Genomic DNA, 144,179 nt, shown 5'->3' with positions numbered 1-144,179 from the left:
ATGCCACCGCAATGAACATGTGCCATGTACCTATGTTGTAAAACCATGTACAGTACCACTGATGAGACTTCATTAGTGTTTGCTATTTGGATTTGAATTGTGAAAATTGGTATCGGGAGGACCAGCTGATGAGGTCAACCTGTGCACACGGGCCGTAACTTCAGAGTGTGTTAGTTTGACTCTGCCTTTTAAAACACTCTATAAATTGGATCTCACATTCAATTTCTTTACCCTGAGCTGCTTGGGCTGGTGCTGCTGCCATTTCCAAATTTTCCAGAGTTATTTGACATCCAGAAAATATTTTAAGCTATTTGTGGTCGTCTAGTACCCCAACCCATTGTAGTTCATTTTTTAAATGTTTATTTTTGAAAGAGAGCATGAGTGGGGAGGGGCAGAGAGAGAGAGAGGGAGACACAGAATCCAAAGCAGGCTCCAGGCTCTGAGCTTTCAGCACAGAGCCTGATGTGGGGCTTGAACTCATGAACCACAAGATCATGACCTGAGCCTGAGCCAAAGGAAGTCGGAAACTTAACCAACTGAGCCACCCAGGCACCCTGTAGTTCATTTTCTGTATTGGTTCATCAGTCTCCTGTTTCTCACTTTGTATATTTCTGCAATAAAGGTACATGGTTAGAGGGGGCAAAGAAAGATAGTCCATCTCTCCATCTGGATACTGTAGTGCAATATAATAGTATCAAGTCTTTCCATTTAAGATTGCCTTGAAGGGATGAGAATGTGCCTTATCTTAAGGAGACAGGCATCTGTGTCAGCAGTCTCATCTGGATGCTATTAGATTTTCAAGGTAGGGAGACATTGCAAAACTTATGAAGTCAGGAGGAAGGAATGGACAAGGTTTGTCTTGATTGCAAGAGAGGCAGAAACCTGCAATCAGCTGAAGAATGTGTCAGAGTGTTGATGTAATTGCAGTGGGAAGTTATTTCATCATTACAGAACTAAACACAGTGTGAAACTGTTTAAGGATAGAACTCCCCTACTTAAAAAAAATTTAAATCAATTTATGTTCAAGGAGGGATTGATCAGGCTCCATTAGAGAAAATATTGGATATCAGCAGAAATAGTAGTCTGGAATTCCAGTGGCTTGGAGTCTAGTCTTGTGTCATTGACCAGTTGCATGGCTTTGGTGAAGTTTCTGAAAATGCCTTAGGCCCCAGTTTCTTCATCTGTACAATAAATGGGTTGGGCTAGATCATGGGTCTCAAAGACAAATGCTTACAGGGGCCAGGCAGGTCTCATAAATGAGTGAAGCAGGCCAAGTATGGGAAAACCAGTAGCTTCAATGTGTGATGATAAAGGAAAACAAAATCTCAGTGTTAGAGAAATAGTATAGAGCGGTGACTAGCAGTGGCAAGCTGGAGTCTGCATGATTTGCCTAAAGGAGGCAGCTGCACTACATTTCCAACCCATTGTTACACTGTTAGAATTTAGACACAATGTTTCCAGATTCCCCAACTTTTCAGGAGGAGATTCCAAGACAGGATATTATATGAAACATCACTTTAAATTTTGGTAATTTGACTCATTACATAAAAATGTATGTATGGGCCAAACCATAGCTGTTGGTGAGATGTGACTCAGCTGACCTATATGCAACCTTCGGACTAAGGAATCCAAAGGTCCTTTCCAATTCTAAATCTTTGAAGGTAAGCTGCAACAGACCTCATCTTGAACTTGGCAAAGAAATTTATAGATGTCACTAGAGGTGCAAGGAAACCATTCTTCTCTCCTCTTTCAAATGCAATATATTGAATTAACAGATCAAGCACTGTCAAGATACAAATTTCAGCAAGTCCTGCCCCAGTCCATAGTTTAGACTTCCCTCCTTTGCTTTGTGGGCTCCCAAGCCATCTTTGATGTGGACGCTCCATTTGGAGTGTTGTGTACTGTATTTCACTTTTGTTACTTAGCTTTCACTAGAAATGATTGGAAAGCATTTATAATCTCAGCTAACCTGACAGCAGGGAAGAAATATTAAAAGCTCGTAAATTGTATCCTTGATATACGTATTTTCAAGGCAAATTACTTTTTGGTAGAGAGGAACTTGATTAGTGCTATTAGGCACACGGAGGGAGGTATTTAGAGGGCCTGGCTCCCTTATCTGAAAAGCAAAGCTACTTCTGAAAATGAAAATGTACTCTAATTTACTGAAGCTTAGAAGCAAGGCGAACACCCTTACTTAAACTAGTAAATAGCCTTTAGAAACATAAACAGAATGCTTTGTGTCACTACCTCCCCCAATATTTTATTAAGGAATAGCACTGATGAGCCTTGGTTAAAAATCTAAAATCTTTTGTTGGAAACGCATTTAGCTTTTTTCTCCTCTGTTCTCTCTTCCTTCCATCTTTTCCTCTCCCAGATTTTAGAGTTTGAAACATCATGCTTCAGAATAACACATATGCCCCAGTCTCAAAGGATCCTGTGGAGAATGGCAGCCAGCACATATTCCAAACCTTCCTATTGGGAGCCAAAGGCCTAGAAAGCATATAAATCTCTGAGCTCATCTTTAGCCTATTTTTTTCCATTAAATTACATTGCCATTATGATCATCCTCTCCTCCCATCATTTCTCACCCTGCATTCTTTTCTTCCTTCTTACTCTTTCATTTGCTCAGAAAAAAATTGATCAAATACTCACCATGTGGTAAGTGTGGTAGGTAAGATAAATACAACCCATGCCCTCAATCAGGAAAGATGGCTTAATTTTCACCATAGCTGTTCTTATCATAATGGTCCACAGTTTCCATTCCTGTCAGGGTGAGTGGAGGAAGTGATAACTAAGGTGTTCTGAAACAAAATGTTCTAGTTGCTTTTCTTCCATTCACCACATCAGAATTGCTTAAAGATTTCTGATTTACATGGGGGAGATGGGAGGGATACAGCAGGAAATATGGTCTTATCACTATCACACTTATCACTAAGATTGGTAGGCTCTCATAAGGATGTTTTCCTCTTGTAAAGAAAGAAGTTTAAAAGGCTTTTGGCACCAGATAGGTCAAGAGGCCCCCCTGAAGCAACTTTTAGAGCTTTTGATGTTCCCTAGGTATGTAGCACATTCAGTTCTGAGTTGTCAAGTCTTTTAAGTACCTTTGTTATTGAGTGGCATCACTGTATAGCTGATGTGTTTTCTAGATGTAAGACGTTTTGGCAAGATAGTTATAGTTGTCAGCTTTGTCTTGAAAAAAGCAGAACTCAAAAGCCCCAAGTATGGAGGTAAATGCTTTGCATAAAGAAAACTTTACCTCAGGAACTTGAGGTGTTATGAAAACCAGGGCCTTTAAGAACCTTCATCATTGTGCTCACTTTGGCAGCACATATACTAAAATTGGAATGATACAACGAAGTTTAGCATGGTCTCTGCACAAGGATGACCTGCAAATTCATGAAGCGTTCCATATTTTTTGTATGTAATTGATGAATTACTTAATTGTACTCCTGAAATCAATATTGCACTGTATGTTAACTGACTAGAATTTAAAAGTTTGGAAGGAAAAAAAATCACCCACAGAGTCTTAAAAAAAAAAACTTTATCATTTTCTCTCACCACATTATTTACATAATATCTTTGTGTTCAAGGCACTTTTCTACCATAGTCCTATTTTTTTATTTAAAAATTTTTAATGTTTATTTTTGATAGAGACAGAGCATGAGTGGGGGAAGGGGCAGAGAGAGAGGGAGACACAGAATCTGAAGCAGACTTCAGGCTCTGGGCTGTCAGTACAGAGCCCGCTGTGGGGCTCAAACCCACAAACCGTGAGATCAGAACCTGAGCTGAAGTCGGATGCTTAATCAACTGAGCCACCCAGGTTCCCCTACCATATACCTGTTCTTGAGACAAAGCAATTCCTTAAATCTTCAAAAAAAAAAAAAAACCCCACTCTGAAATGGTGTTCTTAAGTCAGTAGATGACCAACTGGACAAAAAAAAAAAGATTTAGACTCAAGTAACTTGTAGAAGGCATGACCAACTCTTTGACTCATGACAAATGGGTAGAATGGGAAAAAAGGAATGGTAAAAAGTAGCACAAACTCCCCGAGTTTATGTATTATTCACCTCTCACCTCTACTACAGTCTTCCTTCCCAGGACAGCTTTAGTTAAGTGCCTGTGATGCTTTACTTCCACAGATGTTTGGAGGCCATGATTAAGTACCTCACACTGTGGAAGAAAGAGGGGCAGGAGGAGCCCTATGTCAGCCTCACCCGAAAGAAGATGCTAATAAGTGGCGAGGAGGTGCTGATAGAATGGGAGGTGGGCCACTCCATCCGGACCCTGGCTATGCACCGCAATGCGTACAAACGTATGTCACAGATCCAAGCCTTCCTGGGCTCAGTGCCCCAGCTGACATATCAGCTCTATGTGACTCTGATCTCTGCAGAGGTCCCCCTGGGTAGAGGTGAGTAGGGTCAGGAGAGGGGAGGGCTCCATTTAAATCAGGGGTCTTAGAACTTTAGACCTGACATGATCTCACAGTCTGTGAGTTTGAGCCCCATGTAGGGCTCTGTGCTGACAGCTCAGAGCCTGGATCCTGTTTCAGATTCTGTGTCTCCCTCTTTCTCTCTCCTCCCCTGCTCATGCTGTCTCTCTCTTCTCAAAAATAAATAAACGTTAAAAATTTTTAATAAAAAAAGGAACTTCAGACCTGAGCTATCTAATATACTGGCCTCATGTGGTTATTTAAATTAAAATGAAAAATAAAAAAAATTACTTCCTCAGTCATACTAGCCACATTTTAAGTGTTCACTAGCTGTCTGTGATTAGTGGTTACTGTATTGGACAGCACAGGTATTACACAACATTTCCACCATTGCACAAAGTTCTGGTGGACAGCACTGTTAGAGAACTTCAGGAGCCAGACATTTAGGCCTCCCACATTCTTAAACTGGGGTAATCCATTTAGACTAACAATGCCACAGATAAACTCTCTCTGGGCCCAGAAGAAGCTGATAATACCAGAACTCAGTAGGACATTTTCCCTAGCCCAGGGTGTTTAAATTATACTAAGGTTTTTTTTGTTTGATTTGCTTTAGGGATGGTCATCTTTTAATAAGAGTTTCCCAAATATTACTGATCATGAGAAAACATATTGCTGAATGAAAGCCCCTTTTTAAAAAAATTATATCTCCTACTCAGACCTGATTCACTCTCTGTGGGGAGGCCAGGAATCTGTATCTTTTTTAAATACCCCAGTTGATTCTGAGCAGCTGCATTTGGGAACCACTGATGTCATCACTCCAGTGGGGAGAAGGAAAAGGGGTGTGGAATGAATCCTGAAGAGAATGAGGCTTGCTCCCAGTTCTGACCTTCTGTGTGATTTGGGGAGGAAGTTACCCAAGAGGTCACAGTCTTAATTTTCCACTTGTAAAAGAGGGCTCCTGAGATGAGTAAGACCTCTAGGAGAGGAGGAAATGTGAGTCAGTATTTTCAAAGTCAAGATAAAGTACTGTTAATGAGTTTTAACAGCCCAAGATTAGCTTCATCTGCTTGGGTTGGAGCTTGTACAGCTGTGGGTACAGCTTTGAACCATTTCCTCATTATTAGATACTGATCCTGTGTGGCAAAGCCCCATGTCGCAAATAAATGTAAAGAGGGAATTTGTTCCCTTTTGTCTTTTTCTCCACTACAAATTGTTCATGATGTTCTGTTGGTCTTGATGTTTTTACATACCTAGAATTGACAGTAGTGTGAAAAGGATATGATGATGTTTTTCCTCCTGAGAATTTTGAAGGTTATCAAATCATCTAATTAAAATATGTATACATTACAAAAGTAATACATGCACAAACCAATTGACCTACAAGTAATCCTATATACATAGAAAATTTCTGGAAAGATATGTAAGAAACCATTTACCTCTGGGCAGTGAAAATGAGAAGTCCGTTGACTTTTACCTTTTACTTTACATCCTTCTATATGGTTTGAAATGTATATAGTTTAAAATTTTTACTATGACCATGTGTTACTGTTTTTAGTCATTATTTTTTAATTAAAAAATCAGACATGATTATAGTAAAAATTCAAAACCACACAGAATATATATATGAAATAAGAGATGTAATTTTGCTCCCCAAAGGTAATCTCTGTTAACTATTCAGTATACATCCTTCCAGACTTATTTTTTTACTATATAAACATACATACAATATATACATCTATGTACTTTTGTCAAAAAGGACTGTATTAATCATTTTGTTCAGCAACATGTCTTTTTCAAAAGTATGCCAATCTATTTTTCTTTATTGGTTATTTATATATGCATATATAATGTACATTTTCCTTATATGAATTGGACCATTCTTTCTTGTTCCCTAATCTATTGGTAGGATTAAAGTTTGTTTCTAATTTTTCCATTCAAAAAAGTTTTTTCTAATTCTAAACTGCTCCAGTGAAGATGTTTCTAAGTATCTGTGTACTGGAATGAGACATCATAGGCTAAATTCTTAGCAATAGAAGTACTGGGTGAAAGGATATGCATGTTTGGAATTTTATCAGAGAGCCCTCCCAAAAGGTTGTATGAATTTATATTCCCACATGTAGTGTATGAATGTGCTTTTTCTTTATATGTTAAGCTTAATATTATTTAGTTGTATAATTATAAAATTAAAAAACTGACTACTTAAATCACTTGCTTTAAATTGTGAGGGAAGCTGAATACCTTTTCATGGTTGGTTCTTGTGTTCTTTAAATTGTTTATGTTCTTACTGACACTTTTTAGTGGGTTGTCTTTTTCTTATTAATTTGTAGGAGTTATTTTCTTATTCTGGTATTAATCCTTTCTCTGCTGTAGATAAATGTGTATGTATACATTTGTGTAATGTTTTATATGTGTGTACATATATACATTTTAAAAGTGCATTGGGGTGTCTGGGTGGCTCAGTCCATTAAGTGTTGGACTTTGGCTCAGGTCATGATCTCATAGTTCATGGGTTCGAGTCCCACATCGGGGTCTGTGCTGACAGCTCAGAGCCTGGAGCCTGCTTCAGATTCTGTGTCTCCCTCTTTTTCTCTCTGCTCCTCCCTCCCATTCTTTCTCTCTCTCTCAAAAATAAATATTAAATTAATTTTTGTATTACAAATTTTTTTCATTAATGTTTTTAAATTTATTTTTGAAGGAGAGAGAGAGACAGAGCATGAGTAGGGGAGGAACAGAGAGAGAGGGAGACACAGAATTCGAAGTAGGCTTCAGGCTCTAAGCTGGAGCTTGTCAGCACAGAGCCCGATGTGGGGCTCGAACCCACAAACTGTGAGATCATGACCTGAACCGAAGTCAGACGCTTAATCGACTGAGCCACCCAGGGGCCCCAACATTAAAAAAATGATTTAAAAGTACATGTACATGTTATACATGTAAAAGGTGTGACATACATGTGCAACACACCATATAAGATACACAATATAATTATATATTCTGGCTTTCTGAAGTATTAAATTTTTATGTATTTAAGTTCCTTGTTTTAGATTGTGTGTACTTCTTACAAAGGCCTTTAACAGCTCCTGTTAGGTCAATTTAGCCTAATCTTCCAAATAGATGAATTTCCACAATCAATTTGTCACTTCTCCCACCAAAACGCAAAACAATAACACCAACAAAAGGAAAAAACAACATTTCATTGAGACTGTATATTGGGATTGCATTTAATTATTTAGGTTATTTTGGAGGGAATTTACATCTTTACAGGATCAATTGGTTTCATATTAGAAGATGATATATCTCTCCATTTTGTTAAATATTTTTAAGTCACTGTATTGAGGTATTATTGACAAAAGTCTCTACCTATTTAAACTTATCCACTTTGATGAATCTGGAGATAAGTATACATCCGTGAAATATCACCACAATCTATACCATAAGTGTGCAAGGCCTATAGCAAGAAAACTATACAAGTTTACTGAAGTACATTAAAAAATATGTAATGAAATGTACTTTAGTGAAGTTGTATAATTTTCTTCCTGTAGGTTTTGCACATTTTTGTAAGGCTTATTTCTAGGTATTCCATTAATTTTTAAATCACCTGACTTCCTAAGTGTCAGGTAGTGCCTAAGTAGGGGAAATGAATGTATTACACATTTTGGAAACAGGGAATGATGATAATGATAGGAGCTAGCAGATAGCACTTACTATGTTCTGAACATTGCTCTAAACCCTTTATAAGTGATTATTTTAATTTTTACAACAGCCCTGTGATATAATTATTGTCATCCCCATTTTAACAAATGAGGAAAGAGAGTCCCTGAGAGGTTAAGCAAATTCCCAATGGTTTCATAAGTAATAGTTGGAAAAGATTGGACTGGACTCCAGGATGTCTGCCTGCAGAACCCATGTTTCTAGTCATATATCACTATACAAAGAATATAAGGGAAACTTTCTCCAAGGCCTTGTTTTAGATTCTTTGGTGATTTCTCCTATTAAAAAATTTCTGACAGTACCATCTCTTAAGGTTTTGCAACCAGTTTTTTGGTTTCATTTTCCTCATTTTCATCCACTCTTCTGTCTTCTCCTTGCTATCCCTTTTCTAATCTGTTTTTCTGTTGGAGGCCATCTGGATCAGTGTAGATGAGCAAATTCACTAACAGCATTATGATATCTTATGGCATGAGTCTATCTGTAGGGAGACAGATGGAAGGTGTTTTTACATTTATGGGAAGCATCAGGCTTTCTCCCTTGTATTACATTACTATCAATAAATGAGTTTTAATTTAAGGGAAAGAATCACTACACTTAGCTAGATGTATATACACTCTGATGTTCCCAAGTCCACAAGGAGCATCAATTCTTAAGGCTGGGACTAAGAGTGGTTTATAATGCTGAATATATCAAATCATTATGTTGTACACCTTAAACTAATACAATATTATATGTCAATTATATCTCAATAAACATGGAAAAATAATAAAAATAAGGCTAAGGGTAGACACTTCAAGAGAGTCTCTCATTCCAATCTTTGAGATTCCAACACTCTACTTAGAGCTGAAAAGGATCTTGGAAACAAAGCTGTGCTGCTTTTGGGGTTTCCATGGGGAAGTCTTCACTTTTCTTGCAGATTAAGTTGACATCTCCATGCCTCCAGTTTCCTGGATCCAGTATTTTTATGGGAACAGAAAGTTCCAGCTTTTTTTTTTTTTGGATGAGTTACCCCTCAGGCCTCTCACTCTCCTTGAGAGTACTAGATTTTTCTTAGTGATTGGTATTCTTTGATAGAAAGGAGTAAAAAGAAAGGGCCATTGTGTGACTTATAGTTGAGACTTCATGTAGCAAGTTATGGAGCACCCTGACCCTTGAGGGCCAATTCTATATAGTCGTATGGATGTTATGGGCTATGATTTTTTTTTTAATTTTTAAACCACTCTGGTAGAATTTTGGAGATTCCTAAAATATACCAAAGCACCTGGGTGATAAATTGATATTGCTGATGATTAATGCAAGCAATTCTAGAGTAACTCAGTAAATTGGGGAATTAAGGCACATAGATATTCAGTGACTTTCACACAGCTTTCACAGAGCTGAACCAAAGGCTTCTAATTGTAGATATGTTATGCTGCCTTTCTAAACTCAGAATTCCTCATTAATTCCACAAACAGTGAGCACCTACTATGTTCCAGGCAGTATGTTAGACTCTGAGGATATAGGCAGTGAACAAAATAGACATGATCTTTTCTGCCTTCATGGAATTTCCAGTATACATTCTGACACATTCTACAAGCACATACAAAATTAGTTCCTTAAAGAGGATGTATGCCAAAGAAGGGACATCTATAATCAAAGGCACTCCCATGAATTTCCTAGGACTGGATTTTTTCAGAACTTCTGCCTTCATTGTTTGCTCAAAAGCCTGTTTCATCAAGTGGATGCTGCCCTATCCCCTTTATATATGCTCTTCTTTTGTTAGTGACCTCTCTATGCTAGTTTTGGGATCCACTGTTTTTAAAAAATTCATTTTGTGGGGTGCCACAGTCAAACCTCTGACTCTTGATTTCCACTCAGGTTATGATCTCACAGTTTCGTGAGTTTGAGCCCCATGTTGGGCTCTGTGCTGACAGCACAGAGCCTGCTTGGGATTCTCTCTCCCTCTTTCTCTGCCCCTTCCCCACTCAGGCTCTCTTTGTCTCTCTGAAATAAATAAACTTTACAAAGTTCATTTTGTATGTTTAGATGATTATTAAAGTATTACAGTGTGTGTTCATTGTGGGAAATTTAGAAAATAGAAAAAAGATTTTTAAAAGTGGTATAATACCTATCACAAAAAATATATATTTCAGTTTATTCCCATTTTTTTCTGTGCATGCTGTTTTCTTTTTAAAAAAATTTTGTTTAATATTTGAGAGAGAGAGAGCTTGCACACCTGAGCAGAGGAAGGACCAGAGGGAGAGGAGAGAGAGACTCCCAAGCAGGCTCTAAACTGTCAGCATGAAGCCTAATGCAGGGCTCTATCTCATGAACTGTGAGATGACCTGAGCCAAAACCAAGAGTCAGACACTTAACTGACTGAGCCACCCAGGCACCCCTGTGCATGCTGTTTTCTGTGCTAACATAGCTGTGTTCATACGTGAGTTTGCTCTTAACTGGGCCCTCAAGTCTCACCTATGACCTCTCCAGACCTCTGGGTCAGAGTCTACGCTTCACCAACATAGTCTGATTGTCAATTTTTTGTTTTTTTCTTTGTTTGTTTGTTTTTTACAGCTGTGCTAATGGTCTTTTCCCTGATATCTGTCACCTATGGGGCTACCCTCTGCAATATGTTGGCTATCCAGATCAAGTATGATGAATACAAGATTCGCCTTGGGCCATTAGAAGTCCTCTGCATCACCATCTGGCGGACCTTGGAGATCACTTCCCGCCTCGTGATTCTGGTGCTCTTCTCAGCCACATTGAAATTGAAAGCTGTGCCCTTCTTATTGCTTAACTTCCTGATCATCCTCTTTGAGCCTTGGGTGAAGTTCTGGAGGAGTGGTGCCCAGATGCCCAATAACATTGAGAAAAATTTCAGCCGGGTCGGCACCCTGGTGGTGCTGATTTCTATTACCGTCCTCTATGCTGGCATCAACTTCTCTTGCTGGTCAGCTTTGCAGTTGAAATTGGCAGATAGGGACCTTGTTGACAAAGGTCAGAACTGGGGACATATGGGCCTGCACTATATTGTGAGATTGGTAGAAAATGTGATCATGGTTTTGGTTTTCAAGTTCTTTGGAGTGAAAGTGTTGCTGAATTACTGTCATTCCTTGATTGCTTTGCAGCTCATCATTGCTTATCTGATTTCCATTGGCTTCATGCTCCTTTTCTTCCAGTACTTGCACCCATTGCGATCACTCTTTACCCACAATGTAGTAGACTACCTCCATTGTGTCTGCTGCCACCAGAACCCCCGGGGCAGGGTTGAGAACTCAGAACCATCCTGTGATGCTGAAGCAAGGCAAAGCATTGTCTGATTCTATCTTCTGGGTATTTGGGGATAGGTTGGGTTTTGCCAAGAGCAACTGTGAAATTGAAGGAGAGGATGAGGCTCATAGATGAGTACCCACCGGGACATTTTCTTAAATTTTCTGGTAAACCTATAAGAAGAAAGAGCAGCTCCCAGATAGGTTTTATTTCCTTAAGATTGACTGCTATGTTTGGAAACCAGGGTAGCTGTTATATACCTAGAAGGGCCGAGGATACGTTAACACCCCTCCCACCCAGGTCAGTTGTCTGGCTGCCCTTGGGGATAATTTATCTCCAAGCACTTTAGGCTTTCTGTGTGTGATATTGTAGCTCTGTTCATTTGCTTGAGGCATTACTGAGCTTTCCTATGGTTGAAAGCCCAGAATCCCACTAGAATATATCCTGACTGATAAGAGGTTGTGACAACTTGCTAGCTATCAGTACCTCCCAGGAAACTGGCTGATTAATGTGGAACCTGTAACTGTAAGCATGGCTGGCTTTTTAAAAATCCAAGGAGAAACTCTGGTTTAAAAAGAAAACCCCCACTATTAAAAGAGCCGCTCCTCAAGTTATTTCTCCATCAGGATTTTACTAGTGATCATTCATCAAAAACTTCTCTTTTCTAGTGGCTCTTCATAGGCACACTCTGAGGAGGGAGTGCCTAGTAGGATCCTTCAGGGCATAAGCCAGAATGACTCTTTTTCATGGATCTGCATAGGCCTCCTTCCAGCTTATGGAATGGAGTGGTTGAGTAAAATCTCTCACTTGGAGCCTCATTTTCAGGAATTCCCTCCAAACTGGCCTTTCTGTGCGCTTGGTGTTTTACTAGTTGATGTGGATCTCAGAAAAGGTGAACTGTAATTGAAAATGTTTCTAATGTATGGGAGAAACGAAGATTGCTTTGTGTCTCCTACTGTTCTGAGTATTTTGTTGTTATTTTATTTTTAGGAGAGAGAGAAGGGGACATTACCTTCATGTTGTTTGGGGTTTGGATGGTGGCTAATACTCCAAGGTAGAGTAAAGGCAGAGGAGGGAAACCAGATCACATTAAATCATCATTGGTACTGGTTTTTGCCCACAGGATTTTATTTTCTAATAAGTAAATGTTTATCAACCCTCTGCTCATTCCCACATCCCTGGTGGATGAATGCATCCACCTTTCTTGGGTGTCTCGGTGTTTACATCTCCTATCAGTTGGGCATGTTGATGGGAATGCCAGCCAGATGCCTCTAAAGTAACCAAGGAATTGAGGTTAGTATGACCACTGCCTATTGGGACATGGTATCCCAGCATTTACCTAACTAATGCTTACCCCTCACAGACCAGGAAAGTGAGAATTCCTAGTAGCACGTCCCAATTATTGCTACCACAGTGCTGTGAGAAACCGCAAACAATCTGACCTAAAGTTTCTCATCCCCATCCAGTTTTACTCTTGGGATCATGTTAAGAATTTATCTTTAGCCATTTCCCTTCCTTTTACCCAACGTCAGGACATGATGGTGGAGGAGCTCCCTCTTTTAAGTAACAGGGCTGTTAGCCAGAATTGTCCTATTTCCTGGCATGTCTAGTGTGGTTTCCTATCTTCAACCATTGTTTGGGGCTAAAAGGATTGGATAATTAATGTGGGGAAGAGTAAAGTAACTTGCTTTGGAGCAGTGAATATTTTCTTTTTCAATCCAATTTCTCATTTTATCTCTGATGAAGGGACTTAGCAGTGTCAGCTTTTTATGACAACGACCTATTTCTGACTTTGTTGTTTAAGGTGATTTTGAAAGACTCTATTAGGCCTCCAGACAAACCCACTGTCTCTTTGGAATTTAAGCAAAAATTTCTTCCCAGTGGTTAATATACCCTTACATTAAAATCAGAAGTGGTATAGAACTATAATTTTGCCCATAAAAGTCATGTGAATCAGTTTCTTAAGGTACAGGTGCTATGGGAACACAGCAACACACACTGAGCCAGGCAGGCCAATTAGAGCTAGAGTAGAGATACATGGGGCAGAAAAATGTGCCTTTCTACTAGACCAGACATATTTTTTCCCAGGTATCCTCCCCAGCCTCAGTAACCTAATATCTCTGGAATGCTGGGAGTTCAGGGTGAGGGGTGTGAATCAGCTTCCAACCTGAAAAACCTGCTGTCCTTACCCAAAGAGAAGAGATTGTAATAATACATTATGCAAATGAACTCTCAGAACCTCCTATAGGTGCTGGCCTTTCTGTTTCATAGCAATCTTCTAGATACACAGGAAAAGGAGGAGTTTCAGAATATGGTGTTGGGGCAAGGGAAATGCTTACATCTGCAAACACCTCTTTTTTAAGTTTATTTATTTATTTTGAGGGAGAGAACATGCACACATGGAAGGGACAGAGAGAAAGAGAATCTCAAGCAGGTTCCACACTGTCAGTGCAGAGCCTTGATGTGGGGTCATCATGAGATGACCTGAGGCAAAACCAAGAGTTGGACGCTTAACCGACTGAGCCACCAAGGCAGCCCCCCCCCATCTGCAAATACCTCTTTAATTGACTACTCTCTTTTTACCCTTTGAAATCTTAAAGTAACACAGGGTATTTGTGTAGGGGCAAGTCTTCCTGAGTGGGAGAAAAGGCAGAGATGGGACCAGCAAAAGGGTCTTGGAAGAGGAAGGCAAAACCATGAAGTTTAGGGGAAAAAAGAGTCTATTGTAGCAACAGCTTTTTCATATTATTGGAAATTTGGTAGGCTAAGTATGGGCAAATGAACATGTTAAGGAAATGTATTAAACTAATAGTTGTCTATTTGCTCCACAAATTCTTTAAAGACTATGGGCATAGAATTGTGGGCACTGTAGGTGAATTAAATAATAGCTAATACTTTATAAGCATTTACTATATGTCTGGCATGGTGCTTTATTGCATTCAATCCTCAAAACAACCCTTATGAGGTAAGTACTATTTCCCCCCATTTTATAGATGAAGATTCCAAGGCATACAAAAGTGAAGTTACTTGCAAAAGTCACAGCTAGTATAAGAGCCAGGTTTCAGTCTTAAGCACTCAGTCTCCAGAGCTTATACGCTTTTTTTTCCCCTAAATATAATTTATTGTCATGTTAGCTAACACACAGTATATAGACTGTGCTCTTGGTTTTGGAAGTAGATTCCCATGACTCATCACTTAGATACAACACCCAGTGCTCCTCCCAACAAATGCCCTCCTCAATTCCCATCACCCATTTTGAGAGAGAAAAAGAGAGTGCATGTGAGCTGTGGGGAGGAGCAGAGAGAGGAGGAGAGAGAGAGAATTCCAAGCAGGCTCTGCACTGATAGCACAGGGCTTGAACTCAGAAAACTGTAAGATCATGACCTGAGCCAAAATCAAGTCAGGCCCTCAACTGACTGAGCTACCCGGGTGCCCCCAGAGCTTATACTCTTAATCATGACACAAGCCTCTAAATTGTTAGGTCGTTTGTAGAGTTATTTTAATATGTTAGTGGTTTGAGGAATATTTTCTGGGATATGGCTGGGTTCATATCAAGCATTCTTTCTTACAAACACTCCTGATCAAGGGGAACTACTCAATTTACTCTAGAGAGAAAAAGGTCAAGTCCTAAAAAGCCTGAAATGAAAATTGAGTATGTGTTCATATGTACTTGTAGGTTGGTATTGGGAGTGGGGGGATAGCACTGGGGAGAGTGGTAGATGTACCCATTTCCTTTCTAGTTTCAGGATTTTGTCTCTTGTATATTCTTAAACACACACCTTCCGTATCCAGGTCGTGGGAATAAAGCTGGAGGGAGCAATTACTACTCAGTTTCATATGAATTCTTCCCCTCAAAACAACCAGTCATAGCAGGGGAATGCTAAAGCCTATTCTCTTATACTTCTTCTTATCAACACTGCCCTTACTTCTGAGAAGCTGAGTCCTAGTTCTAAAGCAGGCCGTGGGATATGGATGTTGAATAATAATGTCCCTCCCCCAGCTGTCACAGTCCTGAGAGCCTAGGTCAACATTTGGTGCTCTTTCAGCCAGCCTCCTCACACCTGCACCTCACAAGGTCATGATTCTTGGTATTACAGAGTTGATGGCTCCTTCCAGGGAAAGAGTGGTGTGTGCAGCTGAAGAAGAATGTTCACCAGGACATTCCATCTAAACCTATGGAGTTCTGTTTCTGAAAAGTCCCTTAGTATAAAAGCAGATGACTCTGGACCCTCCAAAATATTTACCTACCCAAGAGTGGGGATCTTCATTCTCTGAAAGTTTTGTCATTGGGCTTTATTACTGTCATCAGGGGACACACATGCCCATAACCTTAGGCCTTTCCTCTTGAAGGACCAGCACACACTTTAGACCTTAGAGGCTCCGGGATGCACAGTAAAAGTATATGAGCCTTGGCAACAAAGCACACACCATGTGAAACTGGGAAGTAGCAAGGCCAACCTGTGTGAGATATGGGAACCAAGTGTGAAAAGAATACATTTTCATGTATAGAGATAACATCTGAATAACACTATATTATATTCAAGGCACATTTACACATATTAGCTCTGTTACCATTGTATTGTTGCTAGGACAAGCTCTCTGAGTTGTGCATGTGAATTTGTGTTGTTCTGACCTTTAATTTATCAAACAATTATTAAACTCATTTTGTGCCAGGAAAACATATGTGGATATTTCAAAGTGCTTTATAGATGCTGAAAGACTCAAAAGTGAATACAAAATATTGAGTTTAAGTGATGTTGGAGGTAACAGTCACTGGTTCTAATCACTGGTATCAGACTAAAGTATTGGTGCAAATTCTTGGAAGGCAATTTGTCAGAATTAAATGGGCATACTTTTGTCTCAGAATTTTAACCTCTAGGAATGTTTTCCTATGGCAATATAGCCACAGTTGTGCAAAGAGATATGTGCAGGAAAGTTCATGACAGCACTGTTGGTAACAGTGAAAAATTGGTAACAATTTAAATTTACGTCTATAAGTAAATGATTAAATTCTAGCAGTTCTATAGTTGGAATGCTTTCCAGTCATTAAGAAGATATGTGCACCCCTATGTTTATTGCAGCATTATTTACAATAGCCAAGATATGGAAGCAACCTAAGTGTCTATCAATAGATGAATAGGTAAGGAAGTTATCTATTCACGCGCGCGCACACACACACTGGAATATCATGCAGCCCATAAAAGGATGAGATTGTGCCATTTGAGACAACATGGATGGACATAGAGTGTATTCTGCTAAGTGAAATAAGTCAGATTAAGAAAAACAAATACCATATGGTTTCATTCATAAGTGGAATCTTAAAAAAATGAATAAACAAAAAGAATCAGACCTATAAATATGTAGAACAAACTGATGGTTGTCAGAAGGGAAGGGAGTGGGGGATTGGGCCAAATGGGTGAAGGAGAGAGGGAGAGACAGGCTTCTAGTTATGGAATGAATACGTCATGGGAATAAAAGGCACAGTATAAGGAATAAGTCAATAATATTGTAATAGCCTTATATGGTGACAGATGGTAGCTACACTGGTGGTGGTGAACAAAGCAAACTTGTCAAATCACTAAGTTGTGTACCTGAAACTAGCATTATGTGTCTACTAAAAAAATGAGGTAGATGTATACAGTATGTGCTATGTGAAAAGATTGGTGAAAAAAATTGAAAAACTGTACAGGCTGAGATTATGAAAAATTATTCAAAATGTGGAAACAAGAGTATCATAGGAAGAATAGTGCCCCTCCCACTCCAAGATCTCCATGTCCTAATCCTCACAACTTTTGAATATGTTCTGTTACATGGTAAGGGGGATTTAAGTGTGGAACTGAGTTTGCTAATCTTGACCTTGAAATGGAGAGATTACCCTGAATTATGTGGGTGTGCTAGATGTAATCATAAAGGTCCTCATAAGAGAGAAGGTGATGTGAAAATGGAGGCAGGGTTATTGAGGATGTTACACTGTTGGCTTTGTTTTTCAGAAAGAGAGAGGGTGCAAGTGAGCAAGGGGCAGAGGGAGAGAAATGGGGCTTGAGCTCACCTGAAGTGGGACTTAAGACCATGAACCATGAGATCATGACCTAAGCCAAAGTCGGATGCTTAAATGACTGAACAACCAAGGCACCTACACTGTTGACTTTAAAGATGGAGGAAGGAGGCCACATACTGAGAATGCATCTCTAGAAGCTGTAAAACACAAGGAAACAGATTTCTTCTATAGAGTCTCCAGAAGGAGCAGGGCCTGCCAACACCTTGATTTCAGCCCAGTGAAACGGATATTGGACTTCTGACCATAAGAAAGAACCGTAAGAAAATAAATGCATTTTTTAAGCCAGGACAATTTGTGGTCATTTATTATAACAGCACTAGGAAACTAATACAAAGGGAAAAGATGATTATTTGATGCTTTAATGTCAAGAGCATTTTCTAACAGGCCTGAGGGTCATCTGACTCTCTAGGTCTAGAAAATTACAATTTAGCACAAAATTAGTCATTTTACAAATCTGTAAAACCAATAAAATGCAACAATATATATCCACCTAAAGAAGACAGCATGATTTTGGTTTGTACTGCCCTGTAGGATATTAATCAGCTTTAATTCTAACTTAGCAATATTATTTTAGCATTTTTTTTTATTTTTTAACTGACTATAAAATACCAGTTCTCAAATTCTCCTTTGAGTCAACTTTGCCATCCTGCTGGTTTCCTCCTTTGTGAGTTAAAATTAAACTTTGACACATGCTCACTCTCTATTTGTATGAAACGTTAAAAAAATTTTGAAAATAATATTTTAACAGTGATCCTGTTTTTGTAAAAACAAAACAAACAATATGGTAGTTGGGGAAACTGGAAAAAATGCTCCAGCAGGTCTCTGGTTGGGGAGTGGGGTTAGGGGGATTTCTTTTGTGTAAAATAGTTGGTAAAATTTAAGTTTTGTATAAGTATATGCAAAAAATGACTCACACACACCATCTGCCTTCAAGTTTAAGATCTGATTGGAGAGAGAGACATGTATTGTATACAACTAACTAGAAATATGAGGCAAAATATGGCAGGTGCCCTTGAAGAAAGTGGGCTATCATGTTGAGTGCTTATTAGATACCAAGGTACATGTTGGGTCATTTACATAATTTCATTTCATCATCATAATGATCCTCTGAGGTAGATGCTATCTGTCTCCATTTTTTAGATGAAAAAGCTGAAGTTGAGTGATGAACCAAAGTCACATGACTAATAAGGGGAAGAGCCAGAATTTAAACTCTGGTCTTTCTGATTTCAAAGCTTATATTCTTTCCAGTCTAGCACACTGCATCCCATAGATGTTGGGTCACATGGTCTGGACTGGGTAGGACTGAAGAAGGTATTTTATACTTATCTTTGGCTCTTTGAATGGGGCAGGTGCATTTACATATAACACACAAGGGAACAGGCAAAGGTCCCCTATCTGTACTACACAAACTAGCCTATGGCTTAGCCTGCTCTATAGGTTCCTGGCCATCCATACGCGCTCATGTTATTGGCTTTGGGCTCCAGTCATTCCTTGCTTTCTTGATATAATTTGGCTCTGCTTCTCTGGTTTGCCAACCTCTGCTTGCTTCACTTGACTCTCCAGTTTGCTCTTCCTCATTGGATTGGCTCACTTGCCAATGAGACATTCCTCCCACCGGCTTCAGCCCCAGGTACCCACACCTGCTAGGCAAGCTCCCTTGTCTTCAAACCAGGAGAGTAGGATTGAACAGGCATAGGTCAGAAATCTAGACCATCCCTGGGAGTGGCATGAAAGAATCATGTGCTTAGGGGGCCAAGCCAGGAATTCAGCACCAGGGCAGTAAAGCAGGAATGTGTTTGAGAATGAAGTTGAAGTTGAGCTTTGAAGGATGGGGAGGTAAATAACAGGGTAAATCTAAATCCTATGGGTGTAACCTGGCCTGGAAACCAGTTGGGCATTGGGCACTGAGGAAAGAAGGAATGCAAATGCTTGATGTTAAGTGAATACTTCTGAGTGAGGTTTGGAGTTTTATTGCCTAATTATTGGAGCCTGCTTCTGCTTGGGCTTTCCCTGTAATACATGGTGGTGTCAGGCAATGAGATCTAAGCAAAGTCCTGTGGGAACCTTGAGGAAAGAGAGATTCAGTTCTGACTGAGGAGCTGAGGAAAGGTCCACAGAGGATGTGGGATTTGAAATAGGCCTTGAAGGATAAGTATGGTTGCCAGTGGTGGTGGGCGGGGGTGCATTTTAGCAGAGGAAACATTATAAGCAAAGACATAGAGGTATCAAGGTTCATATATGACATATATTTTCACTGAACACCAAGCAGTTGTAGTGTGGCTAGAATATAGTGTGTATTGGGGGGGTGAGGCTCAGTAAAAGATGAGGTTAGAGAGGTAGACTGGGAGGTGGGAGAACCACAGAGGGCCTTACATATGTGGGCTTAGAATGTTGAACTTGAATCTAAGCAATGGAGAATCATTGAAGGCTTTAAAAAATATACAGAAATATTGACATCCTGGAGTAATGTACATACAGCTCGATGAATGTTAACACATGTAGAAATGTATGTAACCACCACTACAAGCAGGACACAGAACAATTCCAGTATCCCTGAAAAATTCCCTCACACTGCCCCTTTGTAGTCACACTCTCCCCAGCACCCCTAACCCCTGGCAACCACTGATCTGTTCTCTGTCCCTATACTTTGTCTTTCTGAGAATGTCATATGAATGGAATCATTCAGTACATAACCTCTTGAAGGTTTTTGAGCAGAGTTGTGACATAGGGGTATTTCAGGAAAATCATTTTGGTGTTTGTGTGAAGGATGGATTAGAGTAGGGCAAAACTAGAAGCCAGGAGACCAGCTGCAGGAGTTCAAACCAGAGATGACCATTCCTTTGGCACATGTGGTACATATTCATTAAAAGGCTGATTGAAGTTAATGAAATCGCTGTGGGAAGAAAGGGCACTAAACTAGGTCATGTTTGTATATCTATAATGTTTTGATATACTTTAGTATGATTACCCAGAGGATATAATAGTACACTCACACAAACAAGAGAAAATCAGGCCATGAAAGAACACATACAATATAGTCCAAATGTCTTTTTTTTTAAAGACATGCATATGTATTCATAGAAAAATGTCTGGAAGAAAAAAAATGTCTGAAAGCTGTAAAATGTACACTAAGACCTTAATTTGTTATTTCTCCATTGTGGAATTAGAGGTGAGAATTTTATTTATAATATTCATTTATATATATTTATATACAGTTTGTATATTATAAAGTTTAAAACATAACATTTCCAAAAGCCATGTCCTCCTGCTCCTCCACCCCCCTGATGACTTGAGAATAGGTAGAAGAATAGGTAGGGTTAAACTTTCTATTATGAAAATGTTCAAACATACATAAGAGGAAATAATATAATGTATTACTATGTACCATCACCCAGCTTCAACAATTATCATTTTACCATTATTATTTCATCTAGCCTCCAATCATTTTTTCAACTGGCTGGAGGATTTTATTTTGTTATTATTTTTATTGAAGTATAATTAATATACAGTGTTCTCTTAGTTTCAACATTTCTATACATTACTCAGTGCTCATCACAATAAGTGAGCTCTAAATCACCTTTATTTCACCCCTTCCCCCACCAAGCTCCCTTCCGGCAATCACCAGTTTGTTCTCTGTATTTAAGTCTGGGTTTTTTTTTTTTTTTTGTCTTTTTGTTTTCTTAAATTTCACATATGAGTGAAACCATATGGTATTTGTCTTTCTCTAATATTTCACTTAGCATTATAGCCTTTAGATCTATCCATGTTGTTAACAAATGACAAGATGTCATCTTTTTTTGTAGCTGAGTAATATTCCATTGCATATATATACCACATCTTCTTTATCCATTCATCTGTGGATGGACACTTGGGTTACTTCCATATCTTGGCTATTGTAAATAACACTGCAATAAACATAGGAATGAATATATCTTTTCAAATTACTTTTTTTGTTTTCTTTGGGTAAATACCTGTAGTGGGATTACTGGATCATATGGTAATTCTATTTTTTATTTTTTCAGGAACCTTCATACTCTTTTTCACAGTGGATGCACCAATTTGGCTGGAGGATTTTAAAGAAAATTTTACAGTAATTACTTTGGCATGCAATCTAAAACAGATAAGGACATCAAAAAATACACATAATCACTATGCCATCATCATATTCAACAAACTTAACAATAATTCATTAATTCTCAGTTCATATTCAAATTTTCTCAATTGTTTTCAAGATATCTTTCTGCCTTTGATTTGTTCAGCTCAGGATCCAAACAAGATCCACTTGGTTAATAGATTTCTTAAGCCTCTCTTATTTTATAATAGTCTATCTTCCCTTCTTTTATGTCACTGAGTTTTTGAAGAAACTGGGTCTTTTTTTCTGTAGACTCTCCTTCACTCTACATTTGGCCAGTTGCTCCCATATGATACTGTATAACTTGCTCTTCTGCCCCCTGTATTTCCTATGACCCAACAGTTAGATCTAGAGGTTTGAATAGATTCAGTGTCAATTTTTTTAGGCAAGGATACCTGATGGATGGTGTTATTTACTTCCTACTGCCTTACATGGCATTATGTCTACATGATCTCATTTTGATTGACGCTAAAAATTGGTGGGTAGGGTTCAGACAATGCCAGCTTATCTCCCCATTCTAAAGATCTCCATCAACTCTTTACCTAATAGTCATTACCTAGATCCATTATTTTATTATGGAATTGCAAAATGGTGATTTTTCTAATGCTAACATTTCTTCTGCATTTATTAGCTGGAATTTTTCTATAAATAAGAGTTTCCTGTCATCAGCTATTGCTTACTTTGAGACACAATTTATACAGGAAAGATAGGATAAATGCTGCATTTCCCCCTCTTTATCAGCTTTCTGAGAAATGAGTTGATGCCTTAATAACCTCCAATAGTGACCAACAATGGTTTTTTGCTTTTAGCATCATTATGATTTCATATATTTTATATTTTGATGTGCTTCAATCCAATGCAGTCATTTTTTGTTTAAGAAATTTTTTATTTTAGACTAATTTTATGTTTACAGAAAATTGCAAAGATAATACAGTGTTATCATATACTCCTGACTCATTTTCCCCTATTGTTAACATCTTACATTGCTGTTGTTACGGAACCAGGCTGGAACACTGGCGGAAAAACCAAGTGGCACTCGGAGATCTTGGTGGATTGGAGATTTATTTTACACCGGCAGGCTCAGAGGAGACAGCTCTGAGGTTTTTCAAAGGTCTGAGACCGGAATGCAAGTGGGGAGGGTAATTTATAGCCGACAGCCTCCATATCTGTGGGGGTTTTCGCGCACAGCAAACAAAGGAAGAAGAAACTGGAGGAGGGGTCTCTAAGCTAGAGACCAGAGTTTGTTTTAGTCCAATCAGCCATCTTTGGTGTACTTTATCCACTTCTCCAACGCTATAATATATTTGTCACAACTGGGAAACCAATATTGGTACATTGTTATTCATTAAACTCCATAGTTTATTCAGATTTCACTAGCTTTTCCCTAATGCCCTTTTTCTGTCCCAGGATCCTATCCAGGATACCACATCATATTTAACTGTCCCACCTCCTTAGCCTTCCTGGGTTTATGAGATAGTTTAGCCCTGGGCTTTTCTTTGTTGGGAGGATTTAGATTACTGACTCAATAACTTTACTTGTTATAGGTATGTTCATATTTCTTATAGCATTTTGAGTCAGTTTTGGTAGTTTGTGTATTTCTAGGACCTTGTCAATTTCAAATATGTTATCTAATTTTTTGCATACAATTGCTCATTGAATTCTCTTACAATTCAATTTTCTGCACAGTTGGTTATAATGTCCCCACTTTAATTTGTGATTTTAGTGATTTGAATCCTCTTTCTTTGTTTTTTGTCAGTCTAGCCTGAGGGTTTGGCAATTTTGTTGTTGTTTTCAAGGAACAAAGTTTTTATCTTGTTGATCCCCTTCATTGTTTTTCTGTTCTCTATTTTGCTTGTTTTCACTCTAATCATTTCCTTCCTTCTACTAACTTGGGTTTAGCTTCCTCTTATTTTTCTACTTCATAAAGGGATAAAGTTAGGGTATTGATTTAGGGTTTTCTTTTTTATGTAATTATTTACAGCTATAATTCTACCTCTTGGCATTGCTTTTGATGCATTCCATAAGTTTTGGTATATTACATTTTTATTTTCATTTGTCTCAAAGTATTTTATAATTTCACGTGTAATTTCTCTTTGACCCACTGGTTGTTTAAGAGTGTGTTGTTTAGAGGTACCTGGGTGGCTCAGTTAAGCATCTGACTCTTGATTTCAGCTCAGGTCATGATCTTACAGTTGCCCTGCATTCTGTAAGATTCTCTCTCTCTCCTTCTCTCTGCCCCTACCCAGCTCTCACGCTCTCTCTCTGTTTCTTTCAAAATAAATAAACAAACTTAAATAAAAGAGTGTGTTGTTAAATAAGATGTTTTGTATGATTTCAGTCATTTTAAATTTATTAAGACTTGTTTTGTGGCCTACCATGGTCTACTCTGATAAATGTGTACTTGAGAAGAATGTGTATTCTGCTATCGTTGAGTAGATGTTCTATATATTTCTCATAGATTTAGTTGGTTTATAATATTGTTCTAGTCCTCTGTTTCCTTATTGATCTCCTGTCTAGTTGTTGTAGCCATTATTAAGAATATTGCAGTTTCCAACTATTATTGTGGAACTGTTTATTTTTCCTTTCTCCATCGTGTTAGTTTTTGCTTCACATATTTTGGGGGATCTGTTGTTAGTGCATATAAGTTTATAATTTTTATATCTTCTATATGGGTTAACCATTTTGTTAATATGTAATGTTGTTCTTTGTGTCTTGTAGAAATTGTTGTCTTAAAGTCTTTTTTGTCTAATATTCGTATAGCCTTCCCAGCTCTCATTTTGTAATTATTGGGGTGGAATACCTTTTTCCACCCATTTTATTTCAACCTATTTGTGTCTTCTAGTTTAAAGTGAGTCTCTTGTAAACAACATATAGTTGGAACACGTTTTTTTATCCACTCTGCCAATCCCTACATTTTCATTGGTGAGTGTATTCCGTTTACTTCATGGATATTGTCTTTGATATTTTGTAGTGTACCAATATGATTTTCTTCTCATTTCTTTTTCTGTATTTTGTTTTTAGGTTTTTTATTAGTGGTTATCCTGGAATTACAATTACCTTAACTTTATAACAAACAAGTTTGCATTAATACTGTTAGTTTCAATAGTACACAAAAACTCTGCCCCTATACAGCTCCATCATGCCCTCTTTATGTTGTTGTTGTCACAATTATATCTCTATACATTATTTTTTACTTAACATAGATTTATAATTATTGTCTTATGCATTTGCATTTTAAGTAACATAGGAAAAAAGAAGTCCAATATCTGAATAGTAGGTGTTCTAGTCAGGGGCGCTTGGGTGGCTCAGTCAGTTAAGTGTTCAACTCTTCATATCAGCTCAGTTCGTGATCTCGCAATTGTGAGATTGAGCCCGATGTCAGGCTCCACACTGAGCATGGAACCTGCTTAGGAGTCTTTCTCTCCCTCTCTGTCTGCTCCTCCCCTGCTCTCTCTGTCTCTCAAAATAAATAAATAAACTTAAAAAAATAGGTGTTCTAATCATAGAAGAAGGGAACATGAAAGGAATGAAGTTTTTAATATATTAATTCAAGAAATTTCCTCAAAACTGAAGGCATAAGTTTTCAGGATGAAAGATCCCATGAGCAATGAAAATGGACCCACACCAAGACACATCTTCATAAAATTTGTGCATACTGGGTTAAAAAGAAGATCCTACAAGCTCCCAGAGGTAAAAACAGGTCATATATAATGGATCACGAATCAGAATGCCTTTGGATTTCTCAATATTAAAAATGTAAACTAGGAGATAATTAGAAGTGCCTTCAAAATTTTGAAGAATAATTATTTTCAACCGAGAGTTCTGTACCAGCCAAGCTGTCAATCAAGTGTGAGGACAGAATAAAGACATTTTCAAACAAGCAAAGTGTCAAAAATGTAATCCTCAAACACCTCTTGGTGAAAACAAGAGTTATTTTTTTTTAATGTTTACTTATTTTTGAGAGAGAGACAGAGTGTGAGTGGGAGAGGGGCAGAGACAGAGGGAGACACAGAATCTGAAGCAGGCCCCAGGCTTTGAGCTGTCAGCACAGACCCCAATGTGGGGCTCAAACCCATGAACCGCAAGATCATGACCTGAGCCAAAGTCGAATGCTTAACCAACTAAGCCACTCAGGTGCCCCTAAAACAAGAGTTTAAAACCAAGGAAGAGGAAAGTTTTGGTTTACTGTGGAAAGGATCCACTATAAGAAAGAGGCAAAAGGGAAGATGCAGAATGATGGTTCCAGGATGACAGCTGCACACCAGGAAGAAATAGAGGGCAGCATGCTCACACAGGTTAGAAAGCATCAGAAGAGATATCTTCAAGATACCTGATACACCTAAACACATGGAGAGGAGATGGAAGCAACTGATGAAGAATTTAAAATTGAACTTCTGCTAAGTAAATAGAAAATTATTTAAAGAAAAAAACACAAAGTATATATTAGCTCCAGGAAAAACAATAAGTTGTGTAAGGAAAGTTACTTGTGATATTTCATAGCTCAGCTGTGAATAGTGTTTACTTTGTTTATTTGGCCACTATACTGTAATGACTGAATAGTGGTCCAACCAAAATTATGATATGCCTATCTATATTGGAAGAATGTAAGAATAGGAAGGGTCTTTGGGTGAGATGGGGGGCAGGGTGTGGGTAGGTATGTCAATAGACAATGTCAAAAACTTAAAAGAAGTAGCAATAAAATAATGTTATTTACAGAACCAAGATAAGTACCAAAAGAGTCAGCTAAAAGAGTTGAGAGTTCTTGCCCCCCTTAGAAGTGGGAAATTATGGGGAATTGTTTCAATAACAAATTGTTATTCATAAATTGTTTTCATAACAAAACTTATAGAAATATTTAACTCTGTAAATTATGATAATGTATCACTTTGATAAAAATAAAAATATGAGAGCAATGCATGCTCATAAAATTTTAGAAAACTCGGAAGTGTAAAAATAAAGTCACAAAGAAACTTACTTATCTTTTTTTTTTAATATTAAGGGTTTGGTAGAATCTTGTTTTTTAATGTTTATTTTTGAGAGAGGGAGACAGAGCATGTTGGGGGGGGGAGGGGCAGAGAGAGGGAGAGACACAGAATTCCAAGCAGGCTCCAGGCTCTGAGCTATCAGCACAGAGCCCGACGCGGGGCTCAAACTCACGAACTGTGAGATCATGACCTGAGCCACCCAGCTGCCCCAGAAACTCATTTATAAATAGCCACACTTAATATGTTGCTATATTTCCTTTCAGGTGTTTTGCATGCCAAATTTTACATAATTGTGATTATATTGTATCTTGTTTTTTTTCTCCTCTAACTTCAGAGCATATACATTCTCCTGTTACATTCTTTTAAATAGCTCTGTAATGTTCCACTGTGTATATATACTATCATTGATTTGACTATTTTCTACTATTGAGCATTTATACCATTCCCTTTGGTGAGGGGCAGTATAGCTAATGCTTCAATAAACAATGAACATCTCGATTCATAAATTTTTTTCTGTACTTCGGGGCGCCTGGGTGGCTCGGTTGGGCGTCTGACTTCAGCTCAGGTCATGATCTCACAGTCTGTGAGTTCGAGCCCTGTGTCGGGCTCTGTGCTGACAGCTCAGAGCCTGGAGCCTGCTTCAGATTCTGTGTCTCCCTCTCTCTCTGCCCCTCCCCTGCTCATGCTCTGTCTCTGTCTCAAAAATAAATAAAAACATTAAAAAAAAACTTAAAAAATTTTTTTCTGTACCTCAAATTGTTTCCCTAGAATATATACTCTGAAAAATGATTACTGTTATTAACTGAATCGTGTGCCCCCAAAATTCATATGTTGAAGCTCTAACATCCCCCCCCAAGCAACTGTATTTCAGATAGGGCATATAAGTATGTAATAAAAGTTAAGTGAGATTATAAGGATGGGATCTCAATCTCGTAGGGCTCTTGTCCTTATAAAAGTAAGAAGAGACACCAGAGTTATCTCCTTCTCCCTCTCTCCTCTTCTCTTTCTCACTCCCTGTTTCTGTGCACAAAGAGGAAAGTCCCTGTGAATATATAGCAAGAAGGCAGCTCTCTGCAAGCCAGGAAAAGAGTTCTCACCAGAAACCAATCCTGAGAGCACCTTAATCTTGACTTCTAGCTTCCAGAACTGTGAGAAAAGAAATTTCTGTTGTTTAAGCCAGACGGTCTGTGCTATTTTGTTAAGGCAGCACATGCAGACTGATACACATACTTACTTTGTATTTTAAAGCACCCATGTCGGATTAAGGAGTGCATTTGTGATGAGCACCAAGTGTTGTATGGAAGTGATGAATCACTATATTGCACACCTGAAACTAATATTACAATGTGTTAAATAATTGGAATTTAAATAAGAAATTAAAAATAAAAACAAAGCAGCCATGTCAAAATGTCAATGTTCCTGGGGAAGACTAACATAAGGGGCTGATGTTGTCAGACATACATGCCCTAGTATTACTTAATTTAATATGCTGCTTTCTCCTTTACAATGAAGTGAAATACTGGCACCTGGAGGTAGAACTAGCTGCAGCTAATTAGGGATTGGCAGAGCTTCTAGAAGTCACAGATACTTGGTAGCACTCAGTTAATAAATGCCAAAACAACCATTAATAATGCTGGGAATTATTTAGATATTGTAGCAATGTTTTGTTTTTGCTTAGTGAATTGTATAAATTTGTTATCAATATGAATAAATATTGCTGGTTCCTTCTCCTGTTCAAAATATACCCTGAATCTAACCTTTCTTCCTACCTCCATTGCCCTGACCCTGAACCAAGCCACTCTGGTCACAGCCCCCTCTCTCATAATTTGTTCTTTGCCTCACTACCACATTATAGTTATAAAAAAATGGAAAACACATCCCATCCCTTCCCTGCTCAAAACTGCTTTCTATTACATTTAAATTAAAATCTAAACTCCTTGCTGTATTATATTGTATATGTGCAATGTTTTATATTGTCTATAATTTACTTCAAAACACTTCAGTATCAGCTATGCAATATACCTTATTTAATCTGTTTTAAGATGCATTTTTTCACTTTTTATAACCTCTAAAATTGGGATGAATGTTACCATTAATGGCATGGCATAGTTTAAATGAGAGCAGTGTTTCTTTCCTGGTACACAAAAGAATGATGGGTCTTACAATCTATGATCTCTTGGATTCATAGAATCAATGATTTAATGAAGTATTACATCCATCTACAAAATGATCTTTTGAAATACTAGTCTAATATGGGGTCAGTGGAGGTAGGAAGAAGGGGTGGATTTAATATATATTTTGGTTTTTTCTTTACACACTATTATAGTCAGCATATTTGTTACAATAATTAAGAGCATTACAGTTTATGACAAAAGTATTACAAAATTCAGATCACAGCAATACTTCTATAAACAGTTAAAAGCTAATTTTAATTAAAAGAACGGTCATTTTTAAATTGAATGATTGATATAACCAACATTTCTAGGTCAGCACAACCAAATGATGGAAAATAACTGGATCACACTACATATGTCCCACAAAAAAAGCACAATGTACAAAATGTGTATGTTTTAGTTTACTCTATATAAAAATAGTTAAAATACATTCCAGGTAAACATGTTAATACATATTTTCAAGTGGAGAAGAAACAGGCAATGTTCATTCATATTGATAATTTATACAACTCATCGTAAATTAGTTTTAATCCACACTCTGGGGGATGGTTAATTAACATTTGAATTATCCTAGTTGAGGATATACACTCAGGAGTGGTTAGCACTTGAAAGATCCTACTCAGGTGTCCTTGACCCAAGGTAGCTACACCCCAGATGTTCACATTTTGCTATCTGAACCTGTACTAAAGCAGCACTTAGTGCCATGGACCCCTTTGGCCAACTGGTGAACCCTTCTCAGAGTCATGTTTTTAATACACAAAACACAAAAGATTATAATTAAAACTAAAAAGAAAACCAACGCTGGAGGTATCACAATTCTGGATGTCAAGCCATATTCCAAAGCTGTAGTCATTAAGACAGTACGGTATTGGCAAAAAAACAGACACATAGACCAATGGAAGAGAATAGAGAACCCATAAATTGACCCACAAATGTATGGCCAACTAATCTTCAACAAAGCAGGAAAGTGTATCAATGGAAAAAAGACAGTCTCTTAAAAAATGGTGCTGGGAAAACTGCACATGCAACATGCAGAAGAATGAACCTAGACCACTTTCTTACACCATACACAAAAATAAATTCAAAATGGATTACATACCGAAATGTAAGATAGGAAACCATCAAAAATTTTAGAGGAGAAAACAAGCAGCAACCTCTTTGTTTTTTTTGTTTTTGTTTTTTTATTTTTTTTTTTATTTTTTTTTATTTTTTTATTTTTTAATATATGAAATTTACTGTCAAATTGGTTTCCATACAACACCCAGTGCTCATCCCAAAAGGTGCCCTCCTCAATACCCATCACCCACCCTGCCCTCCCTCCCACCCTGCCCTCCCTCCCACCCCCCATCAACCCTCAGTTTGTTCTCAGTTTTTAACAGTCTCTAATGCTTTGGCTCTCTCCCACTCTAACCTCTTTTTTTTTTTTTTTTTCCTTCCCCTCCCCCATGGGTTTCTGTTATGTTTCTCAGGATCCACATAAGAGTGAAACCATATGGTATCTGTCTTTCTCTGTATGGCTTATTTCACTTAGCATCACACTCTCCAGTTCCATCCATGTTGCTACAAAAGGCCATATTTCATTTTTTCTCATTGCCACGTAGTATTCCATTGTGTATATAAACCACAATTTCTTTATCCATTCATCAGTTGATGGACATTTAGGCTCTTTCCATAATTTGGCTATTGTTGAGAGTGCCGCTATAAACATTGGGGTACAGGTGCCCCTATGCATCAGTACTCCTGTATCCCTTGGATAAATTCCTAGCAGTGCTATTGCTGGGTCATAGGGTAGGTCTATTTTTAATTTTCTGAGGAACCTCCATACTGTTTTCCAGAGCGAAGCAGCAACCTCTTTGATCTCAGCCACAGCAACTTCTTACAGGACATGTCTCCAGAGGCAAAGGAAATAAAAGCAAAAATGAACTTTGGGACCTCATCAAGATGAAAAGCTTCTGCACAGCAAAGGAAACAATAAAAAAAAAAAACTAAACTAAAAGGCAACCTAAGGAATGGGAGAAGATAATTGCAAATGACATATCTGATAAAGGGTTAGTATCCAAAATCTATAAGAACTTATCAAACTCAAAACCCAAAAAAACAATCTAGTGAAGAAATGGTCAGAAGATATGAATAGACACTTTTCCAAAGAAGACATCCAGATGGCTAACAGACACATGAAAAGATGCTCAAGATCACTCATCAGCAGGGAAATACAAATCAAGACCACAATGGGATACCACCTCACACCTGTCAGAATGGCTAACATTAACAACTCAGGCAACAACAGATGTTGGGGAGGGTGTGGAGAAAGGGGAACACTTTTGCACTGTTGGTAAGAATGCAGACTGGTGCAGCCACTCAGGCAAAGAGTATTGAGGTTCCTCGAAAAATTAAAAATACAACCCAGCAATTGCACTATTAGGTATTTATCCAAAGGATACAAAAATGCTGAGTCAAAGGGGGCACATGCACCCCAATTTTTATAGCAGTGCTATCAACAATGGCCAAATTATGGAAAGAGCCCAGATGTCCATTGATTGATGAATTGATAAAGAAGTAGTATATATATACAATGGAATATTACTTGACCAAAAAGAATGAAATCTTGCCATTTGCAACTATTGTAGATGGCACTAGAATGTATTATGCTAAAAGAAATCAGTCAGAGAAAGACTAATATCATATGATTTCACTCATATGTGGAATTTAGGAAACAAAACAGGTGAACATAGGGAAGGGAAGGAAAAATAAGATAAAACCAGAGACGGAGGCAAACCATAAGAGACTCTTAAATACAGAGAACAAACTTAAAGTTGCTGGAAGGGAGTTAAGTGAGAGGATGGGCTAAATGGGTGATGGGCATTAGGGAGGGCACTTGTTGGGATGAGCACTGGGTGTTATATGTAAGTGATGAATCACTAACTTCTCCTGAAACCAACACTATACTATATGTTAACTAACTTGAATTTAAATTAAAAGAAAAAAACCAATTGTGTTGAAAAGCAATTACCAAAATATTAAAGATACAATTTTGACATATAATTATGTATGCTTCTTTATTAACCCAGAAATAACAAGAGCTAGCAGTAGATCTAATAATCACCATAATTTTGAAATAGTGATAAGCATAAATGATCTTTTGAGATATGGGCAACAGCTGTAATGTGAAGATATTTTTGATATGTATTGGTGACAAAGTCTCAGATACTGCTAATAAGACTGTGGTTTGAGTATATTCAGTTATATATTGATAAAAATAAAGGTATAATTTTTTTCCCATCTAAGTCCACAGGCCATCTGCATTCTATCCACAGGATCCAAGGAAACCTTGCACTACAGACTCAATTAATAAGCATAAGAGATGTAAAAAATAATATTTCATTGGTGAAATGAATTGTGTTCACGATACATGGCATTGCTAGAAATATTGTCTAGGTGCTACCACCCTTGCATGAATATAGTGTAAAATTCTGGCAAGCCCACTCCACAGCTCCACACTCTTTGGAGTGGCATTCTACACCTCAGACTCTGTGTAGTCCTACATCCCACTATGTAGTAGCCAGCCTGCCAAATGGTCCCCAGTGATTCTTCCTTGTGGAGTTCCTTCACACATTGAGTAGGGATGACTGTGTAAGCAGTAGGATATTATGGAAATGCCAGAGTGTGACTCCTAAGGCTAGGTCAGAAAAGATATTGTAGCTTTGGTCTTGCCCTTTCTTGGCTCATGGCTCTGAGGTGAGGAACTAAGATCTACTAACACCTAACACTGACTTATTAGGTATATGAGTGAACCACCTTGTAAGCAGATACCCCAGCCCATTCAAGCTTTCAGAGGACTACAGCCCTGGCCATTATCTTGACTGCAAAACTCATGAAAGACTCTCAGACAGAATCACCCAAGATACTTCCAGATTCATGATACACAGAGACTATGTAGGATAATAAATGTTTGTTGATTTAAGACACTAAATTTTGGGGGTGATTTGTAGCACAGCAATAGATAACTAATATATACCACTTAATAGAAGATTTTCCTGATTCACCCAGAAGGTAGGCAGATCCTGTTACCTTATGATTAGGCTCTGTGTTTCAGGTAAATCTTTCACTCAAGGAACTTGCTGGAATTCCTAAAAGTCAGAAAGTACTGACTGTTTTGGTCCCTAATTGGTAATAACTATAAGTGTCATAGAATTCAATCTGACAGTTACCTTCATTGTAATATTATATTGTAGTAAGGAGGTTGTAGGAGATGTGATTTATAGCCCTCACCTATCTCTAATCTTCAGAGGCTACTTAAATCTACCAAAATCAATAGGTTTAGGTCCATTTACAACACATTTGCAAAGGCCTGCAATGCCCTAGATAATCTTTTATTTACTTCTCTGAACTCAACTCTTACCACCTATTCCCATTTTTTTTCAGCAGCACTGGCTGTATTATTTTGCTAGGGCTGCCACAGCCAAGTGCATGAGTGACTTACACAACAGAAATTTGTTGTCTTACACTTCTATAGGCTACAAGTCTGGGATCAAGATGTTGGCAAGGTTTGTTCCTTATGAGATCTGTGGAAAATAATCTGTCCCATGCCTGTTCCCTAGCTTCTGATGCTTTGGGGACAATCTTGGGTATTCCTTGGCTTATAGAAACATTGCCCTGACCTCTGCTTTCATCTTCACATGGTGTTCTCCATGCGTGGATGTCTGTTCAAATTTCCCCTTTTTTATAAGGAGACCAGTCATACTGGATTAAAAGCCCAATCTAGTCCAGGATGACCTCCTCTTAACCACATTAGATAAGGTCACATTCTGGGGGTACTGGGAGTTATGCCTTTGACATATGAATTTGTGAGACAAAATTCAACTCATAGCATCTATCATACCAAGCTGACTTCCACCTCGGGTGCTTTATACATACTAGTCATTCTGTCTAGAACCCCACAGAAGCATGACTGTTCCCTTCTCAGCATGCAAGTGTCATCTCATATCTCATCACCTCAAAGAGGCCTTCCCTGATCATTCTATCTAAAATAGCCCCTCCACCACACACACATAATTCTCTATTCCCTTACCTGTTTCAATTTTTGTCATAGCACCCATCACCACCTGAAATAGATTTCTTTTTGTTTTTATCTGTCCTTCCCACCAGAATATAAGTTCCATGAGGACAAGGAGTTTGTTCATCTCATTTTCTGCTGTATCATCAATACTGAACACAATATCTGTTAGAAAATATTTAATAAATGTTTTTTGAATGAGCATTGAATAAGCAAATGCTCACTTTGAGGTTCTCTGATTAAGTCCAATAGAATTAAGTTTACCCTGAGAAAATGGAACTTATGCCAAGATAATCCTCAAGATATTCACATACTACACCCCCCCCACTTTTAAATGAATTAATCCTAAGAGACCAATTATAAAACAATAAAATAATATTACTCTCTCCCAGACCTAGTACCTGTTTTCCCTCTGCTTGTACTACCAGGAAACCAGCTGAGGGCAGCAAAAAATCAGACTGAAGAGAGGTCAGTTCCAAGGCAGAGGCATATTTTCAATCTTTCCTCAAATATTATCCACCACCTGCTCTCTCTCCAGCCTGGCTAGTTCTTTTCAGGTCCAGTAGGCACACATTTATGGGCCTGGCTGGACTACTTATTAGGAGAAAAAGTGGATCCCTTTCATTGGATCAACTCGCTCAGAAAAGGCCAAGGAACTAAGCTGACTTCTAATTGAGATACCCAAACTTAAGAGTCTTAAGTCAGAGCAATGGCTATACTTTGTTCCTCAAAGTTTTAAAAAATTGTACATTTTGAGTTCTGACCTGAGAAGGGTGAAACTAAAGACCTCCTACCTGCCTCCCAGCTCTGGGCTGTATGACCTGTGACAGGTGCTATGATAAAGTGATATTTAAACAAAGTCTCTGGAGGGGGTTTTGACTATTGCTTGCTTTCATATTTCCTCAACGGTCAAAAGAGGACTCTAACCGGAATCTTTGATGTTTATACTTTTCCTGTAATAAAAAAGGAGTTGTTTGTGGTTTGTGATCTGGGAAGATTAAAACAAGAGGGGAAGGATGTTTAGTTTCAAAACTATTTCTTCAAAGACAAATTTCATTAAATAAAGGGAGAAGGAATTTAATTAAACCATTTTGCAACATCAATTCCCAGATTTTTTTCCATTTAACCTTTCCTTAAATCTGCTTAAGCCAGTAGTTTTTTGAGCCCTTGTGGATTGCAGACACCTTAGAGCAATACTTCTCAAATTTAATGTGCACATGAATCACCTGGTGATGCTGTTAAAATGAAAATTCTGATTCAGTAGATCTGGAGAGAGAATTATAAGGTAGATCAAGTGGGTCTTAAAGCTTCCTCTGTTAGGCACTTACTTGTGCCTCAGCCCCCTCCAAACACCCAAGGCACCTGTTTTCTAAAGCCTTCTGCTACAGTACCCCATTTTAACTACCCCTTCTTGCCAGATGCCCAGATTACAGATCTTTCTGTTTTTACCTTGTCTTCAAATGTACGTGTCTTAGGTCTGTTTCTCTCTGGACACTGCCCTCTGTGAAAATATAATGAGTGGCAGGTGATAGTGGATTGATCACTTTTTTCTCTCTCCCTTAAGACCAACCCTACCCACTCCTCTACCGTTACAAGGTAACAATGGAGTCTAACCAATGGTAAGAATGTCCTGCCCTATAACAGACTAATTAAAATGCTATTTTTTTTGGTGGGTTAGGGAGGAGGAATATTTGAATTTCTCAAAAAAATTATACATGATAGGAGACTGCTTACCTGACCTACTTGTACTTTCTGCTCTACCTCTCATCTTCTCTGGTCTCATTAGGAACAACATTGTCTTATTTTAGAAGTGGAACCATTAAACTGTCAAATGACCAGCTATTTCATGTTTATGTACAATGGAGTTTCAATTTCAAAGCAAGAGAAGCAACAGAGATCTAAGTAAAGGTTTCCCTACAGATGATGGTACATTGCTTTTTATTTACTGAAGCTTAAAGAATCCTGGTATTGGTGTGGGGACTGCAGTGAGAATACGTGCTAACATGCTGACTCTGACGTGGTTGGAGCCTTTCATTCATTGGAGGCCACTTCTTCAGAGGCGACTGGAGGCAGTGGAGTCCATTGAGCCCTGGTATAGACAGTTTCCCCCACTGACCAGGTCCAGGTGACCAGGCTGAGTTCTTCAGTGCAACTATGTGGCTCTGGATTCTCTGGCGTTTTGGGCATGACTTGGATGGTGTGCTGGAGTCACTTTCCATATCCAGGTCCTTCCCAGTGGACAGATGAAGAACTAAGTATCCTTTCTGATGATGGAGACTGAAAGTGCCGACTGAAATCTTTACTAGAGCCAGGTGGGAATTTCAAGCAATTACGGACTTCATATTGTACATGAAAATTGTAAATTAAAGAAAGTGTTTTGTGTTTTGGTCAACAGTGAGGAAAAAAAAAAAAGAATCCTGATATTGTTTGACCAATACTTGATCCAATAATTTTTCTTTAATTTCTTCACCTTGGTAGAATTGAAACTACTTATTTAAAACTATTTATTTAGACCTTCAACTCACACCACAAAGTATTTTATATGGCTTATTCTCATGACCATTTATAGGAGCAAAAATGGGCTCCTCAAGAGATAAATTTGCATACTAGGGATGTACATGATTGTCTGCTCTACTTATGCCATACCTTTTCATATCCTCCTCCTGCCTCAGTGGCCATGTCCTGCACTAATAGTGACATTAACAGATTGGATGATAACATAACCCAAGGTTAGGCAACCCCACCCAATAGAATGGTCAGAGACCACATCTGGCTCATAGCATAAGAAAGAGTAAGCTAATCAAATTCTTTTTTAATTTTTTTTAAATGTTTATTTATTTTTGAGAGAGAGAAAAGCATGAGCAAGGGAGGTGCAGAGATAGAGGGAGACACAGAATCCAAAGCAGGCTCCAGGCTCTGAGCCATCAGCACAGAGCCTGACATGGCGCTTGAACTCACAAACCATGAGATAATGACCTGAGCCGAAGTTGGATGCTTTCCAGACTGAGCCACCCAAGCACACCTTATGCCAATTAAATTCTATTCTCAGGGATATTGGTGAAAGAACAGAGAAGGTATAGAGATGAGAGAGAAAGTAATCCACAAAAATAAGAGAAAAAATACACCTGAAAATAGACCCTCTTTATTCTTGAAGTTACATTGAGTTGGCTTTGTTCTTTGATTCACAAGGGTAATAGGGGTGCCTGGGTGGCTCAGTTTGTTAAGCATCTGACTTCAGCTCAGGTCATGATCTTGAATCACAAGGGTAAGAAAATAAGCAATAATGAAGGAAAAAACACTGGAGCCTAGAGGGATAAATGAATGGTAGATTATGAAGTCAGTGGCTTCCACATAAGTAGAACATTGAAGACACTCCTTCCATCCCTCCTGCTACACTGTCACCTCCTTGAAGGAAAGGACTATGTCTGATTCATCTCTGACTTTCTCACACCTTGTATAAAACAAGTATTCAATAAGTATCAAATATAAAATTCAACTTTCTATGATGAATGGAAGTCACCAAGATTGGATAGCATAGTTTGATTTCAATGTTTTCATCACTTAGAACTTCTTTCCTTATATTTCCCTCTGTAGACTTTATGGTTTGAAAAATATTGTCTAACCTGCATTAAGTAATATTTTTTTTTAAATTTTTTTTCAACGTTTTTTATTTATTTTTGGGACAGAGAGAGACAGAGCATGAACGGGGGAGGGGCAGAGAGAGAGGGAGACACACAGAATTGGAAACAGGCTCCAGGCTCCGAGCCATCAGCCCAGAGCCTGACGCGGGGCTCGAACTCACAGACCGCGAGATCGTGACCTGGCTGAAGTCTGACGCTTAACCGACTGCGCCACCCAGGCGCCCCAAGTAATATTTTTATAAGGTGGCCACAAACTTCATTAACTTTCAAATCGTAACATCCAAAAAATGTCCAAATTAGTTATTAGAATTAAAAACAATTGACCTAGGTTCTTGGGTGCAAAATAAATATATTAATTGAATCCTATATAGATGACAGATAAAAATGAAATCTAAAATATCATTCATATTGTCAGGCAATAATAAATATAAATTATTAGGTATAAATATACAGAAAAATATACAAGACTTCTATGGTTAAATAATACTTCATGGAGAGACATTTTAAAATACCAAAATTCTGTGTCCCAGCCCTAGGTTTTAAATTTGCTCAATTTACATTCCCTCCCAGAACAGATGTGTAAGCTCATCTGCACTACCCTAATAGACATCTAAGGCTTATAGGTGTCAAGAATTGAAGGGTCCGAGATTTTACCTTACTTATAGGCTAATAAGTGAGACTGAATGTGTCATGGATGCTGGCAAAGACATGACACTCCTGGGTCAGAGACATAGGATTTTATTACCCACAGCACAGCAAGTAGCATGAGCTTCCTTTTTTTTTCTGTGGGTTCCTCATGCCTCTCAAGTTCCACGGGGGAGGTATAAAGAGGTTATGGTAGGGCCAGGCAGATACTATGCATGGAATGGGTTTGCTTTGCAGGCAAGGAACACTCAGCTTGGGAATTTACTCATTTATAGCAAGCAGAAGAAAGCCCACCTTTTGTTTGTAGGGAGAGATTAACTCATCTTTCAAGGCTGCTTGATGTAAATATAACTCTGAGAAATGGCTTGGGTAAAAAGCAGGTCAGGACCTTGCATCCTTGGTGTATCCAGCAAGATTTGTAGGAGCATAAGAGACTCTTGGAGGAGTAGCTCTCCCAACAAATGGTGTTTATAAGTATTGTGGAGAGATATCTGCAAGGGATAGGTGGTTGGTGACAGAAAAAAATTTTTTTAATTGAGGCATAATTGCCATATAACATATTAGTTTCATTAGTTTCACATAATAATTTTATGCTTGTATACATTGTGAAATGATGATAGATACTGGTAATAGTTGTATATAGTGTTTTGAATGTACTAAATGCCACTAAGTTGTACATTTTTAAATGACTAAAATGGTGAACTTTATATTATGTGTATTTTACCACAATTAGAAAAAAATCTTACTGAAGTCCAGACATAGCTCCCTCCTATACGATGTTCGGCTGGTAAAGTACTGGGCAGAATGGAATCATGTTCCTGCCCATGTGCATACTGGAATACCAGTGGGCACAGGTTCTGGGTGCAGGTTTTGCCTTTTGGTGTGGCTATTCTCTTAGTGTACTTGACTAGCTATAGTCATTCTAGGATTGAACCCCAGAGCACTGAGGCCACTTTCCCGAACACATTCAACCAATTCTCTTCCTTGTCTCCCCCACTTCAAATTCTTGGGTTTCAAGATGCCTCCTTTCTATCCATTGCCCAATTCTATTTTCTTACCAAAAGACTTTGCTAACCCATGGTAAAGAGCCTGAAACCCTAGTCCAAACTTGTAACAATCAAAAACCTTTTTCCGAGCTGCAAGAAAACCTCAGTTTTCAAAATTTAGATAATCTCATCTCATGCTCTCTGAAAGGAAGGGCAAATAATTTGCATCCTGTTTTGGGAGAGTTCCCTTACCCCTAGAATGAGCCAAGTGTTTCTAATACAACAAAGGAAAAAGTTAAAAAAATTTTTTAACGTTTATTTATTACTGAGAGACAGAGACAGAGCATGAACATGGGAGGGACAGAGAGGAGGAGACACAGAACCCAAAGCAGGCTCCAGGCTCTAAGCTGTTAGCACAGAGCCCGACACGGGGCTTGAACTCACAAACTGTGAGATCATAACCTGAGCCAAAGTCCAATGCTTAACCAACTGAGCCACACAGGCACCCTGAAGGAAAAAGTTTTTTAAAAAGTAGTACCTTTCCTTATTGAAAAGACCAATCATTTATATCCTGCTTTGTTTGCAACCAAAAGAGTTCTAACTCATTTACCCCAGAGTGCGTGTTAAGTTAATGATAGGGATTATAGACTCTCAACCTTTAGCTCTGAAAACAAGCTTTGTCTTTTTCTTAGGCTGAGTTGAAATTTCAGAGCCAGTGAATACAGTCATAGAAAAGTCAGTTTTTGCCATCTGTTTTAGTTTCCTATTGCTGCTGTAACAAATTACTACATACCTGGCAGTTTACAGTTTTGGATGTTAGCAATCTGCAGTGGGTCTCACTAAGCTAAAATCAAGGTCTTGTCAGGACTGCACTCCTTTCTGTAAGTTCTAGGGAAGAACCCATTTCCTTGCTTTTTCCAGCTTCTAGAGGTTGCTTACATTCCTTGGCCCTTGGTCCCTTTCCTCCATCTTTAAAGGCAGCATCAGAGGATCAGTTCTCACATTATATCACTCTGACCTATTCTTCTGCCTCCTTCCAGTTTTAAGGGTCCTTGTGATTACATCAGGCTCATCTGCCTAATCCAGAATAACTTCTCTGTTTTGAGGTCAGCTGATTAGCACCCTTAACTCCATCTGCAACCTTAATTTTACTTTGATATATAAGGTGACATATTCAAAGGTTCTAGGGATTAGGATGTGGACACCTTTGGGAGATCATTACACCACATACCTAGCTATCACTTGATAAGTATTTTTTGAGCACCTACTAAGAATAGAGAGCTTTGTGCTCTGCCTGAGGGAGCCATCTGGGTGAGAGAGGATTTATTCAGAGAAGGGTAAATAACAATAGAGGGTTTCACAGGCTGTGGGAGTGGTAAGAAGAGGAACTCCTATGAAAATTAGAAGAGGGTGTGGTGAGATTGTTGATATGTTCAGAGAAGGCTTCCTGGAAGAGGCAGAACTTGCTCAATAAGTCTTAAAGAAAATTTGAATATTGTTCAGACAATACTGAAACATTGAACTGAGTTCAATAACTCTTACTGTTTTAATTAAAAACAAGGACACCATTAGATTGAGGTGGCTTTAGTGCTTTCTGGCCTATGTAAACAAACTAAAACCTATGCTTGTAAATGCCTGAAGGTTAAGAAATAGAAACCAAAGGACAACCAATCGCAAACAGCCAACTAGGCTTGAAGCTATCGTCAATCAAATAATTTCCTTCTTTTGCTTCTGTACCTTCCCTATGTAAATTATTCCCCTAACTTCAGCCAGGGAGCTAACCACTTCGTTTTGGTGCTGCCTAATTAGAATTGATCTTTGCTCAAACTGTCAGTATTTTTTAATATGCCTCAGTTTATGTTTTAATATACAGTTTTGAGTGCAGCTTTCCAACGTAACAGTTGTAAAATGAAATAACTCACTGATATTTAAAGTGATGTCTCTGTAACACTTATCAGCTTGAAAAGCACTGTCATAAGTTCATTTGATGCTCACCATAGCCCCATGAGGGACATAGGGAGGGCAGGGAACCACATGAACCTTGCCATCATTAAGTCCCCAGGCCCCTCTCCAGGTTTAGGTCTGCTTCCCATGTTCCTTCTTCCTTGCAGCCACAAGGACATCCCTGTTTTCTCTCCTTTTGATAGTTGTCCTTTTAAGCCTAAATGCAGAATGAGACATAGTCTCTCTACCTCCGCCACTTCCTTGCTGCCATTGAAGCCAAGCATACAGGCTCATGTAATTTTAAGGCTTATCTGCTAACTACTCTGGAGAAACAGCAGATAAAGCTAATACATATAAGGAAGTGACAAATGTTCCATAATCTTACAAAGTTTATATAATGTTGGCCTCTAATCGTTTCTGCTTTTTTTTAATCTTATTTTTTATTTTTTAAAATTCACATCCAAATTAGTTAGCATATAGTGCAACAATGATGTCAGGAGTAGATTCCTTAATGCCCCTTACCCATTTAGCCCATCCCCCCTCCCATAACCCCTTTCATAACCCTCAGTTTGTTCTCCATATTTATGAGTCTCTTCTGTTTCGTCCCCCTCCCTGTTTTTATTTTAGTTTTTTTTTCCCTTCCCTTATGCTCATCTGTTTTGTGTCTTAAAGTCTTCATATGAGTGAAGTCATATGATTTTTGTCTTTCTCTGACTAATTTCACTTAGCATAATACCCTCCAGTTCCATCCACGTAGTTGCAAATGGCAAGATTTCATTCTTTCTGATTGCCGAGTAATACTCCATTGTATATATATACCACATCTTCTTTATCCATTCATCCATCAATGGACGTTTGGGCTCTTTCCATACTTTGGTTATTGTTGATAGTGCTGCTATAAACATGAGGGTGCATGTGTCCCTTCAAAACAGCACACCTATATCCCGTGGATAAATGCCTAGTAGTGCAATTGCTGGGTCATAGGGTAGTTCTATTTTTAGCTTTTTTAGGAACCTCCATACTGTTTTCCAGAGTGGCTGCACAAGCTTGCATTCCTACCAACAATGCAAAAGAGATCCTCTTTCTCTGCATCTTCACCAACATCAGTTTTTGTCTGAGTTGTTAATGTTAGCCATTCTGACAGGTGTAAGGTGGAATCTCATTGTGGTTTTGATTTGTATTTCCCTGATGATGAGTGATGTTGAGCATTTTTTCATGAGTCGGTTGGCCATCTGGATGTCTTCCTTGGAGAAATGTCTATTCATGTCTTTTGCCCATTTCTTCACTGGATTATTTGTTTTTTAGGTGTTGAGTTTGATATGTTCTTTATAGATTTTGGATACTAACCCTTTATCTGATATGTCATTTGTAAATATCTTCTCCCATTCTGTCAGTTGCCTTTTAGTTTTGCTGATTGTTTCCTTTGCTGTGCAGAAGTTTTTTTTTATTTTGATGAGGTCCCAGTAGTTCATTTTTGCTTTTGTTTCCCTTGCCTCTGGAGACGTGTTGAGTAAGAAGTTGCTGCGGCCAAGATCAAAGAGGTTTTTGCCTGCTTTCTCCTTGAGGATTTTGATGGCTTCCTATCTTAACATTGAGGTCTTTCACCCATATTGAGTTTATTTTTGTGTATGATGTAAGAAAGTGGCCCAGGTTCATTCTTCTGCATGTCGCTGTCCAGTTTTCCCAGCACCACTTGCTGAAGAGACTGTTTTTTTTTTCCCATTGGATATTCTTTCTTGCTTTGTCAAAGATTAGTTGGCCATATGTTTGTGGGTCCATTTCTGGGTTCTCTATTCTGTTCCATTGATCTGTCTGTTCTTGTGCCAGTACCATACTGTCTTGATGATTACAGCTTTGTAGTATAGCTTGAAGTCTGGGATTGTGATGCTTCCTGCTTTGGTTTTCTGTTTCAAGATTGTTTTGGCTATTCGGGGTCTTTTCTGGTTCCATACAAATTTTAGGATTATTTGTTCTAGCTTGTGAAGAATGCTGGTGTTACTTTGATAAGGATTGCACTGAATATGTAGATTGCTTTGGGTAGTATCAACATTTTAACAATATTTGTTCTTCCTGTCTAGGAGCATGGAATCTTTTTCCATTTTTTTGTGTCTTCTTTAATTTCTTTCATAAGCTTTCTATAGTTTTCAGCGTATGGATTTTTCACTTCTTTGGTTAGGTTTATTCCTAGGGATTTTATGGTTTTTTGTGCAACTGTAAATGGGATCAATTCCTTGATTTCTCTTTCTGTCGCTTCATTGTTTGTGTATAGGAATGCAACCGATTTCTGTGCATTGATTTTATATCCTACTGCTTTCTTTTTTAATGGTATAAGAAAGTACCATTGGGTTCAGGCTCTCTGCTTATATTTTCTTAGGGATCATCATCATCATCTCAGCAAGCAACTATGGAGTGCATTGATATAATTTCTTTACATATTTTATTTTATTTTTTTATTTTTTATTTTTTTAATATATGAAATTTATTGTCAAATTGGTTTCCATACAACACCCAGTGCTCATCCCAAAAGGTGCCCTCCTCAATACCCATCACCCACCCTCCCCTCCCTCCCACCCCCCATCAACCCTCAGTTCTGTTTTTTAACAGTCTCTTATGCTTTGGCTCTCTCCCACTCTAACCTCTTTTTTTTTTTTTCTTCCTCTCCCCCATGGGTTTCTGTTAAGTTTCTTAGGATCCACATAAGAGTGAAACCATATGGTATCTGTCTTTCTCTGTATGGCTTATTTCACTTAGCATCACACTCTCCAGTTCCATCCACGTTGCTACAAAAGGCCATATTTCATTCTTTCTCATTGCCACGTAGTATTCCATTGTGTATATAAACCACAATTTCTTTATCCATTCATCAGTTGATGGACATTTAGGCTCTTTCCATAATTTGGCTATTGTTGAGAGTGCTGCTATAAACATTGGGGTACAAGTGCCCCTATGCATCAGTACTCCTGTATCCCTTGGGTAAATTCCTAGCAGTGCTATTGCTGGGTCATAGGGTAGGTCTATTTTTAATTTTCTGAGGAACCTCCACACTGCTTTCCAGAGCGGCTGCACCAATTTGCATTCCCACCAACAGTGCAAGAGGGTTCCCGTTTCTCCACATCCTCTCCAGCATCTATAGTCTCCTGATTTGTTCATTTTGGCCACTCTGACTGGCGTGAGGTGATATCTGAGTGTGGTTTTGATTTGTATTTCCCTGATAAGGAGCGACGTTGAACATTTTTTCATGTGCCTGTTGGCCATCCGGATGTCTTCTTTAGAGAAGTGTCTATTCATGTTTTCTGCCCATTTCTTCACTGGGTTATTTGTTTTTCGGGTGTGGAGTTTGGTGAGCTCTTTATAGATTTTGGATACTAGCCCTTTGTCCGATATGTCATTTGCAAATATCTTTTCCCATTCCGTTGGTTGCCTTTTAGTTTTGTTGGTTGTTTCCTTTGCTGTGCAGAAGCTTTTTATCTTCATAAGGTCCCAGTAATTCACTTTTGCTTTTAATTCCCTTGCCTTTGGGGATGTGTCAAGTAAGAGATTGCTACGGCTGAGGTCAGAGAGGTCTTTTCCTGCTTTCTCCTCTAGGGTTTTGATGGTTTCCTGTCTCACATTCAGGTCCTTTATCCATTTTGAGTTTATTTTTGTGAATGCTGTGAGAAAGTGGTCTAGTTTCAACTTTCTGCATGTTGCTGTCCAGTTCTCCCAGCACCATTTGTTAAAGAGACTGTCTTTTTTCCATTGGGTGTTCTTTCCTGCTTTGTCAAAGATGAGTTGGCCATACGTTTGTGGGTCTAGTTCTGGGGTTTCTATTCTATTCCATTGGTCTATGTGTCTGTTTTTGTGCCAATACCATGCTGTCTTGATGATGACAGCTTTGTAGTAGAAGCTAAAGTCTGGGATTGTGATGCCTCCTGCTTTGGTCTTCTTCTTCAAAATTGCTTTGGCTATTCGGGGCCTTTTGTGGTTCCATATGAATTTTAGGATTGCTTGTTCTAGTTTCGAGAATGCTGGTGCAATTTTGATTGGGATTGCATTGAATGTGTATATAGCTCTGGGTAGTATTGACATTTTGACAATATTTATTCTTCCAATCCATGAGCAGGGAATGTCTTTCCATTTCTTTATATCTTCTTCAATTACCTTCATAAGCTTTCTATAGTTTTCAGCATACAGATCTTTTACATCTTTGGTTAGATTTATTCCTAGGTATTTTATGCTTCTTGGTGCAATTGTGAATGGGATCAGTTTCTTTATTTGTCTTTCTGTTGCTTCACTGTTAGTGTATAAGAATGCAACTGATTTCTGTACATTGATTTTGTATCCTGCAACTTTGCTGAATTCATGTATCAGTTCTAGCAGACTTTTGGTGGAGTCTATCGGATTTTCCATGTATAATATCATGTCATCTGCAAAAAGCGAAAGCTTGACTTCATCTTTGCCAATTTTGATCCTTTGATTTCCTTTTGTTGTCTGATTGCTGATGCTAGAACTTCCAAAACTATGTTAAACAACAGCGGTGAGAGTGGACATCCCTGTCGTGTTCCTGATCTCAGGGAAAAAACTCTCAGTTTTTCCCCATTGAGGATGATGTTAGCTGTGGGCTTTTCATACATGGCTTTTATGATCTTTAAGTATGTTCCTTCTATCCCGACTTTCTCAAGGGTTTTTATTAAGAAAGGGTGCTGGATTTTGTCAAAGGCCTTTTCTGCATCGATTGACAGGATCATATGGTTCTTCTCTTTTTTTTTGGTAATGTGATGTATCACGTTGATTGATTTGCAAATGTTGAACCAGCCCTGCATCCCAGGAATGAATCCCATTTGATCATGGTGAATAATTCTTTTTATATGCCGTTGAATTCGATTTGCTAGTATCTTATTGAGAATTTTTGCATCCATATTCATCAGGGATATTGGCCTGTAGTTCTCTTTTTTTACTGGGTCTCTGTCTGGTTTAGGAATCAAAGTCATACTGGCTTCATAGAATGAGTCTGGAAGTTTTCCTTCCCTTTCTATTTCTTGGAATAGCTTGAGAAGGATAGGTGTTATCTCTGCTTTAAACGTCTGGTAGAACTCCCCTGAGAAGCCATCTGGTCCTGGACTCTTATTTGTTGGGAGATTTTTGATAACCGATTCAATTTCTTCGCTGGTTATGGGTCTGTTCAAGCTTTCTATTTCCTCCTGATCGAGTTTTGGAAGAGTGTCGGTGTTTAGGAATTTGTCCATTTCTTCCAGGTTGTCCAATTTGTTGGCATATAATTTTTCATAGTATTCCCTGATAATTGTTTGTATCTCTGAGGGATTGGTTGCAATAAGTCCATTTTCATTCATGATTTTATCTATTTGGGTCATCTCCCTTTTCTTTTTGAGAAGCCTGGCTAGAGGTTTGTCAATTTTGTTTATTTTTTCAAAAAACCAACTCTTGGTTTCGTTGATCTGCTCTACAGTTTTTTTAGATTCTATATTGTTTATTTCTGCTCTGATCTTTATGATTTCTCTTCTTCTGCTGGGTTTAGGCTGCCTTTGCTGTTCTGCTTCTAGTTCCTTTAGGTGTGCTGTTAGATTTTGTATTTGGGATTTTTCTTGTTTCTTGACATAGGCCTGGATTGCAATGTATTTTCCTCTCAGGACTGCCTTCGCTGCATCCCAAAGCGTTTGGATTGTTGTATTTTCATTTTCATTTGTTTCCATATATTTTTTAATTTCTTCTCTAATTGCCTGGTTGACCCACATTCTTTAGTAGGGTGTTCTTTAACCTCCATGCTTTTGGAGGTTTTCCAGACTTTTTCCTGTGGTTGATTTCAAGCTTCATAGCATTGTGGTCTGAAAGTATGCATGGTATAATTTCAATTCTTGTAAACTTATGAAGGGCTGTTTTGTGACCCAGTATATGATCTGTCTTGGAGAATGTTCCATGTGCACTCGAGAAGAAAGTATATTCTGTTGCTTTGGGATGCAGAGTTCTAAGTATATCTGTCAAGTCCATCTGACCCAATGTATCATTCAGGGCCCTTGTTTCTTTATTGACCGTGTGTCTAGATGATCTATCCATTTCTGTAAGTGGGGTGTTAAAGTCCCCTGCAATTACCACATTCTTATCAATAAGGTTGCTTATGTTTGTGAGCAATTGTTTTATATATTTGGGGGCTCCGGTATTCAGCGCATAGACATTTATAATTGTTAGCTCTTCCTGATGGATAGACCCTGTAATTATTGTATAATGCCCTTCTTCATCTCTTGTTACAGCCTTTAATTTAAAGTCTAGTTTGTCTGATATAAGTATGGCTACTCCAGCTTTCTTTTGGCTTCCAGTAGCATGATAAATAGTTCTCCATCCCCTCACTCTCAATCTAAAGGTGTCCTCAGATCTAAAATGAGTCTCTTGTAGACAGCAAATAGATGGGTCTTGTTGTTTTATCCATTCTGATACCCTATGTCTTTTGGTTGGCGCATTTAGTCCATTTACATTCAGTGTTATTATAGAAAGATACAGGTTTAGAGTCATTGTGATGTCTGTATGTTTTATGCTTGTAGTGATGTCTCTGGTACTTTGTCTCACAGGATCCCCCTTAGGATCTCTTGTAGGGCTGGTTTAGTGGTGACAAATTCCTTCAGTTTTGTTTGTTTGGGAAGACCTTTATCTCTCCTTCTATTCTAAATGACAGACTTGCTGGATAAAGGATTCTCGGATGCATATTTTTTCTGTTTAGCACACTGAAGATATCGTGCCAATCCTTTCTGGCCTGCCAAGTTTCAAAAGAGAGATCAGTCACGAGTCTTATAGGTCTCCCTTTATATGTGAGGGCACGTTTATCCCTTGCTGCTTTCAGAATTTTCTCTATCCTTGTATTTTGCCAGTTTCACTATGATATGTCGTGCAGAAGATCGATTCAAGTTACGTCTGAAGGGAGTTCTCTGTGCCTCTTGGATTTCAATGCCTTTTTCCTTCCCCAGTTCAGGGAAGTTCTCAGCTATAATTTCTTCAAGTACCCCTTCAGCACCTTCCCCTCTCTCTTCCTCCTCTGGGATACCAATTATGCGTATATTATTTCTTTTTAGTGTATCACTTAGTTCTCTAATTTTCCCCTCATACTCCTGGATTTTTTTTATCTCTCTTTCTCTCAGCTTCCTCTTTTTCCATAACTTTATCTTCTAGTTCACCTATTCTCTCCTCTGCCTCTTCAATCCGAGCCATCGTCATTTCCATTTTGTTTTGCATTTCGTTTAAAGCGCTTTTCAGCTCCTCGTGACTGTTCCTTAGTCCCTTGATCTCTGTAGCAAGAGATTCTCTGCTGTCCTCTATACTGTTTTCAAGCCCAGCGATTAATTTTATGACTATTATTCTAAATTCACTTTCTGTTATATTATTTAAATCCTTTTTGATCAGTTCATTAGCTGTTGTTATTTCCTGGAGATTCTTCTGAGGGGAATTCTTCCGTTTGGTCATTTTGGATAGTCCCTGGAGTGGTGAGGACCTGCAGGGCACTTCCCCTGTGCTGTGGTGTATAACTGGAGTTGGTGGGCGGGGCCGCAGTCAGTCCTGATGTCTGCCCCCAGCCCACCGCTGGGGCCACAGTCAGACTGGTGTGTGCTTTCTCTTCCCCTCTCCTAGGGGCGGGATTCACTGTGGGGTGGCGTGGCCCGTCTGGGCTACTTGCACACTGCCAGGCTTGTGGTGCTGGGGATCTGGCGTATTAGCTGGGGTGGGTAGGCAAGGTGCACGGGGGCAGGAGGGGAAGGCTTAGCTCGCTTCTCCTTAGGTGATCCACTTCAGGAGGGGCCCTGTGGCAGCGGGAGGGAGATCTGCTGCCAGAGGTTTGGCTCCGCAGAAGCACAGAGTTGGGTGTTTGCACAGAGTGAGCAAGTTCCCTGGCAGGAACTGGTTCCCTTTGGGATTTTGGCTGGGGGATGGGCAGGGGAGATGGCGCTGGGGAGCGCCTTTGTTCCCTGCCAAGCTGAGCTCTGTCGTCTGGGGGTTCAGCAGCTCTCCCTCCCTTTGTCCTCCAGCCTTCCCCCTTTCCGAGCAGAGCTGTTAACTTATGACCTCCCAGACGCTAAGTCGCGCTTGCTGTCGGAACACAGTCCATCAGGCCCCTCTGCTTTTGCCAGCCAGACTCGGGGGCTCTGCTTGGCCAGCGGGCCGCCCTTCCGCCCCGGTTCACTCCCACCAGTCCGTGGAGCGCGCACCGCCTCGCCGCCCTTCCTACCCTCTTCCGTGGGCCTCTTGTCTGCGCTTGGCTCCGGAGACTCAGTTCTGCTAATCCTCTGGTGGTTTTCTGGGTTATTTAGGCAGGTGTAGGTGGAATCTAAGTGGTCAGCAGGACGCGTGGTGAGCCCAGCGTCCTCCTACGCCACCATCTTCGCTTTACATATTTTAACTCATTTAATTCTTACAACAACCCTTTATAGGGAGAAGTAAAATGAGGCAGACTTCAAACCCAGGTAGACTGCTTCTGAAACCTGTGTTTCTATGCTGGATCACTGCCTCTTCCCTTACACCACCTCATCTTCTGCCAATTAATGTAGACTACTACTTGGACATTTTTGCCATGAGAAACCAGCCCACTGAGTTACAGATGAAGAAACTGAGGCCTAGAAAATTTAGGCTTTTCCAAGGCAACACTGGTAGTAAGTGGGGAGCTAGGAGTTAAATCCAGCTTCATCACACCATGTTGTCTTTTTTTTGTTTTAATCGAGGCCACTTTGTGAGGTCTGGTTCTGATCCAACATTCTGAAAAGAATTTATTTCAAACAATACCACATGCTTTAATCCCTTTATCATTATGAGATACTTTATTTTTAGACATTGTGATCAAAGCCAGATTAACACCTTTAGGGGTCTAAATTCTTTATTTATTTATATTTTTTTTAAACGTTTATTTAGTTTTGAGACAGGGAGAGACAGAGCATGAACAGGGGAGGGTCAGAGAGAGGGAGACACAGAATCTGAAGTAGGCTCCAGGCTCTGAGCTGTCAGCACAGAGCCCGACACAGGGCTAGAACTCACGGACCGTGAGATCATGACCTGAGCTGAAGTCGGCCGCCCAACTGACTGAGCCACCCAGGCACCCCAGGGGCTCTAAATTCTTAAAAAGAAAAGGCTGTCTTCCCTAAACTATCCACTATGGATTCAAATTAAAAACAGTAAAGTAAATACAAATACCAGTTTTTTCCATCATGGTTTCTTACATTTATCTTTTTGAAAACCAAGGATCATATTGTTAAAAGAATTCTTAAAAGCATTTTTCTGGGTGTCTTAAGCACATGTTTCAACTGTTAGGTAATTCAGTACTTACAGTTACTGTTATATATTAATTCCTGGAAAAGGTGTACAAAAGTTATAATTGTAAAAGTTTGGGTAAATGACAGAGGCAAGTGATCAGGAAGAAGACAGAGCAAGCAAGTCAGGGAGGGGCTATGTGTTTGCAGTTTACAAAAATCTACCCACAATGGGTGGGATCAACCGTCTACAGGAAATATTTACAAAAGCCTACGGTATAACTGTGGATAGGTTATTGATGACATTTAAGTACTCCCTAGAGGTTTTTGGGAAGCAGCCAACCTCAAACTTGTCAATCTATAAACCTGGGAAATGCAAACATTAAGACAGCCTGGTAAAACAAAAGGGAGGAAAGTATTATAATGTCTACAGCCAAAAGAAGGAAAGCAATTCTTGGAGAAGTTACAAAAAAGGAAGGTTGACAGTAAGGATTTTTTAGTGTGTCCCACATTGTCCAAGAAAGAGGAGCCTCAGATTTGGGGGATGAATATTTTATTTGGATTAATATAATCTTATTTTGAAAGGGCCCAACCGATCCTGCTGCTGCAGTTTAATAATTATATTCCATTAAGATCATCTGACCATCTTTGCCCAGATTCTATGCTCACCAATTTATCAACTGACTTCCTAGTACTCTAATATTGGGAATCGGGGCCCCTCCCAACAGACACAAGGCTCCATTCAGTGTGGCATGTATAATCATTTAGACAATGCATAAATTGTCATCTAGATTATAAGTCATTCTCTTATGAATCACAGGATCTCAGCATTGGAGGGTACTTCAAAGACATTAAATTAACCATCCATCTGGTGCTGAAATTCCCCGTATAAAATAGCTGGCAAGGAGTCATTCATTTTTCCTTAAGCATCTCAAATAACAGGAAACTCATTACCTCATCACTTCTCTAAACACCTGTGTTAGAAAATTCTGCTTTATATTGAACAAAAATATGTTACTACTTTATGAGACTGACGCTCTGCCCACTGCACCAAGAGGGCCGCTTAAAAATGTGTTACTACTTTAATGCCTTCATTCTTAGGTAGACCTCTTGGGATCCCATATGAAACAAACTAAACCTTCTCCAAAAAGACAAAAAATAAAACCCAAGCAACCAAGAAGCTCATGTTCCTGACAAACCTCTTTTCCAGGACAAATTCCCTAAATCCATTAACACCTCCTAATATAAAATGGTTTCAAATCATTACATCATCCTGGTTAACCTCCCGTGGACGGGCTTCAGTTTCTATTTTAAGGTGTGGTCTTGGGCATGGTCAAGTGCTTTCATAAAATTTGCAAAAGCAAGATATTTTTATCACACATGGTTAAGATAATGGTCTCTTTCAGCTTCTCCTTCCCCTGTCATACTTCCCAAGTCAAGGCACACTGGGGTGGCGACGAGCAGTTCTAGTAGAGCTAAGGGGAACTTGTGTTGGTGGTATATTTAGTTTGGGTTTAGGAGAATATATATTATGTGGTTCACTGACACTTCCATGTATAGTTAACTGATTGCTAGCTGTCTTAGTGTAGGAATGGCTTCTAAGAATACGCTTACCACCCACTGTGCTAATTTCACTTAGCATTGTGATGCTAAGTTCCAGGTGTGTTAGACAGCTAATGAAAGTGTTATTTTTTAAAATTTCTTAATGTTTTTATTTATTTTTGAGAGACAGAGAGAGAGACAGAATGTGAGCAGGGGAGGGGCAGAGAGAGAGAAAGACACAGAATCTGAAGAGACTCCAGGTTCTGAGCTGTCAGCACAGAGCCCAACGCGGGGCTTGAACTCACAGGCTGTGAGATCATGAGCCAAAGTTGGACACTTAACCGACTGAGCCACCCAGGTGCCCCTGAAAGTGTTATTTTTATGAGTTTTGTGATATTGAAGAGATATTCAGCTTTTTAAAATGTAAAATGTGCTTTGCATTGAGTTGTACCCTTATGACAAGGAAATTTTAGGGTATGTACATTATACCTCAATAAAGCTGTTAAAAATGTGCTATCATTTCTTTTATTATTTTACATATTTACTTTTGTGCCTAAAGTAAAATAGGAACATATAGCCAGGTACCTATAAAAAGTTACAACAAATATCATATTTAAGGGTGAAATGTTGAAAAAAACGCTTTGAGGCACATGCACCCTAATGTTTATATGTTTATAGCAGTGCTATTGACACTAGCCAAAGTACTGAAAGAGCCAAAATGTCCATCGACAGACACACACACACACATACACAATGGAGTATTATTTGGCAATTAAAAAGAATGAAATCTTTCCTTTTGCAACCACATGGATGGAACTAGAGGGTATTATGCTAAGCGAAATTAGTCAAAGACAAATATCATATGACGTTATTCATATGTGGAATTTAAGATACAAAACGGGTGAATATAAGGGAAGGGAAGCAAAAATAATATAAAAGCAAGGAGGTGGTGGGGCGCCTGGGTGGCTTTGTTGGTTGAGCGTCCGACTGCTGCTCGGGTCATGATCTCATTGTTCATGAGTTCGAGCTCTGCATCTGGCTCTGTGCTGACAGCTTAGAGCCTGGAGCCTGCTTTGGATTCTGTGTCTCTGTCTCTCTCTGCCCCTTCCCTGCTTGTGCTCTGTCTCCTTCTCCTTCAAAAGTAAATAAACATTAAAAAAAAATTTTAAATAAAAAAAATAAAACAAGGAGGGGGACAAAACATAAGAGACTCTTAAATACAGAGAACATACTGAGAGTTGCTGGAGGGGTTGTGGGTGGGGGATGGGCTAAATGGGTAAGGGGCATTAAGGAAGACACTTTTTGGGATGAGCACTGGGTGTTATGCATAGGGGATGAGTCATTGGAATCTACTCCTGAAATCATTATTTCACTCTGTGCTAATTAACTTGGATGTAAATTAAAAAATAAATGAATAAAAAAAAAAGAAAAAATCCCCTTTGAGACTGGGAATTAGATAAGGAGATCGCTATTACTAGCTTTGCTCAATATTGTATTGGAAGTTCTAGTGAGTGCAGCAAGCCAAAAAAAAAAAAAAAAAAAAGAAATAAAAGATATAAGAATCAGGAAGGTAGAAATAAAATTGTCATTATAACAGAAGTATGACTTAGTTTATAAAAATCCAAAGACTGAATACTAAAATATTAGAATTAATCAGCTTGGTATTGCTGGGTATAAAATTAATAAGCTTTGTATTGCTGGATATAAAAATCAATATGTAAAAATAAGTTGCCCTTTTATGCAATAGCCACAATTAAAAATTCAAATAAAATGGTATAGTTTACAACCCTATAAAAAATATAAATTACTGAACAACAAATGTAACAAAAGATGTGCAAAAGGAAGTTGGATCCAAAATTTACATACAAGGACACAAGGTCAAGAATACCTTGAAACATTCTTCAAGAACAAGGTGGGGAAACTTGCCGTATCAAATGTCAAGACTTATTATAAAACCATAGGAATTAAGGCTGTGGTATGGGGTGAACTGAATAGAGTTTAAGAATAAACCCACCTGTATATAGAACTGACATTTTCGATCAGTGAAGAAAGTGTACTTTTCAAAAATGGTGCTGGCACAGTTTTCCATATGGAAGCTCACACTATACATAAAAACATCAACTCCAGATGAAGTCGAAACAATGTGAGAGGCAAAAACATAAAACTTGTAGAGGAAAATGTAAAAGAATATCTCAATGATCTTTGGGTATTAAAGAATTTCTAAAAGAAGAACAAAATGTATAAATTACAAAAGAAAAAACTGATAAATCAGAGTACATTAAAGTTAAGAACTTCTATTTATCAGAAAACACTCTTGAAAGAATAAGATAAGCCATAAATGTAACCAAAGACTAATATCATATTGTAAAGAGAACTCTAAAATCTATAAACTATAGAACAAAAAAACAATAGAAATACAGGCCAAAAACTAGAATAGGCACTTCTGAAAAAGAAAATCCAAAGTGTCAATAGTTGAAATAAAAGATACTCAACCTCATTAGTAATTGGGGAAATGAAAATTAAAATTGCAACAAAGTAATGTTTTATGCTCACTGGAATCATAAAAATAAAAAAGTCTAATAGTAAAAGTCTAATAAAAATACCAAGTGTTGGAAAGCATGCAAAGGAAGTGGAATGTTCACCCATGCCTCATTGGATTATACATTAATGTGAGCACTTTGGAAAAAGGTTTGGCATTATGTAGTAAAATTGTACATGTGCAAATCCCAGGACCCAGGAATTCCACTCCAGGATATATACTCTAGAGTAACTGTACCATATATGTATCATTTCATTAACATTTTTCTATCATCATGCAACACAATATTGAGTAAAAGAAGCAAATCACAGGAACATACATACATACAAACAACTAGGTTCCGTTTATTGAAGAGTTCAAAAACAGGAAACATTAAACAATACAGTATGTTGTTTAGGGATGCATTCAGTTAGTATACCTATAAAGAGAAATGAGGCAATAATTACCCCAAATTTCAAGGTAGTAGTTATATCTGTTGGGAGAGAGAGAGGAATAAGGGAATTGTAATCTGGGAAGGATACTCAGATGGTTTTAAGATTATGGAAATAAATATTCTATTATTTTAACCTAGGTAGTTAATAAATGAATAAATATTCATTCCTTAAAATTATTCTTTAAAGTACATATATATGTTTTACGCCTGCTTTTGTGTATGATATATTTTACCACTTTAGAAAAGGAAAAAAAATCAGTGTACAGAACTGAACACACAACTCTAGTTAATCCATCATACTAGAAGATCATCACCTCTCTCGTTGTGAGTACTCTGTTTTTTTTTTATCTGAACCAAGGTGTACCTTTATATCTCCTAAATTTTCTTTTATTCATTTAGCCATTTTGTCACTTGTCGTCCTAGCCAGTCAAGCTGTCCCTAGAGCCAGATTCATCCTCCCAGAGAACATATTAGTGACGTTTCTGAGCTAGCCAGGCTGAGGTCCAAATCGCAGTGGCAGATGTAGCAGCTCTTCTGATTGCCCACCTTAAAGCTTCACATGCTTGCTTCCTGCCCTGCTTCTCCTGAGGTCATCTGTTTATAGCCCTAGCCTTTAGTGAGAAACTTAGCAAATTGTCTTATCAAGGAAAGCAATGCCTCACATTAGGTCATGTTGATAAGATGAGAGAGAATATTCTCACTCCAGAAGATTGCTATTTCCTGAAGGGATAAAACCCTGCCAGGGAAAACCCCTGTGGTTCTCATAGGTAGGGCTGGTCTATTGAAGCTGATAACATAGTTCCGTAGGAGGAAGGCAGAACGCATTTATTCATTCCTTGAATCTTTTTGGGTAATTGTGCATCTTTCATATCTTAAAGACTCACATACCCTGAGCTAGACAGAAGACCTAATCCTGAAGAACGTCTCCAGAATCCAAGTTGTTGAATCATCCCTGCTGCCTAGAGAGACTCCAAACCACCTCTTGACAATGGGCAACTGGGTGGTTAACTACTGGTTCTCAGTTTTGTTTCTGGTAAGTGACATTTCACTATTAATTACTCTTAACAGAGGAAGGAGACATTATATTTGTTAACATTTGTAAACTTATTTGAAATGGAAATATTTCATGTCAATATTAGGCCCACTAAGGCCAGTTATCTATTAAAAAGCTCAACTCTAAGAGAACAAATATATGTTTTGTAAAATCTTCTGTGTATGATATATTTCACCATTTTAGAAAAGGGAAAAATTCAACTCCAGAAATTGATTGGTAAAGAGACAAATGATATAGATCACAAGTATTTGAAATTTCAATTTGTTTTCATTTTCCATCTTCTCTTTTTCTCTTTCATCTCACTTCTAACTATTGCCATGCAGCATTCATTTCTCTTCACCCTTTCTATACTGCTAACTAACATCAAGATTTCATAAAATCACTGAACATTTGATATAGAAATATTCTTCAAGATCATGGCCTAGTGCTGTTGATTATAGAAATGTAATGGGAGCCATATATCTAATGTAAAAAATTTCTAGTACCTACATTGAAAGAGGTAAGAAGAAATAGGTGAAATCAATGTGTAGTAATATATTTAGTTTAACCCAATATATCAAAAATATTATCCTTTCAACATGTAATCAATATTGAAAATACTAATAAGATGTGGGTGGGTAGTGCTCTTTTTCTAAAATTAATATGCCTTATATGTTCAGATTATGCTTTCTGTAATAATTAACTGTGTATTTGGGTGTGATGTGGTTTACTTTTCTACCATATTTCTATTTTTAAGTATTCCATCTCCTTTGTGTGAATTCATGTATTATAGAAAAATACAAAAGAAATGGGACTATTTACAATGTCATATGGAAAATCTTTTAATAAATATATATAATTAAAATAAAACATATTTGTCTCCACCTTTTCCCCCAAAGCAACAGCAAGACATATTTTGTTAGATATTTAATTTTTTTAAGTTTATTTATTTTTGAGAGAGAGAGAGCACACTCGTGAGTGCACAATGTGGGGGAAGGGCAGAGAGAGAGGGAGAGAGAATCCCAAATAGGCTCCACGCTGTCAGTGCAGAGCCCCAATGCAGGGCTCAATCCCATGAACTGCGATATCATGACCTGAGCCAAGATCAAGAGTTGGATGCTTAACTGACTGAGACACCACATGCCCCAGATATTTAATTTTTAATGTTTTTTTATAATTTAAAAATGTATAGCTTGCCATACTTGTTATTTTCTTAACCATGATACTACAACTAAATTAGCTTCATCTTAAAATACTTAAAGTTCTGACTTTTGTAGATGTTTTTAATTTGTTTTAAATAATTTTATTTTTTAATGTTTATTTATTCTGAGAGAGTGCATGCACATGAGTTGGGAAGGGGCAGAGAAAGAGAGGAAGAGTGAGAATCCCAAGCAGACTCTATGCTGTCAGCACAGAGCCTGATGTGGGGCTGGATCTCACAAACCGTGAGATCATGACTTAAGCCAAAATCAAGAGTCAGAGGCTTAACTGATTGGGAACCCCAGGTGCCTCTATTTTAAATAATTTTAAATTATGCGTGACAAAGATGTTCCAATAAACTTTCCACTCAAAAATATTAAAAAAAAAGAAAATAGTAATGAGAGCATGTAATGTCATTTGTTTTCACTAAGTTTTTGAAACACGATATGTATTTTATACTTATAGCATATCTAAGTTAGGACTAGCCACATTTCAAATGATCACATATGGGTAGTGTCTACGGCTTTGCATAGTGCAGATATAAACCAACTCCATATATCACACAGTGAATTGATTGCAGAGCCATCATTCAAACTCAGCTTCCCAGTGTTTAGGCCAGATGTTCTTGACCACACCACATATGCACAATCCCCTTTTCCTTACACACACACACACACACACACACACACACACACATACACCTATCCCCACCTTCATTTTTCCTTTTCTGAGCCACCCCTGAGCTTGGAACTCCCTGTTCTTTCTCAGTTTCCTAGATCTTCATGTTATCCATCCTTCTGGGGTTATCTCTTTTCTCCTCTTTGGGCCCCCAAGGACTTCCCAGGTGCTCAAGGAAAAAAGGTGTAAAGAGCAATCAGATTCTTTGTTTTGCATTTAACAAAAGGCCAAGTGCCTAACTGGGCCGGTTACCCTATGCTTTATATTTTCAATGCTCAATGCAGTGTATGTAATTCCTTTTGCACTAGTTTAGGAGACAGGGAGCCCAGGAATTAGTTTCAGTTCTGCTATTAATTGAGTAATCTTGATCAAATTATTTATCCTCTCTAGACTTTAGGTCATCTGTGTGTGGGGGGAGATAAATGAAATGACTAGATACAAATATAAGTCTGTTTCTAGTTCTAAAATCCCCTGCATTTTATATCCCTCCCTTAGTTTTTGCTTAGAGAGTTCAATACCCATTGTGGTGACTCACATTTAACTATCTAGCTTTGAATTTCCACCCCCTACCAATCTTGCTGGTAGGCTCAGACTTCTTGCTATCTCTGACATACACTCCTATGCACTATTTTTTTAAATTTTTTTAAATGTTTATTTATTTTTGAGAGAGAGAGAGAATGTGTGAGCAGGGGAGGGGAAGAGAGCGAGGGAGACACAAAATCTGAAGCAGGCTCCAGGCTCCTAGCTGTCAGCACAGAGCCTGATGCGGGGCTTGAACTCACGAACTGTGAAATCATGATGTGAGCCTAAGTTGGATGCTCAACCGACTGAGCCACCGAGGCTACCTTCCTATGAACTGTTTTTTAACATAAAAATTAAATTACTCAGAAAACATTCTTACTCCTCCTTTTGCCAGGTCTTCGACTTCATTATCCATTCATAATGGAAGAAATGATAGTGAGGGTAGGAAATGGAATTCCTTACTCCCAAATGTCACTGTATTCTCCTTGTCTACAGGTGGTGATGGTCTGACACAGAGTTCTTTGTGTTTCTCTTGGATCCTGAAATATTTCTGCTCTCTCTAAATAAACTTCTCTCTTCTGTCTTTTGAACTATTGAGGTATCTGTGTCTTTCACCTCTCTTTTTCTATTAGGGTCAATGAATTTCTGAAAGATCCTCAGTTCTGGAAAGGGTGTCTAAGCAAAGGATGCAGGTAGAAGTGGATTGGCGAAGCCAGCCTGGTAATGACACAAGTCTGTAGTTAGCATTTGTTGAGCTCCAACTATGCACTAACCATTGTATTAATCACTTCACATGCTTGATTTCACATAAGCCTCACAGCATTGCTGCGAGGTAGATATTGTTACTACCCTCACTTTATAGGAGAAGAAACTGGGGTTCAAAGAAGTTAAATCACATGTCTGTCTAAGATTACAGAACAAGAAAGTAGTGGAACTAGAATTTGAGCCCAAGGAGTTTGTTTCCGATATCACTTTAAATCACTATGCTATGCTGCTAAAGGTATGTGAACAGTCCAGATCTAGGGACTCTGAATGGGCCATGTCCTAGGCTAACGGCCCTCTACTCATGGGACTGAGATGGTTCTGAGCCATCCCGAGGTCAACAATATATTTTAGGGGCATCCTAATGCCGTAGAGTCCTGCTTGGTTACAAACTAGCACCTCCAAGCTTGGGCTAGGGCCACAATGGTTGATTTCCAAGGCAATGAATGGGGCAGTGGGGTCCAAATTGCCCCTTTTCCCAGTGCAGAGACAGAGCTTGAGATAGACAAAAGCAGTCTTAAGAGCTCAAATGAGTCCAAAGTAATGGTAGGTTAATTTGAAAAGAGACTCACAATCTAAAAACAGGAAAATGTGTGTCAGAGTATAATTAAAGAGGCAGGCCCATCTGGAATGGTTTAATCTCTTTCAGATGGGTATTATTATAGATGTTAAATTTATTCTTTGTTTCCTTAGAAATCCATTTATTCACTTATTGCCATCTTTTAGTTGCAATAGTTTGCTCCAGTCCAGAAGTTGGCAAATGTTTCCTGTAAAGGCCTAGGTTGTATATATTTTAGGATTTGCAAGCCATATGGTCTCTGTCACAGCTACTGAATGCTCCCATTGAATCATGAAAGCAGCCATAAACAATATAAAAATAAGTAGGCATGGCTAAGTTCCAATTCCTCTTTATTTACAGACACTGAAATTAGAATTTCATGTGATTTTCACATCATGAAATATTCTTTTTCTTTTCATTTTCCCAACCATTTAAATGTGTGAAAACAAATACAAAAGTAAAAACCATTCTTAATTTGTAAGCTGTACGAAGCAAATGGTGAGCTACATTTGGCTCATGGGCCTTGATTTGCTTACCATGGTCATTAGTGTCTAATGCATGTCTTGAAGTACTAACTCTCTCTGAAAGGCAGCTAGATGCTAGAGGGATTGTACTCATTTAAAATGAAAACAAACACAAAATAACCAAAATGGTGACACTATTTCCTATCACTTACCTATTCCTTCCCATACCCAAATTTTACTTTATTCTTTGCTTGTTTGTTTTTTTTTTTCCTCTAGGCTACTTGGTTGGGGCTGAATGTTTTCCTGTTCGTGCATGCCTTCCTGTCATATGAAAAAGCCGATAAGTACTTCTATACAAGAGAAATCCTGGGGGTGAGTATCATAGTTGTGATATGGGGAATCTCTGCGGGTTTTTTGTTGTTGTTATTTGTGGCCTCAGCTCTTTGAGACCCAATGCCCTGATTTCTTGTAGGGCTAGGGTTACCAGAAAAATACAGGATGCCCAGTTAAATTTGAATTCAAGAAAAATCATTTTTTGGTACAAGTATATACCAAATATTGCACAGGACATATGCATACTAAAAAAATCATTCGTTTTTTTTAAAATCTGACATTCAAATTTAGCTGGGCATCCTGTATTTTTGTTCACTAAAATCTCAGAGCCCTATTTAGGGCACACTCCCCTGATCCAATAATAAAAACACACAGTAAACAAAACTATTAAGCACTCATTTTCAAACTGGTTTCTACAGAAACTCAAGTGCTCTTATAGGTGTGAAGGGAAAGCTAATCGAGTAGTGCTCCTGCCCCTGCCTCTACTTCAACCAAAGCAACCTTTATCTGTCTTATGGACTCCTGTTTATGGTTTTAAGAAATAGTTTGGTTTAAAACAAGTAAACAGGAGCGCCTGGGTGGCTCAGTCGGTTAAGCATCTGACTTCAATTCAGGTAATGATCTCTCAGTTCCTGAACTCTACCCACACATGGGGCTCCCTGCTGTCAGCTCAGAGCCCACTTCTGATCCTCCGTCCCACGCTCTACCCCTCCCCCACTTTTGGCCTCTCAAAAATAAACAAACATTTAAAAAATAATAAAATAAGACAAGCAAACAACTTGAAAGCTACTGCTGTGGACTGATCTCAGAGAAAAATACCTAACAAACAAGAGGGATGCTTAGGGAGTCTCTGGGGTGGGTGGTGCTGCAGAACTCAAGGCCTGAAGAAAGGCAGGGGGCAGGTGAGAATAACGGGATGAAGGCTATGGAAGTCACAGGTCAAGAATAGAAGAAGTAGGGCACATTGGTGTGGTGGTGACCAGGAAGAAGCAGGGAGGTGAGAATTATTCTTTCACAGGCTCATCAACCTGGCCATTATCTGATTAGAAAAGCAAATTTGACTGCTAACACTAGTCCGTTTTTCAGTAGGTAAGGGATTCGGTTAAATCACTTTCATCTTGATTAGATCATTAGCTTTCCACAAAGACCCTTCCAATGTACATGCTTAAAGACAGATTGTCATTTTTTTTTAAATCCTTCTTTTCTCTTTCTAACCAAAGGATCCATGTTGAGGTCACAACTAATTTGAATGTTTTGTTTGTGACGTATTTCACCCTGCTGTTTTCCATTTTAAATGTTGATCCTTGATCCTTCTTTGGAAATTATAACTCCAAAGGAAGTGTTAATTTATTTTAAAAATAGTTTTTTGTTAAGAGGATGATGCAATAAATGTGACTAGTTATTAAGAGCTTAATTGCTTTATGACCAAGAAGTCAGCCACAGAAAAATGAATCATGTTGATATCCTGTGGACATTTCATTCACTTCATTTTAAAAAATCCTCTCTATTAAAAAAAAATTTAATTATAAACAATACTACTTTCAGTGAGATCAAATGATACTGAAGTATATAAAGTAATATGTGAAAATTGCCCTCCCATCCCATTCCCCAGAGACAACCACTGCTAATAGTGCTGGTGTGCATGTGTGTGTAGACACATTGACATATGCTCACAGATACATCAGACATACATTTTGTTTTTGTGGTAGGTACTATTCTTTAAAAAAAAATTTTTTTTTAACATTTATATCTTTTTGAGAGACGGAGAGAGCAGAGTATGAGCAGGGGAGGGGCAGAGAGAGAGGGAGACACAAAATTCAAAGCAGGCTGCAAGCTCCGAGCTGTCAGCACAGAGCCTGACACAGGGCCCGAACTCACAAACCGCGAGATCATGACCTGAGCTGAAGTCAGACGCTCAACCGACTGAGCCACCCAGGCACCCCAATAGGTATTATTCTTATACACTTCTTAATTCCCTGTATCCAGTAAAATTTTCTCTTTTTTGGTTCACCATTCTATGAGTTTTGATAAACACACACAGTAGCAAAGAGGTTTTTGTTTTAACCAGAGCAGGGATTACATTATAGATATTGGCTGGAAATAGCTTCTTACACATAGTGTATCTCAGATATCTTTCCATATGAGTATGTAACTAGTGGTGTGCTGGAACTAGCTCATACCAGCTTACAACAGCCAGTTATGTGGATCTCTTCTCAACCCTGTATTTAATTTTGTTCAGTGACATCAAGTTGGTATCATGAAATCTGCCATGGCAGGAGTATTCACATCATGTCAATTGGCAAATGCTGGAAATCAAGACCCCCCACACTTCACCTGAAAGTTAAACATATACCATTGCTACTCCAGTGCCTATAGCTGTCACCCTTTTAAGAACATAGCAGTCCATGGCATTGATGTGCCGTAATTTATTTAATCATTCTGTACTGCATTTCTTAAATTCATGCTTCCTCTAGGAAAATACAGTTATTTGATTCACTATGAAGCAGAGCAAATAAGTAACAGAAGAAGCAGTTTAAATTTATAGTCAATAAGGGGGAGCCTAGGTGGCTCAATCGGTTAAGCGTCTGACTTCAGCTTAGGTCATGACCTCATGACCTAAGGCTCGTGAGTTTGAGCCCCGTGTCAGGCTCTGTGCTGACAGCTGGGAGCCTGGAGCCTGCTTCGGATTTGGTGTCTCCTTCTCTCTCTTACCTCCCCCGCTCATTCTCTCTCTCAAAAATAAACATTAAAAAAATTTATAGTCAATAAGACATTAAGGACAGCAACAGTTGAATTAGAACATCAGGTAGTGCTGATACTGAAAACTGAACATAAATTGGGATATTTCAATGTGCTGTAATGGTAAAAAAAGATTTCCTCTAAAAATAATTTATCCCATACAGATAGCCCCTACAAAATATGGAACTGTGAAATTGTAGTCCTATATTTTCCATTTACTTGCCAATTTTAACTTTAAGAAACCTCTGTGACTCAAATAAGCAAGCTGTGTGAACCAATGTGGAAATGCAAGATCTTTGAGATGAGCAGAGAAAATTTACTCAGAAATGGAGCAGGATGTCTCTCTCAAAAACACTCGGAGTGTGACTCAGCAGAGGGAGAAAACACAGGTGCTATGGAAGAGCCAGAAACAGAAAACAGTGGGGCAGCCCTGTTCACTGCACTGCCTGACATTGTAAGCCATTGTGGACGTTAGGCAGATCTTGATCTGGCTTGATGTCACGTTTCCCTGGGTTTAGGTTGTATGGAAAAATAGTTTTTGTGCTGAAAAAGATTATTAGAAAAAGGCCAAGAAATTGTTAATTGTAACCCACATTCTGCCTTTCAGCCAGTTGCTGATAGCACACATGTAAGGCTGGCTAAAGTGCAACAAAAATTGCCTGGCTGCTGCTACCACCTCTGCTGCTATTAGGAGATTGTCACACTCCATAGCCTGCAATCCCAAGTATGTGGAGCGACTCAGAGATGAGTTGCACAGAGTTAAGGAGAGAAGTTGGACTTAACTACCATGGAGTTCAGCATATTCTGTCCAGCTTATACCTAACCAAGCCTCTTTGGGGATAAATACTTCTTTGAAGCATTGATTTCTTGTCTCCTTTTCTGGCAGCTCCTACTGCTGGATCAGATTGAACTTGATATATGCTTCCGGGCCACCCAAGGAAGTCAGTTTGAAATTCTGTTCTCAGAATTTCTCCCTTCTGAAATCTCTACCCAAGTTTACAATTTTTGCTCTGAGGGGTTCACTAGTTTTACTTAAGCTTTATTCAATGATTAAAGACATCTTAAATATAAATGGTTAAATTTTTTATTGTTTATTTACATGATTATTACATGCTTATAATTACATTAGAAAATACAGAAAAGAAAAAATAGGCACCATCTGTAATTATACCTCTAAATATATAAGCTTTATTTAAAGTGCAAATAAAAATATATACAATCTTCAGGGTGCCTGGGTGGCTTAGTCGGTAAAGCATCCAACTCTTTATCTCAGCTCAGGTCATGATCTCACGGATTTGTGAGATTGGGCCCTGCGATTGGCTCTGTGCTGACAGTGTGGAGCCTGCTTGGGATTCTTTCTCTCCCCGTCTCTCTCTCTGCCCCTCCCCCCGCAAAGAAATAAATATACATTTAAAAATAAATAAATAAATAAATAATTAAATAAACAAACATTAAAAAATATATACACTCTTTGAGATTGTTTTCAAATAACAAACAATAAAGTAATAATTGAGTGTATTAGGCAAAAATACTCATTGCAGAGTATTACATTTGTAGAGTGTATTTTTTTTTTGATAGACTGTATTTGTTAATGTGAAATTACTAAATCCTGTTCTCTTTTGTATTGTACAAATATTTCCAAACCACTGTCATGAGAATTTCTCAATTCACTATTAAGATCAGCAAATTTTCTGTCATTTGCAAACAGAGAGTCTACACTGATTGTGCTAACTACTGAATAGGAGGTGAGGAAGATGTAGCTCTGTCCATTCCCATGTCTCAGACAAGTGGACTGGGTGCGTGGTCACCTGCTAGATGATGAGATGGAAGCAGCTGATGGTCTCTTCTCTCCTCTGCTCCAGTTGGCGTTGGCCTGGGCCCGAGCCTCTGCTCGCTGCCTGAATTTTAACAGCATGCTGATCCTGCTTCCTGTGTGTCGAAATCTGCTGTCCTTCCTGAGGGGCACCTGCTCAGTGAGTCCCAGGTACTCGTAGGTCAATGTTCACATTAAAGACAGGAGATCCTGAACTCCTCAGTAGGATGACCTAATATCAAACCCCTAGGAATGGAAGCCAAGAGTCTCCTTTGGTAGTCAAGGAGGGAGGTAAGGGTGGGTGGGTATAGGTATGCTTTGTTTAAGACATTTTGGTTATGGGTTACTGAATTTTATAAAGCTTCCTGCAGACATCAGACCTTGATCACTTCCCATTTGTAGTTTTGCAGGCATGCCCTGAGAAAGCAACTGGATCACAATCTCGCCTTCCACAAACTGGTAGCATATATGATCTGCCTACACACAGGTAACTGAGGCAAACCACAAAACTGCAAGGTCGCAGGCATTCAGAGTGTAGTTTCATTTATCTATGCATTTAGACATTCAAAAAGTGTTTATCAAAAACCTGGCACTACTTGCCACACACCATTGTAGGCCTATTTTCATGGAACTTACATTCAATTCTTTTGGTAACAGAATGAGTATAAAAAAATATTGGTTTTCTTTGCAATCAAGATTTATTGGGCACCTTCTGTAGACTAGGCATTCTGCTAGACACTATATATAGGATTCTCCTTTTCTAGTAGGGCATGCCTGCCATGATGTTTCTGAGACACTTTTCAATTCCCTTTCATCTTTCCATTTAGCTATTCATATCATTGCACACCTGTTCAACTTTGAACACTACAGCAGAAGCAGATGGGCCACAGATGGATCCCTTGCTTCCATTCTCTCCACCCTATCTCAACAAGAGAGAGATGAAGATTCTTGGATAAATCCTATCCAGTCCCCAAACATGGTGAGCTGACTCAATGGCAAAGCATCTGAAATCTGGTCATGAGCAGGAAGGGGATGGTATGCTTGGTATACATTGTGTCAAGTTGAAATTTCTTCTTTCATAGACAGTGGAGTATGTGACATTTACCAGCATCGCTGGTGTCACTGGAGTGATCATCACAATAGCTCTGGTTCTCATCGTGACTTCAGCTATGGAGTTTATCCGGAGGAGTTATTTTGAGGTCTTCTGGTATACTCACCATATTTTTATCATCTACTTCATTGGTTTAGGGATTCACGGCATTGGGTAAGGACTTCAAACCTTATGCCCCAGCCCCTGGCCTTGCATAATTCTTTGTCCCAAACTGTCCTTCTTTGTCTGTCTCAGTGGAATTGTCCGGGGTCAAACAGAAGAGAGCCTGAATGAGAGTCATCCACACAGGTGTGCAGAATTTTTAGAGCAGTGGGATGATCATGACTCCCACTGCAAGCATCCCCGATTTGAAGGGCTCCCTGCTGAGGTAAGAAGCCTGCCGACAGGGACAGACTCCTGTCAGGAGCTGTTATTGTTATTGTTATTGTTGTTATTATTACTCTTATTATTGTTACCATTATTAGCTCAGCACTGTGCTGGGTCTTCTGGAGGATATATTTTCAAGGTTCCTACCACCAAGGAACTCCAATATCAATGACAACAGGCTAGGGAGTTATCATTAGCAGGGGATCCTAAAGAGAAAGAACTAATGGTTATTGCATGTTGTGAGACCCTCTCCAAAGGTAATAATGATAGCTCACATTATTATTGTTGTTGTTATTATTACTATTACTAAAATGTTTTTTTGTTTATCTATTTATTTAGAGAGCACAGGTGGGGGAGGGGCATAGAGAGAGGGAGATACAGAATCAGAAGCAGGCTCCAGGCTCTGAGCTGTTAGCACAGAGCCTGATGCAGAGCTCGAACCCATGAACTGCGAGATCATGACCTGAGCCGAAGTCGGACCTTTAACCAATTGAACCACCCAGATGCCCTGATAGCTCTATTATTAATAGTGTTTGCCATATGACAGGTTTGCTGTGTAATATGGATTGTCTCATTTATACATAGAAATAATCTATGGGTATGAGGTAGGTACGTTTTTTGTCTCCATTGTGAGATGATAGGACTATGATTCAAAGAGATTAAACTGCCAAGCTCCTACAGTAAGTAACTAGTGGAACTGGAATTCAAGCCCAGGCCTTTTAGATTCCAAAGAATGTGCTCATGAACACTGTACTGTACCAAAGATTAGCTGTGAAATCAAGTCAATTTTCTTGAGTGGGGAGAAGCATTCTTTTTTCCCAGATTTTTTGAAGTACAATTGGCAAATAAAATTGTATATATTTGAAGTGTACAATGTGATGAATGATACATGCATATTTTGTGAAATGATCACCCTAATGAGATTAATTAACACATCCATCACTTCACATAGTTACCAATTTTTTGGTAGTGATAATGCTTAAAATCTACTCTTTTAGCACATTTCAAGTATGCTATCCACTATTATCAACTATAGTCACCATGCTTTACATTGGATCCCCAGAGCTTATTCATCTTATGACTGAAGGCACATACCCTTTTACCAACATCTTTCTAACACTCCCTGACCCCCTTCCCCAGGCCCTGGTTAACTACCTTCCTAGTGTCTGTTTCTGTGAGTTTAACTTTTTTAAAAAGCATTCTTTTAAAAAAAAATTTTAATGTTTATTTTTGAGAGACAGAGAGAGACACAGAGTGAGCATGGGAGGTGCAGAGAGGAAGGGAGACACAGAATCTGAAACAAGCTCCAGGCTCTGAGCTGTCAGCACAAAGTCCGATGCAGGGCTAGAACCCACGAACTGTGAGATCATGACCCGAGCTGAAGTTGGACACTTAACCAACTGAGCCACCCAGGCGCCTCAAGCAGCATTCTTAAAGTCAGCTTTCCTTGGTGTTATAAGTACCTGTTTGGAAATTATTATTAAATAGTGGGCATTCAAGAAACTGGGTTCCAGGGAACTCAAGGTGTGCCTCGGGATAATTATTGTGGATATCGTGGTTTATCTTTGCTTGCTCATAAAATATGTTAGATGGAGGAATAAATGGAAGGGAGAGGTTGACTTGTGGTACCTCAAAGTGCTCTGATAAAGTCTTTAAATCTTTAAATCAGTTGCAGAAGTAAGAGCAATAGCTTATTCCTCATCTAAAATGGGAATAATATCTTTAAAAAATTTCCGAAAATTTGCATTTCAAATTAGTAGGAAAAAAAGATATATCATTCAATAATGTTTTGGAGATAATAGGATATCCATCCAGGAAAAAAGCTGAATCTTTATTCCACACTCTACATTATAATATGAATCACGAATGCATGGATCAAGGATTTAAATGTTAAAGAAAGGAAGGAAATCATAAAAGCATCCTAATACCACATGGGAAATTTTTATCTAATACTGGAGCCCTAAATATTTTAAAAGACCTTGAAGCCAGAAAAGAAAATATAATAAATTTGAATAAATATATATTAAAATTTATTGTATATATATATATATATACATATATATATTTCAGTTTTTATTTAAATTCCTCTAGAGTTAACATACAGTGTAATATTACTTTCAGGTGTTCAATATAATGATTCAACACTTCCATACATCACCTGGTGATCATCACAAGTGCACTCCTTAATCCCCATCACCTATTTAACCCAGCCCCCACCCACCTCTCCTCTGGTAACCATCAGTTTGCTCTTTATAGTTAAAAGTCTCTTTCTTGGTTTGCCTCTCTCTCTCCTTTTCCCTATGCTCTTTTGTTTTGTTTCTTAAATTCCACATATGAGTGAGATCAAATAGTATTTGTCTTTCTCTGACTTATTTCACTTAGCATAATGCTGTCTATCTAGCTCCATCCATGTCGTTGCAAATGGCAAGATTTAATTCTTTTTTTATGGCTGAGTCATATTCTATTGTATATATACCACTTCTTTTTTATCTATTTATCAGTCGATAGACACTCGGGCTGTTGAAATAATTTGGCTATTGTAGATAATACTGCTATAAACATCCAGATGCATGTATCCCTTCAAGTCAGTATTTTTGTATCTTTTGGGTAAATACCTAGTAGTGCAATTGCTGGATCGTAGTTCTATTTTTCACTTTTTGAGGCACCTCCACACTGTTTTCCAGAGTGGTTGCACCAATTTGCATTCCCACCAACAGTGCAAGAGGTTTCCCCTTTTTCTGCTTCCTTGCCAACACCTGTTGTGTTGTTAATTTTAGCCATTCTGACTGGTGTAAGGTGACATCTCATTGTAGTTTTGATTTACATTTCCCTGATGATAAGTGATGTTGAGTATCTTTTCATGTGTCTGTCGACCATCTGTGTGTCTTCTTTGGAATAATGTCTATTCATGTCTTCTGCCCATTTTTTTAACTGGATTGTTTTTTGGATGTTGAGTTTTATAAGTTCCTAATATATTTTGGATACTAACTCTTTATTGGATATGTCATTTGCAAATATCTTCTCACATTCTATCGGTTGCCTTTTAATTTTGATGATTGTTTACTTCAGTGTTGAGAAGCTTTTTATTCTGATGTGGTCCCAGCAGTTTATTTTTGCTTTTATTTCCTTTGCCTCAGAAGATAAATCTAGAGAATGTTGTGGGGTGCCTGGGTGACTGTCAGTTAAGCATCCAACTCTCGATTTCAGCTCAGGTCATGATCTCACTGTGAGTTCAAGCCTTGCTTCGGGCTCTGTGCTGACAGTGTGGAGTCTGCCTGGGCTTCTCCCTCTTCTCTCTTCCCCTCCCTCACTCATGCTCTTTCTCTGTCAAAAATAAATAAATAAACTTAAAAAAGACAGAGAAATATTGCTACAGCCAATGTCATACAAATTGCTGCCTGTGTTCTCTTCTAGGATTTTTATAGTTTCAGGTCTCACATTTAGGTCTTGAATCCATTTTGAGTTTATTTTTGTGTATGGTATGAGAAAGTGGTCCAGTATCATTCTTTGCATGTTGCTGTCCAATTTTCCCAACACCATTTGTTGAAGGGACTGTCTTTTTCCCATTAGATATTCTTTCCTGCTTTGTTGAAGATTAATTGATGATACAGTTGTGGGTTTATTTCTGGGTTTTTTATTCTCTTCCATTCATGTATGTGTCTATTTTTGTGCCAGTGCCATACTGTTTTGATCACTACAGATTTGTAATATAACTTGAAGTCTGGAATTATGATACCTCCAGTTTTATTTTTCTTTTTCCAGACTGCTTTGGCTATTCAGGGTCTTTTGTGGATCCAAACAAATTTTAGTATTGTTTGTTCTAGTTGTGTGCAAAATGTTGTTGGTATTTTGGTAAGAATTGCATTAAATCTGTAGATTGCTTTGGGTAGTATGGACATCTTGACAGTATTTGTCTTCCAATCCATGGGCATGGAATTTCTTTCTATTTCTTTGTGTCATCTTCAATTTCTTTAATCAATGCATTATTGTTTTCAGAGTACAGATCGGTCACATCTTTGGTTAACTTTATTCCTAGGTATTTTATTATTTGGGGGGCAATAGTACATGGTATTGCTTTTTAAATTTCTCTTTCTGTTGCTTCACTGAAACATTTGTTTTTAAAAGGCTGTATGGTATACCATTTTTGTCAAATTTTTTATATGATCATTTTTAATGATCTTGAGGGCATTATGCAAAGTAAAATAAGTCAGACAGAAAAAGAAAAATACTGTATGATCTCACTTATATGTGGAATTGTACTTTAACAAACCTAGCTCATAAATACAGAGAACAGATTGGTGGGTGCCAGAGGCAGGAGGTGGGCGGTGGGCAAAATGGGTGAAGGTGGTCAAAAGGTACAAACTTCCAGTCATGGGTATGTCAGGTATAGCATGGTGACTATAGTTAATAATACTGTATCGCATATTTGAAAGTTGTTAGGAGAGTAGATGTTAAAACTTCCTAGCACAAGAAAAAATTATTTTGCAACGATGTATGGTGATGGATATTAACTAGACTTATTGTGATAATTTTGCAGTATATATAAATATTGAATCATGGTGTACAATTGAAACTTATATAATGGCATGTCAATTATGTCTCAATACAAAAAAGTAAATAAAAACTTAAAAAAGTGAGTTTGGTATTGGCAAAAGAAATCTGTGTGATATACCATTTTTGTCATTTTTTTCTTAGTAAATAATATGGCCATTGTTATGCTCGTATACTTAGTATACACCTTAATTATATCTTTATGCTTCATTTCCCAGAAGTGAAATTTCTGGGTCAAAGAGAAGGAATGCTTTTAAAGCTGTTGGGATGTAGTGCCACTTTGCTTTCTTGGAAGATACTACTAATTTGTCCTCCATTACCTGCACATGTGAATGTGCCCATTTCCCTACATCCCAGTTAATGGTGGGCATTATGGTTTAAAGTTGTTTTTCCCAATCTTAGAGGCTAAAATACTATTTTTAAAATTTTATAACTCTCAACAATAGCCAAATTATGGAAAGAGCCTAAATGTCCATCAACTGATGAATGGATAAAGAAATTGTGGTTTATATACACAATGGAATACTACGTGGCAATGAGAAAAAATGAAATATGGCCTTTTGTAGCAACGTGGATGGAACTGGAGAGTGTGATGCTAAGTGAAATAAGCCATACAGAGAAAGACAGATACCATATGGTTTCACTCTTATGTGGATCCTGAGAAATGTAACAGAAACCCATGGGGGAGGGGAAGGAAAAAAAAAAAAAGAGGTTAGAGTGGGAGAGAGCCAAAGCATAAGAGACTGTTAAAAACTGAGAACAAACTGAGGGTTGATGGGGGGTGGGAGGGAGGGGAGGGTGGGTGATGGGTATTGAGGAGGGCACCTTTTGGGATGAGCACTGGGTGTTGTATGGAAACCAATTTGACAGTAAATTTCATATATTAAAAAAAAATAAAATTTTATATATAGAGAGCACATGTGAGCAGGAAAGGGGGGGGGAGAGAGAGAGAGAGAGAGAGAGAGAGAGAGAGAGAGAACCTTAAGCAGGCTGCACACTCAGTGCTTATTACCACAACCCTGGGATCATGACCTGAGATGACATCAAGAGTCAAAGGCTCAACTGACTGAGCCACCCAGGCTCTCTAAAATGCTATTTTGGTTTAATTCATTTCTCTGATTACTTCTGAGGTCAATTTTTTCCATATTGTTATCAGCCATTTCTTAAATATATTTTTTTGTGTTTCCTTTGAAGACATGGGGAATCTTTTCCAAATAAGGAGTAATATCAAATTGTATAATACCCACTTTCAAGTTCACCAGCCACATCTCTGCCCCTTTCCTTCCTAGAAATACCTAAGGAAGTTGTTTGCCTGAAACAGCATAAGAAACCTCATTCCACATAGTTCTGATGTATCGTGCTGAAGAAGTTGTGCAAGAAAGGACATGACTTAGCATTGCTAGGAAATATGTTTTTAGCAGCTCATGTACATATGGGGGCAACCTGCTACCTTTGAGAGAATCTCAGGGATAGAAAGGCTACTTTAAAAAAATGTAGATGGGGCGCCTGGGTGGCTCAGTCGGTTAAGCCGCCGACTTCGGCTCAGGCCATGATCTCGCGGTCCGTGAGTTCAAGCCCCGCGTCGGGCTCTGTGCTGACAGCTCAGAGCCTGGAGCCTGTTTCAGATTCTGTGTCTCCCTCTCTCTGACCCTCCCTGGTTCATGCTCTGTCTCTCTCTGTCTCAAAAATAAATAAATGTTGGGGCGCCTGGGTGGCGCAGTCGGTTAAGCGTCCGACTTCAGCCAGGTCACGATCTCGCGGTCTGTGAGTTCGAGCCCCGCGTCAGGCTCTGGGCTGATGGCTCGGAGCCTGGAGCCTGTTTCCGATTCTGTGTCTCCCTCTCTCTCTGCCCCTCCCCCGTTCATGCTCTGTCTCTCTCTGTCCCAAAAATAAATAAAAAACGTTGAAAAAAAAAATTTAAAAAAAAATAAATAAATGTTAAAAAAAAATTAAAAAAATGTAGACAAGATAAAAAGTATATTACTATGTTAGGTGTTTTGAAAACCTGAAAAAAGAGGTGATGGATAAATACCAAGTTTTATATACTGTTACCAATAGTGTCAGTCACTCACTTTCCTTTTTTTGTTAGTTGTTTTGTTTATAATAATCTGCTTCCATGTTGCATCTACTTTCTCTGTTGTTTTTTTCAGATTGGACAAATTGTCCTGGAAGACTGTCTTGGAGTCTTAAAATTAAAATTTATATATAATTTAAGATATATATATATATATATTTATATGTATATATGTATATGTATAATTATATGTATATGTATACATTATAATTATACATATACTTATAATATATTTTATTTCTGTGCTTTTCTATGCTTCCCAGTGAGACTTGTAAAACTTCAGGAAATGACCTGCTTTATGAGTAACAGATTAGCAAATGAAACCATTGCAACTTATTCCTTTCCATTTCCATCCTCAAGATTTGGTGAAATTAGTGGCTTAATAATGATACACATCAGAAAACTCAATAAATATTACTGAATGAAGTAATATTCAATATTACTGCTACACAAATCCTAAACAAGAGATTAATGTGTAACCTCAACTTTATTCTTTTTCTGTGCAGTCTTGGAAGTGGATACTTGCACCAGGCATTCTTTATATCTTTGAAAGGATTCTCCGATTTTATCGTTCAAAGCAGAAGGTTGTGATTACCAAGGTAATGAATATACACTTTCCCCTAGCTGTGATAAGAGTCTTATTCTTCCTGATTATAGGAATAGATTGTCATGTTGTCACCCTGAAGGGAATAAAAAAAGAACTGGGGGGCAATATATTTCAGTTCCTCCAGTGTTGGACAAAACTATGGGAAAAAGAGTTTGGCAGAAATCATCAGCATGGGTCTATGTCAGAGGCTGCAAACAGGTGGCCTGAGCCACATCTAGCCCACAGACATATTTTGGTTGGCCCACACACTGATTGTTTAGAAAGTTGAATTGGTTGCTAACATTTAAAAACCTGGATAGAGGCTTTCACAGTAAAATAAAAATGGCATTTCTATCTTCTTCCAAAGAATCAGGCAACCTGGTATTTATTTGTGTGTTTGTTTGTTTGTTTGTTTGTTTGTTTATAAAATTTATTTAAATTCATGTTAGTTGACATACAGTGTAGGATTGTTTTCAGGAGTAGAACCCCAGTGGTTCATCACTTACATATGATACCCAGTGCTCATCACAAGTGCCCTCCTTAATGCCCATCACCCATTTAGCCCATCCCCTCCACCTGCAACCCCTCCAGTAACCCTCATTTGTTCTCTGTATTTAAGAGTCTCTTATAGTTTGCCTCCCTCTCTGCTTTTTTAAAAAAAAATTAATGTTTATTCATTTTTGAGACAGAGAGACAGAGCATGAGCAGGGGAGGGGCAGAGAGAGAGGGAGACACAGAATCTGAAGCAGGCTGCAGGCTCTAAGCTGTCAGCACAGAGCCTGACGCAGAGGTTGAACTCATCAACTGTGAGATCATGACCTGAGCCGAAATCAGATGCTCAACGGGCTGAGCCACCCAGGCACCCACCTCTCTGCTTTTATCTTATTTTTCCTTCCCTTTCCCTACGTGCATCTGTTGTGTTTCTTAAATTCCACATATGAGTGAAATGATCTGATTTTTGTCTTTCTCTGACTGACTTATTTTGCTTAGCATAATACATTCTAGTTCCATTCACATTGTTGCAAATGAAAAAATTTCATTCTCTTTGATATCTGAGCAGTATTCCATTGTATGTGTGTGTGACCATTGTGTATATACACACACACACCACACCTTCTTTATCCATTCATCTGTCAATGTAAATTTGGGCTCTTTCCATAATTTGGCTATTGTTGATAATGCTGCTAGAATCATTGGGGTGCATGTGCCCCTTTGAATCAGCATTTTTGTATCCTTTGGATAAACAGCTAGTAGTGAAGAATCAGGAAACCTGAATATGCTGAGTTGCAGTTCCATAGTGCAACCACTGCCTGGACAAAGTAACTGCTGCCACCTTTAATTTTTTTAATGTTTATTTATTTTTGAGAGTGAGAGAGACAGAATGCAAGCAGGGGAGTGGCAGAGAGATGAGACACAGAATGTGAAGCAGGCTCCAGGCTTTGAGATGTAAGCACAGAGCCCAACTCAGAACTCAAACTCCTGAACCATGAGATCATGACTGAGCCGAAGTTGGACGCTCAACCGACTGAGCCACCCAGGCCCCCCAATGCTGCCACCTTTAGAAAGGACTTTCGCTAGCAGTTCACCACTAAGACCTGCCCTCCAGCTTTATTCATTTATTTCATCTGCCTGCCCCTGTCACCATTTGAATTTACTTCCTCTGGCCTCTGTGCTCTATTCTTAGGTTGTCATGCACCCATCCAAAGTTTTAGAATTGCAGATGAGCAAGCATGGCTTCATCATGGAAGTGGGACAGTATATTTTTGTTAATTTTCCTTCAATCTCTTACTTGGAATGGCATCCCTTTACTCTGACCTCTGCTCCAGAGGAAGACTTCTTCTCCATTCATATCAGAGCAGTGGGAGACTGGACAGAAAATCTCATAAGGGCTTTTGAGCAACAGCATTCACCAATTCCCAGGTAGGTCCCCAAGAGCAGCGGAAACCCAGAGCAAGACACAGACAGGCGGAAAAGAGAAAGCAATTCCTTGTTGAACCTTAAGTCTGGTAAGATAGAATATGATTAAAATAAATAGGCACTAAATGAGCAATGGGAATAGCTATGTCTCTGGGAGGATGTTTGAGGTTGGGGGTGGAAGTGAGATTTCACTTGCCCATTGTCTTCTGTCTTCTGTCAGGATTGAGGTGGATGGTCCCTTTGGCACTGTCAGTGAAGATGTTTTCCAGTATGAAGTGGCTGTATCGGTCGGAGCAGGAATTGGGGTCACCCCCTTTGCTTCCATCTTAAAATCTATCTGGTACAAGTTTCGGCACGCAGATCACAACCTTAAAACACAAACGGTAACTCCCTCATACCACTTTGCATCTGGACTGGGCTGGACAGGTCCATTGCTTTCATGGGTTAAACTCTTTACAATTGATAAGAGAGTAACCATCCCTGGAGCTATGAGAGTGAGTGATTACTTCTCTCTGCCAAGGCATCCACTTTTACAGATTCATCACAAGAATAGGGTCTTCATTTTCAATTTGGAATTTAAAATCACCTTGAACCAAAAATGATGTTGGAAGTCTTTTTCCTTAAAGGATGTTGTAAGAACTCTGAAAATTCATGCTTTCTAAAGTCTGCTGCTCTGAAGAAGTGATTTTTCAGGTCACTCTTAGGTTTGATCAACAAATACGGAGTATATGCTCATAATCATGTCACTACAATGCACATCATGAAGGCACTTAGTAAGGCTATGTTCTCTCTTGCTAATTCCAGATCTATTTCTTCTGGATCTGCAGGGAGACAGCTGCCTTTGCCTGGTTCAGTGACCTATTGGCTTCTCTGGAACATGAGATGGAAGAATTAGGCAAAGTGGATTTTCTAAACTACCGTCTCTTTCTCACTGGATGGGACACCAACATTGTGAGTTCAAACAATACCCTAATTCCCAAGTTAGATGCAAGTTAAATGTCAGACAAGGTCATGAATGATGATTGGAAATAATGATTTCTTATGATTTCTTATCCGCCCTCACCCTCACCCCTGAGTTTAGAAGTGGCCAAAACAAAACAAAACAAAAACAAAACAAAATAAAAGTAGCTAAAGGAAGAAACAGCTATCAGGGCCTGCTTTTCCTAACTTTTATTTCTTTGGCTCCAGGCTGGTCATGCTGCATTAAACTTTGACAAGGCCACTGACATCCTGACAGGTCTGAAACAGAAAACCTCATTTGGGAGACCCATGTGGGACAATGAGTTTTCTACGATAGCTAATGCCCACCCCAAGTAAGTGCATTTTCCTCTAGTTGAGTTTACAGAGTTAGAGTTTAGGAAAGATATTACAGCATGTTGAGCATTTTTGGGAAAAAGATCTCTGGAGCAGAAACTATGTGAATCATTCTCAGATTCTTGCTTAAAACTGAAAAAAATTTCATCTGGGGTTTTAGCCAAATAAGGGTTGTGACCTTGTAATTGATAAGAAGACATTTGGTTCCCCTGCAAGTCCCCATTCAAACAAGGCAAGGAGACTCAGTTCCAATTAGTATTATGGAATAAAATGGAAAACTGGGAAAATTCAAATGCATTATTTTTGGGCTTAATAATCCCTACATCAAGTAAGAAAAGCTTAGAGTGTATTATCTAGTTAACTGACGACCTGACATTGTCGGTCTTTCTGGAAGAGTTTTGAGACATGCTAGAGCATATAGGAAAACCTGGTGCCATGAAATCAGCCATTCCAATGGGAAAGAAATTAAGCTGATCATTTAGATAAATTCCTGGAACAAGCTGGCAACTAAGGATCAATTCAATTTCACAAACATTACTGGTTACCTTCTATAAGTTCAGCACTCATTATTCTACAAGGTTTGGAGGTTGAAAGAGAAATAGGATATGGTTCTTGCCCTCAAGGAGCATACATTTTAATAAGAGATGCATACAATCAACCCAAAGCAGAATGATGCACTCCATGAAACAGGTACATAGATATCGAGGGAAGTAAAGTGTATGCCAACATAGGGTGATCACAGCAGGCTTCATGAAGGCAGTGGTGAGAATACTTAGTCACTCTGATTCAGACGATCCTGGGTCCTAATGTTAATTCTGATACTTTCCGTTCCTGGGACCTTGAGCTAGAAAATCCTCTAACCTTCAGACTTCTTATCTATAAAACGGGGGTTATATGAGTAAGTGCCTTCTCTTCTCACTTGCAGAATTGTTGTAAACATTAAACATATACCTATATGAAAAATGCTCTGTAAACAGGAAAGCAGCATTTAAACAAAAGAGATTATGTTAATTACTGTGTTGAGCTGACCATAGTTGAAGTTGTGAGAATGGATGACATTGCCAGGAGAGAGTGGTGGAGGACAATAGCATTAAGCAATGCTTACATCGTGTGGGAATGGAGAAAGATAAGCCGAGAAGAAGTAGGAGAACGTGGAGAAGTGGTGTCACAAAAGCCAAGGGAGGAAATATTAAAGAATTGGAGGTGTGGCAGGGTCCAGGAAATGCTTATTTAACTTAAAGATGATCTAAGCATGTTTATAGACAGAACAGAAACCAGTACATAGAATAAAATAAATATACAAAAATGGGGATGGGACGCGTAGGTGGCTCAGTTGGTTAAGTGTCCAACTCTTGATTTCGGCTCAGGTCATGATCTCATGGTTTGTGGGATCGAATCCCGCATTGGGTTCTGTGCTGACAGCATGAAGCCTGCTTGGGATTCTCTCTCTCCCTCTCTCTGCCCCACCTGCTCATGCTCTCTTTCTCTTTCAAAACAAATTAAAAAAAATTTTTTTTAATGTTTATTTATTTTTGAGAGAGAGAGAGAGAGAACAAGGGAGGGGCAGAGAGAGAGAGAGAGAGAGAAAGAGAGGAAGACACAGAATCTGAAACAGGCTCCAGGCTCTGAGCTGTTGGCACAGAGCCTGACATGGGGATCGAACACACAGACCACAAGATCATGACCTGAGCCAAATTTGGATGCTTAACTGACTGAGCCACCCAGGTGCCCCTATGATGGTCATAATAAAACATGGGCAATAAGTGTTGGTGAGGAAGTGGAAAAATTGTGGGAGAGTTCCTCTCACATTGTTTGTAGGAATGTGAAATGGTGCAGCACTTTGGGAAAACTCTGGCATTTCCTCAAAATATTTAACCTAGAGTTACCAAATGACCCAGCAATTTCACTCCTAAGTATATACCCAGGAGAATGGAAAATAGCCTTTGCTATCCACACAAAAACTTGTACATGAATATATATAGAATAGTGAAAAAGTGGAAATAACCCAAGTATCCATTGACAGATGAATGGATAAACAATATATGGTATATCCACACAATGGAATATTATTCAGCTATTTAAAAAAAAAAAGTGAAGTACTGGTACATGCTAGGACATGGATGACACTTGAAAACAGCATGTTAAGTGCAAAGAACCAGACCCAAAAGGCTACATATTGTATGATTCCGTTTATATGAAATGTTCAGAAGAGACAAATCTAGAGATAAAAAGTAGATTTGATGGTCGAGGGCTGGGAGGAGGTGGTTGGGAGGAAATGGGGAGTGACTGCTAATGTGTGTGGGCTTTTTTTGGTGGGGGATGATGAAAATGTTCTCGGATTAGATAGTGGTGATGGTTGCACAACTTTGTGGCTATATTAAAAAGCACTAACTGTACACTTTAAAAATGTGAATGTTATGACGTGAATTATATCTCGATGAAGTCAAAAGGAGGGGAGAGGAAGGGATGATAGAAGGAAGGAGAGGGTGAGACCCAGAGCATAATTAGATTATCCTTGGTGAGAAGCTGACCACCTCTTCAGTGTGAGAAATTTTGAAGTGGGGATAAGTGCACAATGGATGACTCTAATAGCACCTAACACATATGCACTTGCTATGGGCCAGGCATTTTTATAATTGCTTTACAAATGTCTTTCATTTAAACCACAAAACGACCCTGTGAGATGGGTACTATTTTTATACCCATTTTACGGGGTGGGGGGGGGGACTGAAACAGAGGTTAAAGAAACTTGCCTAAATTCACACAGCAGGGATAAGTGCCAGAGCTGTTATTTCTATTTATTTTTTTAAGTTTATTTATTTTGAGAGAGAGCACAAGTGGGGAAGGGGTAGAGAGAGGGAGAGAGAGAATCTCAAGCGGGCTCCGCACTGTCAGAATAGAGCCCGACATGGGGCTAGATCTCATGAACTACAAGATCATGACCTGAGCCAAAATCAAAAGTTGGATGCTGAACTGAGCCACCCAGGTCCCCCATCAGAGCTGTTATGTCAACCGAGAGCTGGGCTCCGGGGTCTAGCACTGAACCTCTACCCTGCATCAGATCTCCTATCTGTTCTCCATAGAATAGGTAAGGATGCATGCAGGCTGAGAGCAACAGAAGGCTGGGAGCACATTTGGGGCTTGCAAGCAGAAAACGTGAGAAAACTACAATGAAGAATGTGAGGGAGTCAACTGAATCTTTATGCAAGTTTGTTGGGAGCAGTAGAGGCCTAGCGGAGGCAGTTTCTCCATCCTCATGAACATAGCAGCTTTTGCTGTATTCTTGCCCTATTGTTCTATTCCTGCAGGTCCGTGGTGGGAGTCTTTTTATGTGGTCCTCAGACTTTGGCAAAGAGCCTGAGCAAACGCTGTCACCAATACTCCAGTCTAGATCCTAGGAAGGTTCAATTCTACTTCAACAAAGAAGATTTCTGAATTATAGGAATGGGGATGGTAATCTGCATTTAGTCTCTCCTCTGAATCAATAATTTACTTGGTCTGGTCAGGTATGAGCAGCCACGTAAGGACAGTAACATGCATGTTAAACTCTCCCCAGCATTCATTTTTTTATTGGATTCAACTTTGATGTCGCTGATCTTCATGAGGTCACAATAATTGCAAAGCCTATCCTTCCTTGGGAAAATAACTGAATCCTTCTGGAATGCCATGACTGCAACAAGGCCTGATAGCAGAGGTGGTTAACAGTTACACAACTTTACCCCAGTTGATATGGTTTACTCTGTTATTCTCTCCCAGGCTTTTGGTATTATTTTCCCCACCCTCTCACCTTCAAAGATTTCTAAAGTAGGGTTATTTTTTAAATAAAAAATTTATTGAATAATGACAAAACAAGCATAAATAATAAAGCAATGAACATAAAATCACCAAGAACCCCATCTCTATATAACACTATGTACATTCTTACTGTTATTTTAAACACTGTCTTATCCAGTGTGACTAGCAATTTATGCTTTGTTTTTGCTTGTGAAATGATTTTCCTCTTAATCTTTCATTACTTTATCTCTTAATGAATGACTCTTTCATTACTTTAGGCTCTCCATTGGGGAAAGAAAATCTTGTAACTATGCTAATTGCAATTGAAATTATATTTTAATTTAAAGCTGTATTGTCATTAGCTTGCATTGTTCTGTTGGAAATAACTGCAAAAACTTGAACTCCATTTTAGGGTGACTTAACCGGGGCTCTTTATTACCATTTTTATTAAGGGGGGTGGTTTAGCAACATTTAGTTTAAAAAAAAATAATTTAGAAGTTTGATACCATGTTTTGGCTCTTCCCTATTTATTAAGGAATCATTCACCTAATGACATAAGCAAAATGTCTTTTCTCCTATCAGAATGCTTTTTATTTCTGCCATCCACCCAGCTCTGGGATATTAGTCACAGTGAATCAGTAGAAGCGAAGACTGGGGCCCTTAAAAGAGGCCCACACTTCATTACCCTAAAAGACAATTCAACTCAGATTTGTAAGAATGTTCCTACTAAATCAGCATTATAGCACCTATTTCTCTACCATTAAGTGTCCAAAAATGAATAAATGGTCATTTCTAAGTACCCAGAAAATTTTATGACTTAAAGGATAAGATCCGTTTTCAGTAGTCTGAACAAAATAAAGGCTATCATGGGCTCATGATAGCTAATTGTGTTTCATTTATTAATTGGACATCAGGAAAAACTAGTAATGGGTATTTCCATACCCATTGAATTGAGTGGGATACCCCTACTATTGACTTCCTGGATTTCAGCTATCTAAATTAAACTTAGTAATGATTTAGGAAAATGCACAATGGAACCTTGGTGATGTGGTTCCTCTTAGACAACTGCTGACCATATGATAATTTGATCTCCATTGACTTTGATTTGGAATCTTAGTGTTCCTTGAAACTTATGAGTCCCTAATGAGAAAGGCTTCACTCTTGATTTCAATGTCTAAATATATTGACTCTTCAAGATATGATTGCTGCTAAAATCAACACAATAAGGCCTAGAATATTCATGGAAGTAGGCAGAAAAGGTAATGATAATAATCCTATGTATAATCAACATCCAAGCCCAAATTGGGGATGAGCAGGATACCTAGAAATCTCCTTAGCTGTTTTGAGCAAGTTTTTTCTTCCTAAGTTGTAATATGAAATATTTTATTCAGCAAACTTTTGTTGTAGTAAATGTTTACACATCAGAGTAGAAAATCCCTTAATTTCAGTGTCTCTCATAAAGTTGATTATCATTGCATTCTTTTGCTTGACGTGTAAGCAATATGCTATTACATTCTCTAAGCCTATGGCAGGCTTTTAATTCACTTAACCATAATCCTAACCCAGGGGGTAGGATTCTGAGAATATAAATAGGCTCAAAGAGTAGTTCCAGTGGAACTTTACTAATTATTAAGGCATCTCTTAACCTCTTGAGGTTGGCCTGATGGAGAGAAATCATGTTCCTCCTTAATGCCACTATGAGAGAGAGAATGCTAGGCTGGAAGAGCCATAGGTTAGAACTAGTGGCACTAATTATGGTCACGTCTATCTGCAAGGAAGCAGGCAGGGGCAGGCCTAATGGGCAATCTGAATACTTATGCTCTACATTTGGTCCTCTTAAAATAAATGAGAAGAATGTAAAAGTTTCAGGGTTTTCTATGTTTTAATTTCCCAGAATAAGTTTGGTTATAGAGGAAGACTGTAGGTTAGTGATTATCTAGAAGGTAGAATGAATGTATTTTGTTCATGTGATTTCTATTTAGTTTTTATTTCATCTTGAACATGTGAAAAATTAGTGGCTTTTTTAACTTTCAAGGTTGACTACTGAGACTGAAGAGTTTTAGGACAGGTAAATGTCAACAGTCTCTTGTGTTGCTGACACACTTGAACCAGTGCCAATACAACATTTTGTCTTAATTCTGAACTATGCATGTGAATAAACCTGCTATTAAACAAAAATACATTCTGATAATTGGATTTTTCTACACTAAATACACTGCTCTGCTAGGCTCTTTCTTTGTTGTCCTTCTGGCCATTTTATAGCTCTAAGCATGGGCTATTTTCTCCCAGTAAACTCAGAAGTTCTAGCAAGTTCTCAAAGGGCAAATTGCATTATTTCTGCTGGAAGCAAACAAAGCAAAAACTAAGTTCTAGAAAACACTGCTTCTGAGAAATTCTCGAATATCATCAAGAAGAATAAGTGGTTAACTTAAAGGAAAAACAGAGCTATGGCAATATAACATTAAAGTACAATACTGCGGTAAGGGTTGAAAACACATCTAAGGTTTCACCCTTGGTGTACAGCTTTTTAAAAGCAAAAAGGTCGTGTGTATCAATCTGCAGTATACTAAAATTGTGTTCAAAGTTTATTTCAAGTCACATAAAATATACAAACTAAGACAATAGAATGAACTGATTTTGTTCTGAGAGAAGGTGATGGGAATCCTCCACCTGGCACCAATTTGAGTCATTCAAGGGTTAGGATGCAGAAGTCATCTATTTGCAACATTTCAACAAAGTTATGGAATTAATTTCCAGATTTGTTGCCAGGTATTTTTGAAAACCTGTAAGAAAAAGTTGGGAGAAAGCCATTAGAAATGGAGAAAAAGTTCTCTTCCCCAAACATCAGGAAAAAAAATTTTAAAGTAAGGAAGGGAGGGAGGCTATGCAAAAAGGCAAATCACCAGGGACAGATTCCTAAGGTGTCTACCTCCAGGATCCCCAAAGTAATCACCCGACAGCAGGGTTTCTCAACCTCAGCAATATTGACATTTGGAGACAGGTAAGTCTTTGTTATGGGGTGGGGGGAGATCCTGTGGTTATAGGATGTTCAGAAGCATCTCTGGTCTCTACCTACTGAATGCCAGTAGTACACTATCCCCTAAAGTTCTGACAACCAAGAATGTCTCCAGACATTTCCAAATTTCCTATATGGAGCAAAACTGCCTCTGGATGAGAACCACTGATCACACACAAATAATATGTCTAAAAAATAGTGAAAACTGAGTAAGGTCTGTACTCAACAGAAATGTACCAATGTCAATTTCTTAGTTTTGTATTACAAACCAAAAAGGCACTGCACAACAGCTTCTCAAGATGTTATCCTTGGGGGAAGTTTAAGGATGGGTACACGAGGCTCTTTGTACTATTCTTCCAACCTTCTGTGAATTTATATTAATTATTTCAAAATAGAAACAAACAAAAACCCTTGCCCTGTGGTTTGTGTGCATGGCTTGGGAATAGCTTATGAGCAAGAATACATAATGAAAGAACTTTCAGAAATATTTCTACCTCTATTATCCAAAAAGAGTAATTTCTCCATGTTGTGGGGCATGCCTTCTCTGACATAAATAAATTAGAAAAAGTAAAAGAGAGGAATAGTTTTTAATCTATTACTCTAAATATAATAGCCTATTCTTTTACTAAAAAAATGCCTCAGGGGGCGCCTGGGTGGCTCGGTCGGTTGAGCGTCCGACTTCGGCTCAGGTCATGATCTCACGGTCCGTGGGTTCGAGCCCCGCATCGGGCTCTGTGCTGACAGCTCAGAGTCTGGAGCCTGCTTCCGATTCTGTGTCTCCCTCTCTCTCTGCCCCTCCCCCGTTCATGCTCTGTCTCTCTCTGTTTCAAAAATAAATAAAAAAACGTTAAAAAAAAAATTTAAAAAAAAAATGCCTCAGGTATCTGGACTAAAAAGTTAAAGTCTAGCTAGCCATCCATCTAGGACAGCTTCTCATTACACTTTAGTCATTTAAAGTCTAAATACAGGGGCGCCTGGGTGGCTCAGTTGGTTAAAGCGTCCGACTTCGGCTCAGGTCATGATCTCATGGTTTGTGAGTTCGAGCCCCACGTCAGGCTCTGTGCTGACAGCTCAGGGCCTGGAGACTGCTTCAGATTCTGTGTCTCCCTCTCTCTCTCCGCCTTTCCCCTGCTCACACTCTATCTCTCAAAACTAAATATTAAAAAAAAATTTAAAGCCTAAATACAGATATGACGCATGTTTCTGGTTTGGATGTTTTAATGACATTACAAATATGGATTAAAACACAACATATTTAGTAAAGACTGCTAAATGGTGTAAATGAGTTCGCTATTATATTATAATATTTTTTAACATTTATTTATTTTTGAGAGACAGAGCATGAGCGGGGGAGGGGCAGAGAGAGAGAGAAGGAGACACAGAATCTGAAGCAGGCTGTAGGCTCTGAGCAACCTGTCAGCACACAGCCTGACGCGGGGCTCGAACCCACAAACTGTGAAATCATGACCTGAGCCCAAGTCAGATGCTCAACCGACTGACCCACCCAGGCGCCCCTCACTGTTATATTATAATATGTGGATGGGAATTATAATACAGATGGGGTAGAAAGTAGAAATTCACGATGTGATATTCCAGCCGATATTGGGACAATGTGAATTTTAAACTGTTTTTAGAAAACAATTATTTACAAAATACAAGGTGTTGGGGAAAAAGGGTTTTAAAAGTAACTCAAATACATAGAATCAGGTTAGGTCACGTGATTATGATCCCTTTTACATGACTGATAAGCAAGAAAAATAAAGGGCAGAGGTGTACCGCAGCCTCTAAAATGTAAAGGGACTGATGGTGATGGTGCTCTATCAGTTTAACCTCAACACAGTCAATATTAAATAAATACTGGAAACTAAAATATTTATACATCTTATTGAAATGCTTTGCATTTTCTCCATTTTGATGGAGAATATGTGGAATAAAATAACACAACTGATTCTGGAAGGATACCCACCAAACTATATTTAGAGGTTGCTCGGGGAATGAGATTGAGGAAGCAGAGCTTCCTACCCTGACCTTTCTACATTTCTGTGTTTGATTAACTTTGTAAAAGTGATCACATGTTACTTCTGCCATTAGGAAAGAAAGGTTAAAAAAAAGCTTACAACCAACTCAACAACTGAACAAATACCGTGCTGCCTTCTGCTATCTTCATAGGAACTGATCTAATCTAATGAAGGGTAAAGAGTGTAGCCAAGAGGACTGCAGTCCTCGGACAGTCTTGAGATCAGGAGAGTGTTGTTGGTTAAGGTTGAAAGCATCTAATACCCCAAATGCACAAGGAGCTTGTCCAACTTAGGTTAAGTTGGCTTACCTTTCAAGGTGCTCCAGTGGATTTCTGTATTTGTTCCTTTAAGATCAGGATACTCTGCCTCTGCTCAGGAGGCAGCATGGCGATCTGGTCGGCAGTCAGTTGAAGAACCTGCATGATCAAAGCAGCCTGTGAAGAGGAAAAAAAAAAAAGGGAGTGAGTTTTCATGATGGCAGCCATAAAAACAACACCAGCTTCTGTCTAAAAAGGAAGGATATTTCACGCCTAGAATACTGTACACAAAAAACACCCAAACCAAGTTAAAAACCCAGCTGGTGAGAAAAGGCACAATGAAAAGCTCAAGTACAATAATACCTAAGATTAGAAGACTCGAATCAGACACCTGCATGAACCCAAAGTTCTTGCAGACTAACACGTTATCTGTGAGCCTTGGGAAGTCTTTAGTTTTTTATCCCATTTTGAAAGTCTCTCTTTTTTACAAGTTTTAGTCTTTCCATCAGACATGAGCTCCCCACAATGGTCAAATATAGAAACAGAAAGACATACTCATGGGGGATTTGCTATTGTTTTTAGGGATAAAATACAAAGAGGTGGGGAAAAAAGAGACTTGGATTTTCAGGTCAAGCTGGCCTACAAAAAAAAAAAAAAAAAAACAAAAACAGTTATGGCAGATGAGTCTGATATGTAAGATAAGCTGCCATTTGAGTCTGAAATGTAAGATAAGCCACCATTTATATACATCCACTAAAGAATTTTAAGATCAGGCCCATAGGGGCACCTGGGTGGCTCAGTCAGATGGGCGTCTGACTTTGGCTCAGGTCATGATCCTGCAGTTTGTGGGTTTGAGCCCTGTGTGGGGCTCTGTGCTGACAGCTCAGCCTGAAGCATGCTTCGGATTCTGCGTCTTCCGCTCTCTTTGTCCCTCCCTGCTCATGCTCTCTCTCAGGAATAAAACAAAACATTAAAAAAGAAAAGATATTTAAGACCAGGCTGATAAATTTTCAGATAGCAAGATCATAAAAAAAGTTATAGGAGTAAACCATTGCTTCCAAAGGAACTCCAGAGACCCAGGACATTCACATAGTAATTGAAAAGCAGAATCCTGGGGCACCTGGGTGGCTTAGTCAGTTGAGCGTCCAACTTCGGCTCAGGTAATGATCTCACAGTTTGTGGGTTCCAGCCCCGTGTCAGGCTCTGTGCTGACAGCTTGTCAGGCTCTGTGCTGACAGCTCAGAGCCTGGAGCCTGCTTTGGATTCTGTTTCCCTCTTTCTCTGCCCCTCCCCTATTCATGCTCACTTGCTCTCAAAACTAAATAAACATTAAAAAAAATTATGGGAATGCAAACTGGTGCAGCCACTCAGGTAAACAGTATGGAGGTTCCTCAAAAAATTAAAAATAGAACTACCCTACAACCCAGCAATTGCACTACTAGGTATATATCCAAGGGATGGATACAGGTATGCTGTTTCAAAGGGGTACATGCACCCCAATGTTTATAGCAGCACTATCAACAATAGCCAAAGTATGGAAAAAGCCCAAATGTCCATCGATGGATGAATGGATAAAGAAGATGTGGTATATATACACAATGGAGTATTACTTGGCATTCAAAAAGAATGAAATCTTGCCATTTGCAACTACGTGGATGGAACTAGAGGGTAGTATGCTAAACGAAATTAGAGAAAGACAAATATATGACTTCACTCATTTGAGGACTTTAAGATGCAAAACAGATGAACATTAGGGAAGGGAAGCAAAAATAATATGAAAAACAGGGAAGGGGACAAAACATAAGAGAATCTTAAATATGGAGAACAAACAAGGATTAAGGAACCTACTCCTGAAACCATTGTTGCACTATATGCTAACTAACTTGGATGTAAATTAAAAAAAAAAAATTTAGGGGCACCTGGGTGGCTCAGTTGGTTAAGTGTCCAACTTCGGCCCAGGTCATGATATCGCAGTTCTTCAGTTCAAGCCCCGCATTGGTCTCTGTGCTGACGGCTCAGAGCCTGCAGCCTGCTTTGGATTCTGTGTCTCCCTCTCTCTCTGTCCCTCCCCCGCTTGTTCTCTCTTGCTCTCCCCCTCTCTCTCTCCCAAAAATAAATAAAAATTAAAAAAGAAAAAAGAAAAGCAGAATCCAAGAGAAGTGTGCCGCTGGAGGCAGTGTTGCTTACCTTCTCATGGTCCTGTGGGGTGACCTGGTTCTGGCCAGGACTAAAGCCCCCAGGCTGACCTCCACCCTGAATGTTTGCTCCTTGCATGCCTGCTCCCTGCATAACTGGGACCTATATGCATAAAGAGAGATGAGGAGAGATGTTTCAGAACTTCTCATATAGGTATTCAGGATCCAATAATAATGTGAAAAACATGATCTGATTATGGATATGAGTAAAAAAACAAAAAAAGCAAATTAATGATTCTGAAGATCATTTCCTACTGTTAGCAATGGCAGAAGGCAGGGTTTAGCCAGAGATCAACTAGCAACTTAGACACATTTGCTTACAACAGCTCAGCATCATCAACAAATATAACACTGAACAATCAGATACCATCAAATCAAGCAAAATCCAGCTGCATAAGCACAGAGAAAACTGAGAGCATCCTAGAAACTAGTGCTCAGTGGAAACAGAAATGAAAGCCAGCAGATTCTAGAAATAATGTACGCTGGTTCACTGGGGAAGCTACATTCACAGGGATACCGCCTACCTCTAGTTCAATCAGACATAGGCAGTTTGTTCCAAAGGGCCCTATCCCACAAGTAAGGCAGAGACGATCATAATGGCAGAGGCAGAAAGGAGATGGGAAGGCCTCTGGGGAAAAGACTGTTATTAGCCCAACATTTGCTTTTTATAACTTCCCAGAGAGAATATGCAGCAGATACTTTCTGCTAAATTACAGACCAAGAAATATCACTGACGCAAGTTAAAAGAACAAAATGCAGTTATATCACTTATTTAAGATCTTCGGTGACTTCAATCTTTGGGAAGACTACCATACCCCAAGGAAAAGGCCTCAGAGCACCTAGAATCACTGTTTAAGTTCCCTCTGCTATTATGTTCACACTCAGGCATTCACCCAGAGTTGAGGTACTCTTATTAAACACAAATTGTTAACTTGTTACCTGCTTCTCCAGAAAATTAGAAGCATCAAAACTCAAAAAGAAATGTGATAAACCGTTAGGAGCAGATACCAGGACAGCAATGTGAAGAGCCAGGTGACAAACTGACAGTGGAGGAGACCAGAAACCAAACAGGAGGTAACTGTGTTTTCTGTTACAGCATATAAAGTAATGGGTACATGTAATGATGACCTTGAGTAATCAAAAAATGGTGAAAATTGTTTTTCCTATCTTGTTTAAGAAGGGAAGGAAGCATAATACACTTCATTATCACTTTCTGTTCTTCTTGAAAAACATTTTTTTTAATGCTTATTTATTTTTCGAGAGAGATTGACAGAGTGTGAGCAGGGGAGGGGCAGACAGAGAGGGGCAGAGAATCTGAAGCAGGCTTGAGGCTCGAGGCTCCAAGCCATCAGCACAGAGCCCGACATGGGGCTCGAACCCACGAACCGTGAGATCATGACCTGAGCCGAAGTCAGACGCTCAACCAACTGAGCCACCCAGGCGCCCCTATCACTTTCTGTTATCAATACTGAATCCAGAGACCGGTCTGAACTTTAATGTTGTGCTACAGATCTGAAATATCTGTGAGGATAACATTTTTTACATTTTAGTCAATACTAATTTGAAGTATTATAACATGACCTAACCATTCAATAATGGCCAGTTCAAGTTTCCAGGAGTGCCTGTTCGAGGCAGATAAGTCACAATATAGGTGACTACACAACCAGGTTTGCCTAAGATAGTCCTAGTTTATGCTTTTGCCCTAGGCACAAGGACAGTGAAAGAAAGGAAAAATATATACATTTTTTTTAACAATGCATATTTTCTAACAGTCTTCTTTGTTAGAAAGATATAACAAAAATTGAACAAAAGCAATTATCTGTAGGAGGTGGGGGTCACAAGGGAGATGGATACAGTGGACAAAGCAAGGTTCTCACTGTATATCTTTTATGTATGAAAGAACATACTACTTTAAACAATTTAAAAAAAGGTTTGAAGATAAAATTTGTTTGTTTTCCCCTCAGATCTAATAGGCTTTATACAATCTACTAATTAAAATTATATAAACCTAACACTACAGAGTAATGACTTCAAGCGCTAGCAGAGATGAAAGAGCAAGACTTTCTCCAGAAACAGTCTTCCAACCATTATTTTCAATGAAAATATTGACAGAATTATATAAGCACATCATGTAATTGTTGTCAGTTTTCCCAGCTAGGATGCAAGCTCCAAGGGGGCAGGAACTTTGTTTTGTTCACACTGCTATATCCCCAGTACCTAAAGCTGTCTCTGCTACACAGGAGGTGCTCAATAAATATTTGTTGAATGACTGAATAAATGCATAAAAACCATTTTTGTTATGAGGCTACTGACCATAGAGGGCAGAATAAACAACAAGGCCCACACACACACATTTTTTAAAAAGCATAACTTGAAAGAAAAAAATAGAGAACGGTTTTATTTCACACATACCAGAAAACGACATATTCATATTTCCTATTAAAGAGGGGGAGGCAGACATACAGACATGTATGTCTACACACATACATAACATTCAGATAACAGGACAGAGTGGTACAGTGGAAAAAAATAGTGGGTTCTATTCCTTACTCTGTTACTTTTTAGTTGTGTGAATTTGGACAAGTAACCTGAATTCTTGGATCTCAATTTCCAAATCTATAAAACAAGAGAAATGGATGGCTGACATGTTCAATTCCAGCTGACTCTCTCCCCCTACCTCTTTCTTTCTCTCTCTCTCTCTCTCTCTCTCTCTCTCTCTCTCTCACACACACACACACACACACACACACACACACACACACACACGAGAGCAAGACACATAAACATATGGAAGAGGGAAGAGAGCCAGAAGTACATAGAGGAAGGAGGAAGACAAATGGAGAAAGGAAGACAGAGGGGCTAGAGGGAGATGAAGGTGCTAGCACCTAAAAACTCAGGGAAGCTACATGTATACCACCATCTCCCCACAACCAACTGTGTTGAGAAGGGAGGAGATGACAACACATAGACAATCATAGATCACCACATACACAGAGCTGGAAAGAGCCAAACAAGAAGAGATAAGAATTCAGTTCCACAGGTTTTAAGGTAAGCATTAGTAAATTGCCTCTGATACTCCACTGTTCACTTAGGCTGTTTGATGAAAGTAAATTAAAATAGGTTTCTGCAAAACTAAGATTACCTGAATTGATTACCTATAGCTGTTCATATGCTCTAATGCAGTTCTTATGGTTGTACATTAGAATCATTTGGAGGAGATTTTTCAAATTATCCATGCCTAGATTCTAGTGAGACACACTCTGTCTCCTAAATTTGCAGGGACTCTGGTCTGAATGGAAGAGCTCCTTAAATTGTGGGACAAGGTTGCCACAATCCTGGTGCCTAGCAAATAACCACCTTAAGGGACACAGAAACTAAAAGAAGGGAGATTCTAATCTTCCCGTTTTAACAAACTGAGAAATAGCCTAAATCAGAAAGCAGTAACAGGCTTAATTATCAATTCCTGAATAGATTAAGATTTCACATAGAAGTAAGAAGTGAGTGTTGCACATACCTGTCTGGATCCCTGGGGGCCAACTGCCCCCATGTTAATTGGACTGGGACCTTGGATTCCACTAGGTATAGGACCTCTAGGACCAGGGACTGGGCCCCTTGTATCCATACTTCTGGCTTCTATCCCTCTGACTTCCATTGCACGGGCCTCCATCGCACGGGCCTCCATCGCACGGGCCTCCATCGCTCGGGCTTCCATAGCACGGGCCTCCAATCCTCTGGCATCTAATCCTCTAGCCTCCATGGCTCGTGCCTCCATTCCTCGTGCATCTATGCCTCGGGGATCTCTTCCGCCTATAAAGAAAGTTGTAAGAAAAACTACTGTGTAGCTACTTATCCTTACTGCAAAAAAACCCAACAATCAAAGAAGAAATCTATTCCTCTAGTCACATCTCCCCCACAACTATATCTGACCCTTGAACAGTGTGAGGACTGAAGCACTCCCCTAAAACTTAACTACTAATAGCCTACTGTTGACTGGAAGCCTTACCAAAAACATAAACTGTTGATTGACACATATTTTGTATATTATGTGTATTATGTTCTGCATTCTTGCAATAAAGTAAGCTAGAGAAAAGAAAATGTTATTAATTAAATCTTAAGGAAACTAGCACTGTACTATATTTACCAAAAAAAAAAAAAATCATGTATAAGTGGACCTGTGCAGTTCAAACGTGTTGTTCAAGTGCACATGATACTACGTTCTCCTTCCCAATTTCGCAGATTTGCAGATTAACCTTAAAAATGTTTTTCAACCCCACTGCCCTACCTTCTTTATACCAGCTTAGGGCCTAAGATAGCTGGGTTTATTATCAGCCCGCAACTACCAGTCAGCCTTGTGATGTGGTCTCCCCCTTACCTCTGCCATCCAACGGTGGACCCCTCTGATCTAGCATGGGTCCTCTTGGCTCTGCCATTAGAGGTCTGGGCTCAGCTAATGGCCCTCCCCTCATTTCATGTGGGGGTGGGCCACGGCTGTCATGACCAGGGACATGGTGCATGGGTGGACCCTGATGAGGTGGTCCCAGATAACCTCTAGAGATGGAGGAAAATGTTATATTTTAAAACAGAACAAAACAACAACCAAAACTATTAACCAGAAGATCAGTAAGTAAAAAATCAAAGAACTGATGCAAACATCAGTCTACGAATTCTAAGAGAATTAACACCAAACAGGTCAAAAAAAGCGCTAGTGAGATGTAAATCCACGCATTCTAGAATTTCACATTTGGTCAGGGTGCTCATAATTGAGGAGGTAAGATATCCACTGTACAGAATGAGTATGTAGTACAGTGCTTAAAAACATGGGTTACTGTATGGGTTCAAATCCAGGCTTTATCACACATTAGTTGTGTGATCTTGGGCACATTTACTTAACCTCTCTATAGCTTCGTTTCTTCCTCTGTAAAATATGACTGGTATATTAGTATCAATCTCACAGGGTGGTTGTGTAGACTTAATGAGATGATCTAAGTAAAGTACTCACAGCAGAGTCAGAGGCATAATCCCCATTAGCATCAATCATCGTTCTTATTATCATTACTGCTATTAATACCATTACTACCATTATGCAAAAGAAGTTTTTCCTGTTCAGATACATATGCCAGAATTTCTAATTTGTAAAGATGCAGTAGCCATGGTTCATTCAAAATGACATACTCAACTATATGGTTCTGTCCAAGGAGAAGTGCTTAGTCTTGGACAGTGGCTATGAATACTTATCTATCTTCTGAGGTAGACAAATAGGTACCACTGGTACAGAAAGACTATGTTCTCAAACCAAGGGAAAATTCTGATTCCTTGTCTTTTCCTTCTTTTTAAAAATGTTTTTAATGTTTATTTATTTTTGAGAGAGAGAGAGCTCAAGTGTGGGAGGGGCCTAGAGAGAGGGAGACACAGAATCCAAAGCAGGCTCCAGGCTCTGAGCTGTCAGCACAGAGCCAGATGAGGGACTCGAACTCATGAGCCATGAAATCATTACCTGAGCCGAAGTCAGACACTTAACCGACTGAGCCACCCAGATGCCCCATCCAATCTTTTCCTTCTGTTAGTGCTTACCTAGGCTCTACCTCTCCAGTTACAGAAAGTAAAGTGCCTCCACGTGGATCATTTGGAGCATCTCCTAGTAGACCTCGAGGAGTTGGGACGTTGGCAGGCAAGGGACCACGCTGCATAGCTGCTCTGGGGTCCTGCATTGGCACTGACAGGAAAGCAAACAGGGAGTTACTGTTGTGAAGGACACATAAGGAAAACAAGAAATGACTCTATATAACCACTGACAACATAATTCAGACACCTGAGAGTGGGTGAAACCTCACCACAGCAGACTCCTCTTGCAGCTCAAGAACAGAAGCAGGGTGTAGGCAGAATCTGTGCCATGTCAGAGGTATGGATGGAATTATATAAAGAGCAAAGTGGGAAGCAACCTGCCAAGGACTAGCACTGCAACCTGAAGAAATTTATGCTCCTGGTTCTCCTTATAATCAATCTTAGTTCAAGGACCAGAGTCACAAAAGAGAGGTAGGGTCTTGGCATTATGTGAACACTGCCATGGCTCTGCAAGAACCTGCTGTCTCCTTACAGACTGCTATTCCATCCAAGCCTCCTGACACCAGTAGGGAGGGAGTACAGCCTCGGACAGATGCCCATATCATCCATGTTCTCTGCCCTGTGTGAAGAGGTCAATCTTAGGCTTGTGGCCCCAACAGGAAAAAAATTTAAAAACAAAAACCCAAAACACTACCCTTTTGGGTTCCGAACGTGAGGATGACTGCCAAGCAGCCCTTGTCCTCTCAACGTCCCACCCTGAACACCACAAACAAAAGGAAACCCGCAGATACAATGGGTACCTTGAACTCGCTCAATTGATGCAGGCCCGGCGGGTCCCACGGGCGAGTGCTGTAGGGTTCCTAGGTGAGCAGTAAATTCAAAAGGAGAAAGAGCAGACACTTGAAACAGTTTGTGCATGTGCACACACACAGAGAAACATACACATACAGACACTGGAGATTTATACACGTAAGTTACAAAGCCAAGGAGCCTGCCCCAGGCTACAAAATGTTCCTGAACTATATTAGCTTCTTTGGGATCTGAAATTGTTCCGCTGTGATAAGATTGCCTCCTAAGTTGAAACCTGTCAGCCAATGATTTTACTCAGCCACTTTCGATTTTCGCCTCTGCTACAAGTCCACCTAAATCTCCTTACATCACTACAAAAAAAAAAGGAAACAAAATAAAAAAAAGGATGGTTCTGAACTTCTAGTTAGGCAAAGAACATAAACATACATTCATAAGCAAAACATGAAAGAAACTGTACTGAACCTAGAAGGCAAGATTTAGTCTGAAGAGGCCCATAACACAAGTTGGACAGTACTATTTTTGCCATATTTTTAAGCACAAAAATTTCCATGGGAAATGCAGTGAGTGAGCTTTAGACAAAGAAAGACAATATCGCCCCTCAAGAAACACTCTGCCACTTCAAGTCTCTAGTAATAATGAAACATGACAACAGCAAACAAAGACTAATGAGATGACAAGGGTGCTAATACTACACAAAGGTGGCGGAAGGCAAGAAGTATCTTTTTAAACATGTCGTTGTCTCCTTTTACCATTACAAATGCGTATAAGAAGCATGGATTCCAGGAAAAGAAAAACTGGGTACAAACGGAAAGATTCTTGCTTCCTCTGCTAAGTACTGAAGACAAACTATAAAAGAAAACTCATCTCACTTTATCTCTTCAAGAAGACACACCTATCTACCTTCAAAATCCAAGTCATTTCCCTTTGCTAACTTTTGACCAGAAAGGTGAAGACAACTATAGCAGGAAAGATGTCTTGTGGAAGTATGCATTAAACACCTAAAGCGTGACTGATTGATTGATGGCTTGGGAAGAAGAATATGACTGCAACCCCAATTTCTCCCTAATGCAAAAATATTCTGGGATACACATACGATCTGCTGATAGTGGCCGAGAGGGAGGGGCACAAAGCACGAAAGCACAGGCTGCTTTAGGTAAGACATTTGGTCAAGAGCTTGGTCCCACTGTCAACTATCTGACAAGATTATTAGTTCTGTCACTTCAACAACCAACCCTAGTGGACAAACTATAGACAAGAAGTAAAGTACTTAGGCCTCTATGTTAATATTTTGCTTTTAAAAAATGAGTTTTTCTTATAGGCCATATGCTAGGAAGTAACTTAAACTTCTCTGTGCCGTCCAAAGCAGTTCTTTCTCATCAAATGACAAAATGAGTAAGAACAAAAAGCACTGAAGGCACTCTTGAGATAGAGTACAGATTTTTTTCAGAGACTTCAGAGTCTTGCTCTGCCACTTAAAGCTGGAAGAGATGAGTGGCCCGAGTCCTGTCCACATTACTCAGATAGCAGTATTTACTTACTTACTACCTACCAAATAGGTAACTTTACTCTGAGCCTCCACCTGTTTACCTGAAAACTGAGGTGCTGCCACCTAACTCACACAGTTGTCTATGAAAATTAAGGTGCCTTGCCCACAGTATGCACTCAGTTTTATCATTCATTCCTTCTGTTTTCTCACTGTCTCCTCCTAATGTTTTCAACCAAACTACATTTTCTTTTTCTTCAAACTCCAGTAACAGAGGGAAATAACGTGGAGATTTTGGAGTGGCTCTGCTGTGGTGTCTAGTGTTACTGCCACAGTACAACATGCTCTTCTTATCAAGTAAGCTTTAGACCTCTGACCTCCTCCCAGTTTTCTCTGCAGTTTAAATTTAGGCTTCTTCATGCCCAGTCACGTGTTACATACTTATTACTAAAATTCCTTACTCAGTCAACAGATAGCCACAGAGTGACAGAGAACATGTCAGTAGAATCATTAGACTATTAGGAAAAAGTGATAAATAGAAACAAAGGATCCATTTGATTTATCATCAATTCTTATACAGCTGGGCTCTGAGTCACTAGATGGAAAATCTAGACTGGTGCTGTATATTCTGCAATGATGGAAATATTCTATATCTGCACTATCCAGTATAGTATCCACTAGCAACATGTGGCCATTGAGTACTTGGAATGTGGCTAGTGTGAATGAGGAACTGGATTTTAAGTTTTACCTAATTTCAATTTAATTTTAATTAACTTAACATTCAAATAGCCACATATCATTAGTGGCTGCCATAGTAAGATAGTGCAGATGTAGAATATTTCCAAGTCCAATCCACATTAATCAGATATTAATATTTATTTACCTTGTCCCCGCTCAATGGATACTGGTCCACTTCCTGGCATTCCAACCTGGGCTTGCATTCCTCCTAGAAGATAAAGGGAAGCAAAGAAAAACACAAATTATGACAGTGGAGAAAAAATTAGGACGGTGGCTGAGTTAACAAATGTTCTCTTTTGGCCTCAGAGGCAGAAAACTACTCAGGAACATCATAACTATCCTGAAACAATACAGGTATACAGAAGATAGAGTTTGTTAGTAAACTCTAGGCTTCAGTGACAGAAGACCGAGTTAAATGACAATACTTAATCTCACTGGTTACCAAAACCTTGGCAGAAGTTGTTACATAGGAGAAAAACGGCACTTATCCACATAACTCCTCTCATAGGAGGCAATACTGTTCCCAGGGTATTTTGTAAATGTGTGGGTTTTAGTTGTGAAAAGATTTAGAGGGCATGGCTGGCATTTAATGAAAAGCCAACAGGGATACTAGATGCCCTGCAATGTCTGAGATAGTCCTCCAGAATCCAGAATCATCTTGTCTTGCAAAACTCTCAAATGCCTTGGTGAACATTAACATAAATGAAAACCTGCTTATGGTCATCTGAATTAGAACCTAAGTCTGTTGTATTTGTAAACAAAAAGTTCTTTTCCCTACTTATGTATGTACACAGATGTACTGAATTTTCCAGAAATACAATTACTGAGTTAATTATGGGTACTGCATTTTTTGTTTTGTTAAGAATTTTACCTAGAGTTTTCACCACTTGAGAAAAATCACATCACTAACATCAATAGTCTCTTTGGTATTTGTGTTGCCAAAACAACATACCTGTATTTGTCTACATTTGTAGCTTTTACTTCATGGCATAGGTGCAAGCATCTGACTGCTATCTTTTGGTTTCTTGTGTAGTCATGCCTGAACACTTGTGTATTAAAAATATTTTTTATTATAGGTTAATTTCTTTTTGCTTCTCCTTTATATTGTAGTTAGGACATTATTTTCTTGGAAATCATGTTAAGTAGGTTATAAGTGTGCATTTCATTTCAGGATAGTAAAAAGTCACTGCAAAGTATCTGTTATGAAAAGAGGCCACAGGGTCTAACAGGATTGAGAACCACTTAGTTCTACCCTAACCAGTTGGGATATGAGGATTGCTACACAAAGAATAATTATGCATCACAAGTCCTTATCTTGCCCTTTCCATATAGCAGTAATTCTTTTTTCCTTAAAGCAACAATATATTCTGTGAGCGGGGAGAAAAGACAAGCTTTACTGTTTGCAGTTCATTAATACTTAACTAAAATATCAAAAATACATAATATTCTCTTACTCCATTTAACATGCCAGGAACCAAAGAGCCATTAATTAAGAACCTGAACCTGGGATAGCCCTATCTCTACTGGAACAAAGTAACTGTGATTTTGAACAAGTGATTTAAATTTTTTTTTTTTTACGCTTTTTTTATTTATTTTTGAGACAGAGAGAGACAGAGCATGAATGGGGGAGGGGCAGAGAGAGAGGGAGACACAGATTCGGAAGCAGGCTCCAGGCTCTGAGCCATCAGCCCAGAGCCCGATGCTGGGCTCGAACTCATGGACCGTGAGATCGTGACCTGAGCTGAAGTCGGCCGCTTAACCGACTGAGCCACCCAGGCGCCCCTTGAACAAGTGATTTAATACAATTAGCATATGCCCAGGCCTCCTCACCTGCAAAGTGAATGAGTTGGTCTAAACCAGTGGTTCTCAGAATGTGGTCCCCAGACCAGAAGTGTCAGTATCACCAAGGAATTATTAGAACTGCAAATTCCAGGGCCCTAACTCAGACTTGCTGAATTAGAATGTCTCAGTGTGGGAAGCAGCATCTAAGTTTTAATAAGCTAATTAGGTAATTCTAATGTACATTAAAGTTTGAGAACAGGTCTAAATGATTTCAAAGGTCTTTTCTAATCACAACATTCTAGGATTTATTCAGACCACTCAGTAAAACAATACAAAGATTTAGGATCTAAGAAAAGCAGTGGCAGAAGGACTTCTGGGCCTAATTTTTCATATTATACACTATCACATGATGACACTTTTATTTGTATGGGCTAGCTTCCCAGAAGTGGAATTGGTGGGTCAAAGTGTACATGAATTTTAAATGTGAGACTAGTTTCTTAAAAGGCTGAAAAACTTCACACTTCCGCTACCAATTAATTTATGATACCACTTTCCCCACCAATAGTGTCGTCTATCTTTGAAATCTTGTTATTTAATTTCCAATCCTATGACTATAAATGGATTTGTTTTTGTTGCCATTTGGATTTGCTCTTCTTTGAAGTGCCTACTCATTTTCTTTGCCTACTTTTCTACTAGGTTGTTCCCTCTTCTCAACAATTGTCAAAAAGCTTTGTAGAGGGTATTTTAAAAGTCCTAGTGATGTTTTAAAAACTTCAGGAATATAAACTACAAACTCACAAAACATACCATCGAAAATATTATTTTCCTAATTTTTTAAAACCAGCACTTAGAGCTCTTTTACTCTTTAATAACACAGACATTTAAAGATACTCATTTTAAGTACTGCCTTCACTATTTCCCACACTTTTTTGTATAAAGTACACTATTTTTGTTGTCTTTTGGATAATTTATAAATTTCCTTTTTATGTTCTCTTTAATTCAAGGATACCTAATGTATGTTCCTTAATTTCCCAAGTAAAGGTTATTTTTCAGTCACCTTTTAGTTATTTCTAATTTTATTGGCTTATTTTTTAAAAAAATTAATGTTTATTAATTTTTGAGCAAGTGAGCAAGCAAGAGAAAGAGACAGAGTGCCAGTGGAGAAGGAGGAGAGAGAGAGGGAGACACAGAATCTGAAGCAGGCTCCAGGCTCTGAGCTGTCAGCACAGAGCCCGACGTGGGGCCCGAACTCGTGAACTGTGAGATCATGACCCGAGCTGAAGTCGGACACTTAACTAACTAAGCCACCCAGGCGCCCCTAATTTTACTGGCTTATAATAAGAGAATGTGGCCTGTAAAATCTCTACTTTTTAAACTTTTAATTTTATGGCCAACTACATAGTCACTTTTTTTTTTTTTTTTTTTTTTTACTGTTCCATGGTCATTTGGGGGGAAAAGTATATTCTTTAGTCAAATCTCAATAATAAATTGCGCTTATTGGTTCTGCTACTTTATTCCTCAATGTCTTCACTTATTTTTGGTCCATTAGTACAAAGGTACTCAAAGTGTGGTCCACAGACAATGCTGATCCACACACTATATTAACAATTCATGATAATGTCAAATGCAGAAATGGAGGTCACAGAAACTTTTACAGCAACTTGACACTGTTGTGACATCCAAGTGCACTTGTCTCCCTGCACAGGGTATAGTCCACTTTGGGTGTTTTTCAACTTACATTATGAGCTGCATATATCATGGGTTGCATACTTGTCATGTGTAGTAGGACCACATCACAATTTGTAATATTTTTAAGTTAGGTACCCATAACTCAAAAATGTATAAAATACAGAATTCATTTTTTTCACTGAAAGATATTTTAACTGCATAGATAAATGGAAATCATGAGTTTGCTGAAATTTCTTTTAAAATCCCTTCCTCTATTCCTTGTCAACTTAGCTCTGTAGACCAGGTTCTCTACAATACAGAACAATTTAGATTCAATTATCCTCTAGCAGTAATGCTGTAGTCAATCTAACCTAGATTAGATAAATTAACAAGAAGCAATTTCGTTGCATAAAAAACTTTAATATTGATACACGTCATGTGTTCATACAGGAGTTTCATATAGGGAATCACTATTTCACTCATAACTTTTTTAGTTATGAGTGTTGAATGAGAAAAAACTACAAGCATAATAGCAACACTCTTAATTTCTATATACACACTTTCAATGAAAAGATACAGCTTCAAAATGTTTTTTCTTTTTGTAGTTTTGTCTGATTACATTTAATAAAGTGCAATTTTATACTTGTTAAATATAATAATAAGTACAATTATTTTGTGTCTTTTTATGTGCCATTTAACCCAAATCTCTGGCTTTCAGTGGGAAAATTGAGTCCCTTCACATTTAGTAGAATTAACCTCTATACAAGATTTTATTCCTTCCTCCTTACTCTATGTTTATTATTACTTTACAATGTTGTTCCCGTACCTTCTATTTGTTGGCTTGGTCTAGTTCCCATTCATTCCATTTGGAAGTTTGGAAGTTTTACTGGATTTTCCCATTTTGTAGTCCTTTTCCTTGTTCTCTTAATCAGACATAGAAGATCTATATATAAGATATCAACTATTTCCTACACCTAGGATATATTTCCTAGCTGCATATTAATTTTGTATCAAGATCTCTTTACCATGTAATAATGTGGCTACAACATACCAATTGCTACAACAAAACTTTAGCAAAATACCAAAATGGTGAAGACTCTAAATGAAACATACCTCCAGGAGCTAAGGAACCAGGGCCAGGTCCTGTTACAGTTGCTGGTATTTGCCCTGGTGCTGGAACTCCAGCCTGCATAGAAGCTTGCATCAGAGGAGGTGCACCGTTGACATGCATTCCACCCTGATCAAAAGAAAAAACAGAGTATGTACATGCCTCTGGACACACACATGATGAGCCTGGTTATACAGAACACAATTAAGATGGACCACACTCTAAAAGCAGAGACTGGGGTGTCTGGGTGGCTCAGTCAGTTAAGCTTCTAACTCTTGATTTCAACTTAGGTCATGATCTCATGATTCGTGAGCTCAAGCTCCATCTCAGGCTCCATGCTGACAGTGCAGAGCCTGCTTGGGATAGTCTCTCTCTCTCCCCCTCCCCCACTCACATGCATACACTCTCTCTCCAAAAAAATAAATAAACTTTATTAAAAATATAAAAGTAGAGACTGACAAGTCTGATATATGTTGTGAGGCCACATGTAGCACCCATGGTTGACTTCAAGTTGTTTATCTCCCCCAATGTGATAGGTAAAAAATGATAGATTATTGCAATTTCTGTTCACATTTGTCTTATTTTGAGGTTGAACATTTTTGTTACGAAAAAGTCCAGATATATAAATTATATACAAAATAAAATAAACGTACAGTTTAGGAAATAAATAATATATATGTTTGAAATCTGCTGTATGGTCTTTCCCAACTGCATATTGTATCCTTTTTTTTAAGCTTATTTATTTATCTTGAGAGAGTGTAAGCGGGGGGGGGGGGGGGGGGGGGGGGGGGGGGGGGAGAGAGAGAAAGAGAGAGAGAGAGAGAGAGAAAGACAGAATCTCAAGCACAGTGAGCATGGAGAGAGATAATCCCAATCCACACTGAGCATGGAGCCCACCGCATGACTCAATCCCATGACCTCATATGAGATCATCACCTGAGCCAAAATCAAGAGTCGGAGGCTTAACTGACTGAGCCACCCAGGTGCCTCCCTATATCCCCTTCTTAAGACAACCACTTAAGAATTTTTACAGATGTTTTGAAATCATATATAAATCATTACAAACTAAACATACATACTAAACACATTTCAGCATATTTTTGGGATATATGCAAACACATATATCCCATATTTTGAGAAGGCTTCTACATCCACTTATTTTCACTTTTAGAATGTTTGGGTTATCTGTGTTGATAGCATTGTATCCTAGTTCATCTTACCTGCTTATATGGAATTATGTTTTTGAAAGTCATTCATGGGGACACAGTGGATAAATATACATTTTTCCCATTCTCCCCCTGATGTACATTTAGGATGTTTCAATTTTTCACTATTATATTGTGACAATAAACATTCTCGAACATGATTAAGTAATCAGCCTATTGTCCATCATGAGTGTGGCAAATACTTTCCCCAATTTGTCATTTGTCTTTGGTGTTTATTTATTTTCAAAATTTTTTAATGTTTATTTATTCTTGAGAGAGAGAGAGAGAGAGAGAGAGAGAGAGAGTGAGCAGGGGAGGGGCAGAGAGAGGGAGACCCAGAATTCGAAGCAGGCTCCAGGTCCTGAGCTGTCAGTACAGAGCCTGACACGGGGCTCAAATTCACAAACCATGAGATCATGACTTGAGCAGAATTCAGATGCTTAGTCTACTGAGCCACCCAGGCGTCCCTATTTCTTTTTCTTTATACAGAAAATTTTCAGCTTTCCAATGTATTTATTTCTTATGGCTTCAAAGTTTTGTGTCATGGTTGGAAAGCAAGCATTACACTTTCATTGGTAAGGAGATAATAAGAGTGCCAACCTGATACAATTGCTATAAGTACTAAATGAGACCTATGTAGAATAACAAACTGTTAACCACAGTACCATGCATGCACGTAAACAAAAGATTAGCTTCTATAAAAGGGCACACAGAAAGGACCTTTTTGTTTTACAAACTTGGCACTGAATCTATATTCATTCAGAGGCCACATACCCTGCAACCTGAAAATTGCTATCATGTCTGGAAATTGAAATTATCATCTTCAACTCCTGACTATTCTTCTTTCAATATATCTTCCTAAAATGAAAATGGCATTCTAAAACAGGTAAAAGTAATATTAAGAGGTAAAAGCCCTACCAAAGACTGGGCCTGAGGGGCCTGAGGATTCTGCTGGCTCATTGACACAGAGGATCCTGAGCCAGGGCCGGCACTGTGGACTGGCTGAGGGTTGCCTGCAATCAGTGTTGGGATATTTGTCTGACGATGCAGAATTTTCTAAAAAACGAAAAGACAAATCTATGAGCTGTTTAACAAAGCAATCAAGTAGTTCCGACCCCACTCAAAGTTTATTGTGGCATTTCCATAAAAAACAAGCAGCACTCACCAGGGCAATCTCTGGATCCACAATTCTCATCACTACCTGTGCTTGTAGCAAAGCATAAGCCAGTTGAGGGTTCTGAAGCAACATGTTCCGTGCTTCCTGAGGACTATTCTGGACACAGAGCTGAGAAGATAAACAGATTCATCATTAGGTTCAATACTTATTACTTAGAAATTAATAGTAATTTAGAGCCATTCTCATCTGAGAAATGTAATATTCAAGAAGCTTTTTAAGCTATCATTGGTTTTTGCATAGCACACAAAATTTTGGTTATGACAGGCAAGAGAAGAAAGAGGCATTTCAAATACCATAATACCACCATTTAGGAAAAAAGTCACATTTGAGTATCTGCATCTGATATCTATGGGCCACAAAAAGCCAGACTGTATAGTTGTGTTCGTGTACAAAAATGGAAAGCTCCTTGCACAAAATGTAAAATATGCTATGGATATATGGCATATCAAAGGTGCAAGAAATGGTGATTAACAGGCACACCTTATATTTGAGCTCAGGAAGTCATTTCCATTAACTTTATCAATTAACTCCTTGAAAATTTGCTGTGATTTGATTTGTTCTTAACCTAATGCCTCCTCCCACCTTCATTTGTTTCATCAGCTCAAACATCTGCTCTGGTGGAAGACTGGCAACTGCTTTGCTAATGGACTCAGGGGCATCCTCAGGACTGATGGTCTCTCCATAAGGTGACTCAATGACAGGGGCACCAGTGCCAAGGCCTGATCAGGAAGAAAGTACAAAAAGTTAAGGAGGCAAAATTAAGAGCTAAATCATTTCAAGTATCTACTTTCCAGGGCTACTTCCCTTCCAGGACCCGTTGATAACTGTAAATTCTCTGGAACCGAGAAATAAGTGATTTGCAAGTCTCATATTTCTGTAGAGGAAAGTGACAGAGTGTATTTTCTGCTCTTAGAGGAAAGCTGGGACTAAGATCACGTAGGTGGACAATGTTAACCTAAATTAGGGATGGGGCATATCAATTTCTTTTGACAACTCATTTCAGAAGCAAAACAATAGATAAAGATGCTAATTTTCAGAAGCAAAATAATAAAGATACCAATTTCAAAATGTAATTCCTCATCTGTTACTTCATGAAAAAAGCCGAGAGAATGCCTTAGTAATCCCACTAATTACAGATCTGACAAACAGTTACAGCAGTGGCAAACTAATGACCCAGTTTTTAGTGCAACTAATGGCTTAGTGAGCCCGAATTCATCTTTAAGTAGAAATCAACTCCTTGGCAACTAGAGGGAGTTCTAAAGTCAACTGTACTTTGTTTCTCAAAGAAATACACTTACTTAATGCAGGCGCCTTAAGTGGGTCAAGTAAAAAAGCTACATGGCTAACCATTTCACTAGATGCTAAAACATGTCATAAATGGAAAATCTTCAATACATCTTTACTAACTCATGTTGCATACAAATAAGGTTTATACTCACTCTTCAGCTCTTCTTTGTTCTTTTCACTGGCAGCATTGTCCACACGAAGTGCTCTTCCACTGAATTCACGCCCATTCAGGTTTCGCATGGCACTAAGTGCCGTCTCCTGGTCTTGGTATTCACAGAAGCCATAACCCTTTGGCTTTCCTGTCTCCCTATCATATACCAACCTGGAAGAGCAGAACCAAGTATCAGACACAAATGTTACACACATATAGGTTTCCTGCTAACGTTGCCATGTTCTAATTTGGTCCACTGTAAGACAAGTAACTTTATCACTCTGACCGCCCCACTGAAATATTTTTTTTAATGCTTATTTTTGAGAGAGTGTGTGGGACAGGGGCAGAGAGAGAGGGAGACAGAGGATCCAAGGCGGACTCTGTGCTGACAGCAGACAGCCTGATGTGGGGCTTGAACTGAAACCGTGAAATCATGACCTGAGCCGAAGTCACACTTAACTGACTGAGCCACCCAGATGCCCCTCACTGAAATATTTTTTAAATGAAAAAAAAGTATCTTTTAGTAAAAATAAATGTGGATTGTATGGTATATGAATCATACCTGAATAAAGCTGTTACAAAAAACCAGAAGAATGTGAAAAGTCACCAGTAAAAACCTTGCCATTATTGCTAATGGCCAAATTTGTGATTTTAAAGACCCTAAGTAGTCAAAGGGGCTCTCACCTGAAACTAACAACGGGTCCAACCTCAGAAAAGATGTCCTTTAACTGCTCTTCAGTAGCCTCATATGGAATATTCCCCACTACGAAGAAAATAGACAACATATGAAAACTTTTGAGTTTGTAACCCATTTCTCTGGTGAGAAAGTAAACCAGTATCTAGTTATATCATTGAAAATATAACTACTTCAAAATTGTGTTCCTACAATCCCAGTTCCATGGTACTTCAGATAAGATTTCAATTTTGTCTGCTGACTTTAATTACAAAACAAATAAACCACTAAAGGTACATATAAAAGGTATAGGCACTCCTTAGTAGCAGTTCGTAGACTTATCTGACAAGTGTTATGATTTTCCTTAACTTTGGTGAAAAACTCTGGCATTGGTATTTACCTGAAAATCTGCAAATCTTATCAATAAGAACTAAAAATACCAATGTATTTGGTATTTTAAAAATTCATTCACAATTCACCCTAAGAAGCCAGGTGGCCGCTATCGGTATCTAACTAGATAATGTTACGGTAAAAAGCAGAGGAAAGTCCTTATGGACGGCGGCAAGTGAACACAAGGATCTATACACTCAGCATATAATCTGAATTCTGAGAAAGGGGGTGAGAAGTAGTACGGGACAGTTGCCATGCGCCCTCAATTGCAGGCAATGATTGAAGCTCGTGAAAGGACAAACGCATAGAAGCTGAACGCTAGTTTAACTTTCTCAGCTACATCTTAGAAAGGCTGTGAGACCTCAGGGGAAAGGGGCATCACTTTGCCCGCGAGTCCACCAGGTTGGCCGCCCCACAGGATAGGCAGGTAGAGCTGCAAGCCCAACCCATAACCAGCTCCTGTGGCAATTCATGAGGTGCACGGGGAATTCCTCGTAGCCCCTGTCTCTTTCTGCCCCTCCCTGATGCTTGGCTCCACGAATTCCTCTCACCGAACACCGAACGCAGAGAACGATCCACCGCAGGGTCTCTCACAGTCAAACCCGCCATCGCTCTCTTCCGGCCGCTTCCGGTGCGCCAGAGCACACTTCCGTACGGCGCGTGAGATCTGCGCTAAACACGCGTCTGTAAGGCCCGTAAGCCGGAAGCAACTGGCCTGGGCGTACGCATGGCCCCTCCCCTGGCGTCATTCCGTAAGCAGCAGCGTTCAGTCCACAAAAACATTTACCACTCCGGGCTGGGCTGCTTCCTGAGGATAACTCCGTTCCAACTTACGTTTGTGCCGGCCCAGACTAACTTGAAGGAAGGCTTTTAGTTTGTAGAAATCCTTATTATTCATTTATTCTTACACCGACACGAGGAATCATCGATCACAATAAAGATGGCGACAGCCGCTTTACCATGGTGACAGGGCAGTCATTTGCTAACAACCTTGGCACTTTCACTTTAGTTCCGCCTTGTTAGGGAAAGGAAGTGCTTGGTCCCGCTCCAGCAGCGTGCCTGTTATTTTGTAAATTTAGCTGGAGTGTTTGGTGGAATATGAGGAGAGTCGCGGCAGTTTAGGGAATGAGAGAATGAGGAGCGCTCAACTTCAAGGCGGCAACATAGCTGAGGAGATGGACAGGTAAAGGGGAGAACAGATTCCTATCTGCTCTTGTGTAGTCCCCGGGCACCCTGTGCTTGGTGGTGGTGAGGGAGCGAGGTGGCCGAGGGCTTGGACAAGTGGGGTATAAGAAAAGATCGTTTGACTGTTGGTACTCAACAAGCGGCTAAAGCATGATTTGAACTCGAGTCGCTTTGGCTCAGAGACTGAATGCTTAACTGCTGTAGCTATTTCCTCCCATTATAACTGAGGGAATATGAATGGCTCCAAATTTATTACCATTTTTGGAAAGGAACTTCGAGCATTTGACCTGGTAATGGTGAGCCAATGACTCACAACAATGAACCACCCAAGAAAATGTTGAGGCACCTGTAGCCAGGGGCTTGTTGTGCTGCCATCAATCATTTGTGGAGAAGGGATTGTTGGTTCTTTCACTTCATCAACCAGTCCTACTCAACTGGTTATAAAAGAGGTGTGTGCAAGGGATGTTTCATAAGCTTTTGCTTTTGTATATTTGGGTTCTATTTATAGCTGTGTGCTGGTGACCCCTGCTTCAGTGTTGTCCCTTTGAGTCTTTTTCCATTACTGCAACACTCCCGAAGCGACATACATCTTTAGCCAATAGATTATAGCAAAATGAAGACAGAAGGTAATAAAGTGTCTGATGCTGTCGTAGCTGTTATGACTGAACCTGAGTTAACACAAAAATATAGGTGCAGTATGAAGAGGTAGGGGGGAAAACTAGGAAAGATGCATTTGTACACAAATGGGACTATATATAGAATAAGTATTATTTATGGGCTTTGCACACAAGAGAAAGGGTTAATGGTGGAGAATCAAAGAATTTGGGAAACCACAGTCAAGATTTGTGGGCATTGGCAGAAAGTTTTGTCAAAAAATCTTGAGTTCTTATTTAGTCTTGTGGATGATCCTAAGAATCTTGGATAAGTATAAGTGAAGCAAGCAATGACATTCAAGACTGTGAGGGCACACAACAGACACATGAAAAGATGCTCGACGTCACTCCTCATCAGGGAAATACAAATCAAAACCACACTCAGATACCACCTCACGCCAGTCAGAGTGGCTAAAATGAACAAATCAGGAGACTATAGATGCTGGAGAGGATGTGGAGAAAGGGAACCCTCTTGCACTGTTGGTGGGAATGCAAACTGGTACAGCCGCTCTGGAAAGCAGTGTGGAGGTTCCTCAAAAAATTAAAAATAGATCTACCCTAGGACCCAGCAATAGCACTGCTAGGAATTTACCCAAGGGATACAGGAGTGCTGATGCATAGGGGCACTTGTACCCCAATGTTGATAGAAGCACTCTCAACAATAGCCAAATTATGGAAAGAGCCTAAACGTCCATCAACTGATGAATGGATAAAGAAATTGTGGTTTATATACACAATGGAATACTACGTGGCAATGAGAAAGAATGAAATATGGTCTTTTGTAGCAACGTGGATGGAACTGGAGAGTGTTATGCTAAGTGAAATAAGTCATACAGAGAAAGACAGATACCATATGTTTTCACTCTTATGTGGATCCTGAGATACTTAAGACCATGGGGGAGGAGAAGGAAAAAAAAAAGAGAGGGAAGGAGGCAAACCATAAGAGACTCTTAAAAACTGAGGGTTGATGAGAGGTGGGAGGGAGGGGAAAGTGGGTGATGGGCATTGAGGAGGGCACGTGTTGGGAGGAGCACTGGGTGTTGTATGGAAACCAATTTGATAATAAATTTCATATGAAAAAAAAAGAGAATGTGAGGGTACAGAGACTTGGCCATAGAAAGTCAAATTTCCAAGGCTGGGCTAAGTACTACTTCATGTTTGATGTGCATTTAAAGCTCCTCAAAGAGCCATGGAATAAAATCCCTCATTGGTCCTCCAGGGACTATCTGCAAAGGCAGGAACTCCTGAGTATACATCATTGCATGAAAAAGATTTCAGATAGCACTGTAGCATTACCTATGTTAGGAGAAATTTTCAATAAGCAGCACATGTAATAGTTAAGGAAACTTGGGGCTCTCAGAGAGCACCTAAATGCTGACACAGATCTTGCTCAGTATTTGTTTGTAGGTTCCATTTGGCTTGCTTTCCAGAAACATCATTCTAAGTTTTGCACTACTGCATTATCACACTGGTTCTGCAGCAATATTTTTACTTTCTATGAGTATTTGAGGGTTCATCTCTGAAGCTACAATGTAGAGAATTGTGCAGTCCATCAAAGCTGATCATGTGGTCTTTAGATTTTAGCGTTTTCATTTTTATTATCTAATTACTTTTCTCAATTGATGCTTAATGACTACATTTCCTCTATTTGTTTCCTAGAATCCAGAAGATTCAAGATTGTTCACCTGCTTAAGGGCTGCCTTCTGAGGTACATTGCTTGGTAGCAGGCCAGGGAGTTAGGTGGTCAACTGAATTGGAGAAAGATTTTCCTTGTTGTTGACAATGGCATGGTGACCTCTTGCTGCTGAATGAGGACTGCTTCCAAACCAAGCATTGGGGAAAGCTGGGTAAGAGGAGGAAGTCTCTTGAGTTTTTTCTCTAGAATCCAATCAGTCTTGTCTAAAACTTATGTCTTTGGGGGACTTGTTCTGTTTCAGAACCAGAATTCTGGGAGACTGTTGCATTGACACATAGAACCCAGGGTTTAGCAAAACAAAGGTGGATATCACTGTACCACACTTAAACTCCAACAGTGTGCTTCTGGGTGAGCATGGCTAGATAGAACATGTGGATAATGCTATCAGGTTGGGGGAAACAGGGTGATAGTGATTAGAAAGAGCTAATATTTGTGAAGGGCTGTGTAGGTTACAGAGCTTTTCTACATAGATCATACTTGAGTCTCACAAAACTGGGGAGATTGTTTAAAAGTGTGCTCTATGTATTTGTTGTTGTGGTAAAGTATATGTAACAAAATTTACCATTTTAACCATTTTTAAGTGTACAATTCAGTGGCATTAAGTATATTCACATTGTCCAACCATCATCATTATTCATCTCTAGAACCTCTTTATTTTCCAAAATAGAAACTCCATATCATTAAACATTAATCCCCCATTCTTGCCTCCCATCAGCCCCTGGAAGCCATCATGCTACTCTCTGTGTCTATAAATTTGACTACTTTAGGTACCTCATGTAAGTGGAATCTTAACACTATTTTTCCTTTTGTGACGGGCTTATTTCACTTAGCGTAGTGTCTTCAAGGTTCATCCGTGTTGTAGTGTGTGCCAGAATTTCCTTCCCTTTTAAGACTGAATAATATTCTGTTGTCTGTACATACCAAAATTTGTTTATCCATTCATCCTTTTATGGACACTTGGGTCGCTTCCATCTTTTGGCTATTGTGGATAATGTTGCTATGAACATGGGAGTACAAATACGTATTGTGTTTGAGTTCCTGCTTTAAATTCTTTTGGGTGTATATCCAGAGGTGTAATTGCTAGATCATGTGGTAATTCTATGTTTAATTTTTTGAGGAACTACCATACAATTTGCCACAGAGGCTTCACCATTTTACATTCCCATCAGCAATGCATAGGGGTTCCCATTTCATCCTCACCAATATTTTTTATTATTTCTTTTTTGAGTAAAAGCCACCCTAATAGTTGTGAATGTATTCCATTGTGGTTTTGATTTGCATTTCACTACTATATTGGAAAACCTACTGTTCTCCTCTCCTGAGTGTCTCCTTTATTTTCACTCAGAATACTTTACTTTTCACATTTCTGGTTGCCAAATGTGTGGGAATTTTTCCCCACAGCAAGCAATTCTCTGTAACACTAGCTGGGTGTCCCATAGTTTAACTCAATTCTGACACCTGGAGATAGTGTCAGATTCCCACAGGTTAAGGGCTAATCCCACAAGACTGCCCCCACCCCATTTCAGATGGCAGTTGCAAGTTTAAGTTGTCACCTGTGCTTCTGACTGACTGGCTATAAAGTTGGGTTCAGTTACTTTGCTAGAGCAGCTCACAGACCTCAGGAAAATAGTTGCTAATATTTACTAGTTTATTAAAGGTTATGATAGGGGCGCCTGGGTGGTTCAGTCAGTTAAGCGTCTGACTTTGGCTCAGGCCATGATCTCACAGCCTGTGGGTTTGAGCCTCGTGTTGGGCTTCTGTGCTGACAGCTCAGAGCCTGGAGCCTGCTTTGGATTCTGTGTCTCCCTCTCTCTCTGCCTTTCCCCTGCTCACACTCTTTCTCTCCTTCAAAAATAAATAAACATTAAAAAATAAAAAAAAAGTAAAGGATATGATAAAGGATACAGATGAACAGCCAGGTGAAGAGATTCATAGGGTGAAGTCTGGGAAGGTCCTGAGTGCAGGAGCTTCTGTCCTTGTGGAGTTGGGATGTGTGACCCTGTTGGTATATGGATGTGTTCACCTACCTGGAAGCTCTATGAACTCCCTACCTACTTTTGGGATTTTTATGGAGGCTTCATCACTTAGGCAAGATCGATCACTAATTCCATTTCCAGCCTCACTTCCCTCTCTGGGGGATATGGGTGGAGGGGCTGACAATTCCAACATCTAATTACGGCTTGGTTATTTGGTGACCAGCCCCCATCCAGAAGCCCACCCAGAGTTGCTTCATTATGGCAAAAGATGCCCCTAATACAGTTACCACTTAGGAATTTACAAGGGACATAGGAGCCCTGTATCAGGGATGGCGTCAAAGACCAAATATTAGAATAAGAGACACTCCTTGTGCTTTTATCACTTCGAAATTATAAGGGTTTTAGGAATTCTAAATGGAGAATCAGGTGCAGAGACCTGTATGTGTATTTTCTATTATCTCATACCTAGTGATGAGTAAGGTTGAACATCTTTTCATATGCTATTGGCCACTTATATATCTTTTCTGGAAAAATGTATATTTGGGTCCTTTTCTTATTTTTTTAATTTAAAGTTTAGTTAGAATATAGTGCAATATTGGTTTCAGGAGGAGACTTAAGTGATTCATCACATACAACACCCAGTGCTCATCAAAACAAGTGCCCTTTTTAATACCCATCACCCATCTAGCCCATTCCTCACCCACCTCCTTCCATCAACCCTCAGTTTGTTCTCTATCATTAGGAGTCTTTTGTGGTTTGTTTCCCTCTCTCATCTTTCCCTCTCTCTTCCCATATGTTCATCTGTTTTGTTTCTTAAATTCCACATATGAGTGAAATCATACAGTATTTGTCTTTCTTTGACTTACTTAGCATAGTACATTCTAGCTCCATTCACATCATTGCAAATTGCAAGGTTTATTCTATTTTGATGGCTGAGTAATATTCCATTGTATATATATACCACATCTTCTTTATCCATTTATCAGTCAGTGGACATTTGGGCTCTCTTCATATTTTGGCTATTGTTGATAATGCTGCTATAAACCTTGGGGTGCATGTACACCCTCAAATTAGTATTTTTGTATCCTTTGGGTAAATACCTAATAGTGCAATTGCTGGATTGTAGGGTAATTCTATTTTTAGGTTTTTGAGGAACCTCCATATGTTCTCCAGAGTGGCTGTACTAGTTTGCATTTCTACCAACAGTGCAAGACAGTTCCCCTTTCTCTGCATCCTTGCCAACACCTGTTGTTTACTGTGTTGTTAATTTTAGCCATTCTGACAGGTGTGAGGTGGTAGCTCATTGTGGTTTTGATTTGTATTTCCCTGATGATGAATGATATTGAGCATATTTCATGTGTTGGTTAGCCATCTGGATGTCTTCTTTGGAAAATGTCTTATTCATGTCTTCTGCCCATTTCTCTTTTCTTTTTATTTATTTTGAGAGAGAGGGAGAGAGAGACTGCGGGTTGGGGGGGGACAAAGAGAGGAAGACAGAGAATCCCAAGCACAGTCCATGTGGTCAGCATGGAGCCTGATATGGGGCTTGTTCTCATGACTATGAGATCATAACCTGAGTGGAAATCAAGAGTCAGACACAGAACCGACTGAGTCACCCTGGAGCCCCTGCCTATTTCTGAACTGAATTATTTGCTTTTTGGGTGTTTTGATAAGTTTTTTTATAGATTTTGGATGCTAACCATTTTTTAGTTATGTCATTCGCAAGTATCTTCTCTCATTCTGTAGGTTGCCTTTTAGTTTCATTGATTGTTTTCTTAGCTGTGCAGAAGCTATTTATCTTGATGAAGTCCTAATAGTGCATATTTGCTTTTGTTTACCTTGTCGCTGGTGATGTGTCTAGTAGGAAGTTGCTGTAGCCAAGGTCAAACAGGTTGCTGCCTTTGTTCTCCTCTGGGATTTTGATGGTTTTCTATCTCACATTTAGGTCTTTTCATCCATTTTGAATTAATTTTTGCATATGGTATAAGAAAATGGTCCAGTTTCAGTCTTCTGCATGTTGCTGTCCAGTTTTCCCAAAACCATTTGTTGAAGAGAGTGTCTTTTTTCCTTTGGATAGTCTTTCCTCTTTTGTTGAAGGTGAATTGGCCATATAGTTGTAGGTCCATTTCTGGATTTTCTGTTCTGTTCCATTGATCTATGTGTCTGTTTTTGTGCCAGTACTATATTGTCTTCATGACTAAAGCTTTGTACTAGAGCTTGAAATCTGGAATCATGATGCCTCCAGGTTAGTTTTTCTTTTTCAGAATTGCTTTGGCTATTTGGGGTAATTTATGGTTCTATACAAATTTTAGGATTGTTTGTTCTAGCTCTGTGAGAAATGCTGGTGGTGTTTTGATTGGGATTGCATTAAGTGTGTAGATTGCTTTGGGTAGTGTTGACATTTTAACAATTTGTTTTTCCAATCCATGAGCATGGAATACTTTTCCATTTCTTAGTGTCCTCTTCAATTTCTTGCATAAGTCTTCTATAGTTTAGATAGTTTAGATCTTTTACCTCTTGGTTAGGTTTATTCCTAGGTATCTAATTGTTTTTGGTGCAATTGCGAATGGGGTTGATTCCTTGATTTCATTTTCTGCTGCTTCATTATTGGTGTATAGCAGTGCAACAGATTTCTGCATGTTGATTTTATATCCTGTGACTGCTGAATTCATGTATTACTTCTAGAAGTGTTTTGGTGGAGTCTTGAATTTTCTACATAGAGGATTCTATCATCTGAAAATAGTGAAAGTTTGAATTCTTCAATTTGGATGCCTTTTATTTCTTTTTGTTGTCTGATTGCTGAGGTTAAAACTTTCAATACTGTGTTAAATAGTAATGGTGAGAGTGGACATCCTTGTCTTGTTCCTAACCATAGGGAAAAGGCACTCGGTTTTCCCCATTGAGGACAATGTGAGCTGTGTGTCTTTTGTATATGGCCTTTATGATGTTGAGGTATATTCCATCTATCCCTACTTTGTTGAAGGTTTTAATCAAGAATGGATGATGTATTTTGTCAAATGTTTTTTCTGCATATATTGACAGGATCGTATGCTTCTTATCCTTTCTTTTATTAATGTGGTATATCACATTGATTGATTTGCAGATATTGAACCAACCCTGTATACAGCCCAAGAATACACCCCATTTGATCATGGTAAATTCTTTTAGTGTTCTGTTGAATTTGATTTGCTAATATTTTATTGAAAATTTTTACATCTGTGTTCATCAGGGATATTGGCCTGTAACTTACCTTTTTAGTGGGGTCTCTGGTTTTGGAGTCAAGGTAATGCTGGCTTTGTAGAATGAGTTTGGAAGTTTTCCTTTCATTTCTATCTTTTGAAACAGTTTGAGAAAAATAGGTATTAACTCTTCATTTAAGTGTCTGGTAGAATTCCCCAGGGAAACCATCAGGCCTAGGACTTTTGTTTGTTGGGAGGTTTTTGATTACTCTTTCAATTTCTTTCCTGGTTATGGGTCTGTTCAGATTTTCTATTTCTTCCTGTTTCAGTTTTGGTAGTTTGTAAGTTTCTAGGAATATTTCCATTTCTTCTGGATTACCCAGTTTGTTGGCATATAATTTTTCATAGTTTTCTCTAGTAATTGTTTCTATTTCTGTGGTGTTGGTTATCATCTCTCCTCTTTCATTCGTGATTTTATCTCTTTAGGTCCTTTTTTCTTTTTGAGAAGTCTGACTAGGGGTTTATCAATTTTGTTCTTTCAAAAAACTGGCTCATAGTATCATTGATAGGTTCTACTGTTGTTTTGGATTCCGTGTCATTTATGTCTGCTCTGTTCTTTAATATTTCTCTTCTGCTGGCTTTAGGCTTTATTTGTTACTTGTATAGCTCCTTTAGGTGTAAGGCTAGCTAGGTTGTATATTTGAGACCTGTCTTGCTTCCTGAGATGGGCCTGTATTGTAATATAATTCCCTCTTGGACTGCCTTGGCTGCATCCCAAAGGTTTAGGACTATGGTGTTTTCATTTGCTTCCATGTATTTAATTTCTTCTTTAATTTCATGGTTAACAAGTTCATTCTTCTTTTAATGTTTATTTTTGAGTGCAAGCGAGCACAGGCAGGAGAGGGGCTAAGAGGGAGGGAGACAGAGGATCTGAAGCAGGCTCTGTGCTGACAGCAGAGAGCCTGATGCAGGGCTTAAATTCAGGAACCATGAGATCATGACCTGAGCCGAAGTCAGACGCTTAACCCACTGAGCCACCCAGGCACCTCAACCTACTTATTCTTTAGTATGATGTCCTTTAACCTCCATGTATTTGAGGGCTTTCCAAATTTTTTCTTGTGGTTGACTTCAAGTTTCATAGCATTGTGGTCTGAAAATATGCATGATACGATCTCAGTCCTTTTGTATTTGTTGAGGGCTGATTTATAACCCAGTATGTGATTTATTTTGGAGAATGTTCCATGTGCACTTGAGAAGAATGTATATTCTGCTTTAGGATGAAATGTTCTGAATATATCTGTTAAGTCCATCTGGTCCAGTGTGTCATACAAAGCCATTGTTTCCTTGTTGATTTTCTGCTTAGCTGAGCTTTCCATTGCTGTAAGTAGGGTGCTGAAGTCCCTTACAATTATTGTATTATTATCAAAGAGTTTGTTTGTGTTTGTTATTAATTGATTTATATATTTTGGGTGCCAACTTGGGGGCATTAATATTTACAATTGTTAGATCTTCTTGATGGATAGACCCCTTAATTATGATATCATGCCCTTCTTCATCTCTTGTTACAGTCTTTGTTTTAAAATCTAGTTTGTTGGGGACACCTGGTTGGCTCCATTGGTTAGGTGTCCAACTTCACCTCAGGTCATGATCTTGTGGTTCGTGGGTTGGAGCCCTGTGTATGGCTTTATGCTGACAGCCCAGAGCCTGGAGCCTGCTTCAGATTCTTTGTCTCCTTCTCTCTCTTCACCTCCCCCGGTCATACTCTGTGTCTCTCTCAAAAATAAATAAACATTAAACATTTTTCTTTAAATCTAGTTTGTCTGATATAAGTATAGGTACTCCAGCTTTCTTTCAATGTCCATTAGCATGATAGATGGTTCTCCATCCCCTCACTTTCAATCTGCAGGTGTCTTTAGGTCTAAAATGAATGTCTTGTAGGCAGCATATAGATGGGTCTTGTTTTCTTATCCATTCTGATACCCTATGTCTTTTGTTGGAACATTTAGTCCATTTACATTCAGAGTGATTAATGAAAGATGTGAATTTAGTGCCATTGTTTTGCCTGTAGAGTTGGTGTTTCTGGTGATGTTCTCTGGTACTTTCTAGTCATTGTTGCTTTTGGTCTTTTTTTTTCCACTCAAAGAGTCCTCAAAATTTCTTACATGGCTGGTTTAGTGGTCACAAACTTAGTTTTTGTTTGTTTGGGAAACTCATTATTTCTCTTTCTATTCTGAATGATGGCCATTCTGGACAAAGATTTCTTGGCTGCATATTTTCCCCATTCAACATATTGAATATATCCTGCCATTCCTTTCTGGCCTGCTAGGTTTCTGTTGACAGATCTGCTGTGAACCTGATCTCTCTACCCTTGTAGGTTAAAGACTGTCTTTCCCTCGCTGCTTTCAGGATTCTTTCCTTGTCTATAGTTTGTGAATTTGACTATCATATGCCTTGGCAATGGTCAGCTTTTGTTGAAATTAATGGGAGTTTTCTGTGCTTCTTGGATTTTGATATCTGTGTTCTTCACCAGATTAGGCTTTGCAGCACTCTATGATCAGTAGACTTGGCACAAGTGAGTTGTTTGTGCTGGTCTTCTAGGGGAGAGGCCTGTTACACTGATTCTCAGGTGGACCTGCCCTAGTGGAGATGCACCTGCAGGACTCGGGGGGGTGGGGCTTAGTGTAAGCGGTGCTTCCTAATCTGGGACTTCCCTAATCTGGGTGCCTCCCGGCCAGCTCACTGGCACTGTTTTGCTCCCTGAAGACTTTTAGTGCTGATGGTTGGGATGAATGTGGTGGCGCCCCTCTCTCTAGCCCTGGAGCTGGAAGTTCGCATCCCCCACTCTTCACAGAAGAGCAATCAGTCACCCATCTTGTCTTCCTGGTTTCTGTCAGAACCCTGTGTTCACCCTGCCTGTGTCCAAGGTTTTTTGTCTCAGGCGTGTGACTGAGTTTCAAATCACCAAATTTTAGGGACTTCTGTGACATGGACCTGTGTTGTTCCTCTGGGGGAGGGTCTCAGGGCACTTTTGCCATTTGCTTGCCATGTAAGGAGTATGGTTGCACAGCTCTGTAGCAATTTTGAACTGTGCAGCCATTCAGAGCTCATGGTAAAATGGAGCAGAAAGCTGGCACCCTGGCTCGTTGCCCTCAACCAGAGTCCTGACTCCTATGCCTGAAAACAGTGAAGTGCGTTGGTGCCAGCCATCCTTCTTGTGACCCAAGGGATCCTCAGATCACCTTGTCAGTCCTGGGATTTTGCCCCATGTCACCACCTGAGCATGTTTAAGTCAGGCGCATCCACCACAGTAGTAGACTTCTAAAAGTTCATATTTTGCACTCTGCTGCTTATGATAGTTTGTAGTAGCTTCTGTAGGCATGCTCCCTCCCCACCACTGTACCCACAGTTATATCTCCCCCAAGTGGACTCTCACATCTCCTACCTTCTAAAACGTGGTTGCTTTTATACTTGTAGACTTGCAGTTTTTGTTCTCTCAGACCTCTGGTTGATGTTTTGGGTGTTTAGAATGATTTGATATCTAGCTGTGTTCTAGGGACAAGACCAGCTTAGGGTCCCCATACACCTCCACCATCTTAACTCCTCCCCCTTTTCTATTTTTTAATTGGGTTGTTTTTTTGTTCTTGAGTTGTAGTATTTTTTTTATACTGGATACTTATCCCTTGTCAGATATATAACTTGCAAATATTTTTCCCACTTCGTATGCAGCCTTTTCTCTGTTGATAGTATCCTTTGAAGCACAAAAGGTTTTAATTCTGATGGAGTCTAACTTATCTTTTTTATTTGTTGCCTGTGCATTTGGTGTCATATCTAAGAACTCTTTGTCAAATCCAATGTCATGAAACTTTTCTCCTATATTTTCTTCTAAGAGTTTCATAGGTTTAGTTGTTACATTTAGGTCTTTGATCTAACTTGAGATAATTTTGTATGTGGTTTAGATAAGGGTTCAACTTCATCCTTTTGCATATGGATATCCAGTTGTCCCAGCACTATTTGTTGGAAGACTGCTTTTTTTCCCCCATTGGATGGTCTTGGAACCCTTGTTGAAAGTCATTTGAACATAAATGTGAGGGTTTATTTTTGGGCTCTCTAGTTCATTGATCTACATGTCTGTCTATATGCCAGTATCAAACTATTTGGATTATTGTAGTTTTGTAGTAAGTTCTGAAATAAGGAAGTGTGAGACCTCCAACTTTTTTCTTTTTCAAGATTATTGTGACTATTCAGAATCCCTTGAGATTCCATATGAATTTTATGATAGATTTTTCTATCTCTGCAAAAATGTCATTGGGAGTTTACTAGGGATTGCTTTGAATTTGTAGGTCGCTTTCAGTGGTATTAGCATCAAAACAATATCAAATCTCCCAACTCATGAACATGAGGTGTCTTTCTAGTTATTTATGTATTTCTTAATTTCTTTCAGAATCCTTTTGTAGAGTTTAGCAATTTAAAATTTTTTAAAATATATATTTTTGAGAGAGAGAGTGTGCGCGTGCGCACATGCATGAGTGGGGGAAGGGCAGAGAGAAAGGGAGACACAGAAACGGAAGCAGGCTCCAGGCTCTGAGCTGTCAGCTCAGAGCCTGACACAGGGGCTCAAACTCAGACTGCGAGATCATGAAGTGAGCCGAAGTCAGACGCTTAACTGACCAAGCCACCCAGGTGCCCCTGTAGTTTTTAGCATTAAAAGCACCTCCTTTGTTAAGTTTACTCTTCTTTAAAGATATCCATGTGTAATTGTATTGATGTAAAATTAACATACAGTGTTATAAGTTTCAGCAATACGGTATAATGATTCAACAATTATGTACATTACTCTTGCCATCAGGATAAGTTTACGCTTTTGAAAAAAAAATGTTTGTTTTTGAAAGAGAGCACGCATGAACAAACGTTGGAAGGGAAGAGAGAAATGGAGGCAGAGAATCCGAAGCAGGTTCCAGGCTTTGAGCTGTTACCACAGAACTCGATGCAGGGCTCAAACTCAGAAACCATGAGATCATGACCTGAGCCTAAGTCAGATGCTTAACTGACTGAGCCACCCAGGTGTCCCGAGATAAGTGTACTCTTTTTTTTTGTAAATTTTTTTTAATGTTAATTTACTTTTGAGAGAGGGAGAGAGAGAGAGAGAAAGAGAGAGAGAGAGCCTGAGTTCGTGAAGGGCAGAGAGAGATGGAGACACAGAATTCAAAGCAGGTTCCAGGCTCTGAGCTGTCAGCACAGGGCTCGAAGCAGGGCTTGAACTCATGAGCTGTGAGAGCATGACCTAAGCCGAAGTCAAACACTTAACTGACTGAGCCACTGAGGCACCCCCCGAGATAGCTGTACTCTTGATTCTCTTTATTTCACCCCTCCTCCCACCCATATCCCCTCTGGCAACTAACAGTTTTGTATTTTAAGAGTTTGGTTTTTTAATGGTCTCTTAGATGGTTCATTTGTTTTGTGTCTTAAAATATACATATCAGTGAAATCATATGGCATTTGTCTTTCTCTGACTTATTTCACTTAGCCTTATATACTTCCTAGGTCCATTGCTATGGTTGCAAATGGTAAAATCTCATTCTTTTTTATGGCTGAGTAATATTCCATTGTGTGTGTGTGTGTGTGTGTGTGTGTGTGTGTGTGTGTGTATCACATCTTCATCATCCACTCATCTATGGATGGACACTTGGGTTGCATCCATATCTAGGCTATTGTAAATAATGCTGCAGTAAACCTACGGTAAACCTATATATAGTGCATATATCTTTTCAAGTTAATGTTTTTGTTTTCTTTGGGTAAATACCTGGTAGTGGAATTACTGGATCATATGGTAATTCTATTTCTAATTTTTTGAGGAACCTTCATACTATTTTCCACAATAGTTTCACTAATTTCTATTCCCATCAACAACACACAAGGCTTCCTTTTGTCCACATTCTTGCTAAAATTTATTTTTTGTTCTGACAGGTGTGTGAGGTGATATCTCATTGTGGTTTTGATTTGTATTTCCCTGATAATTAGTGATGCTGAGCATCTTTCCATGTGTCTATTGGCTGTCTGTATATCTTCTTTGGAAAAATGTCTGTTTGGGTCCTCTGCCCATTTTTTAATTGGATTCTTTGTTTCTGTGGTATTGAGTTGTAGAAATTCTTTATATATTTTGGATGTTAGCTGCTTATGGATGTTAGGTGCCTATAGATATATCATTTGCAAATATCTTCTTCCATTCAATAGGTTGCCTTTTTGTTTTGTTGATGGTTTCCTTCACTGTACAAAAGCTTTTTATTTTGGTGTAGTCCCAATAGATTAATTTTGCTTTTGGTTCCCTTGCCTGAGGAGGCATATCTAGAAAAATACTGCCTTGACTGATGTTAAAGATATTATTGCATATGTTTTCCTCTAGGACTTTATGGTTTCATGTCTCACATTTAGGTCTTTAACCCATTTTGAATATATTTTTGTGTATGGTGTTAGAAAGTGGTCCAGTTTCATTCCTTTGCATGTAGCTGTCCAATTTTCTCAACACCATTTATTGAAGAGAATGTCTTCTTCCATTGTATATTCTTTTATAAAAAAAATGTTTCTTTATTTTGAAAGAGAGTGAGTGCATGTGCATGAGTGGGGGGATGGGCAAAGAGATGGGCAGAGAGAGAATCTCAAGCGGGCTCCACGCGCTGTCAGCATAGAGCCCGACACAGGGTTTGATCTCATGAATAGTGAGATCATGACCTGAGCCAAAATCAAGAGTCGGACACTTAACCAACTGAGCCACCCATGCGCCCTTCGTCATTGTATATTCTTGTAATTTGTCATAGAATTGTCCATATAAACATGGGTTTATTTCTGGGTCTTCTATTCTGTTCCATTCATCTATGTATCTATTTTTGTGCCATTACCATACTATTTTGATTACTAAAGCTTTGTAGTGTATCTTAAAATCTGTGATTGTTATACCTCCAGCTTTGTTCTTCTTTTTACAGATTGCTTTGGCTATTTGGGGTCTTTTATGTTCCCATACAAATTATAGGATTATTTGTTCTAGTCATGTGAAAAATGTTGGTATTTTGCTAAAGATTGCATTGGATCTGTAGATTGCTTTGGGTAGTTTGGACGTTTTAACAATATTTCTTCTCCCAATCCATGAGCATGCAATGTCTTTCTGTTTCTTTTTCTTTGTGTAGTCTTCAATTTCTTTCATCAATGTTTTAAAGTTTTCACAGTACAGGTTTTTCACTTCCTTGATTAAGTTTATTCGTAGGTATTGTATCCTCATTGGTACAATTGTAAATTGTATTGTTTTCTTACTGCTATTTTCTTAGTAGTGTATAGAAACACAACAGATTTCTTTATATTTTTGTATCCTGAAACTTTACTGAATTCATTTATTACATCAAATAGTTTTTTGGTGGAATTTTTAGGGTTTTCTATGTATGGTATCATGCAGTCAGTAAACAGTGACAGTTTTTACTTCTTCCTTACCAATTTAGATGGCTTTTATCCCTTTCTTTTGTCTGATTGCTGTGTTTAGGACTTCAGTACTATGTTCAGTGAAAATGATGGGAGTAGACATCTTTGTCCTGTTCCTGATCTTAGTGGAAGAGCTTTTAGCTTTTTATGATTGATTATGATGTTGTCTGTGGGATTGTCATATAATGTCTTTATGATGTTGAGGTTTGTTCCCTCTAAATGCTCTTTTTTGAAAATTTTTATTCTGAATGGATATTGAATTTTGTCAAATGCTTTTTTTTGCATCTACTGAGATGAACATATGATTTGTATCCTTTATTTTGTTAATATGGAGTTTCACGTTGATTGGTTTGCAGATATTGAACCATCCATGCATCCCTAGGATAAATCCCATTTGATCATATTAAAAAAAACAAACTTTTATTATCTGTGTAGCAACAATTCTGGGTTTAACTTAAGCAGTTTAATGTATTGTTTTAATGTATTTTAACGTATTGTTCAATTTGGTTTGCTAATAATTTGGTCAGGATTTTTGCATCGTTGTCCATCAGAAGAGATACTGGTCTGTAAATTTTTTTGTAGTGTCTTTGTCTGGTTTTGGTATTAGGGCAGTGCTTATCTTATAGAATGAATTTGAAAATATTTCTTCCTCTTCTATTTCTTGGAACAGTTTGTAAAAGATAGGTATTAACTCTTCCATAAATGTTTAGTAGAATTCACCTGTGAAGCCATCTGGTCCTGGACTTTTGTTTGCTGTAATTTTTTTGGATTACTGATTGAATTTTGTTACTAGTAATTGGTTTGTTCAGATTTTCTATTTATTACTGATTCAGTTTTGGAGCAGTGTATGTTTCTAGGCATTTATAATTTTTTTGTCCAGTTTATTGGCATATAATTTTTTTGTAATAGTGTCTTATAATCATTTGTATTTCTCTGCTGCTGGTTGTAACTCCTTTTTTAAAATTTTTTAATAACGTTTAATCCTTTCCTTGAGGAGTATAGATTTTCTGGTTTTAAAAAGGGGAAGAGATGTTTCTATCATGGACACTGCTTAAGTTAAACCTGGAATTGTTGCTACACACATAAAAGTTTTTTTTTTTTTTTATGAAATTTATTGTCAAGTTGGTTACCATACAACACCCAGTGCTCATCCCAAAAGGTGCCCTCCTCAATACCCATCACCCACCCTCCCTGCCCTCCCACCCCCCATCAACCCTCAGTTTGTTTTCAGTTTTTAAGAGTCTCTTATGGTTTGGCTCTCTCCCTCTCTAACCTCTTTTTTTTTCCCCTCCCCCATAGACTTCTGTTAAGTTTCTCAGGATCCACATAAGAGTGAAAACATATGGTATATGTCTTTCTCTGTATGACTTATTTCACTTAGCATAACACTCTCCAGTTCCATCCATGTTGCTACAAAGGGCCATGTTTCATTCTTTCTCTTTGCTATATAGTATTCCATTGTGTATATAAACCACAATTTCTTTATCCATTCATCAGTTGATGGACATTTAGGCTCTTTCCATAATTTGGCTATTGTTGAGAGTGCTGCTATAAACATTGGGGTACAAGTGCCCCTATGCATCAACACTCCTGTATCCGTTGGGTAGATTCCTAGCAGTGCTATTGCTGGGTCATAGGTTAGGTCTCTTTTTAATTTTTTGAAGAACCTCCACACTGTTTTCCAGAGCGGCTGCACCAGTTTGCATTCCCACCAAGAGTGCAAGGGTTTCCGTTTCTCCACATCCTCTCCAGCAAATCTATAGTCTCCTGATTTGTTCACTTTAGCCACTCTGACTGGCATGAGGTGATATCTGAGTGTGGTTTTGATTTGTATTTCCCTCATGAGGAGCGATTTTGAGCATCTTTTCATGTGCCTGTTGGCCATCTGGATGTCTTCTTTAGAGAAGTGTCTATTCATGTTTTCTGCCCATTTCTTCACTGGATTATTTGTTTTTCGGGTGTGGAGTTTGGTGAGTCGTTTATAGATTTTGGATATTAGCCCTTTGTCCGATATGTCATTTGCAAATATCTTTTCTCATTCCATTGGTTGCCTTTTAGTTTTGTTGCTTGTTTCCTTTGCTGTGCAGAAGATTTTTATCTTCATGAGGTCCCAATAGTTCATTTTTGCTTTTAATTCCCTTGCCCTTGGGGATGTGTCAAGTAAGAAATTGCTGCGGCTGTGGTCAGGGAGGTATTTTCCTGCTTTCTCCTCTAGGGTTTTGATGGTTTCCTGTCTCACATTCAGGTCCTTTATCCATTTTGAGTTTATTTTTGAGAATGGTGTGAGAATTTGGTCTGGTTTCAACCTTCTGCATGTTGCTGTCCAGTTCTCCCAGCACCATTTGTTAAAGAGACTGTCTTTTTTCCGTTGGATATTCTTTCCTGCTTTGTCAAAGATTAGTTGGCCATACTTTTGTGGGTGTAGTTCTGGGATTTCTATTCTATTCCATTGGTCGATGTGTCTGTTTGTCTTGATGATTACAGCTTTGTAGTAGAGGCTAAAGTCCGGGATTGTGATGCCTCCTGCTTTGGTCTTCTTCAAAATTACTTTGGCTATTTGGGTCCTTTTGTGTTTCCATACAAATTTTAGGATTACTTGTTCTAGCTTTGAGAAGAATGCTGGTGCAATTTTGATTGGGATTGCATTGAATGTGTGGATAGCTCTGGGTAGTGTTGACATTTTAACAGTATTTATTCTTCCAATCCATGAGCACGGAATGTTTTTCCATTTCTATATCTTCTTCAATTTCCTTCATAAGCTTTCTATAGTTTTCAGCATACAGATCTTTACATCTTTGGTGAGGTTTATTCCTAGGTATTTTATGCTTCCTGGTGCAATTGCGAATGGGATCAGTTTCTTTATTTGTCTTTCTGTTGCTTCATTATTAGTGTATAAGAATGCAACTGATTTCTGTACATTGATTTTGTATCCTGTGACTTTGCTGAATTCATGTATTAGTACTAGCAGACTTTTGGTGGAGTCTATCAGGTTTTCCATGTATAATATCATGTCATCTGCAAAAAGTGAAAGCTTGACTTCATCTTTGCCAATTTTGATGCCTTTGATTTCCTTTTATTGTCTGATTGCTGATGCTAGAACTTCCAACACTATGTTACACAACAGCGGTGAGAGTGGACATCCCTGTTGTGTTCCTCATCTCAGGGAAAAAGCTCTCAGTTTTTCCCCACTGAGGATGTTATTAGCTGTGGGCTTTTCATAAATGACTCTTATGGTGTTTAAGTATGTTCCTCCTATCCCGACTTTCTCGAGGGTATTTATTAAGAAAGGATGCTAAATTTTGTCAAATGCTTTTTCTGCATCAATTGACAGGATCATATGGTTCTTATCTTTTCTTTTATTAATGTGATATATCACATTGATTGCTTTGTGAATGTTGAACCAGCCCTGCAGTCCAGGAATGAATCCCACTTGATCATGGTGAATAATTCTTTTTATATGCTGTTGAATTCGATTTGCTAGTATCTTATTGAGAATTTTTGCATCCATATTCATCAGGGATATTGGCCTGTAGATCTCTTTTTTTGTGGGGTCTCTGTCTGGTTTGGGAATCAAAGTCATACTGGCTTCATAGAATGAGTCTGGAAGTTTTCCTTCCCTTTCTATTTTTTGGAATAGCTTGAGAAGGATAGGTATTATTTCTGCTTTAAATGTCTGGTAGAATTCCCCTGGGAAGCCATCTGGTCCTGGACTCTTATTTGTTGGGAGATTTTTATAACTCATTCAATTTCTTTGCTGGTTATGGGTCTGTTCAAGCTTTCTATTTCCTCATGATTGAGTTTTGGAAGAGTGTGGGTGTTTAGGAATTTGTCCATTTCTTCCAGGTTGTCCAGTTTGTTGGCATATGCTATTTCATAGTATTCCCTGATAATTGCTTGTATTTCTGACGGATTGGTTGTCATAATTCCATTTTCATTCATGATTTTATCTATTTGGGTCATCTCCCTTTTCTTTTTGAGAAGCCTGGCTAGAGGTTTGTCAATTTTGTTTATTTTTTCAAAAAACCAACTCTTGGTTTCGTTGATCTGCTCTACAGTTTTTTTAGATTCTATATTGTTTATTTCTGCTCTGACCTTTATTATTTCTCTTCTTCTGCTGGGTTTGGGATGTCTTTGCTGTTCTGCTTCTATTTCCTTTAGGTGTGCTGTTAGATTTTGTATTTGGGATTTTTCTTGTTTCTTGAGATAGGCCTGGATTGCAATGTATTTTCCTCTCAGGACTGCCTTCGCTGCATCCCAAAGCGTTTGGATTGTTGTCTTTTCATTTTCATTTGTTTCCATATAGTTCTTAATTTCTTCTCTAATTGCCTGGTTGACCCATTCATTATTTAGTTTGGTGTTCTTTAACCTCCATGCTTTTGGAGGTTTTCCAGACTTTTTCCTGTGGTTAATTTCAAGTTTCATAGCATTGTGGTCTGAAGGTATGCATGGTATGATCTCAATTCTTGTATACTTATGAAGGGCTGTTTTGTGACCCAGTATATGGTCTCTTTTGGAGAATGTTCCATGTGCACTCGAGAACAAAGTACATTCTGTTGCTTTGGGATGCAGAGTTCTAAATATATCTGTCAAGTCCATCTGATCCAATGTATCATTCAGGGCTCTTGTTTCTTTATTGATCTTGTGTCTAGATGATCTACCCATTGTTATAAGTGGAGTATTAAAGTCCCCTGCAATTACCACATTCTTATCAATAAGGTTGCTTATGTTTGTGATTACTTGTTTTATATATTTGAGGGCTCCCGTATTTGGTGCATAGACATTTATAATTGTTAGCTCTTCCTGATGGATAGACCCTGTAATTATTAGATAATGCCCTTCTTCATCTCTTGTTACAGCCTTTAATTTAAAGTCTAGTTTGTCTGCTATGAGTATGGCTACTCCAGCTTTCTTTTGACATCCAGTAGCATCGTAGATAGTTCTCCATCCTCTCACTTTCAATCTGAAGGTGTCCTCAGGTCTAAAATGAGTCTCTTGTAGACAGCAAATAGATGGGTCTTGTTTTTTTATCCATTCTGATACCCTATGTCTTTTGGTTGGAGCATTTAGTCCATTTACATTCAGTATTATTATAGAAAGATATGGGTTTAGAGTCATTGTGATGTCTGTAGGTTTCATGCTTGTAGAGATGTCTCTGGTACCTTGTCTCACAGAATTCCCCCTTAGGATTTCTTGTAGGGCTGGTTTAGTGGTGACAAATTCCTTCAGTTTTTGTTTGTTTGGGAAGACCTTTATCTCTCCTTTTATTCTAAATGACAGACTTGCTGGTAAAGGATTCTTGGCTGAATATTTTTTCTGTTTATCACATTGAAGATTTCCTGCCATTCCTTTCTGGCCTGACAAGTTTCAGTAGATAAATCCGTCACTAGTCTTACCAGTCTCCCTTTATATGTTAGAGCATGTGTATCCCTAGCTTCTTTCAGAATTTTCTCGTTATCCTTGTATTTTGCCAGTTTGACTATGATATGTCATGCAGAATATCGATTCAAGTTACGTCTGAAGGGAGTTCTCTGTGCCTCTTGGATTTCAATGCCTTTTTCTTTCCCCAGATCAGGGAAGTTCTCAGCTATGATTTCTTCAAGTACACTTTCAGCACCTTTCTCTCTCTCTTCCTCCTCTGGAATTCCAGTTAGGCGTATGTTATTACATTTAATTGTGTCACTTAGTTCTCTTAGTTCTCTAATTCTCCCCTCATACTCCTGGATTTTTTTATCTCTCTTTTTCTCAGCTTCTTCTTTTTCCTTTTTTTTTAAACTTTTTTATTTATTTTTTATTTTTTCAATACATGAAGTTTATTGTCAAATTGGTTTCCATACAACACCCATTGCTCATCCCAACAGGTGCCCTCCTCAATACCCATTACCCACCCTCCCCTCCCTCCCACCCGCCATCAACCCTCAGTTTGTTCTCAGTTTTTAACAGTCTCTTACGCTTTGGTTCTCTCCCACTCTATCCTCTTTTTTTTTTCCTTCCCCTCCCCCATGGGTTTCTGTTAAGTTTCTCAGGATCCACATAAGAGTGAAAACATATGGTATCTGTCTTTCTCTGTATGGCTTATTTCACTTAGCATCACACTCTCCAGTTCCATCCACGTTGCTACAAAAGGCCATATTTCATTTTTTCTCATTGCCACGTAGTATTCCATTGTGTATATAAACCACAATTTCTTTATCCATTCATCAGTTGATGGACATTTAGGCTCTTTCCATAATTTGGCTATTGTTGAGAGTGCTGCTATAAACATTGGGGTACAAGTGCCCCTATTCAGCTTCTTCTTTTTCCATAATTTTGTCTTCTAATTCCCCTTTTCTCTCCTCTGCCTCTTCAGTCTGAGCTGTGGTTGCCTCCATTTTATTTTTCAGCTCATTTATAACATTTTTTAGCTCCTCCTGACTGTTTCTTAGTCCCTTGATCTCTGTAGTAATAGATTCTCTGCTGTCCTTTATACTTTTTTGAAGCCCAGCTATTAATTTTATGACTAGTATTCTAAATTCCCTTTCTGTTATATTGCTTAAATCGTTTTTGATCAGTTTGTTAGCTGTTGCTACTTCCTGGAGTTTCTTTTGAGGAGAATTCTTCTGTTTCGTCATTTTGGATAGTCCCTGGAGTGGCGCAGAACTGCAGGGCTGTTCCTCTGTGCTGTCTGGAATAACTTGCCTTGGTGGGTGGGGCTGCAGTCAGACCTGATGTCTGCCCCCAGCCCACCGCTGGGGCCACAGTCAGACTGGTGTGTACCTTATCTTTCCCTCTCCCAGGGGCAGGACTCACTGTGGAGTGGTGTGGCCCCTGTCTGGGCCACTTGCACACTGCCAGGCTTGTGGTGCTGCTTCGATGGGATCTGGTGTATTAGCTGGGGTAGATCCGCAAGGTGTACAGAGGCCGTTCGGCCCCTCCGCTTTTGCAAGCCAGACTTGGGCACTCTGCCTTGCCGGGCGGGCTGCCCCTCCACCGCCCCAGCTCCTTTCTGCCAATCCGTGGAGTGCGCACCACCTCTCGCTCTTCCTACTCTCTTCCGTGGGCCTCTTGTCTATGCTTGGCTCTGGAGAGTCCGTTCTGCTAGTCTTCTGGCAGTTTTCTTGGTTATTTAGGCAGATGTGGTTGGAATCTAAGTGGTCAGCAGGATGCGGTGAGCCCAGTGTCCTCCTACACCGCCATCTTCCTCCAAAAATCCAATAAAAGCTTTAAGAAGGAAAAAAAAAACATTTATTTACTTTTGAGAGACAGACACAGAGCACAACAGGGGAGGAGCAGAGAAAGAGGGAAACCCAGAATCCGAAGCAGGCTCCAGGCTCTGAGCTGTCAGCACAGGCCCGATGTGGGGCTCGAACTCACAGACTGTGAAATCATGACCTGAGCCGAAGTCAGACACTTAGTTCATATGTGCCCCAGTTGTAACCTCTTTCATTTCTGATTTTATTTGGGTTTTCTTTGTCTTTTTTCTTAATGGGTCTGACTAAAGGTTTATCAATTTTGTTTATCTTTTCAAAGAACCAGCTCTCAGTTTCATGATATTTTTGATTGTTTTTAGGGACTCTATTTTATTTACAGTTGATCCTTGAACAGTGTGGGGTTTAGGGTCCCCAACTCCCTGCACAGTCAAAAATTTTCATACAGTTTTTGACTCCTGTATAACTTAACTACTAATAGCCTACCATTGACTGGAAGCCTGAGAACGCAAACCATTGATTAATACATATTTTATATGTTGTATTCTGGTGTCATAATAAAGTAAACTAGAGGAAAAAATGTCATTAAGAAAATTATAAGGAAGAGAAAATACATTTACAGTACTGTACTTTATAAAACAAAATCTGCATGTAGCTGGCCCTATGTTGTTGAAACTCTTGTTGTTGAAGGATCAAGTCTATTTTTGTTCTGATCTTTATTTTACCTTCCTTCTGCTAACTTTGAGCACTTTTTGGTTCTTTTTATAGTTCCTTTTGGTGTAAGGTTAGATTATTGGATATTTTTCTTATTTTTTGTTCTCTTATTTCTTATTTTTCTTATTTCTAGCTGTAAACGTCTCTCTTAAGACTGTTTGGGCTGTGTACCACAGATTTTGAACCAGTATGTTTCCATTTTCATTTGTCTCGATGTATTTTCTATTTCCTCTTTGATTTTGCAGTTGACCCATTGGTTGTTTAGTAGCATGTTATTTAGCCTCCATATGTTTGTGTTTGTCCCAGTTTTTTTTTTTTTTTTTTTTTTTGGCAGCTGTTTTTTAGGTCATACCATTGTGGTTTGAAAAGATACTTGATGTGATATGATTTCAGTCTTCATATATTTATTGAGACTTATTTTGTTGCCTAACATGGTTTATGCTGGAGAATGTTCCATGTGCACTTGAAAAGAATGTGTATTTTGCTATTTTTGGATGGAATGTTAATGTATGTATCTCTTAAGTCTATGGTCCAATGTGTCATTCAAAGCCATGGTTTCCTTATTGATTTTCTCTCTGGGTGATCCTTTGATGTATGTGGACTGTCCCCTACTATTATTGAATTACTGTTAATGCTTCCCTTTAGATCTGTTAATACTTGCTTTATATATTTAGGTGCTTCTCTATTGGGTACACATATATGTATATATATATTTTTTTATTTTTTAATGTTTATTTTTTTGAGGGAGACACAGAGCACAAGCTGGGGAGGGGCAGAGAAAGGGAGACACAGAATCTAAGCAGGCTTCAGGCTCTGAGCTGTCAGCACAGAGCCTGATGTGGGGCTTGAACTCATGAACCGTGAGATCATGGCCTGTGCTAACCGCAGACACTTAACTGACTGAGCCACCCAGGCACTCCATGGGTACATATATATTCATAATTGTTATATCCTTTTGTTGAATTGATCTCTTTATTATGTGATGCTCTTTTTTGTCTTTTGTTATGGTCTTTTAAAGTCTGTTTTGTTTGATATAAGTATTGCTACCCTAGCTTTTCTTTTTTTGCCTCCATTTATGTGGAATATCTTTTTCTGCTCCTTTACTTTCACTCTGTATGGGTCTTTAGATTTGAAGTGAGTCTCTTGTAGGCAGCATATAGTTGGGTTTTGTTTTTTTATGCATTCATTCACCCTGTGTCTTTTGATTTATCATTTAGACCATTAGCATTTAAATTAATTATTGATAGGTGTGTTCTTATTATTGTTTTATGTTGTGTTTATATTTCCTCTCTTTTCCTTTCTTGGTCACTTGTGATTTTATGACTTTTTTTTAGTATTATGCTTGGATTCCTTTTTCTTTATTTTTTGTGTATCGTAGGTTTTTTTGTTTGCGGTTACCATGAGGTTCACATGTAACATCCTTTGTATATAGCAGTCTGTCTTAAGTTGATGGTCACTTAAGTTCAAACACATTCTAAAGGCGCTATATTTTTATTCTCACCACTCCACATTTTATGTATTTGATGTACTATTTTATATCTTTTTATTTTGTGCATCCTTAGATAACTTTTGTAGATACAATTGTGTTTACTACTTTTGTCTTTTAACCTTCATATTAGCTTTATAGGTGGTTGACCTACTTTTCCTCAGTTTGTTTTTACCAGTGAAATTTTTTCTTTTCGTAATTCCTTCTAGTTATGACTTTCTCTTCCATTTCAAGAATTCCCTTTTACATTTCTTGTAAGGCAGTTTTAGTGGTGATGTACGTGTATCTGTTGGTTCTGGGAGACTCTCTCTCCTTGAATTCTGAATGATGACTTTGTTGGGTATAGTAGTATTCTTGGTTGCAGGTATTTTCCTTTCAATGCTTTGAATATATCATTCCATTCCTTTCTTGCTGACAGATTTTCTATTGATAAATCAGCTGATTATGTCATAGGATTTCCTGTGTACATACATACCTATTTGCTTTTCTCTCTTTTTTTAAAGTTTATTTTTTTTTGAGAGAGAGAGAGAATGCACACATGCAAGGGAGGGGCAGAGAGAGAGAGAGAGGGAGAGAGAGAATCCCAAGCATGCTCTTCTTTGTCAGCAGAGCCTGATGTGGGGCTCTGATCTCACAAGCCATGAGATCATGACATGAGCTGAAATCAAGAGTCAGATACTCAACTGACTGAGCTATCCACTTGCTTTTCTCTTGTTTTTTTTTTTTTTTAAAGATTACTTTTAATTTATTGACATTTTAATTATTATGTATCTTGGTGTGGACCTTCTTGGGTTCATCTTGTTTGGGGCTCTCTGAGCTTGCTGGACCTGTATGTCTTTTTCCTTCCTCAGCTTAGGGAAGTTTCAGCTATTATTTTTTCAAATATGTTTTCTGCCCTCTTCTCTTTATCTTCTTTGGGACCTCTCTAAAGTGAATGTTAGTATGCTTGATATTTTCTCAGAGGTCCCTTAACCTTATGTGTTAAATTAAAATTTTTATTTTTATTATTTTTAATTAGGCTCCACAACTATCATGGGGCCCAATGCAGGGCCCAAACTCACGACCCTGAGATCAAGACCTGAGCTGAGAGAGAGTCTGATGCTTAACTGACTGAGCCACCCAGTCTCCCCAGCCTACCTTCAATTTAAAAAAATCTTTTTCCTTTTGGCTTTTCAGTTTGGGTGCTTTCCACTACCCTGTCTTCCAGATTGCTTGGTTGTTTTTCTGCATTTAATATTTTTAAAAAATGTTTATTTTTGAGAGAGAGACACACAGAGTGTGAGTGGGAGAGGGGCAGAGAGAGAGGGAAACACAGAATCTGAAGCTGGCTCCAGGCTCTGAGCTGTCAGCACAGAGCCAGACGTGGGGCTCAAACACATGAACTGTGATATCATGACCTGAGCCGAAGTCGGACGCTTTGCCAACTGAGCCACCCAGGCGCCCCATTTTTCTGCATTTTAAAATCTACTGTTGATTCTCTCTAGTGTATTTTTCACTTCAGTTATTTAAATCTTAGTCTCAGATTTAATTCTTAGGCTCAGATTTTTCATGTTTTGTTTTATCTCTTTGTTGATGTTATCACTTTAGTTCATCCACTCTTCTCTCAAATCTGGTGAATATCTTTATGACCATTACTTTGAAGTCCTTATCAGATAGATTGTTGATCTCCATTTCATTTGGTTCTTTTTCTGAAGTTTTGTCTTATTCTTTTGTTTAGAACATATTCCTTTGTCTCCTCATTTTATCTGAGTCTCTGTGTTTGTTTCTGGGTATTAGGTAGGTCATGTGTGTTTTCTGGTCTTGAAAGTGGTGGCCTTATGAAGAAGGCATCTTATGGCGCCCAGTAGTGCAGTCTCCCTGGCCAAGAGAACCAGCCATCACTGTGGGGGTGTCCCCTGTGTGGGTTCATAGGTCCTTCTGTTGTGATTTGGCCGTGACTGCTGCTGGCACGCTTGTGGATGTGGCTGGCCATCAGCCCTGTTGTCAGCAGTGATCCATATGACTGCTGCAAGCATATTGGTGGACATGAATGGACCCTGGGTGCAGCTTGCTAAGTGGTCCAACTGTAACTGCTGCCAGCTTTCTGGTGGGTGGAGTAGCTCCTTTCACAGCTGGTTGAGAGTCCCATCTATAGTTGCTGATGGTGTGCTGGTGGTAGGTGGTGTTAGTTCCCATTGTAGCTGGCTGAGAGGCTGGGTCATAGATACTGTTGGTGTACTATTGGGTGCAAACGTCCCTTGGTACAGCTGGCTAATTGGCTTGGCCACAGTGGCTGTGGGTATGCTGGTTGATGGGAATGACTCCTCAGTGAAGGAGTCACTTTGTAGGGCTGGGCTGCCAGCCAGGTGTGGTGAGGCAATAGTTGCTTTGGAGGGGCTCCTGCTGAGGTGGGCCAGCAGGGGAGTACTAGGGCAGGGCAAGCAGTGCTAGCAAGGTAGATGGTATCAGAATACTGATGTATCAGTATCAGAACTAATGTCTACCAGTGTTGGGCCAGCTAGACTGAAGAAGGGCAAGAAGAATGGTGCCCACCAGCACTCCCATTCCTGGAGAAAGTTCTAGTTGATCCCTGTCTCTCTAACACATAGCTAAAATTAGTCAGTAAATCTCCTTCACATATAACACAGGTGTTTTTCAAACTGCTGTTTCTGTGCTGAGTCTGAGACTGAGTGATACAGTGTGCTGGCCCTTTCAGAGTGAAGTCTCAGTTTCCTCTCACCCTGTGGCTCTCCTTGATTCAAGCTCTCCTGATTTTCAAATCTCCCAGTTTTGAGCCCTGCTGATTTTCTAAGACAGACATAATGGGAGCTCTTCCTTTTGGTGTACAATGTAGGTCTTGATCCCCTCACTCCTCAAGGAAAGGACCTCCATGCCTGTGATATCCCTTCTGCTTTTGGGTCATCATGCCAAGCATTTGATTCCTGGCTGTGTCTCTGCCCCTTCTATCCTTCTTGATATGGCCTTCTTTTTATGTCACTGGTTTTGGAGGATCTGTTCTGCCAGTGTTCAGGTGGTTTTCAGAGTGCATTGCATTACATGAAGTCATTGCCTTAGTGTGTCTGTGGGAGGAGGCAAGCTCAGGATCCTCCTACTCTGTCAACAACCTGTTCTCCTCTAGTTGTTTTAAATGTCAGTGTGGGTGGAGGATGGAGAGTCTGGACGGAGCTTCCCAGTTTGCTATCTTGTAGATGTTCCTAAAAAAGATTATTTTAACTATTTTATAAACAGGAATACCAAAGCTCAGATAGTGACTTGCACAAGGTTACACAAGGATAAAGGCTGGAATTTGACTATATTTCTTTTTTCCAGGTTTCATGATTTTTTTGAAAGAAACTTTGTATTTTAGAATAATTTTAGATTTGCCAGAAAGTTGCAGAGGTAGTACAGAGAGTTCCCATATCCACCTACCCTCTGCCCTACGCAATTATCCCTTTTATCAACATGTTAGATCAATCTAGTACATTTGTTACAATTAATGAACCACTACTGATACATTATTGTTAATTGAAGTCTGTACTTTATTGAGATTTCCTTACTTTTAACTTAATGTCTTTTTCTATTCTAGGACCCAGTCTAGGATACCACATTACATTGTTGTCATGTCTCCTTTAGCTCCTGTTGACTGTAACAGTTTCACAGAATTTCCTTGTTTTGATGACCTTGATAGTATTGAGAAGTACTGTTCAGGTATTTTGTAGACTGTGCCTCAGTTGGAATTTGTCTGATGGCTTTTCTCATGATTAGACTGGGTTATGGGTATTTGGGAGGAAGACCACACAGGTAAAATGCCATTCTTATCCTGTCATGTCAGGGCCTTGATCAGCTGGCCAAGGTAGCGTTTGCTGGGTTTCTGCTCTGTAAACTTACTTTTTTACTTTATATACAACAGTTAAGAAGGGTTGGGGAAGATTAAGCTCCACTTCCTGGAGGGTGAGAAGCTACATAAATTATTTAGCATTCTTCTATAGGAAGAATAAAATAATAATAATAATAATATTTATTTTGTTTCTCAAATTTTTTCAGTTTTGTCCATCGAAAGCTCTTTCACATTGGTTCCCATGTCCCTTTGGTATGCCCCCATTGTTGTATTTCCTGAGTACTTCCTTACTTTCTTGCATGATGAGATGCCTATTTTGTATATTCCCTGCCTCAGCTATTGTATAATCAGTCATTTCTCCAAAGAACTGCAGTTCCTTTTAGTAAATCAAAATGTCTTCCAGGATATGAAAGTTCTAATAGATTGTAGTAGCCGCTAGAAACTCATTTGGAAGGGTATGTGTATGTTGAGGTGGCTACAAGACCAAAGAAAAGGACAAAGCTGGAAGGGTCATAATCCAATTTTCTTATGAATGATACTTTACTATACATTTGGAGGCAACTTAAGAGCATAAAATAAGAGTCAGATACCTTAGGTTTAAATGCCAACTCTGACACTTCCTAGTTGTGTGTCTGTAAACATAAATTTCCTTATCTGTAATACTGGTATAATAACCTCATCAGGTTGTTGGCACAATGATTAAATGATATAAAACACATGCTCTTCAGTGTCTGGCACACAGTAAGCATTCTTATGTTAGCTCTTGGTATTAGTTTAAATTCTTTACTCATCTGAAGTAGCTACTATAATGTCATGAACAACCGTGAATTCTCACTTTGATGCCTATGTTATTCAGCTTCCCTCTTGTTGTATTTCTCTCTGTAGGAATGCTTTTGATGGGATCCAGTACATGTTCTCCTTTGAGATCGCCAAGAAGCTGCAAGTGGCATCACTGCCTGGTACTGGAGAAGCATGTGGGGGGTCTCTGCAGGTGACCTTTCTAGGGACATTTGGCGTTATGTAGCTGTCTCTTTGCCAGACCCATAATCAGGTTCAGTCCTCTCCTGGGTTTCTATCGGTCTTTATCTTAGAGACCATAAAAAATCATGTCATTTGAATATGAAATATTCATATTAAGGTAAACTGAACACCAAATCTCTTTTTGTTAATAGAATTAAAAAGATTTTAGTATCCTCCTAGCAAATTTTGTATCCCCTTGTTAGGTGACCTCTTTAAAATTATTCCTTTAAGAAGCAATTGTCCTCCTTTTGATCATGTGATTCTTCTCCTAAAGGTTCTTCCTATTTCACTACAGATTATGTCTAAAATCTTCCTCCTGAGTGTCAGCACCCCCCTCTAAGATTGCTATATTTTTTATACCTGACTTCTCCCATGACTTTCATACATGATATGTTCTTTTCTCATAATTTTCTTCACTAGACTACATTCAAATAACTTCAAACTCTACCTGGAGTAATTTAAGGAGTGCTAATACCTCCCTGTCTACTGCTTTTTGAACACTGCTTTTTATCCCCTAGAATGCATTGGCCCTTGATTTGTGTATGTTATAAATACAAATACGTATTCAACATTTGGTCATGTTCCTATATATCTTCTAAATATTTGTATTAATGTTGTCATCTCCCTAAAGAACATGTATGTAAGTACCCCACTCAAGTTAGTACTAAGTATCTGCTTATTGATAATTAGGAGGAAGATAAAGCCTCTCTAATAAGTCTAGAGTATAGTCCTCTACAAATTTGAATAAGGGTACTTCTTAAATTGAGGTAGTCAGTTTCACCATGCCTTCTTTAGTCCCTTGGGTGTGATTATAAGAAACTAACTCCCAACTCAGTCCACAGCTAGGTATTTCCTCAAGAAGATTGCTATTTCTGAGTCTTAGAGCTTGGAACCTTTATTTATAGTTGGCCACTTGGGGCCCATAATATCAAGTAGTGTCTAATCTTTCTGTAGAGATTGACTACATTGCCATTCCCAGTTCATGCTGTGCTCTCTTCTTCCATGACTCTGATTAGAATCTTCATACTATGGCTGCTTTGAGGAAAAAAAAATCTAGAGATAGATGTAATAGCAGATTGGTGCCAAATATACTTTGAAAATAACAGAAAGTTGAGTGCAGGGGAAATACAGCTTTTGATAACTCGAAGTGACTTTCTACAGTAAAGTTGCCAGGCAGTGACTTTCAGAAAATATCCTTCTTTACAAAAACAAACAAGACCAACTCTATTGCTTGCCTTCATCACAGCTATACAAAGTACTGCTCTTATATTGAATGATTTTACTCAAAATTTGAGTGATACAATGTAGGAAGTTATTTGTATGTAATTGGGTGGAAACGGGGATTAGGTAGGAAGCCAAGATCTAGAACTAATACAGAAAGATAAAGTGGTAGAAATAGAATTTGGGACTTTGGAAATTTAATACTGTGTGAAGATGTGTATTGCCTGCCTTAAAATAAATTAGAAAGGAAAATGATGTGAGAAATGTTAACTTAAAGTGAAAACTCATGAAAGATGAGTCATCCTCATTTCCTACAGAATGAAGTGCAGAAGAATTTTTTTTTTTTTCTTTTCAGGATACACAACTGGAAAAGAGACTTGGGAAGGTATAGGTAGTCATTTTCTCTCTTGCTTTCCAAAGCTATGTCCCATATGATAGGACTGCTTTTGTTCCTCATTTCATTTCTTTGTGCCTCTTGTAGCAGAAACTGTTGAACATAACTGACAGGGTAATTCTGGGGCTGGTCCTTGACCCTGAAGAAGGCTGGTTCATAGCTTATCAAATGTTATATCAGGACTGGGGGCATTTTGCATGTTCACCCAAATGTGTGGTCTTTTCTGGGAGAGAATCTCCATCTTCCTGGAAGCATGGAAATAGAGGCGAATAAGCTCTTTCATTATCCTTAGCAAATTATCAATGACCAGTAGAAATATAAAGCTACCAGGGCTTCTGTGAGGAAATCTGGCCAGTAACCAAGCTAGAGTGGCAAAGATGGGCTCAATCTGTAGAAAATCACTTTGCCATTCTTCATCAAAGTGCACACTTAACTATGGAAGACACAGATCCTACATATTCAGCTGGTAAAATCCTATGCTGTCCATGTATATCACATAGTCCTGGATCTGAGCTGTGTGAGCAGGGGATCTATCCCTGTCCTTTAGTTAACTAGAGAAGGTAAGTCCTGTGGCATATGGGTTTCATGTGTGAATGAGTGTCCATAGTTGATGCCTTTATTTATTTTTTTAGGTTTATTTTGAGAGAGCATGTGCAAATGGGAGAGGGACAGAGAGAGGGAGAGAGCAAGAATCCCAAGCAGGCTCCACACTGTTAGCTCAGAGCCCAACGTGAGGCTCGAACTCATCAACTGCGAGAATCGTGGCCCAAGCTGAAATCAAGAGTTGGGCACTTAACCAACTGAGCCACCTGAGTGCCCCCATAGTTGATGCCTTTAACATGTTATCTCAACCTAAGTTCTAATCCCCTTGTCTTCTAGTAATCTTTTTTTTTTATTTTACAAAAAAAACAGTTTATTGTGGTATAATTCACATTTAAAGTATACAATTCAATTGCTTTTGGTGTATTCACAGAATTATGAAACTATCACCACAATCAATTTTAAAATATTTTTATCGTATCACAAAGAAACCTTCTAATTTTTAGCTGTAGCTATCCCAATTCCCCATTCCATGCCCAGGGTAACCAATAATGTATATTTTGTCTCTGTATATTTGACTATTAAGGACATTTTATATAAATCATATAATATGTGCTCTTTTGTGACTGGCTTTAACTGAATGAACATAATGATTTCAAGGTTCATTCATGTTGTAGCTTATATCAGTACTTCATTCCATATTTATGTGTGAATGTTATTATTCCTATACAATTCACACATTTGAAGTAAGCAATTCAATAGTATTCACAGAGGCATGCAATTATTAGTCATTTTAGATCATTTTAGAACTCCTGTTTTCAATTCTTGTAGCCATATATATAGGAGTGGAATTGCTGGGTCATATGGTAATTCTGTATTTAACTTTTTAAAAAAGTGTCAAACTTTCCAGTGGCTGCACCATTTTACAGTCCTATGAACAATATGCAAAGGTTCCATTTTTTCTACATCTTTGCCAACACTTGTTTCTGTATTTAAAATTTTTTTAATGTTAACTATTTTTGAGAGAGAGAGAGAGAGTGCGAGAGAGCACAAGTGGGGGAGGGGGAGAGAGAGAGAGAGAGAGAGAGAGAGAGAGAGAGAGAGAGAGAGAGAGAGAGAGAAGACACAGAATCCAAGGCAGGCTCCAGGCTCTGAGCTGTCAGCACAGAGCCCGACTCAGGGCTCAAACTCACTAACTGCGAGATCATGACCTGAGGCGCAGTTGGACGCTTACTGGTTGAGCCACCCAGGCGTTCCGGTTTCTGTTGTTTTTAAATTATGGCCAGCCTATTGGTTGTGAAGTGGTATCTCCTTGTGGTTTTGTTTTGCATTTCTCTAATAATGCTGTCAAACACCTTTCTATGTAAACCTTTATTGGAAAATGCTTATTTAAGTCCTTTGTCCATTTGTTAATTGGGTTGTTTGTCATTTTGTTATTGAATTATGAGTTCTTTATATATTCTAGATATTAGACCCTTATATACATGATTTGCTAATATTTTCTTTTATCCTATGGGTTTTTTTAAGACTTTAATTTTTTTTAGAGCAATTGTAGTTTCACAGAAAATTTGAGAGAAAGGTACACAGATTTCTTATATACCCCCTACCTCCACACTTAAATAGCCTCCCACATTTTCAACATCCCCACCACAGTGATACTTTGGTTGCAATTGATGAGTCTATATTGACACATTATAGTCACCAAAACCTTATAGTTTACTTTTAGAGTTCACTATTGAAGTAAATTCTGTGGCTTTGGAAAAATGTATAATCTTATGTATCCATCATTATAGTCTCATACAGAGTATTTCCACTGCCCTAAAACTCCTGTACCTGCAACCCCTGGCTATTACTGATCTTCTTTATTATCTTCATAGTTTTTGCCTTTTGTGACTTTATAGTTGGAGTCACACAGCATGTAGCCTTTTCAGATTGGCTTCTTTTGCTTAGTAATAGTATTTAAGGTTCCACTATGTCTTTTCATGGCTTGATAGCCCATTTCATTTTAGCAGTGAATAATACTGCGTTACCTAGATGTACTACCATTTATTTATCCATTCGCTTACTAAAGGACATTTTGGTTACTTCCAAAGTTTTGGCAATTATGAATAAAGCTCCTATGAATATCTGTGTGCAGGTTTTTGCTTGAATGTAAGTTTTCATCTTTAGGTAAATACCAAGGAATATGATTGCTAGATTGTATGGTAAAAACGTGTGGTTTTGTAAGAAACCACTAAACTGTGTTTTAAAGGGGTTATATACTATTTTGCATTCCCACTAGCAATGAATAAGAGAGTTCTTGCTGCTCCACATTCTTACCAGCATTAGGTGTTGTTACTTATTATTCTGGAGTTTGGCCATTCTAATAGTATGTAGTGGTATATCTTTGTTGCTTTAATTTGCAATTCCCTAGTGACATATGATGAGGAGCTTCGTTCATATGCCCAGTGTCATATGTATATCTTTGGTGAGGTGTCTGTTAAGTCTTTGACCCATTTTTAATCGAGGTTAAAATCCTTATCAAGTGTGTCTTTTGCAAATATTTTTACTGGTCTTTGGCCACTTTTACCCATTTTTTTCTTTATTGAGATATAATTGACATACAACATAATTAGTTTCAGGTGAATTGTATGCATTCCAAAATGATCACTCCACTATGTCTACTTAACATCTATCACCACGCATAGTTAACAGTTTTTTTCTTGTGAGAATTTTTAAGATCTACTCTCTTAGCAACTCTCAAATATACAATACAGTATTATTATTAACTAGTCACCATGCTGTATGCTGTACATTGTATCCAATGACTTATTTATTTTGACCCAGTTCACCCATTTTGCCCATTCCCTACCCCCACCTCTGACACTATCAAACTGTTCTCTATATCTGTGAGTTTGGTTTTTTTTCTTCTTCCAGATTCCACATATAAGTGAGATCATATGGTATTTGTCTTCTTCTAACTTACTTCACTTAGCATAATGCCCTGAAGGTCCATCCATGGTGTCCCAAATGGCAAGATTTTCTCTTTTTTAAGGCTGGATTATATTCCATTGTATATATATATACCATATTTTCTTTCCTTTTTTTTGAACCGTATTTGATGTACAATGTTGTATTAGTTTCAGGTGTACAACATAGTGATTTGAAAATTCTGTACATTACACTATGCTCACCATAAGTGTAATTGTCATCTGTCGCCATACAGTGTTATTACAGTATTACTGACTGTATTCCCTATGCTATACTTTTCATCCTGTGACTTATCAATTTTATGACTGGAAGTTTGTAACTCTTAATCCTTTTCACCTATTTCACACATGTCCCCAATCCCCTCCCCTTTGGCAAACGTCAGTTCTTTGTATTTATGATTCTGTCTCTCTTTTTTTTGTTCATTTGTTTTTTACATTCCACATATAAGTGAAAGCATACGGTTTTTGTTTTCGTCTGTTTGATGTATCTCACTTAGCATAATACCCTCTAGGTCCATCCATGTTGTTGAACATGGCAAGATCACATTCTTATGACTGATACTTCACTGAGTGTATATGTTACGTGTCCTTTATCCATTCATCTGTTGATAGACACGGAGGTTGCTTCCATACCTTGAATATTGTAACATATTGCAATAAACATAGGGGCACTTACTTTTGGAATTTGTGTTCTTATTTTCTTTGGGTTATTACCAAGTAGTAGAATTATTAGATCATAGGTAATTATATTTTTAATATTTTGAGGACCCTCCATACTGTTTTCCACAATAGTTGCATCAGTTTACTTCCCACCAAAGTGCACAAGTGATCTCTTCTCCACATCCTTGCAAACATTTGTTATTTCTTGATACTAACCATTCAAACAGATATAACTGATGTCTCATTGTAGTTTTGATTACATTTTCCTGATTAGTGATATTGAGCATTTTTTCATGTGTCTTTGGAATAATGTCTATTCAGGTCTGCCCATTTTTTTTTATGGCTTGACTTTAATAATTTATTTTTTAATTTACATCCAGGTTAGTTAGCATATAGTGCAACAATGATTTCAGGAGTAGATTCCTTAATGCCCCTTACCCATTTAGCCCATCCCCCCTCCCCAACCCCTCCAGCAACCCTGTGTTCTCCATATTTAAGAGTCTCTTATGTTTTGTCCCCCTCCCTGTTTTTATATTATTTTTGCTTCCCTTCCCTTATGTTCATCTGTTTTGTCTCTTAAAGGCCTCATATAAGTGAAGTCATATGATATTTGTCTTTCTCTAATTTCACTTAGCATAATACCCTCTAGTTCCATCCACGAAGTTGCAAATGGCAATATTTCATTCTTTTTGATTGCCAAGTAATTCTCCATTGTGTGTGTGTGTGTGTGTGTGTGTGTGTGTGTGCACATCACATATTCTTTATTCATCCATCGATGGACGTTTGGGCTCTTTCCATACTTTGGCTATTGTCGATAGTGCCGCTATAAACTTTGGAGTGCATGTGCCCCTTCGAAACAGCATACCTGTATCTCCTGGATAAATACCTAGTAGTGCAGTTGCTGGGTCATAGGGTAGTTCTATTTTTAATTTTTTGAGGAACCTGCATACTGTTTTCCAGAGTGGCTGCACCAGGTTGCATTCCCACCAGCAATGAAAAAGAGATCCTTTTTCTGCATCCTCGCCAACATCTGTTGTTGCCTGAGTTGTTAATGTTAGCCATTCTGACAGGTGTGAGGTGGTATCTCATTGTGGTTTTGATTTGTATTTGCCTGATGATGAGTGATGTTGAGCATTTTTTCATGTGTCGGTTGGCCATCTGGATGTCTTCTTTGGAGAAGTGTCTATTCGTGACTTTTGCCCATTTCTTCACTGGATTATTTGTTTTTTGGGTTATTTGTTCGAGTTTGATAAGTTCTTTACAGATTTTGGACACTAACCCTTTATCTGATAGGTCATTTGCAAATATCTTCTCCCATTCCATCGGTTGCCTTTTAGTTTTGCTGATTGTTTCCTTCACTGTGCAGGAGCTTTTTATTTTGATGAGATCCCAATAGTTTATTTTTGCATTTGTTTCCCTTGCTTCCAGAGACGTGTTGAGTAAGAAGTTGCTGCGGACCTCTGCCCATTTTTAAATTGGATTATTTGGGGTTTTTTGGTGTTGACTTGTATAAAGTTTTTTATATACTTTGGATATTAACCCCTTATCAGATCTATCATTTACAAATATCTTCTATTCAGTAGATATCCTTTTTTTTTTTTGTTTTTGCTGTACAAAAGCTGCTGCTGCTGCTGCTGCTGCTGCTGCTTTTTTTGGTGTAGTCCTAATGGTTTAATTTTGTTTTTGTTTCCCTTGCCTGAGGAGAGCCATCTAAAAAACTGTTGCTAGAGCTGATGTCCAGGAGATTACTGCCTGTGTTTTCTTTTAGGAGTTTTATGGTTTCAGGTCTCACATTTAAGTCCTTAATCTATTTTGACTTTATTTTTGTGTATAAGAAGTTGGTCTAGTTTTATTCTTTTACATGTAGCTGTCTAGTTTCCCAGCACCATATATTGGATAGACTGTCTTTTCCCCCATTATATATTATTGCCTCCTTTCTCATAGATTAATTGGTTTATTTCTGGACTCT

General features: G+C 38.7%; 3 protein-coding genes, 1 long non-coding RNA gene and 2 other non-coding genes across 10 annotated transcripts in view; 4 read left to right on the top strand and 2 right to left on the bottom strand.

Annotated features, from left to right (window-relative positions):
• Positions 1–12,023, top strand: part of XKRX (XK related X-linked) — a 13,473-nt gene extending 1,450 nt beyond the window's left edge. The window contains exons 2-3 of the mRNA XM_007094075.3: positions 4,140–4,408; positions 10,691–12,023. Of these exons, the coding sequence (XP_007094137.1) occupies positions 4,140–4,408; positions 10,691–11,436 (1,015 nt within the window). The 3' untranslated portion in view covers positions 11,437–12,023. The remainder of the gene's footprint in view (positions 1–4,139; positions 4,409–10,690) is intronic.
• On the top strand, positions 3,310–3,416 carry LOC122235552. The gene has a single exon (XR_006213607.1). It is a non-coding gene; the product is annotated as a U6 spliceosomal RNA (small nuclear RNA).
• Positions 12,024–55,673: 43,650 nt separating the features above from the next.
• Positions 55,674–80,193, top strand: NOX1 (NADPH oxidase 1). 3 transcript variants are annotated; one of them, XM_042974732.1, is made up of 13 exons: positions 55,674–55,769; positions 60,231–60,326; positions 64,889–64,999; positions 65,242–65,326; positions 65,667–65,818; positions 65,922–66,103; positions 66,185–66,317; positions 73,448–73,540; positions 75,212–75,447; positions 75,665–75,827; positions 76,249–76,395; positions 76,633–76,757; positions 80,067–80,193. In XM_042974732.1, the coding sequence occupies exons 1-13, from the start codon at positions 55,725–55,727 to the stop codon at positions 80,191–80,193; spliced, it is 1,695 nt and encodes a 564-aa protein (XP_042830666.1). In that variant the 5' UTR covers positions 55,674–55,724. The 3 variants fall into 3 exon arrangements, with proteins under 3 accessions (XP_042830666.1, XP_015398364.1, XP_042830665.1); XM_015542878.1 differs by lacking the exon at positions 64,889–64,999 and having other exon boundaries at positions 55,725–55,769; XM_042974731.1 differs by lacking the exon at positions 76,249–76,395 and having other exon boundaries at positions 55,725–55,769.
• Positions 80,194–83,104: 2,911 nt separating this feature from the next.
• CSTF2 (cleavage stimulation factor subunit 2) lies at positions 83,105–106,740 on the bottom strand. 3 transcript variants are annotated; one of them, XM_015542893.2, is made up of 16 exons: positions 106,604–106,740; positions 105,674–105,752; positions 104,991–105,160; positions 104,134–104,270; positions 103,540–103,659; positions 103,293–103,430; positions 101,175–101,298; positions 96,757–96,819; positions 94,381–94,440; positions 94,113–94,199; positions 93,590–93,731; positions 92,391–92,566; positions 91,533–91,825; positions 88,011–88,121; positions 85,875–86,000; positions 83,105–83,315 (listed from the first exon to the last, which is right to left on the bottom strand). In XM_015542893.2, the coding sequence occupies exons 1-15, from the start codon at positions 106,659–106,661 to the stop codon at positions 85,878–85,880; spliced, it is 1,881 nt and encodes a 626-aa protein (XP_015398379.2). In that variant the 5' UTR covers positions 106,662–106,740; the 3' UTR covers positions 83,105–83,315; positions 85,875–85,877. The 3 variants fall into 3 exon arrangements, with proteins under 3 accessions (XP_015398379.2, XP_007094134.2, XP_007094135.2); XM_007094072.3 differs by lacking the exon at positions 94,113–94,199; XM_007094073.3 differs by lacking the exons at positions 94,113–94,199; positions 94,381–94,440.
• On the bottom strand, positions 89,376–89,460 carry TRNAR-UCG. Its single transcript has one exon. It is a non-coding gene; the product is annotated as a tRNA-Arg (tRNA).
• A 124-nt stretch (positions 106,741–106,864) lies between the features above and the next one.
• Positions 106,865–110,362, top strand: LOC102970652. Its single transcript, XR_006213393.1, has 4 exons — positions 106,865–107,235; positions 109,550–109,598; positions 109,828–109,934; positions 110,302–110,362. It is a non-coding gene; the product is annotated as an uncharacterized LOC102970652 (long non-coding RNA).
• The last annotated feature ends 33,817 nt before the right edge of the window (positions 110,363–144,179 follow it).

This window comes from Panthera tigris, chromosome X (genome assembly GCF_018350195.1).
Source record: "Panthera tigris isolate Pti1 chromosome X, P.tigris_Pti1_mat1.1, whole genome shotgun sequence".
NCBI lineage: Eukaryota > Metazoa > Chordata > Mammalia > Carnivora > Felidae > Panthera > Panthera tigris.
This window is presented reverse-complemented; position numbering and strand designations above follow the sequence as displayed.

Coding starts and splice junctions, on each gene's coding strand:
- CSTF2 (XM_015542893.2), bottom strand. CDS start 106,661: ATGGCGGGTTTGACTGTGAGAGACCCTGCGGTGGATCGTTCTCTGCGT. Junction 105,161..105,673: donor GGACCCGTTGTTAGTTTCAG/GTGAGAGCCCCT, acceptor CTGCTCTTCCAG/GTTGGTATATGATAGGGAGA. Junction 104,271..104,990: donor GAACAAAGAAGAGCTGAAGA/GTGAGTATAAAC, acceptor CTTCCTGATCAG/GCCTTGGCACTGGTGCCCCT.
- NOX1 (XM_042974732.1), top strand. CDS start 55,725: ATGGGCAACTGGGTGGTTAACTACTGGTTCTCAGTTTTGTTTCTG. Junction 60,327..64,888: donor ATACAAGAGAAATCCTGGGG/GTGAGTATCATA, acceptor CCTCTGCTCCAG/TTGGCGTTGGCCTGGGCCCG. Junction 66,104..66,184: donor TTAGGGATTCACGGCATTGG/GTAAGGACTTCA, acceptor TGTCTGTCTCAG/TGGAATTGTCCGGGGTCAAA.